The sequence below is a fragment of the Hermetia illucens genome, chromosome 1, assembly GCF_905115235.1.
Source record: "Hermetia illucens chromosome 1, iHerIll2.2.curated.20191125, whole genome shotgun sequence".
NCBI lineage: Eukaryota > Metazoa > Arthropoda > Insecta > Diptera > Stratiomyidae > Hermetia > Hermetia illucens.
In genome coordinates, this window is record NC_051849.1 from 186,798,189 (window position 1) to 186,920,754 (window position 122,566).

A 122,566-nucleotide genomic window follows, 5' to 3' on the forward strand; every position below is an offset into this window, starting at 1 on the left:
GAGGAGCGAAGAATAAAGCCTGACAATTTTGCAGCTCGATTGATGACATCGCGGCAATGGGTGTCAAACCGGAGCTTATTGTCGAAAGTGACTCCGAGGTCTTCAATGAAATTTAAGCAGGATACGGAATGTCCGTTAAGTGAGTAGGAGAAAGAAGTGGGTGAGGATTTTAGGGAGTAGCACATAGAGTGACACTTTCTGACGTTTAGCGCTAAACCATTAGTCGAGCACCAACGAACCAGAGTGTCCAGGTTAGACTGAAGGGAAACACATAGAGTGTAGAAAAGTAACGACAAAATAAATCACAAGATAGTTGGGGGGAGTTAGCTGAGAAGCTAGAGAATTTAAGGGACGGGGGGGATAACTGGGCAGGGCAGCGGGAGATGCGAATGTGGGACCAGAAAGGTTTCAGGTTTCCGCGCCTTAGTGAGTCTTCCACGCTGGACAAATAATCGTTTCGAGACTAACGGATTTGACCGAGGAACGAAGGGATTTGAAAAAAGCTAAGTCAGCAGCGTTTCTAGAAGACAGGAAATTCTTTCTCGCAGTCTATTTTTGACGTAGTTTTTTGTGAATTTCAGTGGGGAACCAGACGGGGTACAAGTAACAAGGAAGAAGATCAGATAAAATGGTATAGAAAGTGTTGAGTGCTTGATCACACGTAAATGGAGAGAGGAGGGGGACCCAGTTGATTGACGTCAGGGCTGAGTTCAGACCTTCGAGGTTCGCCTTACGAAAGTTGAACTTGGTAGGCTCGCGAGCGACAGGAGAGTGGAATCGGGATATCTGAACATCGAGTGAGTCGAGTTATTAGGGAGGGAGGGAAGGCCAGGAGGAATGGGCTAGGAGAGCATAGGAAGATTAAAATCACCACAGAGGATGAAAGGAAGTGAGAGAAACAAAACAATTAGGACCTCTGATAATCTGTCGAAGAAATCCTCGTACAGAGAACACACGATATAATAAGGCGACATACGTGTGGCGGAAGAACACGTATGGTAACAAAATCGTAGGAGGAGGAGGAAAAGATGATTTTGGTACGGAGAGGGGACTTAACAGCTATTAAGGCACCTCCGCCAGTTGTCTTGCCAAGCGCAACGCAGTCTCTGTCACAACGAAAGACAGAGTAACCTTCGAGGAGCTCAGAATCTAAAATCCTGTCATCCAGCCAGGTTTCAGAAGTGCAGATGACAAGATGTTGAAATGTTAAGGCAGACAGTTTGAAATTCAACAGCTTGGTCCTTAGACCCCTTATATATTGATAAAATAGCGTATAGTTATTGGAATCATTCAGGTTCGCGAGAATTTCGTCGGGCATAGTGGAGTACGCTAGCCTTGACACAAACAGCTGTTTCGGTGGCGAGGCGACGTTCAATTGGAGGCCGCACGGACGACATGAGGTCGGAAGGGCCTGCGGTTCAGCGGTGGCGGGCGTCGATGATACACAGGAGGAAGCGTGTGGTGGTGCTAATGCAGCGACTGTAGGATAAACGCCAGAACTTCGTAGCGCATCCGATGTTGCGTAGGAAACTTGTCCCTCGGATGGAGGATTTTTCATTTGGCTAGCGGACGTCATCGGGTTGATACCATCTTTTATGGACACACTGAAATAGTGCGTGGCAGATAGAGGCAGAGAATTAGAGAGAATGAGTCCCTCGGAATATAACTATTATGATGTCCAAAATGGATGGAATTTCAATTAATTTTTGGAAAAACAGGCAAAAAAGGAAATGTATTTTCTTAGCATCAAACTTAATTCAGTAAAAGGTTTTAGATTCCCATAAACCAATTCGAAATCCCAGTTGCTTGCCAAAATAATTAAAGTTTATTCCCTGGAATTAAAGATATTATAATCCTTTGGCCCTAAGTTAGGTGATAACTTTTAAGAATATGGACAAAAGCTATTAAAAATGTTTGGAATATAGAATCCTCTTAAAAGTTAAAGAAAAGATAAGTTAGATATCGTTTTGAAAATCTAAAATTGGTCTGCATATATAGAGTGAGAAAATGGCAGGATTTGTCAATCGTACAAACATCCTGAACATGAGATAGTCTATAATCCGAACACACACGTTTTAAGAACTACCTTATTGCTGCCTGGGTTAACTCATACAAATACGATTTCCTTTTCAACTGCTAAATTCGGTGCCGCTTATTGTTTATAAAAACATTGTTGTATTTAAAATCTGGTGCCAGGATGAATCAACTTAGCCAATCCAGTTTCGACCTTGTTCTCCGTGTTCGTGGTAAGGAAATTCCAGTGCACAAGTTGAAGTTGGTCGGTGCCAGCAAATACTTCGAAGGTCTTTTCAGTGGTAAGTAACCAAAACTCCTTACTTTCATATGACTTCGCTTGGGCAGTGGCATAACCACTATTTGTTTCTCTTTAGGTTATTTCGCAGATTCTGGGAACAATGTCATAAATCTGGATCAGTTTGAAACGGCAGCGGTGGAAATGGTTGTGGAATTCATTTACACTGGACAGATGGAGTTGTCTGTCGACAGCGTAGCTGATATCTTCGAAGTAGCTGACTTTTTACAAGTGGAGGAGCTATTGGAGCTTTGCGAGCGCTTCTTCATTAAATCCCGAATTCGATCAATTGCATCGGCTTCTGGAAATTTGGAGGTAAGCTAAGTTTTCATAAAACACATACGGTAGAGTCCAACGCTGAAATCATCCCCATATGTGTGCCTATATTAAATATGATAACAATGTATCTTTATTTTATTTTCAGATTTCTGCGGTCAGGCCTCGTTACAAACCCGTCTACAAACATAAATCTGGAAATCTTTCGAGGATGTGATGAAGACAACCGATTTCCTGGAGCTGGAATTTGAAGATAACGCCTCCTGGATGTTCACATTTTGGTTAATTTGTATAATCTAATAATATAAGCATAATTAATTATTTTGGAAATCAATTTTTAATTGCAATTATATATACCAAAAGATTTAAATATAAATATGCTGGTTTCAGTCCTCCTTTTTGCGATTGGGTTCTTATCCCCCAATTCCCGTCCATTCCTGGGACGCTCGCCTTAACCGTTCCCACAACCGTTTCTCTTCATTTTTTAATGTCATAGCTATGAATCCGATTCCACAGGAGGGTTCTGTTCCGTGTAAAAACGCCCCTGTTTCCTTTTTAGCTAGTTTGTCCGCTGCCTCATCGCCTTCCAATCCAATACGGCCTGGAATCCAGAGCATTCAGACCCAGCCGAGCGTATTCGGCCTCCCGTAGGCAATCTCGCCCTGTGGACATCCTTGAGCATTGTTCATGAAAATAGAATTTGTACTTGTTAGTACATCTATCTGCCTGGTATCTAGTTTTTTTCCCATCCAGAAAACCAGTGTGTTTCCTACTCCCTTGTGGCTCAGGGCATCACCAAATGGGGAGCAACTTACTCCCTCTTTTTGGTCCGGTCTTCTCTCTACTCTTTTGCTAGTTTCCAGTTCTCGTTTCTTCCCATTTTATTCATTGTTGGGGTGTCAGGCAGAATGTTATAGCCTGCGGCGTGGGATAAGACCCCGTTCTTCAGAAGCCTCATCTGACACCGTCCAATTCCTGTCCATCCCGTTCATTAGAGTATTCCCTAAACTTACGTCTAGTACCTCCTGTCTAGTGCTGGCCACACATGTTGGTGTGTTCCCTAAGTTATATATTTCTAACTTATTGCTCAGAATAAATTCAAGAAGGTACTCACCTCTTCGATTGGTGTCGCTGCTTCCCCAGACTTCGTGATGGGCGTTGGCATTGCAGCCGAGGAGAAGTGGTAACGCCCACTTTTCCGGTGGAGCCCGAATTTCGTCCACGACTGTCTCTCGAGTTCTCCTCCCGGGTTCCAATGAGGGTTGGATAGCCACAAGGTCCCCGGTCAGGAACTCTGAAAGACATATATATTTCGAATTACGTTTAAGAATAATGCAGGTTTTTGGTTTTTCACAAGAGCAGTCCCAAATTACCTGCATGCTTTCTCCTTCTCCGCGAATCTGCCCCCAGTACACCCAGAGCTCCTGAGCCAGCACGATTCCCATGTTCTCCTTGGAACCTACCCTTGCAATTACCGCAGATGCAGTCCTTCTCCGCGAATCTGCCCCCAGTACACCCAGAGCTCCTGAGCCAGCACGATTCCCATATTCTCCTTGGAACCTACCCTTGCAATTACCGCAGATGCAGTTTTCGCATGGTGGAGGTTTATCTGAGCTAGCTTAGGGCTGGTCATTGGCTCCGTTATTGTGTGTAGGTCTTCTCTACTGTTGAAGTATCGCCATCCTCCTCCGACATGGTGCTTTCTTGCGCGTTGCTATCCACCCTGAGCCCCAGAAGTCCTTGGCTTAGGTAGTCTAGCTTCTACTCTTCACTGGGCAACAGGTCAACTTCTTTGGTTGATCCAGTCCTTTCCACCTCTATGGCTTTTGAGACTTCTTCGGAGACCTCGGTATGCTTTTCACCCGGTATCTCTTCTGAGGTCTTTCCTCTGCTTTTCCCTGTACACACGCACGGGTATGTTGATAATGCACCCTTGCCCTCCATCTTGTTTCTGAAGACTTTCCATAATCGCGTATCGCGAGATACGCTCCATGTGACCTTCCGTCTCGATTGTTGCGGCATTTGGAAAAAAACTGTCATCATTTGTGCTCCTGGTATATCGCCCCCAGTGCATGTTCGAAAATGTATCCCGGTGAACACCAGTTTTGCCATCCATCAATTGCACATCTGCCTTACGACAAGGTCTTCGATAGTTTCCTGCTCCTCACGAGTGAGTATTTGCTTGGGTAACAGTGATTAAGAGTGTATTACGTAGATTGAAATGAAGTATTTAATTTCGAAACTCATCTTTAATTAACTTTATGTATCTCTGGGCGAGCTGAAATGGAAAAAACTTACGATATTGCGACAAATTCGCATTTCCACATAGTATGAGGTGGTCAGCCAGAATAAAGAGGTTCGCCCGTAATTGTACTCAATTTTTTTATGCCTCCTTGAAAAAGTCTCGCCATCTCCTTTACCCACTTTTCCATTTCCCCTTTACTTCTCCATTTGCTGGAAACATTTTTTCCAGAGTGGCTCGAAACGTCCCATCCAAACGAGTCCGGAAGGTGCTTCGTGGCTTCGGCGGTGTGCAGCAGACAGACTCTCTTTGTCAGGGTGTCCCTCCTTATATTTGGAACCGCCCTTTTAAATATGTGCAGGGTCTCACAGTTCCTTACCACGTTAATAATCTCCCCCTGAGCCAACTATGTGAAAGATCAAAATTAAGCCTTTATTGTGTCCAAATACGGATTTCGGACAGTAGTGGCACTACAAATTGCTGAGCCTGTTTTTTTTGTCCAAGGCTTAACCTCATTGCAAATCTCAACTGGGACCCCTCCCTTTACAACGAGCGAAATTCGCACTTGGCGGGAGATCAGATAAACAATTTTCGCAAAAGGTGATCGGGGGTCAGGAGTTTTCAAAATATAAACCTCGAATTGATCTTATTTTGAAGAGAAGGACTTAGGCTACACCCTTTGGTCATGAGGGCCTCTGTGCATTTACTTTCTGGACGTGCTTCGTGTCATCAATCTTCTTTTTCTTCAGCCTTTGTCCCGTTCACAAGCGGGGTGGGCTCGTCATGATCGGCTTCGCTTGATCTGGGTGCAATCTCGAGGCTTTCAAATCCCCATCTAGAGTATCAAGCCACCGTTGTTTCGGCCGGCCTTTTGGTTGTTTGCCATCGACTTCGGTGTTCAAACCAATCTTGGCAAGTGAATTCTCGTTTGCACGAATTGCGTGACCATACCATCGAAAACGCCTGTCTCGCAACTTTTCCACGATCGGTGCAACCCCATAACAATCGAGGATATCCTCATTTCGGATGTGATCAAAACGTGTCACGCCACTAGTCCAACGCAACATCTTCTCTCTTCGCAAGACGCCGTTCATTGTCTTTTATAGTCGGATAACACTCAAAACCATAGAGAACGACTGGACGGACGACAGTGCGGTAAATTTTAGATATGAGGCATTCGTTGATACGTCGATCACAAGGAACACCAGCTGTGGAACGTCACTTCATCCAGGCTGTGTTAATGCGTTGAATGAAGAGGAGTGATGAGAGGACGTTTCCTTGATGAATACCAACAGAGACACGAAACGGTTTTGATATACCCGCGACACTTCGAACTTTACTTTTCGGATCGTGGTGGAGCGATTCAACCCAGCGTACGAGTTCTTCTGGCACCAAGTTTTACCTTAAAGTATTCCAGATGAGTTCGTGTGGCGCACGGTCAAACGCTTTCTCCAGATCCAGAAATGCAATGTATAGAGGGCGGTGCTTCTCACAGTGTTCCTCCATGAGTAACCGCGCAGCGTGTATTGCGTCAGGCTTGGTTCATGGTTATTTCCACAATTTCGCGAATACGATTGTCAAGAATAGGTTCAAAAATCTTCATAATATGAGAGAGTAACCGGACCAGACGGTAATTTGAACATTCTGTTGGACTACTTTCCTTTTTCCATATTGAAACTGTGGTACTTTCCTTACAGTCAGATGGTGTTCTACATTTGTGAATAACCCCACTAAATAATTCACTGAACCACAGTGTTGGTTCCCAGCTCTTCGCTTTCCAGAGTTGAGATGCGATGTCGTCAGGTCCTGTTGCTTTACCCGATTTAATTCGTATTATTTCTTCCTCGACTTCAGTTACGCTGATAGTGACGTCTCTGCGCTTTACGTGGGGGGACGTCTGGGAGACTTAATCCTACGGTCTTCCTAAGCCACGGATTGATTTTGCGACCACAATCAGAGCCCCGCTGCAGCAAGCTACAACGGTACCAGTCTATACCGAGTGCATGGCATGGCATGGCAGTGCATTCATACTGGTGAATGCAAGACCAACCTAAATCTCTACCAAGCTAAGGAGTACGGCACCCGTGTTTGAAACGCAATCCTACGGTCTTCTTAAGACACGGATTGATTTTGGGACCACAATCAGAGCCCCGCTGTGACAAGCAACAACGGTACCAGTTCATGCAAGTACATGGCTTAACATTCATACTGGTGTATGCAAAACCTACCTAAATCTCTACCGAACTAAGAAGTACGGCACCCGCGTTGAAACGCAACACCACGCCGAGGCCCGAAGATCTCTTCTCGCTTGAGCATCACCAACAGCCCCCATGAAGATCTCACTAGGGGGCCAACCGCAAACAACCGAGCTGTACTCATATACGACAGGAATTCTCCCGAAGTATATGAGTCCAGGGGCTACCCCCGTTCCCATTGTACCAGTATACCCCTGGTAAGGTTTTGTGGTCGAAGCCACTTCAGATGAGTCCCCGTGCAGACTCGGGTCTGATCGCCCTTATTAAGCTTTGCAGCTTTCGCCCACTGCATCAGGGCCGGCAAGCCAATGCGATACAGTGTTTCCCGGTGCCACCACGTGGAGGTTCTCCTCGGCCACTTGGTTTTGGTTCAGCCGATAGGGTTGCCGCACCATCTTCCTCGCCTCCACCTCTGAGCACCCCCATTGCGGTGACAAGTGGAATTGCTCCAAATGTCGGCAAAGATTGTGGAAGTGAAAGATGAGCAAATTCTTCAGTTGAAATCTGCTCGAAGTATTCTCGCCATTTATCCGTTGCGGCTCGACGGTTGGTAAGCAAAGTACCGTTCTCGTCATTAACCCAAGAGCAGAAAAGTTTCATATCCTATGTGCGTTCTTTTCGGCTTTTGGCAAGTCGATACAGATCTCTCTCGCCATCCCGAGTGTCCAGTTTATCGTAAAAATGTTAATAATGGTCCGCTCGAGTAACAGTAAGGAATATGCATGCGAGCGGGGAGATTACAACAACGAGACAAGTACAAAGGAAAAGGAAATTTAGAGGCTAGTGCAACCCACTCAAACATCGTGCTGCTGACTCCTTATGTGCCAACCGTAGGTTGCAGATGAAATAAAGCAAAATACTTAAATATCTAGGATTTATTTTTGATCAGTCATTAACATATTACTCAAACTCTGAATAGGATGAAAAATCTAATTAAAGTTTTATGGTTTTTAATAAACCAAGGTTCCAAACTAAGCAAAAAAAAATAAAATTTTGAAACGATTTTACAGCCTATAATGTATCATATATACGCTTGAGGCAGAGGTTCAAATATCACTGGTGACAATGGAATTTGTATCATGATTTGACGTCGGATACCAGCTGTGAATGAGTATCTGAGTCAAATCAGGGGAATAACCTCGGGCGAGCATAATGCTGACCACATTGCCTCCTACGGTTTTACTGTAGTGTAGTATGGATTGTACTGTAATCCTGTAGTGTATCGTTACGGCCTTAAATAAAATGCTCTAACACACTACAAAGTCCCGATCCAAAATGGATTTTTGCGCCAAAGATTATTATTATTTCCGAGCTATCACAATCTCGGCAGATGCCGGATTTAACCTAATACTAGCACTAAGTGCCAAGCATTTAGTTTCGGACGATCCTATTTATTTAAAAACTAAAGGGGTGGCGGCCGGTGGTAGGTTAATGGGAGAATCCGTCGAGAACTCCCCGCAACATCGAGCACGTATGCAGAATGGTGTACTTCTGCAGGGTTTGAACCAGACTGTGTGAAAGTCCCAAGACATCAAGGGAAACCGTGAGGGATTTAGGTACAATACCTGTAGCTGACAATACTATGGGAACTACAACCACCCGCTTCAGACGCCAAATTTCTTTGATTTCCCGAACCAGTGGCCCATATTTCACCTTCTTCTCCACGTATTTCCGTTCGATGTTGATGTTATGAGGGATAGCAACATCAATAATATACGCGGAGCGACCCGTCTTTCAATTAACCGTTCATCAGGCTTGTTATGTAGAGTATGGCGATTAGTCACAACTTGCCGGTCCCAATACATGCTGCAAGCAAAACTATCAGGTACTGCTTGCGTCTCATATCGGTAAACAGGACATGTTCCCGTGATCACCCCATGCTTGTATGCAAGGTTTTGATGGATAACCTTACATACAGCATTATGCCTGGTGATGTATTGCACCGGTGTCATAACAGTACTGTCAGAAATGGGATGGTCCAACGTCTCTAACGCCGGACCACACATTCTACACTGGTCATTCTCCACTCGTTCTTTAATGATGAGTTTTTTATAAGCTTGGGTGGCGACCACCCCGTTCTGAACGGCGCACATGAATCCCTCCGTCTCAGCAAGGAGCTCCCCAGCCATCTGTTCGACAAATGCAAATCCACAAATGGCTGCCAAAGACAATTCACGTGTTTACCGAGAATTCCCTTCGACTTCCATTCATCGATCCGCTCTTGGTCCGACTTCACCCCTCTCAGAGGATTGAAAGGTCGATCCTTCAAGTTAAGTGGAATCAGCTCATAGTCTGCCTTACAGACAGCCGCATGCAAGGGACTCCCCTGCTCTTTGCTGTAAAATTAAGCGCACAGCGAGTCGACTTGGCGATGATGTTGTGCCGCCACGAAAACCACGCCCCTACCTCTGATGTCACGAGGCAGTTGTCCGTATTCGCCGCTGGACGTTTTCCAGATCGATCTTCGTCCACGGCAGTATTCCGAATGCATAAGTTAGTGAAGGGATAACGAATACATTCAACGTACTTATTTTATTCTTCCCCGAGAGATGCGGTTTCAGTACCAGCTTTATATGTCGCAGGAATTCGGACAGCAGAGCATCTTTCAAATCACCAACTCGAGCATGGGTTCCTTGCAGAATTCTTAGGTACTTGTAGAAGTATGTTTCACTCATAGCTTCCATGTGGAAGTCACGAATGCTACGTCCAGCATGCGGCTCGTGATGACCTTTGTGGATGGCTTGAATTCGACACTTGTCTTATCCAAACTCCATCCGAATATCACGGCTGAACATTTCTACTATTCGCAACAGACTTTTAAGATGGTTGTCGGTACCAGCATACAGCTTGATATCATCTAAGTACATCAAGTGTGTCAGTTCGCACTTAGCACGTAGGCCATACTTTATTGCAAAGCCATGCCCTCTAGCATCATTCAGTAGACATAAAAGAAGGTTCAGTGCCGTCCAAAACCAAAGGGGACTCAACGAGTTCCCCTGGAAGATGCCCCCTGGAAGATGTATACGGATGGGCTTTGAGGTATTGATAAGGTGGTATGCCACCCTTCCATGACTGTCGTCAAAAACTATTAGTTTCGGATCAATGCGCCTTGGCATAATTGATATAGCAAGTAAAGAGGTTTCTTTGGCCTCTAGTTGCTTGTCCTACAACTACCGAGTCGATAATGAGTTGCTCTTTGCAACCCCTTGACTCAGCTCGGCAGCCCTTCTGCTCCTCGGGCAGAATGTTGTTGAACTCGAAGTGCGCATTGACCCTTTCACTAATAATGGACGTTATGAATTTGTAGAATGTTGGTAGGCAAGTAATCAGTCTTGTGACTGCGAGTCCCTACACCGTGTCCTTCTTAGGAATAAGGTAGGTAATCCACGCAGTGGTGGAAATTCCTACGGCCGACTTATGACCTGATTTATACTGTGTGCCAACGGACTATGTACGCTGGTAAATTTCTTATACCACTTCTTCGAACTGTTTATGGCTCGTCCAATTTCCTCTTTTGTAACATGCACAAAATTCGTGCCAGGCATATTGGCATGGCGGGTGTCTTCGGCGGTGATCCACTCAACATGCTCAGCATGCTGGGCGGGTAACCCCCAAAGTCCACTCCAATACTCTTTCGCTTCCGTCGCCGAAACTGTATTGTCTGGATGCTCTGTTGGGATTCGTTGAGAGATCTGAAAAAGCTCCGCAGGTTCCTCGTGTAGGTTGCATTCTGAACACGTCTGGAATGACTTTCGCCATACCTTCGTAGCCGACTGCATATGACTGCTTTAGTGTGGCTAGAATTTCAACTGCGGGTGTCTCACCAGGGATGGCATAGTTTTTGTAAACTCTCTGCACTTTATTTCTCACCCGTCTGCTGGCGTTGCTAGTGCTGATTTAAATCAGTCTAGCAATGTCCTGATTTAGTGAGTCCCGCCGACGTTCCAGACGAATTTTCCATGGTGGATCTCTTTGGTTACACAAACTAATAACGCGAAAGCGAATCTTCTGAACGTGCAATCTGATAGCCGTAACTATACCAGAATACACAAGTGATTGCAGTTGCGGCAGTGACATATCAGCACACCGCCGAGGGATCTATTTCCGATAATTCTATACACGCTCTTTGGAACTCGTCTCGAACCTCAGCGGAAACCTCAGCTGGAGGGTGGAGAAGAGTGCTTCGGCGAGTAATGAAACTGTTGCCTGCAGTGCGGCGTGGGGTTGTTGAAGCCGCCGCCTATGCCCCCGTCGACCCCCGGTCACCAGTTTTCGCCATGACCTCAAGTCGAACACGCTCCCTGATGATGACCGTCTCTGCGAGTTATAAAGCGGTACTGGTTTGCGACTCGCTGCACACGGAAAACGCTCGGCAAATATCTGGTACAACAACTGGCGGTAAGATATTGTACCTGCCCGCCGTTATTTCGTAGTAGGAGCGGATGATGAAGAGATTCATTTCTTCAGTCCATTTCATCCGCTGCCTACCTGAACCTGCTGAAGTGGTCGCCACAGATTGTGGCGAAACTACTGCAGCAGGCGGAGCACTGCTCCTGGTCGTCGTGGCGCCTAGACGTCGAACCGCCCCACGACTAGCGGTTTCGATGCCGTGCTGTCCATTACGGGAACCCGACCCAGTCACCAAGTCAGACGACTCCCGCCGGTGGTGGTGAATTTTATTCCTAGCTGCCAGGTGTGGGGTTAGCTTCCTCAGTGAGTAATTTGCAAGACTGCAAAGTTCCTGCACTTTCCTTACCTACTCGCTGAGACACTGCGGTGGCGTGCAGCCATTCAGACTGAAACTATCCGTTCCTCCTCCTTTCAAAACCGGACTTGGGATCGGCTACGGCGGAGTTTGAATATTGTAAATATTATCCTAAATTTTACACTGATTAGTTTTCATTATAACAATCATTAAAATTTTGCTACTTTTTGTTGTCATATCGTTTCCATCCCCCCCAATGTAGGGCATAGTACATCCACCACGTCACCACACCCCAATTAGCTTGGCTGAACTCCCATTAACATCTATTTACACTTGCAATGCACGTTTTACAAGATACAAGTACTGTGTAAATGCGTGGTTCTGATCGATTGCTTCGTTTTTTAATCATTCAAAATGCCTTCTAATCCATATTAATATAACTGTGTCATGTCCCCGGTTGATGGGAGGAGTATGTATACTCAATTCCACTACATTTCATGTTATTCCATTTTATGCTGCAAGTTAAAAGCATCTTGGGAATAATCTAAAATTTCGCGCTATTAGACACATTTTCACACTAAGCCAAAGGATTGATATAACTACGTGTGAACATGCATGAAATTCAGAAGTAAAATATTATAAACGTAGGTCGGTTCTAGGTAATATTTCTACAATTGTGCTGGATAGTAGGCCGTTAATTGAAATTAAATGTGTAATTCCTTGAAATTTCTTCGCTCATTTAGGTAATCTTCTTAAAAGGAATAAAATTAGCACTAAATAAAGTATCCAAATGATGAATAACACCTACATATTGTACGCACATGTATATATATCCGCAAATCCGCAGGCCGAACATACTCCTACACATGAAATAAAAGTAGGAGTAAAATTGCGGGTAGTGTAATTAATTAACGACCTAAATGCTAATTCTAGTATTTATGTAGGTCACGTTAAAGGGAATTTGTGGGTGAAATGTTTTTTTATAATCCATGAGATGATAATTACCACTGCTATGCCTTACTTACACGTATAATACACATGCCCATACATATTTTATTTAGGCCCATTTATTGGGTGTGCTTTATAAATAAATGGTCCTCTAGAGCTATTGGCTTTTGTGTTCTTTGACTATATGGGAAACGATGAATTGAAATAAAATGACTAATTTTCTTTAAAATTTACGAAATTGTTCTAATTTTGATAACGAAATATAATATTAAATTTAACAAAGAATATGCATGTTTTGTGATCGGTGTATGTATCCTGGTGGAATTTTTCTTCCACCACTCAATTAACCAAAACCCAATTTAGCACCAGAAAAGGGACAACTCATTTTGACTTTGATTTCGAAGTGATCTGGGCCTGTGATGACTATGTTTGTAAGCATCATTTTATTATTAGCATTTTTGTAAAGTGGTTTTGTTGATTCATTCCTGTATATATATATCTTCTATACAAGAATCTCCTACATATTTTTAAGGCTTTGTTAAAAATAAAACCTTATTAGAATTGGTTTACTCTCTCTCTATCTGCCTGTCTGTCACACCCATTTCCTCAGAACCAGTTACTCCTATTGTTAAAAAAATTTGGTGGAAAAGTGATTAAAATCGTTCTACTTTGAGTTAAAGGGGAGGGGGCACATACATGCAAAAGGAGGACGTGAATTTTTTCCTCGAATATGGGTATCAGATGAAAGGTCTCGATCAATGCTTTTCAAAGCATATGTTAGTTTCAACATTGGTTACAAAGGCAGAGAGTGCAGGGCTCGAAAGTGCCAATTACTCGAAGGAAGCATCATTAGAAACAAAATCGTGGTGGTCCGTGGTATCTAGCCCTCAAAATATTTCCCGATACGATATGCGCTTAAATAAGGTTAATAATAGTATATTATTATATTTCGAAAATTTGCTGCGAACTCCCATTACGGTGATCCTAGATCTGCAGTGAGCTAGACTTTAATAGGAAGCCTCATACTGGAAAGTGTGGTGGAAATCCTACTATTATTAACAAAAATTTAGTACATCAAAGTTGTCCCTTTCGCTCCAAATTACTATTCACCATGCAATAAACTGTCAGTACCACATCGAATTGAATACCGTAACTACCGTGTAGCCAAATTTTTTTACATAAAAAATCAATAAAATCTTTTATATCTGAAGCGTCCAGCTTCCGGTTTCCTAACTTGTTTCAAGATTATTCACATTTAATTTTACTTTTGTATTACCTTTCTATTTATATGCAATGCATGGTGCGGCAGCATAACTTCCTTTTTTCAAAACTCAATAAAAACTATTGTATGCATCGGAAAATATTTATTTATTTTTTATAATGTAGGTACATGTCTAAAGTTTTTATTTACATTGTTTTGAAGATCAAATCTGTTAGGTCACGTCCCCCATTCTCCATACATTGCGTAAACCGATTTCTGGCGTTTGTCATGACGCTTGTTAGCATAGCAGGTGTTATGTTGGCAATTTCTTCTTGGATGTTGGTCTTCAAATCTTGTAGGCTTCTCGGGCGGTTCACATAAACACGGGATTTCAAAAAACCCCATAGAAAAAAATCACAAGGGGACAGATCGGGAGAGCGTGCCGGCCATTCCAAATCGCCTCTAATTGAGATAAGGCGCTCTGGAAAGTGTTCCCTCAAAACAGCCATCGATGCTCTTGAAGTGTGTGCTGTTGCACCGTCTTGTTGGAACCAAGTGTCTCCCAAATCCAAATTTTGTAGCCGTGGGAAAAAAATTCTGTAGCATGTTTACATACCGGTCCGAATTCACTGTCACTGTAACCTCATTTTCCTCAAAAAACCAGGGACCGATAATTCCAGCTGAGGAAATTGCACACCACACTGTGACTTTGGGTGAATGCAAAGGCTTTTGATGCAATTATCGAGGGTTGGTGTCAGCACAGTAGCGCATGTTTTGTTTGTTAACCGATCCACACAAATGAAAATGGGCTTCATCGCTAAAAAAAACAATAGCATCCTCGGGAACGACATGAAGAAGAAGCTCACAGGCGTTCATCCGAGAATTGAAGTCACGTTCTGAAAGTTCCTGCACTATTGCCATCTTATAGGGATGAAAATGAAGATCACCACGAAGAATTCTTCTCACAGAACGATCGGATAGTTCAAGGGCAGATGCATGTTTGCGCGCAGAACGCCGTGGCGATCGCAACATTGACGCTCTCACTGATTCAATGTTCTCAGGTGATCTAACGGGCCGAGGGACTCCAGTTCTTCCTTTTGTCGCACTTGCAGTTTGTCTGAATGTAGTGACCCATGTAACAATTGATTTGCGGTCTGGGACGGGAGCCAACGGGGCTAAATTAAAGCGATTCCGCACGCTGTGTTGCAATAACCGAACATCCGCTTGAAAAGTAAACCTCAACGGCAAAGGCACGCTCCTCACTATTCCAACGCATGATGGCGACTGAACCGTGTCGGGACAAAACTTTACAGTATCCCCTCTTGAACGAGACCACTAGCGCTCCGCTATGACATCAACTAACTGAGTGGCGCGCATTTTAAAAAAGGAAGTTATGCTGCCGCACCCTGTACTTATTCTCCTCATCATTTTCATTTGTAATCCAAATTTGGGTTTTAAAAAATCTAGATTTAAATTTAATGTACAAGAGCTTTTCACATCGAAAAACTTAGCCAAGAACTCAATCTAATAGTTCCAAATATACCTTATTTTCTACAATCATCATCATCACGATGAAGGGATTAATAGGAAGTGTAATGAGCATAGATGTTGTAGTGATCAAAATGACTATCGAGTTGCTGAGGGAGTTATCCCAAAAACAGAAAACGTAGCGGAAGTTAATCATGAGGCCTTCAATAAAGGTGCACCTAGGGCCAGTCCCTAAGTGCAGTTTGAATTTTTCCGGAAATTCATGATGAAACTATAAGACAGGACGGGAAGTTATATTGGAAACAAAAATAAGGGCTCCAGTGTGGAGCCGAAAATCCCATGACGGATTGTATCTTCATTCAATACTTCTCTTCCCTTCTCTTAAATATCGCTGATCGTGGCTTATAGTGTTTGCCCCCTACCCCGGTATCTCCTGCCCATATATTCTGGAGACTACAAGGGCTTCATACTTACGAGGATTGGGAAGTAAGGGTTAATTAACCAACTTTGCTAGATAATAAAAAGGAAAAATTAGAAAATCTAAAAAGAGAGAGAATAATATATTCATGTATTTGGCTTTGACGGTTTCAATCACAGGGCAGAGGCGATCTCATCAGACGCTGCCTCAGTGCCTCTACCCTGCAGGGCAGCGTGACCAAAAGCGACAACAGGTGGCATTTAGCTCTTTTTTTATTAAATTCAAAACCCGGCAAGGGTCGATCGAAATCGTCTGGTTTGAAGCTAGATTGGTTTCAGCTGCTGAAATAAAAAATCGAAATCGTCAAAGCCAAATATATAATTTTTGAAAGTATTGGGCGCACGTCCAAGAAAAGTCGGAAACTCGGTAGTACAGATATGAAAGGTTTTGTTAATTTGAAGACCTCGACACTACATCCAGATCAGGCGTTCGATATAATAAAATGGCGACAAGCCGATCTTATTTGTGAACGAGACAAAGGTCAAAGAGTAGAAGGTCGTTCTATTAATAGATGAGGCAGTGAAATTTTATCTCTGGGGGAGTTGCAATTTGACGCAAAAACGGCAAGTTTGACCTACTATAACGTTGTTAATAATGATGGGATTTCCACCAAACTTTCCAATATTCTTCCAAAGATGTACCAAAATTGTAGCGACAAGTCCCTTGTCCTACCTTACAATTTTTTTGTGCTCGCTATGATCGAACAAATAGAAGGATGCTGTAGCACCTGCAATCTTAATTAATTAATATTGATATTGAAGTTGTAGTGTCCGCAGTTTTGCGACATGAGCGACATTTTCCCGTACCCGCACCCTCCATTCCATCTGCGAGCCGCTTCGGTCACGCTGCTTCCAGGGCAGAAGTGAGGCAGCGTCTGATGAGTTTCTGTCCTGGTACGAAACCGTAGCCCCTCTTTTGATTTTTTCTATCTTCGCTGCTTCTATAGAACAGGGCGACCGATGGGCACCGAGTTTTTTGGAAACCCGTTTATACCCGATGCCTAATGGCTCCTTTTTTACGTCGTTGATTTGCTCCTGTCCGCAGCGCGCGTTCTGCCTGTTGTTTTTCTGGCGGAGTTTCTTTTTCCCACTCTTATACTCTGCGCTTCTAAGCGTCACCTCGTCTTAGCTTGTAGTGGACTGAGCAATCCGCCGATATCCAAAGCAATTTCTTCATAGGCTTGCAATTTCAGCTGTCTACCAGTACACGGGTAATTTCCCGGGACCCAGTTTCCTTTTGGGAAACTTTTTCTGTTTTTCTGTAACTCTTCCTTGAAGACTTCGAAACTTCCAGAACCGAGAACATGAGCCACATCTTCTTTTTACAGACCGCGGTCCTTGCTTAGGACGCAGTACTTTGCAGAATACAAGTCTTCGCTGGGATTTCTTTTTTTTATTTTGGGGTACGATAGGTGAATGTATTTACGCACGCAGTGTTGGACTCCCGATTCGGTGCGTCATCGGACTACCGACTAAACACCTCCCCATCGTCAGAGAGCTAGCCTGGAACCGTTTTTCACATTACTTCGGGCTAGTCCCCGAACTCTCCCGCCTTGCGGAGCCTTCAAATCAGGGAATTCCTTTCACCAACGGGAGGGGAGAGGAGGAAGGGAACTGTCAGTTCAAGAAACCTCATGCCATCCGACTCCTCCACCGGTCGAGTTCTATCTTCTTAGCGACGAGAAGGGCCCGAACGTAATGGGCAACACGGTTCCACCTGTCAGCAGTCCTCAGCATCTCTTCGACAATGTTATCTGGAGAGAGATCCCCTGTGTTTAAATAGAGCTGCTGACGAACCCCATCCCACCTTCCACAAGAAAAGAAAGTGTGGTGGTCCACAACTCCATTGAAAAACACACAATCCAGAGAACGCGCCTTTCCAATTTTGTGCAGGTAAGACTGAAAACTTCCATGCCCACTTAAAAAAATCGGTAAGGAAATAGTCAGTCTCACCATGCTTCCGATTCAGCCACGCACCTAAGTTGCTGATGAGCCGCGCAGTCCCTAGTTTCATTTTGCCACGAGAGCTGCCACTCGTCTAGAGTGCGTTGCCGTTCTTCACGACAACCACCTCCCTTGGCTCATCTCCCTTGCGCTTGTATATGGCCTGACGCTCCTTAGCGCTGGGATTATAGTAGCAATATTAATGACAAGGTAAATTATAACCTGACCAAAGTAGAGATATCTATGGGCACTATCTCCATGTTCTGGAACAGCATCCTAAACTGTGCAAAGTAGGTTACGGCCTCTGCCTGAATATTTAATACCCGATGCGAGGCTAAAACCCCGAGCAGGAAACATCATGAAATGCCTGTGGGTTATAACTTGATGGAGGTACTATAGTTGATCGGCATACAAATACCATTAAAAATGCACAATAGCTCTTTTAGGAAACTCTGCAAAGGGTGTTCATGAATATGGCTCTTGCAAGGGTGATGTCGAACGTAACAGAGGAGCACGGTATACGTGCAGTAGCTTATATCCGGGATAGTGAGTTCCAACTTGTTGTATAAAGTCCCAGTCTGGGGAACATTGATGTATGTTTTATGTAAACCAATCTGATTTTTAATATTATGGATCAATGAAGGAATATAAGAAATTGGAATTGGGTTTATGGAAGGAATCATATCATATCACTTTTTGAAAAAGGTGATACTAAAAAGTAATACATATCACAAACGTCACCATGTTATATCATCAATATCAAATATGAACCTTGGGCAGCCGAGGTACCACATATTACTTATTACTAAAATACTTTTCCTTGCATTTATTACAATCATAACGTAGAATAGACGACAGCGCCAAATAATTATCAACGAAGAATGAATCAAACTTTCATGCAAAAGAAGAGAAAAACAAAAGATCCCTTAACAGTATAAGGTAATAAATAAATAGTATCAACTACTTAAGGCCAAGAATTCCCCATATTCACAATCGCCTGGAATCATTTTCTAGCCCAAAGCCAGCCTGAAATCAACCCAAAAGCCAGCCCGAACTCAACCCAAACGTAGTGCAAAGTCAGCCTTAAAGTATCCTAAAGCAAATCCAAAACCAGTCTAAAGTAGGCCCAACGCTAACTCGGCGTCGACAGCTATCGCCTGACTTGTACTACGAAGGGTGGTATTGCTAGGTGATGTTATATTAAATCATCAGTTTTGTAATGCGGTTTCGTAGTGATGCTTGATAGTGCGGTGATGCGGAAATGTTAGGTAATGTCGTAATGTAATGTTTGGTGATGCTGTAATGTTTGCATCGCGCTGGGTAATGGTACTATGATATAACAATTTAAGGTGGCATCATTTTTGTTCGTTACATTATATACATGACCTACCCATGTCTACTGTGTAGTAGCAAAAGGAAAAGCTGCAATCGATTAAATAAATTTCTCCACCAGTTCGTATAAAGCAACACAGAAGTGAAGATGATCGTGAGACTAGCGGACGCTACACACGGACATTCTAGAATACCATTTTGAGTCGAAAGATTCAATAGTTAGGTTCGAATTACGAAAAAGCAGATTATATTCTATGTTTGAAAAAAAGTTTCCTCACCTTAGTAAAAGGAGGGAAACACTGCAAGAATGAGTCTTTTACGATTATCCTAAAAAATGTCCACCATTAAAGATATCCAGGCCATATTGTTGTCAGGAAAATGAATTCGAAACACCGAAACGAACTGCGTATATTTCTAGGGCACTGCTTTCAAAAGGGAATTTAAGGATCTGTTGCGAGGTGGAATCCAATTGCATTCACTGCAACGGAAAGATGAGTATCACCAAATCCTATCTCGGAATATTCGTCTCCTTAGGAGTTTGATGTGTTCCCTTCTGAAAATTATCATTTAATATAAAATTTGTTTGAATGTGGCTATGTATCTATAATGTGGTACATTCGTATCTAAGAATGCTTTTGCATCTAAAAGTGCATATGGACACATTAAGGGATTGCAGTTCGAGCATGCAATTTACGTTCGGTAGAGTAGAATAATGTGAAAAATTTAACTCTACTTCGTAGCAGTATTTACCCCTAGAAAGACCAATTTTGAAAGTGCTCTGCGAACAGTAACACTCTAGTAACGCGCTTTAGCAAGGTATCTACATGGACATGTAGGTGTAGATTTTATATTGTATATTTTTTCGCATCGGCAAATAAGTCGAATGGGCGTCAGGATGGTGAAAGCAGATTGTAATTACGTTGAAACTCCAATTAAAATACCTTCCTAAAACCACAAGAGAGTTGAAACAAATACATGTAGATCATATTTTGTTTTTTAAAGCGGTGGAAATGTACGTTTTCACGCATAGGCGTACCTCTCCCAGAACAAATTTCGCACTTCACGACATTGTGAATTCACACTTGGCGAAATATTGCAATTACGGAGATATTTGAATGGGGGTGTTTCGCCCGTCCTTGTTGGTAGTGGATGGTAACATAAATCTGCGCCTGGTTTAACATTTTTCTACGCAAAATTGTTAAACAAAAGAGATATCGAGTAAGTGAGAAGACAGGATATTTCCCATCTTCACACTCTTCCATACCGTCCGATGTTTTTGAAATTTTTATTGAAAAGCCGAGGCTTTGCCACTCGAAGTGGCGAAGGTAAGCCGATTTCAGCCAACAAGTACCTACACTTCAAAGTGTTTCATCAATATTCCTTTTATTGAATAATTTGGTAAATTTGATGATATCATCACTAAGAGGATGGGCTCGTCCTAGAGATATCAAATGTTTCAGCAGTTCCTCCACAAATAAGGCAATCACCTGTGGCATAAAATAATATGTGAAATACGCCTATGTACAGATATTGACTAGAACTTTTGCCCCACGCACCTTTTCCACATATTTGCCTTTTGATAAATTGTAAAGCGTAACGTGTGCTACCACTTGAGTACATTAAGCAACGCTACATTGCATGAGTGCCTTTACTCTTGTGTATACATAAATATATCATGGCAGTTGTACTTTCGGACAAATATTTCAAGAGGGGAATATAATCTAATTAGTGATTAGTGAAGATATTCATTAAGGCTAGGAGTAGCGTTCGGCTCGTCGATACATGTGTTAATGATCCCTAAACTTGTCCTCATATGTTAACACCCACAATGTGACAACAATGTGACCATATGCTTATTTACTAGGCCTTCATTCGGCAAGATTTTCTGTCAATTGATTTTTGATAGTGAGGAGTATCATAGGGGTAAGGGAAGGCAGTATGGTTTTTTCAATGGATACAGTAAACGTAACCTATTTTATTTTGCACTTCCAAATTTGGAACACCCGATCAGATAGCATAGGTGCCAAGAGACAAAGTTTTCACAGCAACCTGTATAATTTTCTATCACTTTTATCTGCCTAACAACAGTAATATCTTCTGATAGGTCAATTCTCCGCTTGGATAGCGTTCACTAATGGATACTTCCGTCAAAACGGCTCGTTCCAAATTAACATGTAAATATTATTCACCCTTATCGCAAAAGGTAGTAATGAGATTGATAGAATTCAACTGTGAAACATAAATCCTCTTTCATGATTTTGCCACGTTAAATTGTGTTAGAGATTGATCAAAGGTTCTAAACACTATAGATATTTGAAAAAGAATGAGCAATGTCACGTGGCAACTGTTTCTGTAGCATAGTATGGAGATACATAAATATTTAGATATATTCCATCATTCGAATATGAAGTTGTAACGACCTTCTAATATGACATGTGTAAAGGTTCCTTCGGCTCCATAAAACAGTAATACTGAAGTATTCTTTGTAACGTAGACATATTCCCATACAGCAACGTTATCCTCATTGGGTATCTGAAGTCACGTTTCCGCTCTTTTATTCTCTTACACATTTCCTAGCTGCTTACGGAATTGTGTCAAGTATTTGGAATTAGGGTAAAGGGAACATAAAGGATAAACAATTGCATGGTACATTTCTTACTTTTAAATGAAAAGTACTATACGATTTATTTCCATAGTATCTTAACCATTTTCCTTTTCGTAATCATGTATGTTAAGAATCCGTTTAGTTAGTTTAGTTGCAGTAAATTTACACGATAAAGCCGGCTTTGACCTACTGTAACTTTGTTAGTAATAGTATGATTTTGATCAAACTTGGGGGTAACCTACTTCATATTATATTCTATTCTACTACAAACTTTCATGACTCTGGGATAAACTTAAGGGGGGTTTCCCCAAAAATATGGTAATATTCTATTATTGACTTAATTTGAGCAGAGAGATATCATACGGAGAGTATTTTGAGGCCAGGACACCATATAGAGGCTGATTTTTTTTCAGATTTTTCGGTTGGTTAGATTCTGAGAAGGGGTCCATTAAAGAAATCATCACTTTCCACCCCTCCCACTCCCCGGTTTCTAACAAATCTCAAAACTAAGACCAGCTTCGAAACGTACTAATCGAGACCTTTGATTTGATACAACATGACTATATTCGGTGAAAAAAATTTTTACACCCCCTTTTTTCATCTATGGTCACAGACAAACAGACAGAATCTCGTCAAACTTATTATTATAGCTGCCCACTTTTCAGCTCTCGCCCGAGACGTGTACCATGCATGATTTCAAAAATGATGTCCTGGTGGTCGCTATGTGTGTATTCTTCACTGACATACCACTGCAGAACCTTAGCTAAAATATCGCTAACAAAAGTAACATCTATCACGGACCCCATTTCTCTCTTCCGGAAAGTGTTTACGCATCCAGTGTTAGCAACTACAGGCTTCAGACTAGAAAGAGCTTCGAGTTACATGAAGAATACAAAAACGCTTGGAAGAAATTACATGTTGCCATAATAAAAAGTAAAAGCGAACACTTTAAGCGACTGTGTATGGAAGCTGACACGAACCCCTGAGGTGGCGCCTGTAAAACAATAATATCGTAAGTCAAAGGCAAAGGCAAACGCTCTCCATTTCTTGTCCTACTCTGCTTAATGAAATAGTAACGCATCTTTTCCCACAGAATGTGAATACCGCTAACATTCCCACTGGCGAGATAGACACCGCTGAAGTTCCCATGGTAAGTGAAAAGGAGGTCCTCGAAGCAGATTGCAGGAAATAAAGCACTTCCAATTACCAAAAAGGATAGCAGTCTCTCCGAAAATCTGTTCGGTTTTCGAAAGGGGAGGTCCACAACGGATGCAGTTGTCCTAATAGCTAACACAGCTAAAACCGCACTTGACGAAGGCAAATGTGCAGTAATTACACTTGATGAGAAGAACGCCTTCAATTCCCCTAGATGGAGCAAGATACTTGAGTCCCTAATCAACTTAGGCGTTGCGAAGTACTTGGTTCGTATTGTTGCCGACTTCCTAATCGATAGGATTCTGTGCTGCGAATCGAAGGACTGAAATGATACCAAACGACATGCGGAATTCCACAAGGATCTGTCCTAGGGCCACTCTTGTGGATTATTATGTATAACGGAGTACTGACGCTAGACCTTCCTACTTGTGAGGCCTCCATTGGTTTCACGGATGATATTGGTGTGACGGTTGTTGCGCGCCTTCTCGAACAAGTCGAGCTTTATGCAAATAAAGCAGTCTATGAGATTAAATCCTCGTTAGAGAATGCTGCTCTTCAGGTCGCAGAGCATAAGACGGAAGTCGTACTTATTACCAAGCGGAGAAAGTCCACTTCCATGAAGATCAAAGTTGGAACACAAACAATTCATTTCAAGCCTGCACTTAAGTACTTAGGCGTAATGATTGGCCAGAGGTTAAACTTTAGATTGCATGTTGAGGGTGCAGCAACCAAGGCATATAACATCGGAGCGCTGGTTGCGAGAATTCTACGAAGTACAGGTGGCCCAAGGCAGCCCCCGTATGGGCAGATGCACTGAAAAATATAGCAAATAAGAGAAAGATTGGAGCTGCGTATCGCATAAGTGTACTCCGAACATTTTGCGCTTACAGAACAACATCCAATGAAGCAGTTTGCGTGATAGCAGGAATGGTCCCGATTGAGGTTCTGGCGAAAGAAATATAACGACTTTACGATCGAACGTATCTCACCGGAGAATCTCCTACCCATCAGCGACAGTTCGCACGAACTGAAACTGTCGCGCAATGGCAAGAGAAGTGGGACGAGTCAGAAAAAGGTCGCTGGACTCACAAAGTCATATGGGATATCCGAAAATGGATCAAGCGCCCCCACAGCAAAGTAGGTTTCGACCCAACTCAATTTTTGAGCGGACACAGAGGCTATCTGCATCGATATGGACGTGATCATTCGCCATATTGCCCAAAGTGCCCAAATATTGCAGAGGACGCAGAACACGTCTTTTTTCATTGCCCCAGATTCGAAGCCCAAAAGGCTACATTAGAAGCTACAACCGGGGAGCACTTTACATCCGAAAATATAATGGAACTTATGGTGAAAGCAAAGCGGATATGGACCGAAGCCGAAAATGTGATTGCAGCCGTCGAAAATAAACTTAGGCAGGAAGAAGTCATCCGAAAGAATGAACGCGAGAGAAACACAAATATTAACATGAGTGCAGAGTAAATATTGATCCATTCCCGCGACGTAATACCAAATGGGAATCTTACGGGGAGAGGGGAAGGAGACGGAGGCGGTTTTCTTGGGTAAGTGTCCCATATAACCGTGTAGCAGAACCCTGCGGTGGCTTTTGAAGCTGTCCACCTTCCATCGGCAAAAAAAGGCAGACAGACAGGCATTGAACTGATTTTAATAAGGTTTTGTTTTGCAAACAAAACCTTAAAAATTAACTCCAATAATGGGAAGACGAGTTCTTCTTCTTTTATTTTTGACGACCCGGTTATACTCTCCCTTCGATTAGTACCCAAGTGGAGGTTGAATCTGAAAGCACGGGATATGAGAAAGCTCTGTGGAAGCAGATATTTACTGAAATTTCTTTTCGACTAAGCTATCTGAATTTCGCAATCCTGAAAAGATTCGTGCGAGATAAAGATGCAAACCACTTCAATTGCCAACCTAGATTAATCGAATGCTGCTTAGTTAAAAGTGGGAGTGATATCAAAAAGGTATGTAATCACTGATGTTGTACGAATGTCAACCATGCACCTGTGAAAGGAGACTTCCGCGCCGAATGACAAGGGTTCTGATAGTGGTCTCGTTTTTCTATTTTTTTTTTTGGAACATGGTTTTCAGTCCTCAAAAATCCCTTTTCCTGTTCAAAGGTGACGGGTAATAGCACTCTCCCCGTTTGCAATAATGGATAGAGCATCGAAATCGTCAAGTCAAAGCGTGGTTTCTACCGACGGTGGCACCGAACGCATGACCAGGGCTAGATCCGCTTTCGCTGCCCTGTCCAAAATCTAGCAACGCAGTTATCTCAAGAACAAAATTAAATTGAGATTGTTCTGTGCTATTGTTCTTTCCGTGTTGCTATATGGAAGTAGCACATGGAAAGTGATTATTAATTAATAATTAATAATTTCATTTTTATTTGCCAAAACCTACCATTTGTTAGCTTTCCCTAAAAATTCTAAAACTCATTTACATTTCAACAATTTGTCAGTTTGTACGTAATAACAATGCTCGAATATTGCCTAACCGGTCAAAAGGGAACGTTGATCTTGTACTTAAACTTGCTCAAGTCACATTTTGTGGAATGCAGCCCTAACGTCTTGTTTCTGGTTGAAGCGATTGAAAATGTATTTTCGCATTGACGATTAGCGGAACCGAGACCGGCTGATCGATAGACAGCAGAACAGCTAGAACGGGGAGTTCGTATTTGGCTGTAGCAGAGTAAAGACGAAGGTAGATTTTGAGAAAGTTCGTTTGATAACTGAAAAAGAGGAATTTATTGTTGGTTGTTGCAGGGTGTAATTTTATAGAGATTGACTTGAAAAAACCGCGAAATCGGGATGTCCGTTGCAGTCTTGGGTATTTCCGAACTATGAACCAATGGAACGTTCGTTTCAAATGACCGTTTTCAAAGCCAGCAAAATCAGTGATTCGACGATTTAGGCCGAAAGGAGAAATTAAAGACAAAGTTAAGGCGAGACATTTTTTCATCAAGCTGTCGTCCCTGGTTTTCTGATAATCCTAATTATATGAAGGTATCAATCGAAGTATGTCAAAACATTGTTGTTCGCGAGAACATTCCATGCGACTTGAATTTTTCATGACTGACTATAGCCAAAACGAATAATATTCCGTTGCTCTAGGTTTATAAATTCGAAGGAATTACCTATTTTCAATTTTAAACCAATTGGTTTGAACCAGATTGTGCGAGAGTCTCCGGACATCAATGGAAGCCGTGAGGGATTTAGGTGCAATACCTGTAGCTGACAATATTATGGGAACTACAACCACCCGCTCGAGACGCCAAATTTCTTTTAATTCCCGAGCCAGTGGCTCATAGTTTATAGTATATCAATGTCAATAATATACGCGGAGCGACCCGTCTTCTGATTGTGTGATGGATCACCTTACATATAGCATTATGCCTGGTGATGTATTGCACCGGTGCCATAACAGTGCAGTTAGAAATGAGATGGTATAACGTCTCTTACGCCGAACCGCACATTCTGCACTGGTCGTTCTCTACTCGTTCTTTCATGATGAGCGTTTATAAGTTCGAGTGCCGACCACGCCGCCCTGAATGGCACACGCGAATCCCTCCGTCTCAGCAAAGAGTTCCCCAACACACAGCTATCTGTTCGACAAATGCAAATCGAGAAATTTCACGTGTTTACCGTGCATTGCCTTCGACATCCACCCATGGATCCGCTCTTGGCCCGACTTCACCCTTCTCAGAGCATTGAAAGATTGATCCTTCAAGTTAAATGGAGTCAGTCCACAATCTGCCCTACAGACAGCCGCATGCAAGGGACTCGCCTGCTCTTTTCTGTAAAAATAAGCGCGCGGCGAATCGCCTTGGTGATGATGTTATACCACCACGTCAACCACGGCTCTACCTCCGATGTCACAGGGCAGGTTCATCCGCTCCACGGCAGAGTTTGGATGATGCATTTTCAATTTGGCCGCTGGACGTTTTCAAGATCGGTGTTCGTCCACGGCAATATTCCGAATGCATAAGTCAATGAAAGGATAGTGAATGTATATTCAATGCATTTATCTTATTTTTCCCCGAGAGATGCGATTTCAACACCAGCTTCACACGTCGCAGAAATTCGGACAGCATAGCGTTATTCAGAACACCAACTCGAGCATGGGTTCCTTGCAGAATTCCTAGGAACTTGTAGAAGTCTGTCGCAGTTATAGCTTCAATGTGGAAGTCACCAAGCGGCTCGTGGTGACCTTTGCGAATGGCTTGGATTCGACACTTGTCTAATCCAAACTCCATCCCAATATCACGGCTGAACATTTCCTTTTCGCAACAGACTTCTAAAATGGTCGTCAATACCAGCATACAACTTGATGTCATCTAAGCACATCAAGTGTGTCAGTTTGCACTTAGCACGTACATCACACTTTATTGCCAAACCATGCCCTCTAGAATCATTCAGTAGCCATGAAAGGCGGTTCAGTGCCATGCAAAACCAAAGGGGACTCAACGAATCCGCCTGGAAGATGCTTCTCCAAATATGGATGGGCTCTGAGGTATTAGCACTCTTAGATGTACGCACTGATTAGGTGGTATGCTACCCTTCCATGACTGCCACCAAAAACTTTATTAGTTTCAGATCAATGCGATACAGATGTGGGATATCGATTAGTCAGGTGGGCTCAGGTTTCTTTGGCCTCTAGTTGCTTATCCTACAACTACCGGTTGGTCTTTGCAGTGTTTCTGCTCCTCGGACAGGATGTTGTTGGTCTCGAGGTGCGCATTGACTCTTCCACTAACAATGGACGTTATGAATTTGTAGAGGTTTGGTAAGCAAGTAATCAGTCTTGTGTCTGCGATTTCCTGCACAGTGTCCTTCTTAGTGATAAGGTAGGTAAACCCCGTAGTGATGAATGGTGGGAATTCCTCCGGCCAACTCATGACCTGATTTATACTGTGTGCGAACCGACTGTGTACGCTGGTAAATTTCCTATACCAGAAATTCTGCACCCGATCCAGACCAGGGCCCCTCCAGTTCATCGAGCTGTTTATGGCTCGTTGAACTTTCTCTTTAGTAACATCCACAAAATTCATGCCAGCCGTATTGGCATGACGGGTGCCTTCGGCGGTGACCCACTCAGCATGTTCAGCATGCTGGGCGGGTAACCCCTAATACTCTTTCGCTTCCGTCACCGAAACTGTACTGTCTGGACGCTCTGTTGGAATTCGTTGAGAGATCTGAAAAAGCTCCGCTGGTTCCTCGCGTATGTTGCATTCTGGACATGTCTGGAGCGACTTTCGCCATACCGTCGTAACCGACTGCATATCATAGAAAGTTTCTGCTTTATTGTGTCCAGAATTTCAACTACGGGTGTCTCACTGGGGATGGCATTGTTTATGTAAACCCTCTACACTTTATTTCGCACCCGTCTTCTGGCATTGCCAGTGCTGATTTGAATCAATCTAACAATGTCTTGTCTTAGTGAGTCCCGCCGACGTTCCAGACAAATTTCAAACTAATAACACGAAAGCGAATCTTCTGACCGTGCAATCTAAGAGCCGTAACTGCACCACAATATACAAGTGATTTTAGTTCCGGCAGCGACATATCAGCACACAATCGAGATGCAATCACATCATTGATTTGAGATAGAATTCCCGGAGTTGCTGGAAACCCATATACCCGGGGAATAGGTGCGCGAATTGTGGGAAACGCTCGACGAATCTCTGGTGCAACAATTTATTATGCAGGTTAAATATCCGCTTGGGTCGCCAAGGGAGATATCCCATTTACAGTTAATTCCCAAACATTGTAAACATTATTGAGTGCACCTGCATAACGGATGCACAAACTAATAGAATCATAAACATTATTAAGTGCACCTGCATAACGGATGCACAAACTAATAGAATCATAAACATTATTAAGTGCACCTGCATAACGGATGCACAAACCAATAGAATCATAAACATTATTAAGTGCACCTGCATAACGGATGCACAAACGAGCGAGCATCATAGGTATTTAAGGTAGCACTAAGGATTAGAAAAGGGGAGTCGAGTTGCAACTGTGGAAGGATGAAGATCAATAAAATATATTAAATAAATAACTACGAGTCTAGTTGGAACTGTACGAGGGGGAGTCTAGTTGAATCTGTACGATGATTAAGATCAATAAAATATATTAAATTAATAACCATCAAGTGTTATTAATTTTAGTGGCGCAGTCGGTAGGATCCATGCATCGAGCAGGATCCAGTGATACGCGAAGTTACGTGTTTTAAATTCGTTCAAGAACCGGCGCAATTTTTTAGAAACAAAGTTGTTTTAACTAAAAAAATCAAGTGTCGCGATTCGTTTAATAATATAAAAAAAAAAAAATATATTAACTAAAATAAATACAAAGCTAGGAGGCGGAGTAACAAGCATAAATCCGTCTTAAAACACATTCTGAGGCTGGTTTGGAATCCTAGCAATAAAAAAAAAAAAAAAAATCTAATATAAAAGTGCAGTGAAACAGACTCACCTCAAGACTCAACGTAGAGACAGACTAGCTATTTACCATCGACGCATCCTTCAAGCCGAAATGGATAACGTATTAGCGCAACGATTGGTAGCAGCTTTGGAGAATTTAGCTAATTTGCAACGGCCAAATCGAGCAGAAACAATAATAAAACAAATTGCCTACATAAAAGAGTTTTCGGGAGACAGGAAGCAGCTAACGCAGTTTCTAACAACCGTTGGTGGTCATCTTAGTGCTATTGATGAGGAATCACGGGAAGAAGCCTGGCAGGTAATTTATAACATAAAAATTACAGGAGCGGCAAAGGAACTTTTGTTAAATAATCGTCCGGAAAACTGGGAGTCGGCTAGAAATTTACTCAAACAATATTTTCGACCATCTACGAACTACAAGGACCTTTCGAGAAGAATAACGCAACTCAAAGTATGTTCTATCTCCGATCTTAACTCTAAAATTGAATATATTATAGAAGAAATCAATACATTCGCCACTTATGAATCGAATACAGCGGAAACTCGCCAAACTTTCTACGCGTTATTAGTGAATAGAATTAAGCAAATAGTTAGTGGTAATTTGTCACGTGATATAAGAAATTTGTTTGATTTACATGAAGTAAAAGAAATTTTATACTCGTACGTGGGATACGATCAAGATAATTTAGACCGAGAAACACTATATCAGGAAAGAAAGAATTATAACAGTCAGGACTATAGAAAACACCATAACAAACAGGACAATAGACAGAAACAATCCGGTAATCATGGACAATACAATTCAAATTTTGGTAGACCAAATAGGGTAGAATCAAATCAATACAGACGTAGCTCGGGACATTTTTGGCAAGATCGACAAAATTCTCGACTAAATAACTTCCGAGATTCTGGGTTTAGAAGTAATAATAATCCTACTCAACATAGACAACATTCCTGGAATCGTTCTGACCAGGTTAGGCGATCACCACCTAAACCTATGGAGATAGGTACCGTGACCCATAGAAGATCAAACCAAAATAGAAATGACCCATCACCCGGGTCTAATTCAGTAAACGAGGAGGTTCATAATATTGAACCAGAGTTTTTTTATGAATTAGGCCTCGGAAACAAAATCTTTGCTAATCTTACCATTGATAATAAACTGTACAAGTGCTTGATAGATACAGGTTCAACAATGAGCATTGTGAACTCTGCTAGAGTAGATTGTAGCAAGTTTAAAATCTTCGATAAGACTAACATCCGTTTGCAGACTATAAACCATACAACCACGGAAAGCGTTGAACGAGTAATTACAAATATTCCAACAGAATTTAACTTTGATCCAAAAGGTGGAATCAAATGGTATAAGAGGGATTTATTAGGGAAGTCGTATGACTTTTTAATCGGAATGGACATATTATCCAAAATTGTGAAAATCTTCAATTTTGAGAATAAATGTCTCATCCTAAATAATGGTAGTAAAATATCTTTGGATTCTTCAGAAAATGAAGAAAATCTCAAGTGCTTTGAACTTAATGCCGAACAAGGGAAAGTTGACTTAAGTCATTTAAATAAAGAAGAAAAAAGTGAAATGGAAAAATTATTGAAAGAATTTAGTCAACGGTGGGTACTGAAACTACAAGAGTATCAGTTTGATATAGAGTATATCAAAGGTAAGGAAAACAAGGTTGCAGACTTCTTGAGTCGCATTCCAGAAGCCACTAATCAAAAAGAAAATTCCACTGATAACCAATCGATCAATGATTTGTCAGATAACGCTACAGTTCATTCACAAGATGAACAACCGTTGAATCACATTCCTATTAAAGAGACCATAGTAAATAAATATAAAACGCAGTTAATACTAGCATATGACGTAGATCAGGAAATAGAAATATTGCATAACCGTAGAATAATATATATGGATATGACTAGGGATAGGGACCATTGGGTTGACCTTTTAAGAAGGTATATTCGACCAGGTATAACAGGAATCTACACCGAACTTTCATACCATCAGTTTAATAAAATTCAGCAAGTATTAATTGAACTATTTGGAGACGATAGGAACATAAAGTTTATCAAAGCTACAATGAGGGCTAGAGAAATAAAAACAGCAGAGGAAATCCATAGACAGATATCCTTATATCACACAGTTGAGAGTATGCACAGTGGGATTATAGAAACCTTTAATAGTCTAAAAAATAAATTGTATTACCCGAAGTTAGTCGAGGAGATAACCAAAGTTATTAATAATTGTAAAACGTGTTTGGAAACCAAATACGAACGTAAGCCTTTCAGAGTTAAATACAAAATTAGTGAAACTCCCACTAGTATAAACGAAATTTTGCATATGGATATATACTATTTCATGAAGCAGGCATTTCTAACGCTAATTGATAAGCTGACGAAAAAAGCTTATATTTATCATTTGCAAAATAGAAATTGGAATAGGAAGATCGAAGTGTTGGAAGAACACTTCTCTAAATTTGGTAAACCGCAGAAGATTATTACCGATAATGAGTTCGCCAGTATTAATATCAAGGACTTCTTTAGAACGCAAGGTATAGCATTACATTTCACGAAACCTAATACCCATACAGGGAATAGTGATATCGAAAGGTTTCACTCAACATTACAGGAAAAACTAGTATCTATGAGGAAATTAGATCTAACTTTATTACAGAAAATACATAGGGCAGTAAGTAATTATAACGATAGATATCACTCTTCTATCAAAATGACTCCGAATCAAGCAGTACGGGCTGATCCTGCAATGCTTGAAAAGACTTTGAAGGACTACAAGAATAAATATATAAATAAGCTTAATAAGAAAAGAGAAGATTATAGGGAGACTAGGAGAATTATTCCAGTTAAGAACTATAAACGTAATTACTATAAGAACGAACCGAGATATAGGATTAAAGAATTAGGTAGAGAACATCCCATTAATATAAAACGTCCTCGTAAATTTGCAGGTGATGACCTCAGTTTGGGTAGTTGCACTGCAACTTCTACTATTAGCAACACCACAGATAGACAGGAAATAGTAGAACATATCCAACTAATAGAAGAGAATTGTGAAAATGCAGTTCAAAACCTTAATAAATAAATTGAACTCAATTCTCATTTTAATAACTCGATTAAATACCTTAAAAATCTGATAGAGTCAGACCGAAACGCAATTAGTAAAACCTTTCAACAACTCACAGAAAACGAAAAATTATTAGTAAAAAAAAAAAACAACTGAAAACAGACCAAATTTTAAAATTCCGAATTTTGGAAGAGAAGTTAAATCAGATTATTGACAACATAGTAATGATGAAACATGGATTGATTCACTCTAGTATGCTAACAGCAACCGAAATTTTGACGACTAAATTGGACTTTTATAAACTCAAAAACGTACGAACCGGACTACTGAAGTATAAGGAAAACACAATAATTTTGGCCCTTAAAATTCCAAATTCTTACAAAATTGAAGAGTACAAATTAATTACATCGTTACCCACTACGAATAATTTACAAGCAATGTTAGAAGATCAGTATTTTATAGAAATAAATGGAACAAAATATGTTTATGATGAAAAATTGAATTATGAAAGGGAGTTGAAACCCTTGAGTAAGAGTATTACAAGAAATAATTGCGTACTTGTAGAAAATAATGGAATAGAAATTGTGAAGGTTGATGATAACACTATAATCTGTAAGAATCTTAAACAAACTAATATTGTTAATTATTGTGACGACAGAAACATACACCTAAATGGTAACTATTTAATCAACATCAATAACTGTACAATCCAGATACTAAATCAAACCTTTGGTAAAACAAATGTAAAATTTATTGACAGGTTCTTTTATAATGAAAATACGGATTATAATTTCACCAAAAACATTGATTTCAAAGAGATAGTTTTAGAAAATAAGAGAAACTTGGAACACATCAATATTTTAAAATTTCATAAAAATATAAATTACCTATCTGGTTCAATTGTAAGCGCATTTCTGTTAATACTATTTATCATAATACTTACCCTATATCATGGACACAAAAAAATTGAAAATTGTTGTGAAAAGCTCGCAATCCAGTAAAATTACGGAGAATTTCAAGTTAAATAGGGGAGAGGTTAAATATCCGCTTGGGTCGCCAAGGGAGATATCCCATTTACAGTTAATTCCCAAACATTGTAAACATTATTGAGTGCACCTGCATAACGGATGCACAAACTAATAGAATCATAAACATTATTAAGTGCACCTGCATAACGGATGCACAAACTAATAGAATCATAAACATTATTAAGTGCACCTGCATAACGGATGCACAAACCAATAGAATCATAAACATTATTAAGTGCACCTGCATAACGGATGCACAAACGAGCGAGCATCATAGGTATTTAAGGTAGCACTAAGGATTAGAAAAGGGGAGTCGAGTTGCAACTGTGGAAGGATGAAGATCAATAAAATATATTAAATAAATAACTACGAGTCTAGTTGGAACTGTACGAGGGGGAGTCTAGTTGAATCTGTACGATGATTAAGATCAATAAAATATATTAAATTAATAACCATCAAGTGTTATTAATTTTAGTTGCATATGATTTTATTTTTTTACTTTATTATTCTTTTAAGTGGATGGAATGAATTGCATGAAATTATAGTATAATGCATTATCGTGAATTCTAGCTAAAACTTCTTAATTTGACGACTTCCTTTTCCTTAATCCTCCTCGGCAAACCCGCAAAATTCTCGATAGTAGGGCATCCTCCAATATAACGGAATGAAGATGTCAATGCAATAAAGGAACCTCGAAGGCCGCGCCGAGGATGTGACCCCTCGCGAATCCTCCTTTCGATTGCGACTCTTGGTTTTCAGGTTTAGTTCGCGTACCGGTTATTCGATAGGCTCGCGCGAATCCCCTTTCTGTTTATTTTTCAGGATCCGGTACGGACCCACGCATTAGAAAGGACACGTGATTTTTTGTATGATGAGGGAGCGAAGTGTTCAAAGCCCCCTCCCCCCACATTCCTCAGGCTGGCAAGCACAGAGGCGTGCACGTGACGATAGAACACTTCGGTGGAGCTTCAATATTTGTGAGTAGACCTTCACGGTCAATTTCGCCATCTTTTTAGGTATTTAGAATAGCCCTCCCCTCTCCGGCCACGTGGGATGGTCGTTTGATCATCGCCAATCGCATTTGGGCATTAAAAGTTTTTTTCCCTTTGAGAAACCCTCAGGGGTTGACAGCGACCTTTAACGGGTCGCTTACGATTCGGGGTGTGACGTCCCCGAGGTGCCCGAGTAAGTAGTGCTAACCCCCTAGCTGGCAGTATACTCACGTCCTAGGTAGTAGCCTTGAGAAAGCCTCTCCGTGAAGAGCGCACCGCGGACACACTGGAAGTCCCTGGAGCCGTTGACAGCTCTCTGTCAACGCCGATGGGTTGATGTGAGCTCAGCTCTGCCAAGGTGATAGTTGTGTATCAGGAGCCAGCCCCTTCGGAATCCTGGGCGGTTCAGGTGTTAGTACACCGCGTTGCCCCGAGCGAGCGCTGATTCGTCCGGCTTCAGGGAATTGGGGTAGGGGCTGCGTCTCCGAAAGGACTTCCGTTCCTGGCTATTGCAACCCGCACACGATGCGCTGATGAATTTTCCATGGAGAATAGACGTTAGCCAACAAAAAAATCGAAGAAATAACAGGGAAGGAAGAAGAGCTGAGTGCGTTTGGACGCAGCACAAAAATGCGTCGTTCACCGCAGCGATCAGCAAAAAAGGAAGCGGGGGCTGACATACCAGATGTGACACTGGAACGCCCAAATAATGAGGAAGCTTTACCAAGTGGCCCGACTTTCGGCACGGGGACGGCAACTCCAATACTCTTTAGTCTCCCTGTTCCGAAAAAAGCCCAGCCAGAATCGCTAGTCCTAAGCAGATGGATTCGGACACAAACCGAGTGCAAGTGTAGTCGACCGTCCTAGCTAGAGCCGAAAAGTAAAGGCTCATCAGGAAATGCGCAGCAGTGGTGAAGCGTATGCGGTTGGCAACGTCCGTCCAAGCGAACGTCAGCAAAGGCGTCAAAAATAGGCTAATGGAACTGGAGGAACGCATCCCATTCTATAGGCGAACGTGGAGAACTGTGGAAGATAATTGAAAAGCAAAATCACCACTGCAAAGCAAACTGGGGAAAAGCTCAAAGAGGATGGTGTGCCAGAAGGGGATTTTATCAAAGTAGTTTCCAAGGAACCAAAAAAAGAAGGGGAAGAAAGAAAAAAGAAACAATTGACGACGCCGCTACAGACCCATGTGTTCAAAGACAAGCCAGCTGCAAATCGAAAGCCAGGAAGAGAAAAGACGAGGAGGCTCTGCTCATTAAGGCGACGGGACGCAAGATATTTGCGGAAGTCCTCGGTGAACTCTGCCGGCTAGGGCACGAATAGCATGATCCGCACGCAATCGCTCACTAGTTGCTAGCACAGTTCATTGCGGACGTAAATGCAGATCTAGTGCTAATCAGCGAGCAATACCGAAACAATGATCTTCGTGTTCTTGCCCAAGCCCGAGGGAATGAGTTTGTCTGAATTCGGTGTTTAGGGATAACGTTTTTTAAGGGTTACCTGACTTGACCTGACTTTCGGCGCCAGTTTGATGCTCTGGAGGACGCCGTTTCGAGCACAGAGGGATGAATCCTGGTAGGCGGTGATTTTAATGCTAGGGCATTTGAATGGCGCCTGCCCTTAGCCAAACTCCAGAGGGAAATGCATTCCGAAAATGGTGGCCTGTGAAGGAAGCATTCCTGTCATCACTTTTGCGTCGAAATCTCTGGAATCATGATGACTGCTCACGGTTTCAGCCTTGCGCTGGAAAAAACCGAAGTAGTCATCTTGACCAGAAGGAGAATCCCGTCCCTGCGTCTCATATCGATCGGCCAGTTGACTATAGAGTCAAAACCAGTGGTTAAATAGCTGGGTTTAATGCTCGACTCGAAGATGAACTTCTTCGAGCAAATCAAAGGAGTAGCGGACAGGGCTGCAGCTGGAGTCTCGGCCTTGAGTCGGCTAATGGCCAATGTTGTGAGGAGGAAACGTCTCCTTATGAGAGCAACGCAGTCGGTTCTGCTCTATGTCGCGGAGGTATGGGCTGATGCTTTTGAAAATGAGGTGCATCGTAAGCGCCTTGCTCAAGTGCAGAGACGGGGAACTTTGCGAGTGACGTCTGCTTATCGCACTGTATCCGAAGCGCCCGTGATGGTGATCGCGGGAGTGATTCCCGTTGCCCTCCTTGTGAAGGAGCGTAAAGCTATCTACCGCCGTTAGGACGAAAACTTTTGAGAACTGGTTTCCCGTGAAGAACGTCAACGCACCCTTACAGAGTCGCAACTCTCTTGGCAAAATGAACCAAGGGGCAGATGGACTACGCGGCTCATCGACAATTTAGATCCGTGGCTGAACTGAACCCACGGTGCGAATGATTATTTCCTTACCCAACTTCTAAGCAGGCGTGGAGGTTTTCAGTCTTACCTGCACAGAATTTCTCTTGCGGAAGGTGGGACGGCTTTCGTCAGCAGCTTTATGCAGACATAGGGGAGCTCTCTCTACACAATATTGCCAGAGAGGTGCTAAAGAGCGTTGGCAGCTGGAGTCGTGTTGCGCATTATGTTCGGACTGTTCTTATGGCGAAGAAGATTGAACTCGACCGGCGGAGGGACCGGATGGCAAGGGGTTGCCTGAACAAACAACTCCCTTTCTCCCCTACCCTCCCGTTGGTGAAAGGGATTCCCTGACTTGAAAGCTCCGAAAGCCGGAAGGATTAGCCCGAAGTAATGTGTCAAACGGTTCCAGGCTAGTTCTCTGGTGACAGGGAGGTGTTTAGTTGGTAGTCCGAAAGCGTACTGTTGCAGGAGTCCAATACTCTGTGCGTAAACGCATTCACCTACCCAACTCCAAAAAAAACCTCTGTAATATTTTGATACTCATATGTAGTTTCGAATAACTATTTTCACGACAATATTCAATGTACATTGCTGCAATCACCATCCGTTACCCGAAATTAACAATGATCGAATTAAGATTTCTGATTCAGCATCTATAATGATTTAATAATATAATAGTTCAGTATCTGAGTAAAACTTTTCCCATTCCAGAAACATAATATGTGACTCATTGGAGTAATATCTGATCTGTGCGAATAAGTTTTACAAACAATATTCTTAAAATCCTTGGACATAAGGTACATAACATGATTGTCTACACGCCAACATTGGGACAATTACAGGAACTGTTCTTACTCCACCCTAAGCTAAAAAACCAAGGACCCATTTTATTCATTAGACAAAAATATAACAAAGGAGATTTTCTAAAAATATAACATTTGATACGAAATATGATTCCCTTATCAACAGGAAACAATAATAAGATTTTCATATGATATCAACACTTGTTGCAATTATTCCATCAAGCACCCACAGCTTTTACTTTCTTTCCATGTTTTCCATCCAAAAATTTCCCTCTTGCTGACACATTCGTCTCTTCCCTAGATTTTATCTATTATTTCCATTAAAACCATCGGCAACATGCAAAATTTCCATGGGGAGCTTTCTTCGCCGGTACATGCACAACAAGGAAATTTCACTCTTTCGCCATGCAAGCTTCACATATATGTAGCGTCTCATCAACCACCACCCCCATGTTAACTACGTTAAATTGCTCTACATACTGTTATTACTGTGGACTTGCTGACTTACGGATTGTGGGGTGGACAGGCGAATGCAGTTAGTTGATGCCCTTGCCCTCGCCCAAATGCTAACATACTCAACTAACTGGTGAGCGAAATGTTGTAGGGGTGGGAGGAGGGATGGCAGACAGAATTCTCTGCCACCCTAACTTAGACTGGAGGGCACGTAGTAATTGCGGGAACAACGATCGTCACTTTCAGCATAGGTCCATTGAACAATGTGTCCTCATAGCAATTTCAAAAGCGTTTCGCCAGCCAGGCTGCAAGGACGTGTGAATTCCCTTCGAACGGTTCGTTAGTCGTCAGTCGAATTTCGACACTTGGAAGCAACATACGGAAGTGGATATGTATTCAATAGATAAACTGAAGCACTGAGCCAATCTCGGAGCGAAGATGAGTAATTAGTGAGAATTGATAGTTTTGATATTGGTTCAAAGTGCATGGACTTTGTCCGTTTTTGTGCGATAAGACGAATTTCATGTGTTTGTGATAGACGGAAATAATCAGTGAAACGTAATTTTGTCATATACTCCCTTTTCACTCAAACGAATCATGTGTCATTCTTTGTGAAATGTAATACTTAAAAAAAAATTAAAAATTAAAAGTCGAATTCGAGAAATTGCACGGATTATCTAAAAAATTCCACCCTAACAATGAAGCGCCACCGTCGGTCACACGACACCACCCTCACTATTATTGTTCCGGCCACATGCCATGGATTATGCCTTTTAATTATACTATCGGTCATCATCACCTGCACAGGTAAGAATAAGGAGTAGGGTACCAGAGAGAGAATGTTCACGTGTAAATTGCAGTCACTGTCCTGTTACAGAAAAGGACATTCCACCTTTGTTATTGTTATCCTGTTCAAATTTACTGTCACGAGCGACCATGACTCGTGTGGTTGTTTTGATGATCCCTAAAAAATTTGATAAATTAAGGCGTGTATAAGATTTAATCCAAGTTAAGGAATAAATGAGTGTGGTTAAATGTGGTGCAATAGAGGGTTTCCTTCGTGAATATTGTGAGGGTTACCTTTTCAAAATCATAAGGGGGGATTTAGTGGTGGAAACTATGATGCAGGAACGTTCAAATATTTCCTATTTTGAGTTCGAAAATACTTAATTGGAGAGTTTTTTTCTGTGAAACAAATCTTGCTAAAATTGGTTTATTCTCTGTACGAAATGTTCTTCCATTCATATTTTTTTATTTTATTCAAAAATCGAATCGGATTAGTTTCCAAAAGTAAAAAAACATACTCTCGCTCTCGTTTTAAATTTAAATGAAAATTCAATTATAGTATTTTTGGACCCAGTACTCTACTTTTTAAAGACTATCTTTTTATTTCCTTCCAGAATTCAAGCAGTATTTAAGAACACTTAGTCAACCTATACAACTAGTTGCGAAATGTAAAATAATTTGTAAGAAAAATTAAAGAATGATTAAGATGAATTGTTAGTGATAAAAATTTTACATAGACACTCTTCTTATGCTGAGCTCTGAAAAAAAGTGAATTAAATCAAATATTTTCAAACTTTTTTCTGGCTTTGGAGTAAAATTCAACGCCGACTAAAAACAATTGAGGAAATCGTAAGAAAATGGAAAAGTGCAACATTTTCAAATAAATTTCCATAAATTCCACGAATTACCATCACATTTTGTTTGAATCCCGTCGGGAAACCGGAAGCTTGATGATTCAGGTATAAAAGGTTTTGTGTTTCCCTATGTGAGGTGCATAACGTAGTTCTCCATTGGCCCGAGATATTTAAATCGCTCAGTTCTAGGAACTCAGCGATATCTCGAGTCAACGCTATCAGCCAATGAAGAACTGCGTAATGAAATGGCATTCCACAACTGGTGTTCTGTGTGACCGACGTATCAGCGCACGTCCGAAATCTAAAATTTACTGCAATGTCGTCCGTCTGCCGCTCTGTATAGTTCTGAGTGTTAGCCGACTATAACAGACAATGAACGACGTCTTGCTGTAATGGGGACGAAAATGTTGCATTGCACTGGTGGCGTAACACGTTTTGATCACGTCTGAAATGAGAATATCCGCGATCAATATGGGTTTGCACTGATGGTGTGGTCACGTGATTCACGCTAACGAGAATTCACTCACCAATATTGTCTGAACATCGAAGTCAATGGTAAGCAACCAAAAAGCCGGCCGAAACAACGGTGGCTTGATACGCTGGATGGGGATTTCAAGGCCTCGCGATTACATCCTGATCAGGCATTTGACAGAATAAAATGACGAAACCGATCACGACGAGCCGACCCCGCTTGTGAACGGGAGAAAGGCTGAAGAAAAAGAAAAAAATGTGAGGAGTGACGAGTGCACGACAGCTCCGGGTCACATAGCTAAAAATTCCATGTCCTCTATATTTTAGAAAGCGATTTAAATAAACCATTTGCTGGAAACCCCTGTATTAATAATAGTCAACCTCATACGCTTCACACTCTGAGTTTAATATTATTAGCAAATTCGAAAAACTTAACCTACATCAGATATAAAAAGGGCTAGAGAAAACTAGATTCTTCATCAATGGAATTTTAATATTTCACTCGAATGTCAATTATGCTCGTTAATTATGACATCGGAATCTTTTTTGTATGGCTAAGGATGCGGTCCATTCGCACGAAATTGATAAGTTTGAACTGCGATAATTTTCCCACTAATAGTTGGATTTTCATGAAACTTGGCATGTGTATGCACGAGGCTGTCCTCCATCCTCTCTCTAAATTAGTACACCTAGGATGGAGGAGTTTTTTAGTCAATTTATAAAAGTTGATAAGTAGATCCTTCATAAATGCGACTTTAATATTTCACCCTAATGTGAATTATTCTCGTTAATTATGATGTCAGCATCTTATTTGCGTGGTTGGGTAGCAGTTAATTCACGGGAAATTGCTAAGTTTGAACTGCTATAAATTTAGCGTTAATGGCCAGATTTTCCTCTATGCTGGTACAAAATTCGGAAGTCCTAGGATAAATTTAAGGGGGGTTTTCAGTAAATTTATAAAAGTTAGTAATATACTATTAGTAAGTTTATTTGAGCAGCTATCGGAATGGGACATATTTTGAGGCCTAGATTTCATCTAGGCACATCACCCTGATTTTTTTTTGGATTTTTAGTTTGGGTAGTTTCCGGAAATGAGTGCTATCTCACTCCTTACTCACGCCCTTTACAATTCACGCCAAAACTAATGTCAGTAGAAATCGAGACCTTTCATTTGATACCCTACACGACTATATCCGCTGAAAAAAATTTTTTAATCCCCCCTTTTGCATGTATGGGGAGCCCCCTTTAAACTTCACCTAAATTTATGCCACTCTGCCATCTGTCCACCAAATTTCGTTCGTATCGGTTTAGCCGTTTTGTAGAAAACTGCGTGTGGCAGACAGTCAGACAGATAGACATTGAATAGATTTTAAAAAGGTTTTGTTTTACACAAAACCTTAAAAAGTTTAGATTGTGGAGTGAAATTTGACGTATACCAAGCACGCTTCATCATTATTATCATCAGTTGAGTCAGTGAAGTCCCATTCGGCTACGACCTACAGTGGCTCCCAGCGTATTTGATCACTGTAATATCGAAACTAGGAGATTTATAGATAAATTTTAAATACTGTTGTGTAGGAGCATATGCAATAAACGAGTTTCGAATAAGGGCAATGCCGAAAAGTGTTGGTTATGGCATACGAGACCGATGTTCTAGGTAGAGTGCTGAGATTTCAGCTCACAGCTTATTTGATACAGTCTCCTTCAGTGTCAAAAAACTTTCGTTTGTCGGGCACTTTTGGTTTTACGAGTTTTTTGTCCCGTTTGGGTATTATAACATCAAACTTTTTAAGCATATTGGGACCCTAAGTACAACTATTGTTAAGTTTTTTCTAAAATGGATCATCGTAGTACAACAATGGAGCAACGTGAACTGGTAATTCACCGCTTTAAAAAACGACAGAGTGTGGGCCAAATTGCTGAAATTGTTAATTTAAATGCCTCTACAGTCCAGTACATAGTTGAGCGTTTTCTACAGAAAAAAATATTGGAAAATAAGGCAGAAAATTGCCAAATTAATTTTTTATCAAGCCAGACGAGCGTCGCATTGTTAGAAAAATCAAAGTAAACCCCAAGCTGTCTGTTCCGAAGTTGTGCAGTTATGAAACAGTCCGGCCTGTATTGCGCGGCTATATTTTGAACAACTCAGTAGCTCGAAAGGAGTCGTGTGTTTCAACAATACTGATTCTACCTCTACCAAGCTGAACAACCTCAAAAAAACTGTGAAGCATGGTTTTAGCCTGAATGTCCGCAGCCTAGTTATTATTGGGGGAACAATGAAATTACTACAAAGTGCCGATAAACTGGACGTACAGGAAAATTTTCGCTTCTACCAAGGGAATGATTCAAAACATAAGTCTTGAAATATTCAAACTTGGCTGATTTGAAACACGTAATATCACCACCGGCGCAGTATCCCAATATGAACGTCATCGAGAATTTGGGGGAAATTTTGGACAACAACATAAGGGAATATAAGATTTTGAGGAAGGAAGACCTCAAGAACGCCTTGCTGGCAGAATGGGAAAAAATTACCCCTGATTTTATACGAAAGCTGGCTAACTCCCCCTACGTGCCACGTTTTCTAGGTATTACACAGTTCTGTTTTGAAAAATAAACATTTCCTAATTAACCAACAACCTCCCTTCTTTAAAATTGGATTAAAACTTTTTGAAATTGTAAATAGTTTTTGAACTATTGCAACAGCAATTTTTCAAAAAGATGTATCAAATCAGCTGGGAGCTACCGTCTGTCAAACAATTCTCCCCATCTCTTGGTTTTCCATCTTAAACGTACCTTTTAAGAAGGTTTTTTTCTGAGCCACTGGAACTGTCAACACCAATGATCAGAAACCCCACATCTAGCTTCAAAGATATTCGTATGTTTAATGCACTGTAGCTCCTTGGTAGTAAAAAAGTAATTTGTACTCTAAATTACTTTTGAAATTCGAGATGTTACTTGCTGATAACTAGTGTTTCTGGTGGATTTCTGACAAGGCCATTATTTGTTTCATGGCCTATATGGAATATTTTTGATGGTTCAACAACGTACTACTAACTATAATCCTGTATCTGACATTAAAAATTACACTAAGGCATTCCCTAGTGTAATTTTTATTATAATATTCACACCACAGATCATGCGTTTTATGTTGCATTTATACACAGATAGAAATATTTTTCAACGGCACAATAATTCTCATTGTATGATGACACAAATGACAAAAAAATACATAGTTGAAGGGTTTGGAGAGGATAATATCAATTCGAAATATGAGCTTAGTTTCTCTTTGGCAGCAGAACCTACCCAATATATTTCCCAAATAGGTCTCAATTCTCGCAACTTTCTTCTAGAGTACTGAATTCGAAATAACCGACCTCCTCCATTATCATATGCCCCTTCGATAAATAATAACGACCCGTATAATAAGAATTAATTTTTTTGTTTACTTCTCTTTTTTCGTAAGTTCTCTTTTCGGTTGCGGTTTCGCCATTTTATTTTATCAAAGGTCTGACCTGAATGTAGTCGTGATCCTTTCAAATCACCATCTAACGTATCAAGCCACCGTTGTCTCTTACCATTGACTTCGATCGGTACAGCTCCATATCGAATGCGGATATCATTATTTCGGATGTGATTAAGGCCTGTTACGCTACTAGTCCAACGCAATATCTTCGTCTCCATTACCGCGAGACGCTATTTATTGTCTTTTATAGTCGACGAAAACTCAGAACCATAGAGGGCGATAGGGACGACGACATTGCAATAAATTTTAGATATGAGACATTCATTGATTCAAAAGCCAAACATTTCTAAGAGGTTCACCTCATGATCAAGGCATCAAGTATCACCATTGACAAGTACATAGTAAGTGGTTGAAATTTTTACATGATAATGTTTAACAGAATTCTTTTTTGGAAATTTTAAAAAAGCAGGATAATACTCTTATATTAAAGCTTACCTTCAAAATAAACTTATCAATATGTTGGTTTAACTAAAATTGAATATTGTACTTTCACATTTCGGAAATTTTCTGGCAAATGGGCTTAGATATATTCTAACAACACAGAAATATCGGAAAGTATGATGATCCTCGAAAGTTTTATGCAATCCGTACTGTTATTAACAAAGTTATAGTTGAATCAAAGTTGCGTTTTCTGTATGATTTCACTGCACCCTTAATCATTATATATAGAATGACAAGAGTCTTTAAAACAGAATTCAATACGCCAAAGGAGGATCCATTTACTCTCAAAAGAGTGCAGTCTTGAGAATAAAATTTTACGCTGAAATCACTTGACAATCACTATCGCAGTCCAAGAATGATTGTTTACAATAGCTGAAGTGAAAGTTGACCGGACTGTTACAGAAAACACTAACCATTATACCCTTGCACCCTTGCTGCGATATAAACGAATATCTCTCTACTGTGCCCCTTTTACTGGTTATAGTGTACGTATTAATCATAGTATCTCAAGCAAGCCTATAACCGTCAGGAACTTTAGTATGTTCCCTACTTCCTCGACCTACTTTGCACAAGTGCCGGACACTGTCCCAGGAGGTGTATTCCAGTCTTTGTTAGCACGTCCAGGAGTCCGTCCTACCTCCACATAAGCGGCGATAGTACCCCGCCATGTGGAAAACCTTGAGTAGTGTTCATGACAATAGAATTTGTACCTGTCGGTACTTCTAATTGCCTGATTTTTAGCATTTTGCCCATTTAGAATTCCAGGGTGCTTCCCACTCCCTTGCGACTCAGGGCATCTTGTATCTCTGTGTGCGATGTGTTGTCGAATGCTTCTTCGATATCCAGAACAGAATGCTATTTCTGTTGTTTCTATGGCATCCCGTAATACATTTGTCAGCTGATACAGAGCAGTTTCAGTTGACCGCCCTGCTCGGTAAGCGTGTTGACGGTGATGTACGGGATTGCGCTTGAGAACGTTTATATAATAATAATAATCTATTATAATATAGTTGCCTATAATCTTCTTCACTGTTTTGAGTATGAACGATGTTAGGCAAATTGATCTGAAAGATTTAGGGTGAAAATAATCCCTTTTACCCGCTTTCGGAATAAAGACCGTCTCCATGCCCTTGGTATGTATCCCAGTGCTATGCTCCCCTTTACGACCCTCAGACGAGACTCTAAGATGATTCCTAGGCCTCTCTGGATTAGTGCTGGGAAAATGCCGTCTATTCCGGGTGATTTCAGTGGTTTAAAAGTTCCCACTGCCACCCTTAGCCTCGTTTCTGAGCATACCTCTTTTGCTAGTTCCCAGTTATCCTTTCTTCTCCTTTTATTCGTTGTTGAGGTGCCAGGCAGGATGTTGTCGCCATATTACACACATGAGTACAATTAAATTGTTTGTTCTCAACAAAAATTTTCACGACAACTCTGGCACTAAATGAACTGTTAACCACTAATAGAGGGTTGGGAATTCATTTCCAGGGAAAGCAAATGCGCGACTTTTTGACTATCCCAAAAACGTCGGGGTAAAACAGCAAAAAAAATAAGCAGTGCCAATCGCAATTGGGAGGGTGGTAAAAGGCACTGCGTTCTTTTTGTAAACAAAGATATTTACCGTGCCATCAAAATGGTTAGGGGGATGAAAATAGTTTTTCACGCTACATTGGTGATAGCAATAACTTGTTTTGTGTTATTAATTGTACTGTTTTTCTGCTCGTTGGTTAGTATCAGCAATCATCATCATCATCTAAATATTCAATTCCATTGGCTTATATAATTTTCAAAAGTAATTTTTCACATTTGCTCTACGCTAGAGTCAGTTATGCTAACTCATTTTAAAATACGAGAAACTTCCATTTAATAAGTACGAGGAGTATCTCCTATGACTAAAAGGAATAATATTTATCGAAATAACAATTCCATTTCTGCATTTGAATGGCTATGAATCGAGAGATAATGTTCTTTGATTTAATATAAGAAAATCAGTGAGACGAAAAGAAAATAGATGAAATATTGATTTTGAAAGAAATCGTGGGAAACTTTGTAGTGGATCCACATGATAACGAACGAATGAAAGAAATACTTGACTAAGCTTATAAGTTAACTGCGGGCCACATTACTTCACTTGAACTCCAACCAGATACTCGCGAAACCAGAAGTTTTCAAAATACCTTGTTCTGGAGGTGGTGAAATAGCGTTAAATATTAGATTCCTTTAAACAGCATAGAGTGAGCACGGGCACATCTACTTCACTGGAACAGTGAGTAACAGAGTAGAAAAAGATAATTTGGTTTCCTCGAGAAACATCCCCCAATAGAAACTGATCATCATTTTCTCTATCTTATCTTTATTAATCATGGTTTAATCAGTAACTTCAATCTCATTTAGTGTTAAAATAGATGACAAATAATTTTTTTCTTCAAATTTGCAAATATTTGTATGCAATTAAGTGCGAGTACTTTGCCATGATGGCCGCGTTGATTGAGTATCAGCCTCCCGATCTCATTACCCCGAGTTCGAATCTCTGCTGTTCGTCAAGCTTATCACTTGCACAGCTGTGTTCGTTGCAGAATTTAAGGGTATATCTAGGTTACCCTGACTGTAAATGACACAATATGCAACGTTGGTATGACAACTCATCATCATGAACGGTCGTGGTATCGTTCATAGATAGGCTGGATCACCATCATCCATACGGATTAAGTGACCCGCTCATCGTAACGTATTGAGCCGGATTTTATCCACAATCTGACGGTCATGGTATCGCTCATAGATTTCGTCGTTCTGTAGGCTACGGAATCGTCCTTCCTCATGTAGAGGGCCAAAAATTCTTCAGAGGATTCTTCTCTCAAACGCGGCCAAGAATTCGCAATTTTTCTTGTTAAGAACCCAATTCTCCGAAGAATACATAAGGACTGGCAAGATCATAGTCTTGTACAGTAAGAGCTTTAACCCTGTGGTGAGACGTTTCGAGCGAAACAATTTTTGTAAGCTAAAATAGGCTCTCTTGGCTGCCGACAACCGTGCGCGGATTTCATTGTCATAGCTGTTATCGGTTGTGATTTTCGACCCTAGATAGGAGAAATTTTCAACGGTCTCAAAGTTGTATTCTCTTATCTTTATTGTGATTCGATGTTGTTCATTCATTCGGTTTTGGTTTTGGCGCTGACGTTGCCACCATGTACTTCGTCTGGGCTTCATTAATCTGCAGCTCAAGATCTCGTGCCACCTACTCAGTCTGGATGAAGACAGGTTGTACGTCTCGGGTCGTTCTTTCCATGATGTCAATATCGTCAGCGTAGGCTAGAAGTTGGGTGGAGTTGAAGAGGATGGTGCCTCTCGCATTTACATCGGCATCGCGAATCGTTTTCTCCAGGGCCAGGTTAAAGAGGACGCATGATAGGGCATCCCCTTGTCTTAGACCGTTGTTTTATATTGAATGATCTTGAGATTGATAATGCTGCTTTTATCTGGCCTCGCACATTGGTCAAGGTCAGCCTAGTCAGTCTTATCAATTTCGTTGGGTTATCGAATTCTCTCATGGCCGTGTACAATTTTACGCTGGCTTTGCTATCATAGGTGGCTTTAAAGTCGATGAAAAAATGGTGCAACTGATGTCCACATTCCAAAAGTTTTTCCATCGCTTGTCGCAGAAAGAAAATCTGATCTGTTACTGATTTGCCAGGAGTGAAGCCTCTTTGGTATAGGCTAAGGATGTTGTGGGCATATGGGGCTATCCGGCCTAGCAAAATAGCGGAGAATATCTTATAGATGGTACTCAGCAAGGTGATACCTTTATAATTGCTGAACTGTGTGATATCTCCCTTTTCATGTATGAGACAGATAATGCCTCTTTGTCCCATACCTTGAGCACAAGTCGATGAGTCTCTTGGTGTAACTGGTCCCCTCCATATTTAATTAATTCGGCTGTAATTCCATCGGCTCCTGGCGACTTATGATTTTTAAGTCAATGGATTGGACGGACTGTTTCTTCTATACTTGATGGTGGCAGTATCTATCCGTCGTCTTCAGTTAGCGGGACCTCCAACTCGCCGCTATTCGGGTTGTTCAGTAGTTCATCAAAGTACTCAACCCATCACTGCAATATGCCCATTCAATCGGAAATTAGATGTCCCTCTTTGTCTTGGCAGGATGAACATCGAGGTGTATAAGGCTTCATCCTGCTAATTTGTTGGTAAAACTTCCGCACCTGGTGCGGTTGCTCCCTGTACTTTTCTAGTTCACACACTTGTTGGTTCTCCCAGGCCTCCTTTTTCTGATAAGTCTCCGCGCGTGCCCGCATTCTTTGAGAATGCAATATTACTCTGTATGCGGCATTCTTCCGTTCCGTTGCTAGCTTGCATTCATCATCAAACTGGACGTTCCGACTTTTCTTGCGGCTGAGGTCAAGAATGTTTGTGGCCGTTGTGGTTGTAAATATCATTTGTGTATGTTTCATCTCCAGGATCTCTGTTGACTGCGGTTATTGCGGCATCCATTTCCTTCCTATATGTGTTGCGGAGGGCTGTGTTGTGAATGGCTTCAGCATTCACTCTCATCTGATTATCAGAAGAGATTGTAGGTGGTGTCGTAATTCGAACTCGGAGCCCTATGCCAACGAAATAGTGGTCTGAGTCTATATTGGCCCCCCCTATATGTTTTGACATTCATCAAGGCTGAGAGGTGGCGGCATTCTATCAGCACGTGGTCGATTTGGTCTGGAAACTGCCACGTATGTTTGTGGAACGCTTTTCGCCCAAAACAGGTACTGCTAATACTGCTAACTGCAGTCCATTACTGGTATGACTATGTAAGCAATGGGAGCCAACGTATCGCCTGAATACGGACTCCGTCCCTACTTGACTTTTGAAATCTCAAAGTGTGACTTTGATAGCCTCATATAAGGTATCCTTCTCCGACTATGCAGTCTCCTCTGTAGGGGCGTCAACGTTTATGATGCTTATATTTCTAAACTTGCCTCGTAAATGCAGAGTGCATAGCCTTGCGCTTATATTTTCAAAGCCGATAAAAGCAGGTTTCATTTTTTGGCTGACTAAGAAACCTATCGGCTAGCTGCTCAACAGCATTTGGTCTGTTGGGAGCGCACGTTCTATGAGAAAATGCGCAAATCGTTATTCCGTTTTCGTTGCCGGGTTCGTCGTTAAAACATCCACCCATTCCGAGGGTCCTTCCGTGGCTTCATAACAAGTTTGCTTGCCATGTAGGGTTGTCCGCCCTACCCAACCCCCAACTTGGAGGACCAGATGGTACGATTTATCCCGTTTGTAGACACGGAAAACTCGCCTTCATCCTTCTCCGTCTGCAGCTTTTCGTTAAAAAAGAGCTCCCAGCGGTCACCACTTGTTTCCCAGGTTTTATGTTCCATCGTGGGTACCAATCCACGTTTAGTCCTAGGGTCTATACTACCCTTTGACCACCGAAACATACTCTCACATTATACTGCAGGAGTACAACTGTAAACAATGGATCTTATATATAAAAGCAAAAATTGCTACCCTAACAACCTACATCATGTCAGCGAAAGAGGAAAGCACTTTGGAAACCAAAATCCAGCTTCTCAGAGCATAAAAAAAAAGTGAAGAAAGAAACCGCATCAAGAAGGGAGGAAGTAGAGTGCAACCTAAAGCGAGAGGCGAACACACTCACTAATAGGTTTAAAGAGGAAATTGACAGCTTTAATAATCAACAACGCCGGTTCAAAAAGACGCATGTCAACGGTACATAGATCGAATGGTCTGTAATTCTACTGAGAAGACAAGGCTGAAGCTTTCCAAGACTCACTTCAATTTTACTTTACAAAAATCCCCGTCTCAGATGAAGAAAGAGTCAAAAGAGAATAAAATCAATATCATTCGACCTGAATTGAAGATTAGCTGCTGCAACCACCAGGATATCCAACATATCATCTAAGGATTAAATAAAAGAAAATCACTAGGTTGAGACATGTTTACAAAGGAATCCCTAAAAGCGCAACAAACAACTTCAGGGATCAGTCACCAATCTCACTTTAAGAAGTCGATTATTATATTGCTACAAAAACTTGGCAAAAACCTAACATTACCGCAAAACTGGAGGCCTGCCACCTACTATTGCCAAAATTACAGAAGAAAATATCTACTCGTGAATCTACCAAATATTTAATGCACTGAACATTACCTCAAAAGGACAATATGGGTTCCAACCGGAACAATCATTCAAGCTTCAACTGTCCAGAGTAGTTCAACATATATTGCGGACTAAATCAATGGGGCTCATAATCCAATGTGCCTTCGACAAGGTCGGGCCCTCCAGTCTCATCGAAACTCCACAAAGTTAACATACCTTATCCACTAATTCAATTAATTGAATTATGATATTTCTGACAAATGGAAGTTCCCGAGTGAAGATTTTTGCCGTTTTGTTTTACACAAAACCTTAAAAAAGGTTAAATACGCATGGAACTCCCGAAAATCACTGTCATTCACGTTACGCTTCTATGACTTAGTTAATTTCCGAAGATTTCTTCAGATTCGTTATCAGCACAGTTAATACCGTCTAAATGTAAGCTGACAGTAGCGGAACGGTGCAAAGACGAACACATACATTGATGACCAATCAAAATTCAAAACAGGGGCAGCAAAATCAACAGCCTGCCGTTTCATAACTAGACCATTAGACCGTCAGTTGCCTTTCGAGAAGACTATGGAACAATTGAGCAGATTCACTGAGATAAGGAGTACATTAGACACTGGAAAATATTACTCAGCTATCTTTTTAAAAGTAGCATAAGCCGCTTACAAGATATGTTTTGGTATGAAAATCTGTTCTCTGAAATAAGAAAACTGCCTGCAGTAAAAACAATCGATATTCTGGAATCAATTCTTTTGGAGCGCAAATTCAACATGAAACATAAAAACTTTACCTCATGTATCTATGCCATTCAAGCAATTGCTCCTTAATGTAAACGAAAGCATCCCACTTTCACTTTACAACCACAAAACTACGTTAAGGTCTCAATAAATGGAAGATTCACAACTCAAGAGAATGAGATGAACTACTCGTAATTTGGTATGCATTTGGACAGACGATTCATTTGATAGGAGCAAAAGGAAATGCCAAGTTTCTTTCTAAAGACGCTCTCGATGATCTAAGAAAATATACTAGCAGCTAAGGAGTTCAAATTCATTTTTTAGAATTGATTAGGTCCTACTCAACATTATATGTTACATTAAACATGTCCCTCCTCTGCCTTTATTCATCTTCTTAGAAACCTCTCCAAGCAGTTGAAACAGTTACGCCGATTTTTATCAAAAACATATATATACGTAAGTCCAACTAAAAGGTATATATTTTCTTATTTACTATCTAACCTATGAATACGTAAACTAGATGAAAGATTGCCACCTAATTCAAATCACGTAAAGTAATTTTTCCATAGAAAAAAAAAATCTTGAAATATTACTCATTTGCTATCTTCCTTTTCAAACAGATTGACATCCCTAATTAATATTTCTGGGTGTCTAGACAATGCTCAAATAGTGTTGAGAAGAAGCTGACAGCATCCGAAAAACTTTTGACTCATCTTTTCTCCTATTGTGAAGGGTACAAGGAAGAAAAATATCTTTATGACGCTACCGGAAAATACCCTTTAATTTGAAATGGCAATATTAGTAAGTTCAAGATGATTCATAACGCTGACCATATATGAGTGTCAGCCTCCTTTCGCCTGAAAGATAAATTCTAAGGGAAAACGTAAATAGAGTGGTGAAGATTGAAATTTTACTTGGTGTTCAATAGTTTGCATCTGATAAACATAACTCAAGGTTAGAGAAAGTTGCTATTGTGTTCATGTGAATTTGAACCAATATCCAAGTTTTCCCTATGTGTAGTTCAAGTTTACGATGCAATCAGTCTTTCGTGGAAATATACATATAACGGACATAGTGCTATTATAGATACTGGTGTTTCCAAGTCAATGTTATCACCTAGACATTACACAGAAAGTTTCCATAAACATTTCTAAATATAGTTCACTGTGATGCGCTAATCTCTTTTGATTCGATAAAAATTAATTTAGAGAATATTGTCTGCATGTCTGTCGTTAAATTTAATGTAAACATCTTAAAGGCACAATTAATCCGGTTACTAATCCTATCCCATGTGTTTTGCCCCATACTATGACTTGAGGAAGGTGTGCTGGAGAGCAGATTTTTCATTAGAATTGATTGCATACGTTAAATCTAAGGATTTAAAGAGTTTGGAGTGTGCCAGTGTTTATATTGCAGACCACGAGGTCGCGGTTACTTTTTTGTTATCGTATATACATATATATGTATGTATGAAAGTGTACTAGGATTTAAAAATACGTATCGCTACACTGTGACTAGGAAATAGCATTGATGTTACCCTTTCGAGAAAAAAGTGATTTGAAAGTTGATGACCAAAATAAACTTTCGACATTAATATGCCTTGGAGAGTATCTTTCTGGAAATTAAAAATTGTTCCTCTAAAGGACACTTCAATCTCTCAATTGTTATTATCAAAATTTTCACGTGTCATTTAACCGAAACCGGAACCGAACGGAACCATTCAACCGAACACCGGAACCTGAAATACTAGAAAGGGGAATATCGCGGGAACCCAGGGGAAGACACACGCGAGTTGTTTAACTCAAAACCCGAAAGCCGAAATCAAGAAGAAAGGTCTATAACGAATCACAACCTCGAACGACGTTTTCTTGGCCTCAGATCCTTAGGAGGCGCGATCTTTTGGGTTCCCAACCTGCCTTGGTATCTGCAGGTCATAACTATGGGAAAAATAGAAATGAGAATTTGCTAACACATTGGCGTAAAATAAAATCACTCCATAATTATGGGAAGAGAAATACTACACGGAGAGTATGGATTACGTAGGTGGATCAAATATAACCAGAATTTATTTTTTATTTTCAAATTATCCTTTAAAATAACACAATATTGTGATTTACTTTTCCATGTAATTTCCTACTATACTCATTTTTCCCAGCGATTATGTTTGAATCGTTGCCCTATCCTGTAGCTCTTTAGCCCTTCCAAGTAAATTAAATAACAGAACCGCAAATTTTTCCGCGGTTTTTCATCATCATCAACCCCGCAACAACCTTAATAAAGAACTACAGATATCCCGGTTTTGCGCCGAGGTCCACCAATTCGATATCTCTAAAAGCTGTCTGGCGTCCTGAACTACACCATCGCTCCATCTCTGGCAGGGTCTGCCTCGTCTTCTTATAAACTTTCCGGGTTGGATCGTCCTCATCCATACGGATTTAGTGACCCGCCCACCGTAACCTATTGAGCCGGATTTTATCTACAACCGGACGGTCATGGTATCGATCATAGATTTCGTTATTATTTAGGCTACGGAATCCTCCATCCTCATGTAGGGAGTCGAAAATTCTTCGGAGGATTCTGCTCGGGACTATAATGATGGGCTCAAGTTTCGTCGCAGGTAGTGGTTGGACTCAAAAACATAATACATCCTTCGGCGAAATTGGTTGCCCAGGGTTTTCCACTCCCAATGACACCACCCAATATGGCTAGTCGCCCGTGCTCTGTGCTGACATTTTTAGTTGCACGAGAATAAATTTGATTCACGGATTAACTTTCTGTCAACACTTTTATGAATAGTGAACGTGAAATTTTACCCTTCAAATTCGCCTGTACTTAAGTCAAGTTCCAACGAAGCACCCAATAACTTACTAGAAACAAACGAGTCGGGAAACCGGAAGCTGAACACTTTAGATGTGAAAGGTTTTGTGTATTGCTTATATAAGCCTATTTAAGTAGCATTTGTCCTATTTGTATCTCGTATCGTAATGTTTAGGCATTCACAGGTCTCACCTTCCTATCAAATTTTATATCAATAGGGGTAACCGTTTCTGAGATATAAGGTATCACAGACAGAGAGACGGACAGACAGACAGTAAACCGATTTGAATAAGATTTCATTATTAAAAAACCTTAAAACGGCTCAACCGCGCGCTTGGGGTCGAGTTATTTGATGCCGCGATCGAGGGAGTAATCCACCGTGGATTGCATTCCTCATCTGACCCAACCTATGAGGTTTTCACCACCTTTTTCACCTCTCGACCTACTTAAATATAAATATTATGGTGCAAAAGTATATAAAGAATCTCTCACTATAAGGTATGTGTTGAAATCAGCAGAAAAATGTGTTTATTATTATCATATTCAATAATGTAGGCTTGATAGAGCCAAATGGCGAAACCGATCACGACAAGCCGACCCCGTTTGTCAACGGGACAAAGGCTGAAGAAAAAGACAGAAATATTCAATAATTTAAGATTAACCCGTTTCGTTTGAAATTATTTCTCTTCATCCTTCTCTCCACCTTTCTCTAAAAAACACTTATATCACTTATTCTCTCAAAAGAAACCAATTATATCGCACTGAATCAATTTTGCATCAAGTCGAAAACTGTTCTTATAACATTATTTTTTCTCGCTATTAGCCCTAAATGTTCTGCCTAAATTTTTTTGCAAAAACTGCGGATATTCTTCGTGTACTGGAAAAAGTAAACAAATCAGATGATACATTTGCCCTTGTACTTGGTGCTCAGAGATGGCGGTGAGGAAGACGGGGCGGCAACCCGGTCGGCTGAAACAAAACCAAGTGGCCGAGGAGAACCTCCATAGTGGTGGCACCGGGAGACGCTGTACTCACTTTGGCTTGCCGGCAGTGATGCAGTAGGCGAATGCTCCAAAGGCCTAATCAAGGCGATCAGACCCGAGCCTGCACGGGGACTCATCTGAAGTGGCAATTTGGTCACGAAACCTCACCAGGAGTATACTGGTACCATGTTAACCGGGATAGTCCCTGGACTCTCATACTTCGGGTGAACTCCCGTTGTATGTGAGTACAACTTGGTTGTTTGCGGTTGGCCCCCTAGTGGGAGTTTCATGGGGGTTGTGGTTGTGCTCAAGCGAGAAGAGACCTTTGGGCCTGGGCGTGGTGTTGCGTTTCAACACGGGTGCCGTACTCCTTAGTTCAGTAGAGATTTAGGTAATTCTTGCATCCAGCAGTATGAATGCTAAGCCATGCACTTGGTATAGACTGGTACCGTTGTTGTTTGATTATGGTCACAAAATCAATCTGTGTCCTAAAAGACCGTGGGATTAAGTCTTCCAGACAGGTTCTCACGTAAAACCCCCAAGGACTTAACTGCCCTTGCACTTCGTCCCTACGTAGTCGAAGAGGGTGATCAGATCGAAGTCTGGAATGGGCTCATCTAAAGTGGCTCTTACAACAGAACTTACCGGAGGTTATCTGATATCATCAGAACTGGGATATGCTCCAGAAGAATTCTTGGCGGATATGCTCCCGGCCCGATTATTTGCGTTTCAAGGTGGTTATGGTTGTGCCCATATCGCAAGCAGGGCTCCGTGTAGGCCCTAGTGTGGAGTTACGTTGTGCAACTCGGGCCCCGCTCCCCTTAATTGCGACAGAGGTATGCGATAGGTTTCTCATGCACTCAGTATTAACCTTGGCTATGTCAATCTTGGCGGGACTCTGATTGCAGGCTCCAATCATGAAAAGGGCCGTGGAATTATGTCTACACGATAGAAATTTACGTTAAACTCCATAGACCTTCATATTCTTGCAACTCAAATGCCCCTTTGTCACTGGGTTTGTTCCTCCCCCCTCCTATTAAAAAAGTTATACAAATAGCATTACCTCAATTCATGGAGTGAACATATTGGCCAACAGCGATCACAGCGCCAAATGGACAGTTACCAGTTAATAAAGCGGCTGCCAGTTGTACTATAAATGATTCATATTTGCGTCAAACTTGTTTCCATGTTCACTCCTTGTCTCAATTATTCAGTGACTTGCATGCACCAAAAAAAACAACAACGCTATACGTTTGTGTCCAAGCAAAAAACCGGCAAAAAAAAATAATTAGTTGATGATATGTGTGTGAGGTCAAAGTTTAAAAAAAAATTACCGGACACGGCAAATGTCTTTCTGATCAATAAAGAACAAAAAAAGAATCAAATGCGTGTCTTACCGATTAAGTCCGTTCACAATCCGAGTTCGATGAAAAAGAACTTTAATATGATCAATCACAGCTGTGAAGTTATAAATAATTTGAATCCGACTGAATTGTCCCAAATTTCCACGCCAAAAAGGCGAACTCACAAAAGATTACGCCAGCTGACGCGTAAAATCTGGGAGACTATTCGCTTCTGGGATGCTAATAAAACTAAAGTAGCTACTGCTCTTCTAGACAACCCCATTATAAGACGGTTCAAAGGGAATTGAAAGGTTTTGTATATTTTCTATGTAAGAATATTTCAGTGGATGGGTCCCATTTTTACGTAGCTACTTTAGTGTGATATTGACATTCAAAGTCGTAGATTGCGGCAAATTTGCACAGAACCAAAAAGTTTGACTGATTATAATATAACTTAGTGGTAACAGGGCGATTTCCACCAAACTTTGAAGTACCGTGTTCAATATAATAACCTATATTACTGCAAATCTTCTAGGATAAACATAAGGGGGATTTCCAGCTAATTTCTGCAAAATATTGTAATATGCTATTATTAACTTTGAGTAGATATCATAACATAGGGTATTTTAAGAATTAGATGCAATGTGCCTGGACCAGCATAATTTTTTCAGACTTTTCGATTTAGTAGTTTCTGAGAACAAGTCCTTGGAGCAATTGACCCTAAAGTTTTGAATGGAAATTAATAATTAATATTATTAATTAATATTAATTAGGACTGTCATTCGATACCCCACATGGGCACGTCAGGTGAAAAACAGGTGTTACTACATCTTCCATTTACATGGTTTTCATAATTTTCGAATTTCCTCTGAATCTGTGCAGCTGTTTTAGAGAAAAGTCAATGTGATAGACAGACAGTTGCCGATTTTAATAGGTATTTTACACGAGACTTTAAAACAAGACTGCACACGGCCTATTACATTTTACACTGGTCTTTGAAGTAACCGTAAATCCATTAGCACATGATGCAGTTAATTGCGAAATGGCCTAAAAATGTGCTCTTCAATTTCTTTTAATTATTTGAACCTGATACAGTACTTTGTACACTGTTACACGCTGACGCAAACATCCACAGAATATAAATACCGTGAAGGGACCTTTTTGCATCGCCCATGTCAGACATCGACAAAATAATACTCGCTGTATAATAAGACATTTAATCGTAGTTGCAAGTATCTTCTCTAGCTGCTTCGAAAAGATTATCAAGGCAGTTGACAGGAATAAGGTATCCGCACATAGGGCACCAAAAATGAACATGACACTCCTGGCTAACCAGAACCGACTTTTTGTTTGGCTCGTGATATTGGATTAGGCTTGCATCCATCACCTTTATCTAGAGGCGAAGCAGTAGTCCATGGTTTAGCACCGATCATCGACATTTCATAATTGATTACTTGTATAGAAAATTTGCCTGCTATAGTTGCCGAGCAATTATGAAGGTTGGATGAAAAAAGAGAAATCGAGGTAAACTACCAGCTGAAGTTTATTTTCACCAGGGTAACGCACCTGCTCGCAAAGCCGAAGTTGTAATTCATTGCATCGACCTTCTTCTCTAGATCTAGCCTCCAGACTTCTGCCTATTTCTTCCTCTCAGGGAGTTGCTTTTAGGATAGAAAGTGTTATTTTCTGCATCTGTGTTCATCGATTTTTTGGGGGTATATCTGGAAATAAAAATATCATACCAATTACCATTAATATTCGATTACCCCTCATATAATCATATCTCCACAGACACCTTCTTGTCAACTTTTCAAGACAAGTATTTTGAAATCACAGTGTATGCTCGAATATCAACTTTGGGTATTTTACATTTTGTATCTCGTGAGCCTCCTCTGCATATTGCAAAGTAATTAACACCCGCCAAAGTCCACCATCTTCCTCATACATAGCAGATGCGTGTGCCAGGAGAAAACGCTCTATATTCTTCTGTTTAAATAATGAATTTAGTAAGAAGATTATGGTTTTTGCAAGTTTACTATTTGAATTTCTGCCAACTCATTAAATTTTAATTAACCATGTGATTTAATCTCATGCATTGTCTAACCGAAAACAGACATTATCTTTTCCTTATTCCTATCTACCAAGGATTTGTAAGTAGTGCCTTGCATATGAGGACGAGTATAATAAATGAATAACGGATACTTGAATATCAGTCGAATAAATAGAACAGACGGGGCTGTAAAAAGTAAGTATATGTAGGATCTACCAACCAACGCTACATTTTTTAATAGGATTGAATTCTATTATGAAAGATTAGCCATTCAGTTTTTCTACACATGTACAGAACGTTAACCATTTTTTATTCAATTTAAAATATGTAATAACAAAATAGAAGTCTGTTGAAACTATATAATCCAGATGGTTTAATAGTTACAGCACTAAGCTGTGGCAACGAAAAGTCATTAGTGTCAGAGGGACTTCCGATGTCAGTTGACTGAACTATGAATGAGCACCTTAATAATATTGTCAAGAGAAGTCGCACTGCATCCTAAAAGAACTACTGTCCCTTTTCACTGGTTATGTATAATATACTTATAAACTATAGTATATCATTTAAACTTAACATATAACCTACTTTAAAGTCTTCCAACCTGGAATTACGTATTTTGCAAGCTGCCTGAACTGTAGATATCCCTAATTTCCCGAACTGATAGTTTAGCCTGCAGTGACTAGTGAGTATTCCCACTATGAACTGGAGGCTCCTCTTGGTGAGTATTAAACAATGTTTCGGTGGGAAGCATGACTAAAGTTCTGTTGAACCGATCGGGCTGAAATTTTTACACACTATTCTACTATTCTACGACTGAACCACGATTAAGTATTTCCGTCAATAATTTCTTATTTTTATTCTGGAGTTTTAATTAAAAATAGATCCAATTTTTGAAGATTTCGCTGTACAACTCCGCTTTATTAAAATCTGCGGCTTATGTCAGAGACAGATCTTAACGTGCTTTTCATTAAACAAGTCGGGAAAGCGGAAGCTAGACTTTTATAAAGAGATTTGAGTGTGCATTTGTCCCATTAGCATGCAGCACGTAAAATATGCATATATTATGTGAAAATATCCACTTTCAAGTGATATCGCACTTTGCAGAGGAGCGACAGTTTTGACCTAGTATAACTTTGTTAGTAATAGTGCGATTTTCACCAAATTTGGCACGACCATGCTCTATGCTGTAGGCTACATTGCTGCTGTGATTCTAGAGTGAACTTAAGGGATTTTTCGGTTGGGTAGTTTCTGAGAATGGGTTCGTTAAAAAAATGATTACTTTCAACCCCCCACATTCCACACCTTTCCAACAAATCTCAAAACTAAGACCGGCTTCAAAAGTACTAACCGAGACCTTTAATTTGATACCCCACATGACTATATTTTATGAAAAAAAAATTTACGCCTCCCTTTTGCATGTATGGGGACCCCCCTTAAATTCGACGTAAAAGGATGTAACTCACTGTATACGTGAGCATTCACAGTGTCCACCTTTCTACCAAATTTGGTGCCAATCGCTACAATCGTCTCCAAGAAAAATGCGTAGGAGGGACAGACAGACGGACGGACAGACAGACAGACAGTAAACTGATTTTAATAAGGTTTTGTGTTTACACAAAACCTTACAGTACAGTACTTAAGTATCTTTTGAAGCCTCTACTTTAGTTCGATTACTACTCACTTTGGGAATAACTGTTATCTAGACGGAATTTCATTAAATATGTGCCATATCGCTACTTCTACCAGAAAGAGTCAGTTCTTTTATCAGGTTACCTACCATATCATCCTGTCATAACCAGAAGTTTAATTTCTATTAATTTTTTTTTTAAATTTTTTGCTATTGCTGAAAAGATCAATCCCCCTAGGAACCTGATGCCCTCTTCATAGGCGTTTTTATAAGGATCGATAAAAACCCAATCGGTTGCAGGATTGTTTAATATTCACCAGGAAGAGCCTAAGGAAGTAGGAACACTCACTATTCATTGGAGACTAAATTATCACCCAAAGAAGCAAGGGATGCAGAGACTATCTGCAGTTTCTTTAAGGAGGGTGATAAAACAAAACTAGGATAGTGACCGCCAGTACCTAGAGAGTATTTAAACTAGATGTCAGGCTGAAACACCGGGAATTAGGAAATATATTCAAATTCATGTCCTGCCTTCTAGGATGCGGTGAAACCTCGGCTGACACTATTATCACTATACAATTTGGGTGTCCTCGCTAAATGTGGTTTTTCGATCATCTTATGTAAATGCGGATGAGTTTCTAGAAAATTGGCGCAGTATTATTCATTAGGATGAAATGTATTTGGAAGCCTTGGTTTCAAATAGAGGCGTCATCCTCTGATACACCGGAGGCACCAAATTCTACAACCCCTGTTCGCTTATTTGAGGATTCCTCTTAACCTAAAAAAATATTTTCACTATAGACGTGAAATTTCACAGTTTGCATATATACGTTAAATTCCATCATATATATATTCATTTCATGGGACAGACGAACAGTATTTTAGCAAAGTATCCTCTCTATGCTATTCGATTCACAATATGCATCATATTTCAATAACCCAAACGATAGTTTGGTAGCTGCAACTTTGCTACCGGAATCTACCCTCGTTGTCTCTCCTCCATAACAACACAAAGGAAAACCAATAATTAAAATATGTAGTAAAATCAAAATAAAATCAACTCATCAGACCCTGCCTCACCTCTGCCCTGGGAGCAGCGTGACCGAAAGTAACGACAGATGGTAATCGCTCCACTCAAATATAATCGCAAATGTATGGGTATGAATTATATTCAAGTGAAATCCGTCATGAGTCCAGACCTAAACCAGGCCGCAGTAAATGTTTTGTTGAGGATGCTGGGAGTCCTGAGTCCGCACCCACTTGATGATGGACAGCACCCCTTGGGAAGCAACTTACTTCCGCTGTTGTAATCCATGGACTCCTCTTTTTTGGGTTAAACACCCATGTTTTCAAAAAAAAAAACGAAAAAGTTGACTGACGGTTTCGTCCAGGGCAGGAGCAACCAAGTGGGTGTGAACTCAGGACTCCCAGCATCCTCAACAAAAAATTCTCATTATTTTTGTCTAATCAGTAACATTAGTTCCACTTTACAGTTTCAATTTTAGTGGAAAATGTTCACGGAGTAATAACGCGGAGTTTTGGATTTTCACGCAATCTCGTAATATTCACCATCGGTCCATCACTTATTCGCCGAATATTGTAACATGTGTGGGCACTAACTATTGGCAATATTTCCGCTGACAACACCTCACTTCTGATGATTCAAACAGTCCACTTCAGTACTCTGCAGCCACCCCTTTATGTAAATGATTGTTCCGAATGAATATAAATTAACGTTTGTGAAATGTTTTGCAACCACAATTACTGCTGTTTCGTCAATGACAGCTACTAATATATCCTCCTCAGCAACCTGAACATTAAAAATATCATTATAGATAATCTTCCACAAAAGTGGGCCCAGGATAGAACCCTGTCATACACTTGCGGGGACAATGTTCCCATGAGCCAATCGTTTATGTAGTATTAGAATATTTTTTCTCAAATAATCGTGGATAAGTCCAGCCAGTTAGCTGGGCAAGCCAATCGACTTTACCAACTTCTTTATTCGGTTCCACTATGATCCTACTTTTTCCGTGTAAGTGAAGCGATCGCTCCCATGAGCACCAGCATTTTTCAACAACAAGAAAAGAGATAAATAAAGTGTAGTTGGAGTTACCTCGCTATGTTAAATTCTACCTCATCTCTCTATTTCTCTCCCATGCACTTGATACGGTGTCGAGAGATTTGATGATCGGCAAAAGATCGCTATTATATAAGTTGATTCACGATTCATTTCTACACTGCATAAGCACCGTAGAGAGGTCGAACCGATGCCAAGAAAGATGCTTTGTGAAGGTCCATGAGAAGAAACTCTCCTCCCAGAAGTTCCTTATCGATAAAACAATGGCCGATTTTAAATTTACAAATCTTGGGGACGCAAAAAAAGCCATCGCTTTTACTCGAGCGGTCCGTTGCAAAGATCTTTACGATAAACTGAGCACTCGAGACGGCAAGGGAGATCTATATTGATACCAAAAACACACAGCACAACGTTGATGACAAGAAGGGTATTTTCCTTACCTAAAGACGAACGATCAGATTTTCTCTCTGCGGCAGGCGATGGAAAAACTGTTGGAATATGGACAACAGTTGCACCATCTGTTCATCGACTTTAAAGCCGCCTATGATAGCATAGCCAGGGTAAAACTGTACACGGCCATGAGAGAATTCGGCATCCCGACGAAATTAATAAGACTGACTAGGCTGACCCTGACCAATGTGCGAGGCCAGATAAAAGCAGCAGGATCACTCTCAAGACCATTCGACATCAACAACGGTCTACGACAAGGGGATGCGCTATCATGCGTCCTCTTTAACCTGGCCCTCGAGAAAGTGATCCGTGATGCTGAGGTGAATGCAAGAGGTACGATCCTCTTCAAATCCACACAACTACTGGCCTATGCTGACGATATCGACATTATGGGAAGAACCACCCGAGACGTACAAACTGCCTTCATCCAGATCGAGCAGGCGCTGATTGGCGCGAGATCTTGGGCTGCACATCAATGAAAGCAAGACAAAATATATGGTGGCAACGTCAGCACCGAAGACGAATCAACCAACAACATCAAACCGCACTGGTCAAACACAAACACGAAGAAGAATAAGGATAGGAGAATACAACTTTGAGACCGTTGACAATTTCTCCTATCTAGGGTCGAAAATCACAACCGATAACAACTACGATGATGAAATCCGCGCACGGTTGTTGTCAGCCAACAGAGCCTATTTCAGCTTACAAAGACTGTTCCGCTCGAAACGTCTCACCATAGGGTCAAAGCTCTTACTGTACAAGACTATGATCTTGCCAGTCCTCATGTATTCCTCGGAAACTTGGGTTCTTAGCAAGAAAAATTGCGAACTCTTGGCCGCGTTCGAGAGAAGAATCCTCCGAAGAATTTTTGGCCCCCTGCATGAGGATGGACGATTCCGTAGCCTACACAATGACGAAATCTATGAGCGATACCATGACCGTCCGGTTGTGGATAAAATCCGGCTCAATAGGTTACGGTGGGCGGGTCACTTAATCCGTATGGATGAAGATGATCCCACCCGGAAAGTCTATAAGGGCAATATCTATGGTAGGAAAAGAAGACGAGGCAGACCCTGCCTAAGATGGAACGATGGCGTGGGCCAGGACGCCAGACAGCTTTTAGGGATATCGAATTGGTGGACCTCGGCGCAAAACCGGGATGTCTGGAGTTCCTTATTAAGGCAGGCCTAGACCGGATACCGGTTGCTGCGCCGTTGATGATGATAATGAAAGACGAACCACGACTCACAGATAGCGTCCGAGCAGACTGCAATGGAAAAATTCGCTCATCCTCAACATTGAAACGAATGAAACCGGGGAAAACAACAAGATTTGACGACATCGCATCTGAGTTTTAGGACGCAAAGAGCCGAGACCTAATACTATGGCTAAATGAATTCTTCGATCGTTCTATTGAGGAGGGTAGAACACCATCGGACTGACAAGAAAGCACCGTCACTCCAGTGTGGATTGGTCTCCCTCGCCATGAAAATTTTCAAAAGCATTGCCGGTAACCATATTGGAGACATTATTCAAATAACCGTGAATCAAGCCGCATTTGTTAAAAACTGTGGAATTACTGAGTACACACTGTGCAATTACTGGTGGAGAAACATAGTGGGAAGCATTGCCTTCTTTACATAGCATTCCTGAATTTAGAGAAAACGTTTGACCATGTTCCATACAAATATATCTGGTATGCCAAAGGAATTCATGCACTACGTTATATTTTTGCGAACCGAACCGTATATGAAAACCGCATAATGTCTATGTGCCGCCACTTCTCTTTGTTCTAGTTATGGACCCTGTCACACGGGACATCCAACGTCCAGTGCCATTCACCGTGGTCTGTGCGGATTATCTTTTCCTAGCGTGTAATTATGAAACTGATCTTGAGCAACTTGTCCAAAACTGAAAGACTCACCTCATGTGACATGTTCTGAGATTGATTCTAAATAAACAGAATTTTTGACATCTGACCTCAATGAAACAGGCACTGACACTGTCAGTGAAACCCCAGATCTGAGACATTTAAATATATCGGATCAATGCTATTAGTCAATGGTGAACTGCTTTATGAAATTGCTTCACGCATCAATGCAACTTGGATGAAGTGGCGTTTTACAACTGACTTTAATTATTGCCGGTGCACCAATGACATTGAAATTCAAAATTTACCGCAGGGCCCTTTGTCCTGTGGTCCTTTATGGTGCTGATTGCTAGTCAACTATAAAAGACAATAAACGGCGCCTTGCGTTTAACCAGTGGCGTAATACACCATGCTCACATCCGAAATGAAGACATTCACAATTGATAAAGAGTTGCACCGATCATGGAAAAATTACGAGAAAATCGTCATGGATGACAGAGACTTGTAACTCAATGTCAATGGGTCAATGGGAATCGATCCAAAGGCTGTACGAAACGAACGGTGACTTGACATGCTGGACTGAAGCCAAATCAGACATATATAGAGCCGAGCAAAGAGGCACAACAATCAAGACAAGCTGACCCCGCATCTCAATGGGATAAAAGTGAAGTAGAAGAAAAAGAAGGACAGGTCTCTCTTCAAAATGACGTACGGAAAATGATTCACTAGGAAATTTCGACTTCTTCGTCCATCACCACCTCTACGTCTATGCAAATAATTATATTTTAGTTATTTATCCAAAGCGATAATATAAGACAAGATACTGGACGAAGCTCATAGGTGTTCTTTCGCATCAATCTACTGCATCACAATATGTCAGTATCCATTTTAATTACTCAGCCATGCAAGATGCGTAGTATACGCTACGCAAAAATGGAACTGCCTTGTTCACGAACATTCTAACATAGGAAACCTGAAATACCTGAAGCAACGAATTTCCTAGTTGCGAATTCTTCATTCATAATCACAATAAAATATATTTTGTCTGGTATCACATTGCGGGAGCGTCCTCCTCGAATTGGGTTTCATGAAAAACTGCTACTGGCTTGTTCTATATTCTTTTTCATTATGAAGAGTTTTAAGGACTAGCCGTTTTATCTTCGTCACATGGCATAACGCATCAGTAAATCCCAATTTTTGTGAGCTGTTTGGAATGAATGGCTGAGGTGGATGAATAATGGTGGAGGTAATTCGTTGTGTTGAAGATGGCATAAGTTGCAAGTGCGAAGAAAGGCTGGGATGCCAGGGCAGGTAACGTATGAGTAATAGCAAGACCGAAGTAGAACATTGAAAAATCCAGGGTCCGGATAATTAAAATTTTATGATTGAAAGTCGTCACAAAAGTATAAGAAAAGTGTTGGTGTTCATCAAAACAATAGAACTTGGAAGTTGGAATAAGGGCATCAGAGCACTAAATCATCTTCGCCCATAAAATATATAAATCAATCAAGATTGTGACTATGAATCACGGAAAGATTTGTAGGTGTAAATTATTCAACGGATTCTCGGCAAATGTTCGAGGCATTCACCTCAGAAGCACTTTAATTAAGTACCTGTTTTGAAAGTCTGCTATTGGAAATTGAATTTGAATTTTTCCGCAATTTTTCCAAACAATCGTCAAAATCACAGACGTTGAAAATATTTAAAACATGTCCGTCTTAATAAAAGCACCAAGTCTGTATCCGTATTCCGCCTTTCCTCCGGTCAATCCTCGTATGCATGTAAATTTGATAAAAAAGAAACTTTCTCGACATGAGGATTTGAATCAGCTTTCAACCCCTACACCAGCAGATGAGCCTGGTCGACGACATTGGGATTTCTAGTATGACACATTTGCTAATGGTAAATGTACATATATACTTTGTATAGGTATACGCCAATATACATACACAAAAGAAAACGTATCGAGTTTTCAAAACATTCAGGCAACAGGAGTAAAAACAGAACTACTAAGATGGGATGAAGTGGTGAGTCATGATGCTATGTAGTAAGGACAACTCATCCTAGTTTCCCTTGTTCAGCAAGAAAGCAGATTTTAATAAATACGTACTATGAAAGCTATGATAATATGTATGATATGAAGTTAAATTAAATTATAGATGGCTATCACTAAATAATGGAAGGTAAATTGAATGAGATTTCGGGGATTTCAAAGCATCTTTGCTTTAAGTAGAGTCACATTTTCCTATATTTGAAAAGAAAGTTTTGGCTAAGCCCGGGAAGTAGGTATCAGAGGAAAGCAATTCTGAATCATAAACAACACTAACCAACAAATATTTGGGATCCCAAGTGTGCTTTGTTATGTTTCCACCTACTGAATTAAAAATCCACCACAACGTACCAATAAATAAATACTGATAGTGTTTATTTATGTGGGGTGGAATGGAAATTCATCTGTTCAAACTGTACTCTGGTGAGAGAAATGCCGTTGCTGGACCTATCGTAAACCTGAAAGATATTCTTTTTCTATCTCCTATGTACGGGTAAATAAAATTTATATATATATATATATATGGTTACCATTCACCCCTTAGTGGGTTAGCACGTCAACACACCTGTGTGCCATTGTTCGTGATTACCTGAAATGCCATTCAGCACCCTCACATTCCTGCTCTACTGTTCTGCGCCACTTGCTCTTGGGATGACCCACTCGTCGGCCATCTTGGGAGAGTGGATTCTCCTGCATGGCGCAAACCGCAATGCAATTGCCGCACCTCCTTAAAGTGTGACCTATGCACTGCCACTTCCGTCTTCCGATCACAATGCATACGAGTGCCAGACCTGTGCGCTGACCTAGTTCCTCGTTTTAGATAGCGTCAGTGCAGCGCACTCTTGAGAACCTTGGTTTTGTCGATGTTTATCTTCAGTGCAACTCTACTTGCCGCTGTTTACAACTGCAGAGCCAGTTGGCCAAGCTCCATGACCCGGTGAAATGGTAAGAGAGCAAACAGATGTCATCAGTGTAGCCGATGTGTTCGAGGAAAGATGTCCTCTTCCATTGAATTTCTCCATGTCCTATGGACAAGGCAGCGTGTAGAACGTCACTAATAACAAAAAGAAATACTATCGATGACAGGATGCAACCCTGGCGGGCTCCGCTTTTGACCTCAAAATTCTCCGAGATTTTACCTCCGTTCAGTACGTGACATTTAGCGCCATCATATGTCTCTCTGATAATAGCTATTATTTGGTCTAGAATGCCCATCCTGTGTAGAACGCCCAGATGCACTCCCTGTTCACATTATGAAAAGCTTTCTCGAAATCGATAAAGGGCAGGTGCAGCGAAGATCTAAACTCCGCGTACTGTTCCAAAATGATGAATGTTGATGTGGTCAATGCAGGAGCATCCGGAACGGAAATTAGCCTGCTCTCTGTCCATCAAGCTTTCAAGATGTTCTTCGATGCGTTCCATGATTAATTTAGCCATTGCCTTTGCCACTCCAATTGCCACACTCAAAAGAAGACCTCCTACTTTGGGATATTGACGATCATACTCTTCTTCCACTCTTCGGGAAAGGTCTGGGATTTCCAAGATTTCTTTGCGATTGGAAGCAGCAGATCTGCAGTAACTGCAGGTACAGCGATAAATAACCTTGCGGGGAGATCGCCATGTCCAGCGGCTTTACTCCGTTTGAGTGCATTAATGGCCGACATGATTTATCTTCTGCTTGGAAGAGTAGGCCGTAACTGCAAGTTACAGTGACTAGCTATTTCATCCACAAGATGACAAACTTCATCGGATGTTATACGGTTAAGAACCATGATAAAGTATTCATTCTACCTCTTCAGTTCATCATCGTGGTGAGAAGTCGACCGTTGATGTACTTCACAAGACCATCGAAAGATGTTTGATCATATGCAAGTTCTTCCTCGATACGGTATACATTTCTGAAATCATTGCCATCTGCTGTATCTTCCGCTCCCCTGGCCAGTGCAATAGCAAATTCCCTCTTGTCACGCCGTACACTATGCTGAACTTCTCGGGATATCGCTCGGTATTGGCGTTCGAGCACGTCATCCCCGCCATCACGCAGCCTTTAACCAATTTAGTTCATCGATCGGCTTCTACGATTCCGCAGTCAGCCAGATCTTATGACGACGACCTGTGTACCCCCGAGAAAAGAGCATTTTTAATGGCAGCCCAGTGCTCTCGATAATCTCAGGCGGATTGCTCAATATATCCGCCGCTCGATTAGCAAGATAGATCTCCCACTGATGAGCGATTGCTGGATCATACAAGCGGCCGATTTTGAACTTAGGGGTCTCTAACTTCCTAACCCTGTGAGAAGACGCGGCCGCAATATGCAAGCGATCGTAAGCGACCATCAGATGGGGATCCCTTTCGAGGCCGACGTCACCACCTCTCTTGTTGAGGCAGTGGCAGTTGTAGAAATCCACAAACATCCCACCATTATCGTTGTGGTCGCCAAGACCGTGTTTCCCCATCACATGTTTGAGCCAGGTGTTATGAAATCAAGTCTTGGCATTCAAATGACCCATCACGATCACAATGTCACCTCCAGAAAGCGTCCCTTGAACTGCGTTTAATTGCCCGTAGAAAGCATCCTTCTCCACTATATCGGAAGTCTCAGTTGGTGCTTAGAATTGTATAATTGTGATGCTCCTCAACCTGGGCAGGAATCTTGCAGTTAGAAATCTATCAGAAACCGGCCCCCAGGTCAAGAGAGCACGCCTTGCGGTAGAAGTCAGAAGCAACCGGACATCGGATTCGCATAGGCAGAGAGTGCAAAAGCACATTGCCGCAAGAAGGAGATGAGTACTCTCCAGAGTCCTAACATCTTACTTCGCTTAGGCCCAGAAGACTTTGTTAATTTTGTCTGTAAGAATATTTGGTTCCACGATGGTTCTACTAATATATTGCGCGTTTTGTATATACTTTGAATACACCTGTTATCCAATTCGATGTGGTTCTGACATTTGGTCTCGTGGGGAGTGGTACTTTGAGGGGAAAGGGACAACTTTGACCTATTATAACTTTGTTAATAATAGTCGAATTTCGATTTTCTAGCATTATATTTCCTATTAGAGTTTATGTCACTGCAAAATTCCACGAAAATCGGATGAACATAATGAGGTTCGCGGCAAATTTCCGAAATATAATAAAATACTGTTCCTAACTTTATTGAACATATATTGTAATAAGGAGTATTTTGAGGCCTAGATACTACGTGCATAGATCCCCCAGATTTTTTTCAGGTTTTTCGGGTGTGTAGTTTCTCAGAACGGGTCCTTGAAATGATCCCTTTCGGAACCCTGCACTCCTCTCCTTTGCAACCAATGTCACAACTGCTTCGAAAAACCTAATCGAGGCCTTTCATTTGATGTCCCACAAGGCCATATTCAGTGGGAAAAAATGCGAAAAAGTTAAAGATCTTCAAACAAAATATTAACTAAGTCATTTTTGAGTTTTCAATGTCATTATTATGATTTTTAAGTTTTTTTTATCCTTTTATCCTTTTCTTTAATTTTCTTCGCATTGTATCCAACAGGCTGTACGCTACGTCCTTGAAAAAAAAAACAAAATGCATAGAATATCAAAAAATGTTAACAAGTTATCATCATCGCGAATGAGATGATCATATCATCGGAGGTGTCTCTCTCGTAAATTCTCCACGATAGATGCAACGCCTTATCGATACTGGATATCCTCTTGTGAACATGATCATAGCGGGTTATGCTAATCCCAATATCCTAGCCCCTATAACTGAGAAGCGGCGTTGATGGTCTTTGGTAATGTTCCAGCATTCGGAACCATAAACGGCGGTAACGTGAACGATGTCATAAATTTTCGGTTTGACGTTCGTTGAAAAGTAAAAGTAAGGATACCAGTTGTAAAGCACGTATTCATTCAGGCCGCACTAATAGCTACTTCACCTACTCAACTACACTGTAATGCGCCAATAACTGTATTTTTGTGTGTGGTTCTGGGTGAAGCCAGAGGACCAAGGTGAAAACGGTTATAATCACGTAACATTTTGAACAACGGGGAGTTGAACTAGCACAAGAGCTCCACGAATGGAACCTCAAAAAGATTAAGGTTACGAATATTGTGTGATGTGTTACGGTATTGAATTTCGGAGGCAGGACAGTTGTCCATTAAGCGGTTACAAAGTTTGAAGAGGTCACATGCATCAGTCAAGGATCTTCAGGATTATAGAGATGTCAGGTTAAGGGATTTCAGACGATCAGAATATGTCAAATGGCCTTTCATTTGAAACGCCAAACGGCTATATATATTTGGAGAATAAATTTGTTTTAGTATCTTTGGAAGTAGCTAACAAGATCGTAGCAAAGCTTTTAATAATGGCAATTATCATGGCAGCTGTCAAATATGTATGTATAATAAAATTAAATTTTAAGCCCCAAGCAGAGCAGAATCCGTGGACGTTTAAACTTTTTTGAGACTAAAAACAGAAATTGAAATATTGTACTATCTCGAAAACTTTAGAGTGTAACAAAGACATTGCAATACATATTTATTTTTATTAATTGCGACCTATGTTATCAGCCCCCAAAAAAGAATTACAAATTACTAGAAACCCTTCATAAATAACGTTTACAAAGAGAATTAAGGAGGTGTCGAATAACTATTGGTTTTCCATTGAAATAAAATCAGAAAACGCATGTAATAGGTTATTGATGGTACCCTCATTGTTTATCCGGACCATATGCTCTCGCCTAAATAAATATGTAAATAGTTCATTTAGCGAAATCAACTGATTCTTTACGCTATCACTTTGTTAGGCATTGAACCCAAAAGCAAAATAAGCAAATACCCCTACGGATCCTCTATACCCAAAAAAGTGTTACGTCATTACTACCTATAAACAATATGATATGATACAATAAAGATAAGATAGACATATGCTAATCCCGATAAAGATATGCACTGCTGCATTGAGGAGTCGTAGATCTCAGCACACCTTTCACATCGCGATTCCTATAAGTTAGACAGAAATGAAAAATGTACGTACTTATGTTCCTTGCATATTTTATTGATTGCATCTAATCACAATAATCGCGATGATAAGGTGATAAGACAGGTGGGAAGGAAAAACCATCCAAATAGTCGCCATCTGCCTCAGTAAATCGGATAGTTTTGTGTCTGTTTCTCTATTCAATGTAAGCATACATGAGGACACACACAATATGGCTTGATTTAGTAAGAAAAATTCTTGGAAAATTGTAATGGATAGTGCGGATACAACTGATAAGAGATAATTTCATTATATCTAAAAGATTTTCATAGAAGCATATATTTTCGAACAGGTGGCTCGCACACGTATGCCTGTATTAATAATGGACGTAGCAGATCGTTTGTGTAACAGAAATTGAGTAATTTAGAAAGTAGGACGAGAATGCGCGGGTAAATGGATGGAAAATTCCACAGTTTCAACAGGTTGTATTGATGATGAAGAGAGCTTTGTGCGTCAAGGACGAATATTGATTTATAAGTAGGATCTAAATTAGTTGCAAATACTAATTGAACGGAATGATCATCAAAATATATACGGCCAACCAAAATGTACAAGGTTGAAACAGAACTTTTCCGGGCTCTTAGAGCCACAGTCCGAGAAGTTTTCGTTTGAAACAACTATTTTAGAACGGTTCTCGATATTTCTGAGAAGAACGTAAGAAAGTTGGTAGAGGTTGAATTTTCATACCCGGAGGCGGTGGAAATTTTATGGAGCGGGAAAGCGGAAGTACCCCCTCTCCAATATATACATACATATTTATATGGTTGTCATTAACCCTTTAGTAGGGTATAGTGCGTCAATCACACCTACGCGCCATCGTCCACAGTTACCTGATATGCCCTTCAGCTCCCCCACGGTTTCCCGACACGCTCTTACTCCTCCTCTACTGTTCTGCGCCAAGTGCTCTTGGGGCGAACCACTCGCCGGCCATCTTGGGAGAGTGGCTTCCACTGCGTAGCGTAGCCTACAATGCAATTGTCGCCCCTCCTTAATGTGTGACCTATCCACTGACACTTCGGTCTTCCGATAACAGTGCATACGAGTGCAAGGCCTGACCAAGTTCTTCGTTTGAGATAGTGTCAGGCTAGCGTGCCGATACGATGCAGACAGGTGTTGACGAAAGCTTGGAGCTTTTGAATAAGAGTGGATTACACTTTCCATATGCTACTCCCATATAGCAACACAGAAAAAACACAGAATAGTCATAACTGCATTTCCAGATTTTGGACAGGGCAACGAAAGCGGATCTAGCGCTGTTAATGCGTCGGGCAACTTCCAGTTCGGTGCAATCGTCGGCAGAAACCATGTTTCCTATTTATGGAAATTATCGACTCCTTGGATGCTCCGCTGATTAATGCAGATAGGGAGTGCGCGATTACCCGTCAAATTGAGAACCTTCGTTTTGATGGTGATTATCTTCAGTACAATTCTACTTCCCGCTCTTTCTAAATTCATAGCCAGTTGGCCAAGGTCCATGACTCGGTGAGAGAACAAGCTAATGTCATCAGCGTACTCGAAGTGTTTGAGGAAAAATATCATTGTTAATTGAACTTCTCTCTATCCTGCGGACTAGGCAACATGAAGAACATCACCGATAGCAAGAAGAAATACTATTGGTGACAGGATGCAACTTTGACGGACTCCTCTTTGGACCTCAACCCTCTGAGATTTTACCTCGGTGCAGCGCGTGACATTTTTGTCGCTCTGATAATAGCAATGTATTTCTCCGAAATGCCCATCTTGGATAGAACACTCCAGATACACTCCCTCTTCACGCTATCGAAAGCTTTCTCGAAATCTATGAAGAGCAAGTGCAGCGAATATCTAAACTCAGCACTCTGTTCCCCTGTTGAGGTGATCAATGCAGGAGGATAGGGGACGGAAAGCAGTCTGTTTTCTGTCGATCAAATTTTCGAGATGTTTTTTGATGCGTTTTAAGATTATTTTAGTTATTATCTTTGCCAAGGCAGGGAGCACGCAGATACCACCCCAATTGTCACACTCAAAACGGGCCCCTTCTTTGGTATCGTGATGATCATCCAATCTCTGGGAAACGTTTTAAATTTCCAAGATTTCCGTACGAATGGAAGTAGCAGATTTGCAGTAATAGTAGTAGATAATTTCGTTGGAGGGCCGTCCCGCCCAACGTCCTTACTCCGTTTGAATGCATTGATGGCCGAAATGATATCTCTTCTGCTTGGAGGAACAGTCCGTATCTGCATGTTACGGTGACTATGAGAAGTCGATCGTTGACAATCTTCACAGGAAGATCGAAAGCTTTCTTTCATGATGCGATATATATCTCTGAAGTCGCTTCCGCTTCCCGTACACTAAACTGAACTTCTCGGGATTTCTTTCGGTATCTGTTCATCGTTCTGCTTCCACGATTCCGCAGTCAATCAGATCTTATGCGCCCTTCGGGACAAGGCCGAGCATTTTTAATGGCAGTCCAAGGATATTCTTAGGTAGATTACTTAGTATATGTGCCGTCCGATCAGCAAGAGCGTCAGCTGCATCATACAAGCGAACGATGTTAAACTAAGGGGTTCGTAGGTCCCAAGTGAGAAGTGGCGAGCGCAATACGGAAGCGAACATAAGCGATCATCAGATGGTGACTTTTGTTACACACATCAAGGAGACAACTCCTAAATCTGCTGCTGATTGTGAAGTGGTCGATCTGATTGCTCGTACCGCGTCGGTCAGTTGAAACCCAACTGATCTTATGGCAGACTCTGTGCTCGAAGAATGTGCCACCAATGACGAAGCTATGGAAGCTGTAGGAATCCACGAACCTCCCACAATTATCGTTACGGTCGCCATGACCATACTACTATATGTCCGAGAAAGGTAAGCCCACTTTAAAATTTAGATCACCCATCACGATCACAAGTCATCTTTAGGAAGCTTCCCCTGATCTGTGTCTAATTGCTGGTAGAAAGCTTCCTTCTCCACTATATTAGAAGACTCCGTTGGTGCATAACATTGCTCCTCAACCTGAACCGGAATCTTGTAGTTAGAAGTCTATCAGAAATCGGCTTCCAGGTCTAGAAAGTGCGCCTTGCGGTAAAAGTCAGAAGCAACTCGACAACGGATTCGCGTATGCTAACACTTGGTTTTCTAGGGTGTAAAAGAACATTGCCGCAAAAGGGAAAGGAGTACTCCCCAAAGTCCCACCATCTTACTTCACTGAGGCGCCCCCGCGCGTGCTCATATTCCAGGGACCAATCATATTCTGTTTTCGATAGCCAAAGGTCGTTGTCGTGAGGTCAGCCCTTATCCGAGGCATTGTTGACACTTCGGTGGCAATAGAGTTTCAAAATTTGCAGGTTGCCAGCCCACAAGCTTCTATCCCTCTTAGTGACCTCCTATGACAAGCAGGGAAGACTTTGAACATATTATTAGGCCCCAGCTAATAGGGCCTTCTCCAAATCCTATGAAAACTTGTGGTGGTCACCCGTTATCAAAAAGTTGAGGCGCGTCAAAGTGAGACTTTTCAATATCATCATGGTAAAGTTTGAATGTTTGACTCTACCCGTGAGGGGAGAACATGTAGAAGAATGAAGAAACTTCCCCTTTTTCTAATCCCATTAAACAATTGCGGCCGCCACTCCTATTCAAAAACTATTTCGCCTCCAAGTGGGGGTTTTTCATGTCAGAACTGTAAGGATTAATTATGAAGTGGAGAAATAAAAGGGTATGAAAGGAGAAGGGAGAGGTCGTTTCTCTTTCAGCTCGTTGGAAAATCGGGGCGCTCACCCCGTTCAAAAGTTATGGCGCCATAAATACGGAGCATACTAATATTATCATAGTAAGGTTGGATTTGTCACTCCTGGAGGGGGAGTTCTGGCGTTCCTGTTGCCGTTAAAATCCCTAGCGCTCACCACTCCTTAAAAAGTTACAGAGCCACGAAAAGGGGCTATTTCAATATCATTAATAAGCTTATTGGTAGGGCAATTATCGTCGCGATGTGCAAGGGGGTTTACAGACATGGGCCTTCCACTCCCTCCCGCACCGGCGCGACCCTTGCGCATCGCAATTGTGGCGACTTCCCTATCAATTATAGTATCAGTGATATGAAAATAGCCTCTTTTCGGTGTTTATTTATTGCAAAGCCTTATTAATGTGATAATACAAAGCATCGTCTTTGAAACTTCTTGATCGATTGCAAATCGTTGCAAAGAGCCAAAATACAAATTTATTCCTTTCGTGGTTGCAACTAGAGAACCCCATGAAGGATTAAGATCACTTATACATATATATACATAGATCAGTGTAATGATCATGTTTCTGTTACCTTATTTTATTGCCTTACAACTACCGAAAAAAAATTTCCAAACCAACCTCTTTCCTAACGTTTTAGATTTTGCTTTGAAGACCTCCAAAGTTTGACATCACTCTTCCTAATAAACACCTAACTACCCATTAAACCCTGTTAATACATAAATGATAGAAATCAGATAATGAATCGTAGAATTGCCAATCAATGGGGATGATATCCTTAAATTTCATCTGCATTAAATAGTGTTCTTTATTTCCTCACGTACGTGCACAAATATATATATGTATGTAATATATAATATGTGCACCATGTTGACCTATCAACTGTCTCACCGGGAATTGATGACCGTATCACGTGAGTACCTACATAGGATTCGAAACTGGAGTGAGTAATGTAAAGAATTTTTCAATGAAATGATAATGCCACTACATATTACCGGCTTTATGACGCTAAATGCATATGTTGACACAGTAATTTATACATTAATTACATGTCCCTATCACGTTACATTGAATCTTAGTGTTTTGCACTTTGATTATCGGTTATTGTGATCCCTTTCGAATTTATTGAAAGAGGTGAGAATAAACCATATTTGGTTAGAATATTTTATATATATATATTTTCGCGCTTCAGACTAGGAAAAACCGTCTGTCTTGACATCCGGTTTAAATATAATCCCAGCATTGTATTCCTAACTAACTGCTATTTTTGATCAGCTTCGTGTTTCCAAATTTGCATTAGCATTTACCATTCCTTCGCGGTATATATGTAATTGTTTAAAAGCAAACATCAATGTATAATCTCATACCACCCACCACTTCTTTTGCTTGCAAGTCTGGGCTACGTACCTTCCTCCATTCGGTTGATAACACTTGCCTTCGAAAATACACACAAGCACAATTTAGGGAACCATCTATATTATGTGATTATGCGCTTTTTCTCCGTTTCTAATTTGCCTGTCTTCCAACATATGACTATTTTGCAAGGAACTACTTATCAATTATTCCCGCTTTCCTTTGTCACTTTGCATTTAGCTAATGTTCTCTGGAGCCTTCCTCAGTGATAATTTTCAACTGCCCGTGTTTTCCTCCTACCGGTTTACCTCTTTCGAATAGTTGCTTATTGTAGTTTCTTATTGTCCTGGCTGGCATCTTAAATTTTCAGTTAGTATCCTACAACAAGTCATAAAGCGGAAACTCAGGGCTTCAGATTGTGTATGTGTAACTAGTTGGTGATATTGTATATGCATTTAATATGTCAGAATGCTCAATTTATTGTAATGCTGAAAATGATGCCTTAAGGTACTTTGAATTCACACGAAAAAGAAGTGATGATGTGGCCACCAACACGAATACTATCGTATTCCCTTCGTAATCAAGAGCGCCTCCAAATAGCACCCCTATGAATGCATCCCCTTTAAACTTTTTCACGGACCAGCCCTGGTTTCCAGATCCGCGGCCCCAGCCCATTTTCCTCACTAATTTGGTGCTCATATACATATGTCAAATCAACTATTGAGCTCGACCCTGTAGACACATTTTCCGTACTTGTAAGCACTAAATCTAGGCGCGAGAGCCTCGAGCAGGATACGGCTCCTAGTACTCCTACTTCCACAGCCCGCACGTCGAAATCACTCGCTATGAGCTTGGGATTTCGAATTCTTGCATCCAAGACCAGCATACGTAGCATCCGAAATCTGCTATCGTCATGCTTGGGAGAGCATAGCAACTACATTTAGATGCCACCTATTTCTGCCCTGACGAATCCAACTACTGGAAAATTGGCTTTATTTTCACACGCCAATAATGCTGCCTTGCTAGTTACATCTGTAACCACTTGGTGGTTGCGATGAGGCTCGCTGATTATGTAGCTTCGATTCTCTTCTCATAGATGGTTTGCGAGAGTAGATCTTGCGCTGCCTTGCAGTGGTTGAGGGTGATTTGTATCAACCTCATTTCTTTACTCCATCCAAGGCTCTCCTAAAAACTGGGCATCTGCGGCTATTTGCAAGGTACCGACAGTCGCCTTTTGCCTTTTGAAACATACATTTAAGCTCGGCACTCCCTGAACATATGACCTTCTCCCCACATCTTCTGCATCTTTTTGGCCCCTCAGAGTGACCGGTGCATTTCGCCGCTAGGTGGCCAAATTCAAAGCATCTAAGGCAGCGCCTGAGGGACACCTGCTCTCTGAGTCAGCAAAACGTATCTTTACTTTACCAGCCGCCAGCCATTTAAACGTTGCTTCACCTGGTAAGCTCACAGTTGCAGTTTTAGTGCCTCCGTACATCTTCCTCAGACTTCTGATTGCGGAATCTTGCAAACCGAGTGATCCAAATTGCTTTTCCAAGGCCTCACGAATAATCTCCTTCTTCGTGATTCCATCAATGTCTTTATATTGTATCACAATCTCCTGCTTTCTAGCAAATACTTGTGCCTCTACCCCTTCTTCACATTACCGAGAAAATTTCCAACGTTTTGCCTGGAGACTCCTTCAGCTCAACATCAAATCTCCTTTTTGATAGCGTCTGATTCGGCTGACGCTTTCTCCAGGGTCCATCAGCTCCGGATCGGATTTGGCCTTTCACCTTTTTTGAAACGATGATCACTTCGGGCCTTTTTCTTCTTCGTGTCGCAGTTTTCTTTCCGCCAATCTTGGTCCATGCTTCCTTGATTCCTTTTTGGGGCTTTACCTCCCTTGGGTTGATTCGAACCGGCGCCGTTGTTTCCATGATTTTCATTACTTTGTTTGCCATCCCCTTTGCCGATGAGAGGCCTTTTTGTCTTTTCCCATCCTTCGAAGATTCGAAAGAGTCGGTGCGAACTCTACTCCTCTTTTCAAGCTTACCGCCCCTTGGAATTTGGGGAGGTGTTGCTTGTCTTGCCTGAGTGATACTTGCTTTCTTCTACGCAGTTTTTGGTCTTTTTTGGCACTATTGTATAGTACACGAATGGCTCGGACCATGTTTTTGATGGCCTGATGCACATTGTGTTTGTTCTTTATAAATTCGGACAACTCTATAATTTTTCCTCTGTTCCTCTGCTTGATTTTCCCACTAGGCACTTCCTTATTTATTAGTTTTCCGCAAGTTTTCCTGATTTCTTTCTCTCACCAACGGTGACTTCAGGGGATATCGAAGGATCGTTGAGTTTCTCCTAAATAGTCCTAGGTCCTAAGACATCTCCTGACCAAGTTTAGCCACTCCACTTTAGTCACTTTCCGTGTTGGATACCTCACCTGATTGTCTAAACTGTAATGAAATCTAGGATGTCTTGGGTCATGTATTCTTCAACCAGCCCAAAGAGGAAACTTTGGATGAAATGGTATTACCAGGAAATCTGCTGCGGAGAATGTTATCATGCAGGGAGGATTGACGCGCGATAAATTTCATGGCCAGATTTGTCTAACGTTAATTGAGAGCGAAGGGTCCATGTCCTTCCACAATCTGCTTATTTTCATATAATGATTATAAATAACAACTAAGTTTCCTTTTCATACCGTAAATTTTGTAGCTACAGTCATCACTATCAGTAGCAAAGGATAGCAATAATAAATCCATAAAATAGCATTTCTTCATCATCAGACGGTATACAATATAAAATCAGTACGGATACGATTTAACCCATTGTAGTATCTTTACGAATATCTTCCTTGAAACACCTGCTGCAAAGAGGTATTGAATTTCCCATATACGACGTCAAAAAATAATATACGTATGTATGTATGTAGTTTAAACGTGCATGAGGCGTTAAAAAACCCCTTTCTCTCTCTCTCTTGAAGTCTGATTGTTGATTACAATTTAACTATAAAATTCTATTACCATTTGCAAGGATACTCGGCAACATCCCATGAGCATTTAAAATGAGATATACCTGAATTAACGGCTCACTCTTGGGTGTTTACTTTTGTTTGGATCCGTTTCCACTCTCATCACGTGTAGGCTATTTCTGGCCGAAAATCACACTACACACAAGTCTAAAACGTTATTAGCACTACCTTTGATACTGAAGTTTAAGGGTGTCTCCTGCAACTTAATGATTGGACATGTGGAAAGGCGAGGGTTAGGTCAGCTCCGAGTTTATTGAGAACTCACACAACTCTGTATGTCAAACAGCAAATTAATGAATCCCAAACGCTACACGGTGATATATTCGTATATTCAGACTATCCCCGAACATGTATCTCCCAAATTAGCTTTTCTGCACGCTAACGGCCTAATGAGGTTTGAATAAGTCATCAACTTGCGGTTCAAAGATGATATCACATCAGGGGTGATCCGCCAGATGAATTCATCAAACACGTGCTCATTGATTCTTTGGACGAAGGATTACTTGATAGGATATTCATGCAGGCCAGGCCGTGGATCATTAAAAATTATCCCCTTTCAAAGAACTCCCGACTAACCAACTGCAAACGTGTTTACTGCACCAAATTACAAAATTGGATTGGGGATTAATCAATTACTTTCTTTTACAGGATTCGAGATATATTTTCCTGTGTCCACAATCAAATTGGCGGTTCCTACATCACAAAAACTACTTTCGAATCTGGACAAGCATCCCATTGCACATTTTCAAATAGAATCCATTAATAGAAGCTTAGACACATCACATTTTGTATATGAACTCGACAATCCAGAAGACTACCTGGAGATAAATAGTCACAGTGGTGATATATCTATTGGAAAAAACTTTTATAGATTAGGTAAGCTCTATTCAGAATGGATCTACAACATGACATTTTCCGGTACTTCATTTTGGAAACATGATTTTTGTTTCCTTTTTCCTCAGAAAATGATTGCAATTTAGCTTTTCTATAAATCCGCTTTTCATCTCCTAGACAAACCGACAACATTTATAGTCACAGCTCGGAATCCATATAAGCCAAATCTGACAACGACCACCGCCCGCACATCATTGGAAATTGAACCAATTTCCGAGACGAGTCAAGAGAAATTTTGTTCACAATTGGGACGAATCTGCTTTTGGAACTCAGCATCATACAGTATCCCCGAGGATAAAAAAGAACTTCACTTTCAACCAAAGAAAATTGGAGAGTTGGGTCCTTACGGATTCAAGTATCTTTGTCCTCAGTACAATGTTTCGTACCAGTTAAAAAATAATTCAGCATACATGACTGTTAAAAAGGATATTTTGTACACAAATGAGCATTTCGATCACGACTCTTCTCAACCTGGTCCGTCGTTGGATGTGAATGTTGTGTGTTTGGTGCGAAAAGGTCCTAATGGCGTGCCCACTGAATTGGAGAGAACAATTAAAGTAAATGTTTTGGATCGAAATGACAATGGACCAACCTTACAGGAAAATGAGGGTGAGGAGATCAAATTTTGGCTGGATGACCCACATTTTACAAAGGTAAGAATACACATTTGTAGATTATAGTTTTTGTCAATATGCCTACGCAAATTATTAGAGTACTATTGCCATTGTAAGAAAAATATACCCTGAAATACTAAGAACACGTTTCATGGTCCTTCCATACTATAGGAGATAATTTTGTAATATCTCAGTGATTTGGAAATGTATAAAACAAACATCCAACCCTAGGTAGAGCTATCTATCAACACGTTAAAGTGCCGATCAGTTTCGCCAGCAGCAAAAAGGAGCTCTACCAAAGTACCCCACTTTCCTCTTCGACAATCTGTTCGGGAAGATGGGTCGGGTCTTTTGGTACTAAAGCTCGCAAATTACGTTTGTTAAATCCGATGCATCTAAACTTGGACCGGAATAAATTTTCCAACGAAGAACGGAACCGGAACCGATATGAAACGTTAACTACACATCTAAAAAATTAAAACAATAGAAAACAGAATTAAATAGTTCGACAATACCTGTGGGGTGGGAGGAAAATCCTCGTTGGATTACATCCTCACTTGATACTTCTTCTGCCGCTGCTCTTATGCATTATGGCGTGATTAATACTTTGCCTTGGCATCTGCTGATCTAGATTTCTGGGTATGCTCCTTTCGGTAGTTAAGAAAACAAAGAGGGAATGACTTCCAAGGGTAGCTAGGGTCTGGCTAGCCAAGCGGTGGCCTGGAGGATAGGCTGCTACGGAATTCAGCTTTGTGGGCGCCAATCTCTCTCTCTCTCTCTCTCTTTAGAAATGATATGTCGCTCCTCAGGAACCAAGCCTCTTATCTACCAAGATAGTTACTGCGTAGTGAGAACAACACCCTGTACGAGGTGACCCTACTATTAACAATGCTACGGATCTAGGCCGAGAAGTCGAAAACACCTCCCCAATCTAGGGTGTCAGGCGAATCGTGCCCATTTGTTGATTTGCAGTCGGGGGTGACTGACTGTATTCGAACGAGGCCTCACTGATATCTGGTCGTCTCAGTGTCTATGTTTGACCTTTCATGCTAGGGGGGTTATGGAATGGCAGACCTCGTAGCCTCCACGGGATGAGTACAGACAATGAAGACACAAAAAGACATACAATAAGTCAGCGGGACCCCGTACAGCACACAAACATTGAGAGCCAAGTACCTAAACCCAAGAAGGAAGAAGTTGAGAGGTCAAGCAATGGAGCCAAGGTCACCATTGATCTACTGCAAAGACCGCAACCAACAAAGGTATCCATTCAAAAGGCAGGGCCGAGCAAGGAGATAATTTAGGATTCCTCTTGGGAAAAACCAAGAGCTTGCATCATTCTCAAATGATACTATATGTATATACGCATAGAGCCTAGCCAGAATGAGAAAGGAAGTGCGAAAATTCTTCAACTGGGCGGAATAAACCGGGGAAAGGCAGAGGTACAAAGGCCACTGACGATGTATACTAATGCGTTCAGGGAAGCAAAACGAAGCAGCTTCAGGAAATTCTATGAAGGGATAGAACAAACCACAAACGGATGCAGACTAGTAGCGTGGCGTGAGTTGAGAATGAAGGAAAGCAATGGTTCTATAATTCCTAGAGTTGAGCTTTTAAAATCATTTTAAGTTGTAAGAACCTCTCTCGTTAGTTGCTTTGTACACCCAGGTTCCACGAACGAGGGCGTGCAGCGGTTTGGCCTCTTATGTTACAATACCAAAATTATTTAATCCTAATCCGCAAGGGAGCGGGAAACGCCCTGGCCTTCTGGATGGGCAGAATGTTAGAGAGTAAGCAAACAGAAGTACTAACAGGTATAAACTTTTCTGTCATGAATACTACAAGGATGACATTCATGGTGATAATAACCCACGGTATTATTGGCGGATTTACGCTCAATATAATTCGTGGCCATGTTGTGTTCTGCGAATTATATAAAGGAGCAATTAACATCTGCCGCTTCGGTCATGCTGCTCCCAGGGCAGAGGTGAGGCAGCGTCTGACAATTTGTCTGCCTGGTAAGAAACCGTAAAGCCGTCATCGCCTAACATACTGGAATACAGCTCCAGGGGTACGCTAACTAGTAACTGGCGCAGGAAAGCGGAGTTGCGCACCAATCCATCCAAGGCTAATGGCCCTCATTACATAGCATGGAGATGATCACGCTAGACCAAAAACTACTCTGGAAGACATATATTGAAAACATATGTCGGAAAGCCAAAATGGCTCTGATGACTTGCAGGTCCCTAGCAGGGAAAAACTTTGAATGCACCCCGAAAATGCTGCACTGGATATACACTGCAATAGTAAGTTCAATGATTACCTATGGAGCACAACAGCCAGGCGGCGCACAAACTTTAAAGACAGGCTTGCGTGTATATCAGTGGGGCAATGAGAAGGTGCCCAATGACATCCCCCCGGAAGCGGCGGAATCAACAACTCAACGCTGCTTTACGGGTAAGAGGTCCAGTACTCCCCGAAGTTCAAGTGTTTATTTTCAGCATGAATTCCAAAAAGCTATATCAAATTTTCGTGGTTGGATCCTTAATGTAGGCTAAATATTCCCAATCCCTATACATATTTAGTAACTTCCAGAGTTTTATTTCAAATTGATAATGAAATAGCTTCCCGCCTGTATACCGATATGGCGTTACTGCAATTGCAGTTACTTATATATCTGATGCAATGACAGCCGTCACGCTACACGGAAAGGAGATGCGTTTTTTTCTGTCCTATGTATGGATGTACACTGCAATACTACAGTCAATGATTACCAATGAATGGCAATGTGCGCAGATGAAATCAAACTAGGCATAACAGTCAAGGACTTACAGAAACTTCAGAAAGTGGGTAGTGTCTCCATCACTTGAGGGAAGAAGGCATAAGAGCATGTTCAACAGCATCCCTGGAGGCCTCCCTGAAATTGACTCCACCTATCTTCAAATCGAGATGTACACGAAGACTATAATCTTCAGAATATCAGGCGGTTTCAGCGAAGTGGAGAGCTGCTTAAAGCAAAGGAAGATGCATTTTTTCTAAGGGATATCCCGAATTACTGATACTCAGTGATAACAGGATAACAAAGTTTGAAATTTTAAAATTTCAAAGATGATTCAGTAACACTTCTTAACCAACTGATAATATACGGATAGACCCTCCACAGCAGAAGCAGCGGGTGCAAGGGTCATTCCGCCATCAAGCGCACCGGAAACAACGTCACACATACCATATCTTCATCTTCAGCAGGAAAAGTCCCGACCGTGAACACAATTCAAGTCCACGACCTGGTGGTCGTTGGTGGTGGATGTTGGTAACATTGGAGCTTCAATTCCAAAGCTATCCAAGGCACAAGATCGCGTGACTGGAATTTCGAAAACGACTCCCTTACATCCTCTTCATACGAACTTGGCACGGGAAATGAGTTTTCTAATGTGCCTAGCATATCTGTCGATCTTACGGAAATTGAAGGCATTTCTGACATCAGGCGTTATGAGGAGTATTATCCGTCGAGATCGGCGGCTGTGTGCCTCGGCTCAATGAACGGCATCCACGACTTCCATGACAGCATCAACTGTGGATCTCCTTGCTCTATACCCGAACTGCCTTGGGGATAAGTCCCCGGCAGCACGGATCACTTCAGGGAGTCTACTACTGATAAGTTTTTCGAGCATTTTCGCGACCGTTTCAAGCATATACACTGCGTTCGGCATGCAGACGGTAGCTCAGGGTCTTCTTTTCCTTTGCTGATTATTGCGAGTCTCGCCTCCTTCCAGCGACAAGTAAAAATTCCCTTCCTCAAGTAAGCGTTGAACACCTCGAGCAGCAAGGCTGGTCGATGGCGGAAAACCAGTTTGTAAATTTTGACCGGGACACCATCAGGATCTGGCGACTTCTTGTTTTTCATAATAAGAACTGTTTTTTGAGCTCTCTTATTGTGAAAAGAGAACAATCCTCGACACTTTTCGCGCGGTTGACATCAACCCGTATGGGATGTCTGGGGAGTAATGCCCATACAATGCGGTCCATCTGGTCAGGACTTTCACAGAGCCCGATTTTCCAGGTAACAAGTCCACGGAACCACATTTAAATTGTTGAATAAGTTCCGGCAGTCACGAATTTGCTTTTATTTGTCAAACTGCGGAGTTCCCTTTTCGCTGATCTATACTGTACCTTTATGGGGCATGCTTCCTCGCGGGCATGTAAAAGTTATGCCAATCGGCGGAGCTTGTGACACTCCTTCCTAGAAGGTTTGTCGACGCTGGCCCCTCCACGGCATGGAAGCTCCATACGCTGTCGTTATCAGGTTCATCATTGACTTTAGGACAGTGCCAGCTACAACGCTACCACCTCCCGAAGCGCCCTCCAGCGCGTCTCTGCCTGCTCCAAGAGCTTCGACGAATTTCCTGATGCTCACCCTCGCGACGTTCCACACGCAGGAAGAGCGCCGAGTTGGTGCACGCCGGCTGTACTGGTGATCACTTGCCGAGAAGTCTTCTAGGAGTCCGCACTCGTCCCGTGACAGTGCCAGAGATTCCGACGCGAAAGTTATGTCTCAAGGATTCTTCCGTCGCAACCTGGGCGCCGGAACGTTGGCGTAGATACGGTGGTTCCCGCTGCCATTTCCAGGATCTGTTTCCCTCTTGAGTCAGGTTAAGGCATGTCCCATTCAAGCACCCTAGCATTAAAGTTACCGCCTACCTGGATTCGCCTCGCCGTGCCCGAAATGGCATCCTTCATCAAGCCAACATCAAGCCCACTCCGAAAGTCCGGCAAAGAAAACGTCCCTTGGGATTGGACAAGAACACGAAGTCAAATGCTGTCCGGAATTCAGATGGTAGCGGTACCCGATAAGTCGAGATGCCATGAAGCCGGGTCCCTGTTCCAGTATTTCTCGCTGATTAGCAATAGATCAATTGTTTTTCCCTAGCGAACTGCGCCAGCAACTGGTGAGCGGTTACATTCCAGTGTATATTACTTTGTAGTATACGTATCATGCTAGTCGCGTCCTAGCCCTTTCTAGCTTCGTCCTAAAATTTAGACACCACCCTGAACCCTCAGTGTGTGCAACGCTTCCACCAGGCACGCCACGATCTTTGCAAAGAACGCAATTTTCGCTTTACAGGTCTGCTTGGTGACTTACCTGACCGCATCTGCGGCATGCTGTCCTCCTGTTGGGTCCCTTGAAAGTTGCTGACTTGTGTCCTTAGTCTAGTCACCTGTAGCACTTGGTAGAAATTATTCGCATTGGCATTTTGATTTTCCCGCTATAAAGGGGAATTCCACCACAGTGAATTTTTAGCCTTGAGCATTCGCAAAAGTGAGGGGCTGGCTTTTGTTTTGTAGCATCCTTGATTTTTTGTTTTATTATTTATTATGATATACGTTACAATTACTACCTTGGCAGAGTCAGGCTTACATCACCCATCGACGTCGGCAGAGAGTTGTCGACGGCTCCTAGACTCCCAGCGTTTCCCGACATGTCCCGGTCAATCGCGGTTCGCTCTTCGCCGAGAGGCTTTCTCAAGGCTTACTACCTAGGACGCAGGTATACTGCTAGCTAGGGGGTCAGAACTACTTACTCAGGTACCTCGAGGACGTCACTCCCCGTTAAAATTCGCTGACAATCCCTAAGGGATTGGAACCCTTAGCCTGAGAATCAAGATACTTACGCTCAAAGCTTAAAAGGTAGTAAGTAATAAGTAATTTATTCAACTGAATTACGATAGAGTCACAGCTTTCATAATAACAAATTCCATTCAGTGCAATGAATATAGATATTCAACGGCAAATCCATCTAAGCCCCATAGTCCCGACGTTGGATCAATAGAAATGCTACAGCTGAGAGCATCTATTAAATCTTTCTACATTCATTCATTCATTATTACGACCACCGTAAACTTGACGACAATAACAATGACGATGACGACAGTGTCCTTGTACCGCCACCAACACAGAGCATAATAAAATAATCCTGCAACAATACGAAGATCATAACAACTAGAAGGGTGTTAGCCAGTGCCATCCTTTTTCCAGAAAAAGCCGTATTATTCTCCCACTCTGAAGGGTTCCAGGAAAATGTGAGACAATTTCAGGGCTAAACAATAAAAGAAATTCATAACGAAATGATGAAATAATTGCGCCAACCGGACTGAGCGGAGTGTTCGGTGTTTGTTAGAAACGGTCGTAGCACAACCTGGAACGACGTCTAGCCTTGGCTAGGACATGGTATAGGAAACGCCACAGAACGTAGGCTGACCGGATAAATAATAGCATGAACAAAGCTAGAATTAATTACAGGCAGAAAGCGTGGTTTTATAATCGGAAACTTTCATACCACCGTCTGCTCCCTGGGGATGAGTAATGTAATTATTTCTCATCGTAGAAGGTCGAATGGCGAACATCCTTTTCACTTCTACGCGTTGTTACGCTTCTCCGCTCTGCATTGTGCCTGTAATTAATCATCGCAATATTTAGCATGTGCCTTGGAGATAAATAGATAATACCAAAGTTCAGTGTTCAGAGTAGCCTAAGGCTTATGGAAATTTATATGCAGAAATCGCATTGTGCGAAACGTTCCATTGAGGAAGAACTGTCTGTGTTTGCAAAAGGAAGAAGTCCATAGTAAGCAATCATTCCGGAAGAAAATCAAATACCGAGGAATGTAACAATGCGCTGATAATATAAACGCAATATTCCAATTCCCTTTTGCATATTACGTGGATTACACCATACAGTAGTGCCTTGCATGGCAGCATACAAGACTAGGATCAGCGGCGAAATCAGACACAGAGTGCTGTCCTGGTTGAATGGGAGTTTCGTTTGCCTTCCTGACCGTAAAAACAAGCACCGGTAGGTGAATGAAACGGAGGCGTCTCGTGCGTGTCTATCGACAGTTAATTTGTTACGTTTATTTAGAGGGATGTAACAGAAGCCTATCAGACAAGATATCTATCAAGAGAAGGCAGAAAACTTAATAAATTATTTACCAGAGTTTACGCTAACTGAAAATTATATTTTGTGTACTCCATTATGAGGATTGTACATAGATAGATGCATTTTAACATTATATCAAATCAAATTGAATTACATAATTTGTCGCATGTCCACCTGAGTGGTCTTTACATTTCCAAAAATGACAGAACCTGAGATAGCACTGAAGCCCCGAGAAATTATCGACTTGGCTTTAATCCTTGGCAAAGAAAGTTCTTTTAGGTGGAAAGATTGAATGTATGTCCACTGTATGTCCACCAAACCTTTAATGGATTAATTGTCATATTTAGTCGTCCGCTTTCTTCCACAACTAGGTTTCATGAGTATCTCTCTGTTATTGGCGATTTGCTGGGATACTATTGTGGCATAGAGGATTGAGGTGTGAAAATGGATAAATTGTGAAAACAATAGTAATACCACTACAGTACTACAGTACATAGCCTTTTATGGCATCTTGTAAATCCACAAAGAAGCGCCCTGTAAGTTCATTGTAGGATCATTAAACAGAGAGAAAAATGATACAGGCCGAGGCTTAAGTGTTCCTATTGGACAGTTTGTACCTAATTGATGTAATTGGTGTTTAAGACTGAGATGATTCTCCATCCTGATAAAGATTCGTTGACTTAAATGGAGAAAGTGTTCTCCGAGATGACAGATTGACGTTCGTCTTCAGGTCTTGTGTTGTGCCCCTGTTATTGTTTGATTAGGGACTTATGAATAGAAGATTTATTCTGGTGGAAGTTCTGTTTGTCTTGCCCAGTATCAAAAGAATTAGTTTTAATATTTTCGATACGATCCATTTAAATTTTAGGGTTACTTATACCAGCCCTGCTGGAAGCCCACAAGAATCCGTCCTATGCGTAACCGTCTTCCCACACCTTACAGCGGTCTTCCCTAAACCACAATATCATCAAATTCCCAAAATATGCAGATGACCCCATGGTTTCTACACTCCCCCCCCCCCCCCACTCCCAACTCGTCTAAATTCATATTTGGATGAGAAAGTGGAAACGGGAATAGAATGAGGATAACTCCGAAAATGTCTTTTGATGCCAAAAGCCTGCCTGTGAACATCAATTCGATTCCCATTCCTAATGTACAGGGTGCGGCAGCATAACTTCCTTTTTTAAAATGCGCGCCACTCAGTTAGTTGATGTCATAGCGGAGCGCTAGTGGTCTCGTTCAAGAGGGGATGCTGTAAAGTTTTGTCCCGACATGGTTCAGTCGGCATCATGCGTTGGAATAGTGAGGAACGTACCTTTGCCGTTGAGGTTTACTTTTCAAGCGGATGTTCGGTTATTGCAACACAGCGTGCATTTCGGAATCGCTTTAATTTAGCCCCGTTGGCTCCCGTCCCAGACCGCAAATCAATTGTTACACTACACTACATTCAGACAAACTGCAAGTGCGACAAAAGGAAGAACTGGAGTCCCTCGGCCCGTTAGATCACCTGAGAACATTGAAGCAGTGAGAGCGTCAATGTTGCGATCGCCAAGGCGTTCTGCGCGCAAACACGCATCTGCCCTTGGACTATCCGATCGTTCTGTGAGAAGAATTCTTCGTGATGATCTTCATTTTCATCCCTATAAGATGGCGATAGTGCAGGAACTTTCAGAACGTGGCTTCAATTCTTGGATGAACGCGTGTGAGCTTCTTCTTGATGTCGTTCCCGAGGGTGCTATTGCTTTTTTAGCGATGAAGCCCATTTTCATTTGTGTGGGTCGGTTAACAAGGTTGAAGACCAACATCCAAGAAGAAATTGCCAACATAACACCTGCTATGCCAACAAGAGTCATGACAACCGCCAGAAATCGGTTTACGCAATGTATGGAGAATGGGGGACGTCACCTAACAGATTTGATCTTCAAAACAATGTAAATAAAAACTTTAGACATGTACCTACATTATAAAAAATAAATAAATATTTTCCGATGCATACAATAGTTTTTATTGAGTTTTGAAAAAAGGAAGTTAGTTTGATCACTTTTGGATTCATCTTTTGCGCGGATGTCTCCCATGGACATATGTAAAGCTACGGCTCAAGGAAAGACAAATTCTCCGCCACTTTACCGTCATATTAAAAAACGACAGTGGTACGAACTACATAGCCAACTAGATGATCAACCATTCTCCCAAATGCTACTCCTCGATACTGTCATGGCCAATCACAGGCTAGAATTCCTAGGAAGGTGTCAATCACACGCCCACCTTCTAGTTGCTTAGTATCTGCGGATTGAAATCGGCGAAGAAACTTTCCTCCATAAGACTCGAATCCCGGAAGTATTTATTCCCTATATGTTGTTTGAGTTAAGAGTCAGAGTTCAGGTCTTGTTGGAATTTCATTTCAAGGTGTTTACGACAGTTAGGTAGGATCTCCAACTTTGATTCTTTTCATCCTTTACGGCCTGATGTAATTCCAAAACAATTACGCTATAGCTCATTGGGCTTGAAAGCTTCAAGCATGTGTTTATTTTTGTGCCTCTGTATTGAATGTGGAATCTTCGAAAGACATTAGTGGGAACCACTGACGAGCACCATGGGCGGACTGAAGATCCCTGGCTACGTATTAAGCCACACCTATGTACCACTTCTATCGGTCACCCCGCAAAAGTGTCATTAGATATTACTTCGCGAGACCAGTTAGCAATTATGCTGCTGCCCTTGTGTAGCATTCGCTTGACTTACCCCTCCAAGATACGGAACTCTTTTTGGAAACCTATTGCAAATACCGTTACACCCAGCCATCCGTCCTCCGACTGTAGCACGTGATTCTCCAGAAAACGCACGCTCGGAATGTTGGTCCCCCACATCGCGAAGCGTCTGCAAAAGAGTATTGCATACTCTGTTCTTCTTCTTGCGAGCAAGTTGGAGATCAGGGTGAAATTATGCGGTGTTTCCAACGATTAATTAATTGAAGTAATAAAAACTTGTTGTTTCTTTTTCGTTGGTGTGGGTATTTATTCTTGCAAACACCGATATTTCGGGAACCACTTGTTCCCTTCATCAGTGCTAACAAGTTCCGAAATATCGGTATTTGCAAGAATAAATACCCACACCAACGAAAAAGAAACAACAAGTTTTTATTACTTCAATTAAGTTGGACATGCTTTTCGTCGATTCATCGTGGCCATACCTGCACAGGTACTTACGGTAGAAATTGTGGCTAGTTAGTAACTGCATTCATTGATAAGTGCAGTCTTCTTGGCGATGATTAGTCCACCTATCGATAATTGGACTTAGCTTATATATCCATTAACCTGTTGTCGAACTTTTAAATCGGCTTTCCCATCTGACCTCTCACTTTCCTCGGTTTTGATAATTTTTATGTCGTCTTCGGATACCGTTCTCCTAACGCAGATTCGTGATATCTCTTCAGTGAATATGTCTACCGGCAACGAACCGACTGTATCTAACGTCGTCAGAAACTGTTCGAAAGCCACTAATCACCTTCAGCGCACATATTCTGTATGATCGCGACATTTGGCAGCATTCGCGGCTGTAACTGTGGTACCTTTTTCTCTTCATATTCCAGATGCACCTTAAACCCTAGTCAATTATCGAACATTACTCTAAGGTATGTGATTTTTTGAATTTGCGATATATCCCAGACAGTACAGAGTGGACCAAACACCGATCCGCGAGGGACGCCTGCTGAAACACAATATTTTAGTTTCTACTTACGAAGTAGCTATGTTTCGCAGGTAGCGCGGATTATTCATCATGATCAATGACCTTTTGATAGAGAACCAGTTTTCAGATTGAAGATATTCTTCACATCCAACATGACTACTGCAGAGTACTCTTTTGATCCCCAGTGCCAGCTCTCGCCGTCTATGACACCAACCACGATGGTGAAACTGCTTTCCTCAAACCACATTGCATCTCAAACAGAGTTTTTTCAGCTACCTCCAGCAGCAATTTGTTGGAATTATTTCCTACAGAATTTTTCCCATTGCAGAAGTTATATTGGACAATATGGGTAAGGAACGCCAGGTCATTTGTAACAAAACCAAACTCCGCTATTTCATTTTCAAGATAGTAAGGCCTCGTATGGACGGTAGGTTTCATTGCTTTGTGCGGAATGCAATTGGATCCCGGCGCTTTCTTGTCGGTTATTTAAGCAATTTATATTCAGTAGAAAAATGATTTCTGAATTTACACCGATTACTTCAATCACGGTCTTCCATCTTTGTGGGAACAGTATCTCCACTATTGACTCCAATATTATTGGACTGGTTAATTATGGTGTCTTCTTCACGTTTCTTTGGGCCATCGTCACTTCATGCAGAGGTTTTTAAAGCTTCTGCTGTTACTTTCTTTGATGTGCTTCTGCTGGTTGTGCCTTAATTATATATCTAAACGTAGAGAGCTGTTCTTGCAAGGTCAGTCTTCCACTCAATTGTTGAACGGTTCTTCGGGCATGCAGGCATATTACCTTGAGCTCCACCAGTATGAGCCTCTTCTACTGAGTTGAAAGCGTGTGTGTGTATGACGCTCTCACCTAATGGAACATGCCAGATTATACAATATATCACAATATTTCCGTTAGTGGATGTGATGCTACCTGCTGCAGTTGCAGTACATCAGCATAAAAAATCTGATATTTGATGCGAACATAGGCGCAAAATTCACTTTGAAAATGTTCCGTGAACTCCGTTTTCTCATTACAAGACAGACACGTATCATCCTTTAATACCCCTATTGTAAACATATTACATACATATGTTCAGCTAGTGAATCATGGCCAGCCAAAATGCCCATAATACTTCTGATAGTCTGCTTTATAGCAGGATAAACTTTGCAGTACGTTTGTTTAGTTCTAATAGGAAAAACTTCATATCTAGCATCATCTAAGCTCTACCACTGGTCCTTTTGAGAAGCCAGTTCCCAGTTTTTGACGGCAGCATTAGGCAATGTTGTTAATGAGACTCCAATGGCTGTCTCCGGTCCCGGATTAGCTGAAATTGCTAAGCAACTCTTATGTTAAGGTTTCTGAAATTTAATTTCTCACTACGTCATCATTTATGCCTACCCAGAGGATCGTTATCGCTAGGAATTGTATCATCCAGGTTGTCGCTTTTAGGATCGCCAGTTGTATTTTGCCTCCAGGACCCTGTTCTATTTTTGAGCCATCAGTATAGGATTCCCCATTTTATCCACCCATGCATTCCTCTGGTTCGCCTCAGTTTTCTCTACTTTTGAGATTAACTTCTACCGAACAGATGTATGGGGATCCGGAGTTCAGAAGGCATTACAAGAACTGGATGCAGTTCACCCAACAGCTTTCCAATGCTCTGTGCTTCTCACGCCCGTTGTTACCCCATAGATCTAAACGAATTAGTCTATGAGCTGCTCTCATTGCAGAACTTTAAATATATCTATATGTTCAAGGGCTGCAAATTAAGAAATATATGTAGAGCTGCATCAAATATCTTACTTATGGTACCAGTGAAACTTTGACAAACATTTCTATGTAGAGAGGTTAGCTTACAGTGAAAGCACTTCAACCCACCAGTTCAGATTCATAAGCAAACATGGGTTTAATGATAGCACATTATCATATGTCTCAAATAACTCCCAGATATTTTACTTCTTCGAAGAGTTGAAGGGTTGTACCGTTCATCTCTGGAAGGCCACGGTCACTTTTTTCCTTCATTATTGTCAAGAATACCATCGTAGTTTTATTTGGATTTACTGGATGTTCGTGCTTGATGCACCAACTGTTCGGAGGTCTCCACCAGAAACTAGTTAAAGCATGGACATAAACTTTTATGTGTATGGGCAGATTTGGTAGTTGACATAGTAGCCAATCGATCAGCATACTTTCCTCAAGTGGTGGTACACACTTCGTTGGGAGCAGCCTTTCGTTTCTTCTGTTGTCAGGTAATGTTCAACACCTACTTTAGCACACAGCAATATCTGCTTTAGCATAGCATAGTTCCACTCAGACTCACAGGACTTCCCACGCTGGTTTTCTTGTAGCGGATACAACCTTAGCACCTTCCCGATAATGTCACGCTTAACCAGACCCTGCAGACATTTGTGCGAGAATGGTGTTAAGCTGATTTGGCTGAAGTTTTTTGGATTTAAATAGTAACCTTTGCCAGACTTCCGAATGCAGACTAGCTTACCCTTTTGCCAACAGGTGGGCAGGCAGCCCAGAGCAAAACATCCTACAGGTTGCTCTATACCCTCCTTTAACATCGCTGAATAGTTGCCATCCATGTCAGGTGCTTTGAAATACTTAAAAGATTTTGCTTTTTCACTGGTAGTTATCGGTCTCGCAATATTCCAGTTTCGTTCTGCACTGTACCCTCACTCTAAATTTTCTCAAACGACTTCTCCGAGTTAGATGGAAGCGAAATTGACAGTTTATTGTATTTACCTTTCTGCAGATTTTTCACTACTAAATTATCTCATTTGAGTCTATAGATTCTTTGCATAAGGTCCATATAGCAACCAACTATTGACTGACTACACAGTCGAGAGAACACTTCGGGTAGTAATACCTCAAGGTTAGATGGTGAACAAACATTATGTAGCCAATTATTTCCAGGAGATGTAAGTACTTTGAATTGAAGTCCCCACCAAAGATTAGGTAGTCAGTTACTATGTTAATTCTGACCAGTCGTTTTGGGGTTCGTATTTCATGTAGGGTTTTACGAATATAGTTTTTTCTGGATTTTAGTTTTACGAGCGAGGCCTTCAGCCCTCTTTCGTTAGGAGCCTTGCAAAAGCTTTTATCTTTAATCTTTATCTGCATTTTTAGGTGCATGAAAGTAACTAAGTCACTATCTTCGTTAACACCAGCCGAAATTGCTACTTTAAGATTTACATGCATTTTTTGCTTTTTTTCGAGATAAATTCGTCTCCATCCTCCGTGTTGTTGCCACCATGATTTCAATTTTCAACACAGCCTTAGCCAGCGTTTTCACTGGTATAGTTATTGTTGGTGCGTTCAATCTATAATCGTCGCATAAGCTGATTTTAGGATCTCATTTGCTTCACACCCCCCTTTCAGTTAGCAGCAGTCAAGAAGTGCGAGCAGTCTCCGCCCTTCACAATCACAGCGAAACGTAATGTAAGTCCTCCAGGAGACTTTCAAGCGTGGAGCCCTGCCTAGCCACTACGTCGGCCTGCTCATTCTTTTCTATGCTCCCGTGATCGGGAACCCAAACGAGGGAGACTTTGCAGTGCAGGGCAGCTCAGACTGTTCCACTACCTTAAAGGATGTCATCACTGAGTACAAAGCCTTCATGGTCGCTTCGGATTAGGTGCCAACCATTGCAAAGCCTTCAGTATCGTCAGCGCCTCCGCTTGAAATATGACACGGTTAAACTGTGCATATCAAAGATACACCCCACCGACTTTGTTGACTACATCCCCAATCTCCTAATATAATTCTAAATCCAGCCATCCATTTTTCGAGCTATGCTTGAATTATAAATCCCATATCTGAACAATACCACACCTGTTCCTTGATAATTGTGAAGAAAGGAACCTCCGAATGTTGCACAAAGCCTCAAATCAATAATTATAGCGGAATAACGAAAATTTATCTCTTAGTAATAAATTTTCGCTCATGCCCTTAAGTGAGCATAATGAAGCTATATCATGGACATACATATGAGTACATATTAAGGGAAAGTTATCCCTTAGAACATGAAGCCTAGCTCCTAGCATATCTCAAACTAAAAGCACATTTCGTATTTTCGTCGGCATGTCATTATTACAGGGAAATACAATATAACAATCCACATATTCTGTAAGTCCTGACTGCGGGAGCCGCAGGTCATAGAACCTGCAGGAAAGTAAAATGTAAATGTCTGTGCACGGTGTAAATTAAGGCTTGGCCTCACTGTTGACGACCAGGACGACGACTTACACTAAATTAAGTGATCCGAAATCATTCGGTGATTGTCGACTGCTTAATGGTTTTGTAGGACGTTGCGTTCCTTAAAGTGAGTCCTTTCTATGGGAGTGGCATAGTTAATGCTTATACGGAATGTTTCTAATTTTAGTTTTTTTTCCTAGGGAGTCTATTTTTGTAAATATAATGTAATGTCGACTGTTCTTTTACGGAGTATTCGGTATGTTTTATAGCACTTGCCAAATTGAGCAAGAATATCATTCGTTTTGGGTTTTTTGGAGAGCCTAAATTATTTTGTTGACGTTGGAGGTCAGTTGATATTCGTCACTATGAAAAAATGAATCGATTAATGATTTTTCGAAATAAAATAAATGAGAAGAATGTAGAAGATGTATAGATTGAAATTAAAAAACCATATATTCGAAAAGTAAAAGAGGGACGAAGACGGCTGCGGTTTCGCACCAGGGCAGAGGCAACTCATCAGACGCTGCCTCACCTCTGTCCGGGAGTAGCGTGACCGAAGCGGCTCGCCGATGTTATACGCTCCCTTTCATAATTCGCAGGACTAACCAATTCCTAGAAAAAGCGCTTATATTCGAGCTAAACTACACGACATGTGAGTTATAAGGATTATCTTAGAGATGAGAGACTTGAATACAGATTTATCTGCTTCCAGCATAAAAGCTACTACTTTCGATTATGTCCCCTTGCCTTCAAACCAGGAAAATCAACCGTTGGGAAGTGGTTTGTAAGTTTGAACGAGACGAAATGAGCACCGAGGACGATGGACGCAGTGAACGCCTGTTAGTGACGAAAATATCAAGTCCACAAAATAATTTGGATGACGGCAAAGTGAAGTTAATCGAGATACCTGAGACTCTAAAGTTATCAAAAGAACGTGGTGGACATATTGCTTCTGAATCTCTGGGTATGCGAAAGCTCCGTTCAAAGTGGGTGTTGCGCGAATTCACATTCAACCAAAAACAACAAGTTGACGATTCTAAGCAGTGTTTGAAGCTCTTCCTCCATAAAAACCCGAATTTATGCGTCGACATGTGACAATGGACCAAACATGGTTCTATTATTTCACATCAGAATCAAAACGATGGCCATCTGAGTGTACTGCACAGGGTAAACCGACTCCAAAGCATGTAAAGACGCAGCTGTCGGCTGGCAAGGCGATGGCATCAGTATTTTAGGATGCACATGGTATAATATTCATCGACCATCTTGAGAAGGGAAAAACCATCAACAACGACTATTACATAGCGCTATTGGAAAAACGGAAAAAGTGCTGTTTTATCAAGACAGTGCACCGTGTCACAAATCAATGTATGAATTGTATGAATTGGGCTTCAAATTGCTTTTTCATCCACCGTATTCTCCAGATCCTGCCCTTAGCAACTTTCTCCTCTTATCAGACCTCAGGAGAATGGTCGCTGGAAAGAAATTTAGCGACGATGAAGAGGTAACCGCCGAAACTGAGGCATGTTTTGGGGCTAAAGACAATTCTTGCTATAAAAATGGTATCGAAAAATTGTATGACCACTATAGTCGTTATATCGCCCTCGAAGACAACTGAATAATAAAATCAAATTTTACTAAACAAAATTTGTCCTATGTTAACCTACGAACTTTTTAGCCCACCTGGTATGTATGTACATATATATTAAATCTAACAACAGGTTTAGGGCAGGCCGTAGGTATCTGGCCAATGGGGTTATTTTAGGGTATGTCTAAGGTGGAGTCTTCTAATATTAAGATTTGGATGGTTTTCCGGTCTCTCGAAAAGAATCGATTCTGACCGGCTAGCTGTGGTATTACCGACTTTGAGCTTTAATCGCCAAACTTTCTTGTGAATGGATCTAAGGCCAGAGTATCTATTTTTTCCATGAAAGATGCAGACTTGCGTCTTTGCCGCGCTTATTTTTGGTCCCCATTTCTGGTAGTATTTGCAGAAAAGTGCGAGGTACTTCTCTATCGCTTTAATTGCCTTGTTGGGCCGAAAGTCTGAAGAATAGACTAACGTGTCATTGGCAAATTGCTGATATCTGCTAATTTTCGGGTGTTTGTTACGGAAATTCACCATTATTTCCTCGATTAACGTACTGAGTTGATCTGAGAGAGCAATGTTTTATATTCAGCATTAACGCAATTTCCATGCTTATAGAACATTCGCATGAGATTTCTGAGTTAAATCTGTCTGACTTTCAGGTGTAGCATAATGTCGTGAGGAGGTAAGTTATACTGGAACTCATCGGCTTCAATAAGCTTTGCGTTTATGCGCATAATCGTATTAATGGCGTCTGTCACCAAAATGATTGCTTCGTCAATTTCCTTGTCCGACAAGTTACGGGTGGTTGCAAGTTTCTTCAAGTTCAGCCTTGGTATTTAATCTGACTTGAATTTTTCCTAGTTCGTCTCAGCGAAAGTTGTGACAGTTGTCATTACTCGTTTTTACAGTTCAGAGGCCGAGGACGGTTTCAATTCCGCTGCATAGGGGTCGGACATGCCTGGCAGGATTTTACGGGGGCCACCTGAAAACTTTGGCTTGTTTCCTCAGCAGGAAGTAGTCAAGGAAGGATTGGCTGGATTTTTTTATGAATTCGGTAAGATCATCTCACGATCGGATGTTGTAAGGGTCGTAGATCCATTTCAGTAGAGTTTCCCCATTTCTATTGACTGCCTTATCGCCCCAGAAGGTGTGCCTCGAGTTGAAGTCGCCAGCGAAAATAAGGTATTTAGACTTCACCTTGAGATTGCTCAAGAATTTCAGGTCTTGTCCCAGTTGCTCAGTGTAGGAGTTTCATCCAGTATCGACGGAGACGACAAAAAATCTGCCTATTATCTGCCGTTTCACTATTGCCGCAGCAACGGAAGAGACGAGCAGGTTCTCGCAAGCACTTCAACCAATTCACGGAAAGCTTTAGTGGGTAGACTGGAAACGGATTGAACAGCGGCTTTTGGAAGAGCCTTACGGGCGGCTTGAGCGTAAGAGGCTCCGGGGAGACTCCTTGTCGAGCTTTGTGACAGATGTGCCACCATCTTCTTGACACAAGATAATTCGGTTGTTCTTTTTTTCTTTGCAGGCACCCGTAATAGCTCACAGAGTGGCCAGCTTAGCCGCAGTTGCAACAATTCGACATTTCCCTCACGAGTCTCATGCATTCCCCGCGTGGATGATTTTTTGGTGGACTTCACGCAATTGTGTACCATCGTACCGTTTAGGCCGATGTGCCCGAAGTTCTAGCAGTTAAAGCACTGCACTAGTTCCTCCTTCGACAACTTTCGAAAGGCTTCATCTTTTGTCTCATCAAATATAGTCATGAGGGATATCAAATGAAAGGTCTCGATTAGTACTTTTCGAAGCTGGTCTTAGTTTTATCATTTGTTGGAACGGTAGGGGATGCGGGGGGTTGAAAGTGAACACTTCTTTAACGAATCCATTCTCTTAAACTACTCAACCGAAACATCTGAAAAAATCAAGAGGCTGCCACTATGTGGTGCCTAGCTTCGAAAATACCCTACATACCTATATCTCTTCAAATAAAGTTAATATTAATATGTGTGTCCGGATAGCTAAGTGGTTAGAGCACAAGGCTGTCGTACGAAAGGTCGCGATTCAAATCTCACTGGTGGCAGTGGGATTTGTATCGTCATTTGACGGCGGATACCAGTCGACTCAGCTGTTAATGAGTACCTGAGTCAAATCAGGGTAATAATCTCGGACGGTCTACAGTGTACTATAGTGTACCGTTACGGTCTTGAGTGAAGTGCTCCTGTGCTGCAGCCCTTCGGTGGGTACAGTCCGTGTCTCTCTTGGCTCGCTTATATAAAAAAAACAATACAAAATTACGGCAGCCTAAGTGGACATACCCTACAATTCGCATTGCTGAAGCTGTGGAGAAGACAGAGAAACCCTCAGGCACTTCCTTTGCGACTGTTCAGCTGCCGCTACATTCAAGCCACGGACACTAGATAAACCATTCTTTGAGGACCTCAGAAAGATACCTGGCTGGCTCTGAAGATCTGTAACAGCAGTCATGGTCTTAGGAGTCATCAAAACGGCGTACAACAACTCTAATTGGACTTCTCGAAGCGGCCACCGACACCTACCTACCTACCTCTCTCGTATAATCCACCATTCATGAATGCACCAATTCCAATAGTAAAATCCCGTGATTCACCATTACTACACAGAAATAGACGATCCACATGTTGTTGCGTTGAAAAACTACTTAGAAAAAGTCCTGACCTAATCATCTAATCATCCTCTTCAACCAAAGGACGAGACGACTTCACCTTTCTAGATTGAATACAGAATTATATTAAAAAATCATGATAATGTACGAAAGTTGCAACCAAGCTCAACGAAAACATTTGTATGCTTCATGGGTCATCCATCTTATCAATATAATGAAGAAGAGTTTAAGTTACATTTATTTTGCAATCAAAATTTTTGGACCATTTATAATTACAGGGCGAATACGTTGGCAGCAAAATAATTTTTTTGGATCAAGATTCCCTGCCTGTAAATAGTCGTATTATCTACGAAATTCACAACGACTCACTTGAAGTTTTTAAGCCAGACTGCAATGCTTACGTAGCAGACCATAGAGGGTTGAATTCTTCGGTTATCAGTTGCCGTGAGTATGCCTTCTAAACGGTCTAAACGTTCAAAAATAAAATTTCGTCAAACTTTCACCGAATAATTTTTGTAATTTTTTCTTTCAGAGATGGTTTTCGCACGTGACGGTATTCTTCGGCTGAGTCCATACTGCGTAACCTTAGAAGCGCATGATCAGACAGTAGATTCAAACGATCGGAAATCAGCTCATGTGGAAATATGTTTTGAAACAAATTTGAATTTAATTCATGAATCTGACCGTCCTACTGCTCTAGCTCTTCATTCAGGGCCTCCAGTTGCTGAGAGTCGTCGTGGCCGGAAGAAATCCAGGAAGCTTGTTCTAAGCTCAGAAGAAACATTATCTTCGAGTGAATCAAATCAACGAGCTCAAAAGCCAATTCCAATCAATTATCCTCGCGATGTTTATGTGTTCAGAACAGCTTTGAACCTGTCACGCGTTACTCAACCGTCACGAATGATTGACCTTGTAAATAGGACATTAGTTAAATTTGAAATTACGGAGGATCCAACGCATATTTTCAACATTACATCAAGATCAGGAATTATCTATGTGAGCAATGTAACTGCGCTAAGGACAGCGCCAGAAACAATTTATTAGTGAGTATCTGAAACTTATTATGGGTGTGTACACTTCTTCTATGGTATTTAATATTTGGGTACCCATGGTTCGTAGGGTATGTATAATACTTTGAATATACCCGATATTCAATTCGATGGGGTGCTGACATTTTATCACTTGAAAAAGCAGCTTTGTCCTACAATAACTTTGTTAATAATAGCAGGATTTCCATCAAACTTTTCATTTTGATGCTCCCTACGAAAATCTATCTTACTGCAAAATTCTGGATTGGATCTAGGGTGAAATTAAGGGGTGTTGGTAGTAAGTAGATACGTTGTATGGGGACTCTCGTTAAAATTCAACGTTCAGCAATATAATTCACTATATATGTGGGGGTTCACAGTTTCCACCTTCTCATCAAATTGCGTGTGAATCGATAATATAAACACAAGACCTTGAAAAGGTATGTATCTCGTTTCTGAAACCTTGGAAATCGTCTGTAAATTTGACATTGACATTAGGAAGAAAATTGTTCCCTTTCCGAAAAGCTAACTGTTTGATAAATAATTATTATCTACCATACAATAAACTGTAAACTTTGTATTTAAATACAATACCAGTTCCTCGATTCTAATGAACTCCTGCGCCTCGAGTTTCTACTCTAGCTTGGTGCTTATAAAATATTACTGGGATAATCCTATCTCCAGCAACACCATATCAAGGCAGTTGGATTGAAGCGTCACCAGTTTCTGGTTAAATTCAGATGATTTGCCAAAACCAGGAGTCTGACTGCACAATGATGTGACCAGAGCCGACTTATGAGGTTTGGCCATTCATTTTTAAGGTTTTGTGTAAACACAAAACCTTATTAAAATCGGTTTACTGTCTGTCTGTCTGTCTGTCTGTCTGTCTGTCTGTCTGTCTGTCTGTCTGTCTGTCCGTCACACGCATTTTTCTCGGAGACGGTTGTAGCGATTGGCACCAAATTTGGTAGAAAGGTGGAAACTGTGAACGCTTACGCATACAGTGAGTTACATCTTTTTACGTTGAATTTAAGGGGGGGTCCCCATACATGCAAAAGGGGGGTGTAAATTTTTTTTTCATCAAATATAGTCATGTGGGGTATCAAATGAAAGGTCTCGATTAGTACTTTTCGAAGCCGATCTTAGTTTTGACATTTGTTGGAAAGGTGGGGAGTGCGGGGGGTTGAAAGTGCTCATTCCTTTAAGGGGGCCATTCTCAGAAACCACCCAACCGAAAAATCTGAAAAAAATCAGGGGGCTGCCACTATATGGTGCCTGGGCTCCGAAATACCTTCCATAGTGATATCTGTACAAATAAAGTTAATAATAGTATATTACCATAATTTTTAATAATTGACTGCAAAACCCCCCTTAAGTTCATGATAGCACGACGAAATCTCACAACAATATAGAGTATAACATGGAGCATGATCTTACCAAGTTTGGTGGAAATCGCACTATTACTAACAAAGTTATAATACGTCAAAGTTCTGGCTTCTTCGCAAATTCAAGACTATGAATGTCAATATCATACGAAAGTGGATATTCTCACATAATATATAGATATATTACGTGCTACGTACTAAGAAATACACAAAACCTTTCGTACCTGAAGCGTCCAGCTTCCGGTTTCCCGACTTGTTAAGTCTGCCCTGAGGGCTGCAATTGCAAAAGTTGACGTGGACCAATAGAGAAACTTGAACTCATTCCGGTAAGAGAAAACTTTGACCGGAAGCAGCTGATGGGGGTGGTGTGTTTCGGAAAAGTTTTCTTCAATGAAGAATTTGAATACTCTGCATTTAGTAAACGTCATCAGATTCACAAAACGGGGCGAGCGTTGCAACCAGGAAACAATCTGAACAAACGTTTTAGAGGATAGTACAATAGGCTTAATATTATATATTGATACGTAATACTCGCGGAGGAGGTAGGAGAGGGGGGGGGAGGGGGGGGGGGGGGACAAGGATATAGCGTATCCTCTATAAAAAAAATCAATTGAAAACGACATTCTCCTTCAAATATTTGGAGGTCGTAAGCCTTCATAAAAAATAATTTAAGGCTAGTTATTCGCTATCTTGTCAATCTAGTACATTTACTCTGATGAAACGAAGTAAGAAAAAAAACAACCTTCTTATTTTTCTTTAGCCTTTGTCCCGTTCACAAGCGGGTTCTGCTCGTCGTGATTGGGTGCGCCATTTTGTTTTATCAAAGGCCTAATCCGGATGCAGTCGTAAGGCTTTCAAATCACCATCCGACGAATCAAACCATTGTTGTTTCGGCCGGCCTTTTGGTCGCTTATCATCGACTTCGATGTGCAGACCATACTATTCCAACGCAATATCTTCGTCTCCATTACCGCAAAATGCCGTTCATTGTCTTTTATTTCTAGAGGTCGATATAGTGGACGATATTCCGGTAAATTTTGGGCTTGAGACGTTCGTTGATACGTCGATCACAAAGGATATCAATTGCGGAACGCCAGTTCATCCAGGTTGGAGAAACGTGGAGAAATTTGACAACGTAGTTCTCCATTCAATCGCTCAGTTCTGGGGCGTTCACTGCCACTGGCAGTGATAGTACCTGTTTCATGAGGATTTTGGTGGTCAAAAATTAAGTTTTATTTAGATTCAATCTGAAATCATTCCATTCCATTTTTGGACAAGTTGTTCGAAATCATTTTTACCATTAAACGCTAGGAAGACATCATCTGCATAATGCACCTTATGGGGCCCTGGACTTTAGAAGTCGCGTGTGATAGTATCCATAACAAGAACAAAGATGAGTGGTGAGAGGTTGCTTCTTTGATGAACGTCGGGAGAGATACGAAGCGGTTTTGATACACCCGCTACACTTCGATTTTTACTTTTCAGATCATGGTAGACAAATGGAACCCAGCGCATGAGTTCTTCTGACACTAGGTGTTGTTGTAGAGCATACCAGATTAGTTATGTGGCACACGGTCAAATGCTTTCTCCAGAACCAAAAATGCAATGTAAAGAGAGTCACGCTTCTCACGGTATTTCTCCATGAGTAATTGCGCAGCATATATTGCATCATTAGCTCCACAGTTCTTAAAAAACCCGGCTTGATTCATGGTAATTTCAACGATTTCGTGAATACAGTTGTCAAGAATGCGTTCAAAGATCTGTTGGACTACCTTTCTTTTTCCATATTGGAACTGTGGTACTCTCTTACCAGTTAGATGTTGTTCTATCTTCCTAAATAACCCGATTGAAGAATTCACTGAGCACAGTGTTGGATCCCAGCTCTTCGCTTTCCAAAGCTCAAATGATTTTCCCGATTTCGTTCCTGTTATTGCTTCCTCGATTTCAGTAGCGCTAACAAATGGAATTACCACTAATGCCGGCAATGTTCGTGGAACTGGAGACTGAACAAATTCTTCCATTGAAATCTGCTCGAAATCTTCTTGCCATTTATCCATCGCGCCTCGTTTTTCGTTCGTTCTGACTCAATCACCCTGTTTTAGTTCTGACTGAATTTGCTCAGTTTGGATACATACCTAACAATCTGTACCCTCCATCGTAGATTTTAATAGTCGGATCAGTTTCAGAGGAACTATTGGCACAATATTTTACACGATTAATGCTATCGCAAATTTGATAGAAGTGTGAGAATAGGCATACGTCGTTTTTTCCAACACTTATTTGACCATGTCGGTGGTGGATTATTCATTTCTATTTGTTTAATAAATCCAGCCTCGCCCTTTTCTAAAAGCTCTGCGAGAACCTCGTCGATTCCAGATGTTTGGTCAACTTGAGTTTATTCACATTTTGCTATCTCTACTTCACCAAAAGTTAGCGCTCTCATAACTCTTATCAAATGGCTACCTCTCAGATTAGATAAGATTATCCTGGTTCTTAGCATGGATACTACCAATGGGTAAGACACCCCTTGAACCCAATTCTAGTTAGACCTTACTTGATGGCTTTGGTACTAACGCTGTTGAATGCCCCCTCCATATCCAGGAAGGCTGCTAGCGTATATTGTTTTCTGTGTAGCGATGGCCCAACCGTGCTAATTACGTGATAAAGACCGAATTCCCTTTGAAGTAGGCATGCTGAGATCACCCTTGAATGGAAGTCTCTAGGCTGTTCAATATGAAAGAGGTGAGGATGATTATCATTCGCCGACTCAATGCCCACGTGCGTCCGCTTTCAAATTGGAAACCACGTATGCGTTTCCAAGATTGCCTTTTCCGCAACATGACAATCATTGCGCTGTCTGGACCCGGAGAAGCTGTTTATAACCCAGCTGATGTTATCCTCGGTAATCACCGATTCGATAATCTCACACGGCTGAAGCTGCATACCGTCCAAGCAAGGTTCTGACTCACAGCTCTCCTTCCGACTTCGTCCGACTTTTTAATAGAGGATGGGCTGTTATGTTCTTTGGTAAAAATCATAATGAGATTCGTTACTTCCAATGTTCTGACATTAGTTCAGCTAAGACCACTTGCCGATAGTCTTGATAGTCGAATTGTATCTTCTCAGGCAATCTTTGTATGGCTACCAAAATTTTTGCCTGTAGCAGATGTCACAGATCTTTTTGGTCAGCTTCACCACGGTGCAAATGTGTTTTTGCTGTATTTTGTAGGGCACGAGACTTTAAAGGTGGTTTCGAAAACTTTTCCCAGAGCCGCGGCCTTTGACTAGGTCGTCTATCGTGACAATATTACCATTGCGAGCACAGGAGAGTTTGTTCGTGATAACTTCCCCACACTTCCTCCACTCGTTTGTTGCTAGGGCCTTCGGAAGACCTTTAGAAGGAGATTTTGACTGAAAGCTATTCAACTGTGATCTGGGAAGGATAACTGATCAGACACTCTTCAGCTCTCCTTCCTGAAAGTCCCATTGTTGGTTAGTAGGGTGATATCAAGGATCTCCTCCCAGCCGTCACAGTTCACCGACCTGGAGAAAGTGAAGGTCAGTGTACTGCCCTCGTTACATACCAATAAGTTTGGGTTAGTAATAAAGTCAAGGAAAGATTCACTTTTTTCGTTGATTTCCGGGCTCCAAAGCATGTGCCAGGTTTCTCACCGCTATCAAGGATGTCAGATGTTGAAATTCTGCTGGTGGAGCTGAACGACCATAATCCATATAAACAGAGAAGACATATACGTACCTCGCCCGTCTGTCCCAAGTTAGATCGCTAGAACTCAGGTCCGGAAACAGTCCGGATAGCTGAGTGGTTAGAGCACAAGGCTGTCGTACGGAAGGTCGCGATTCAAATCTCGCTGGCGACAGTGGGATTTGTAACGTGATTTGACGTCGGATACCAGTCGACTCAGCTGTGAATGAGTACCTGAGTCAAATCAGGGTAATAATCTCGGGCGAGCGTAATGCTGACCACATTGCCTCCTACAGTGTTCTGTAGTGTACCGTTACGGTCTTGAATGAAGTGCTCTAACACACTTCAAGGCCCTGATCCAATATGGATTGTTGTGCCAACGATTATTATTATTATTATTATAAAAGCTCTTTCTGGCGAGGATCTCGGGCTGTACACTGCTGAAGGCAAGACGAAGTACGTGGTGGCAACGTCAGCGCCAATGAACAAAGAACCAACAACATCGAATCGCACTGGTTAAACGAATACAATAAAGATCTTGGGCTGCACATCAGTGGAGGCACGACAAAATATATGGTGGCAATGTCAGCCCCGATCAGTGTCTCTTGTGCTGTGGAATAAATTATAACCTTTTGATATTTCGGTCTCATCTAATAACCTTGTAGGAATCAAAGCAACGGATACATCCTCCCAGAAGATGCTCAGTGACCATTTCCATGGCATGGCCTCGACACTGGTCCACAACTCCGGCGCTAGTTCACTATTAGCGAGTTTATGACGTCGGAACTTAGCGTCGGAGTTGTTGCACACTCCGCTCCTCTTGTTTTCCTGTTCGACCTCATTCTGAGATCGATTTGCGGTTGAAGGCGAAAGTTTCCTCCTTTTGCAGGTTGTTCAGACAATTCCCTAATATTTAGCGTGGAATTTTTCATTCAACAATTCCAAGATCTGTATTTTTCGCAGAGGGCAGATAGCCCCATTGGCCCGTTCCAAAGAGGCTTTATTCCAGGCAAATTATCAACAGGTCAGATTTTCTCTTTGCCGCAAGCGATGGAATACTGCTAGAATATGGTCAACAGTTGCATTTGCATCGCCTTTAAAGTCACCAATGATAGCACAGCCTCGGTAAAACTATACACGGCCATGAGAGAATTCGGCATCCCGACGAAATTGATAAAACTGACTAAGCTGACCCTGACCAATGTGCGAGGTCAGATAAAAGCAGTAGGATCACTCTCTAGACCATTCAACATCAACAACGGTCTAATACAAGGGGATGCCCTATCATGCTTCCTCTGTAACCTGGCCCTGGAGAAAGTGATTCGCGATGCAGATATGAATACGAGAGGCACCATCCTCTTCAAGCCCACTGGCCTAAGTTGACGATATTGACTCTATGGGAAGAACAACCCAAAATGTACAGTCTACTTTCATCCAGATCGAGCAGGCGGCGCGAGATCTCCGGCTGCACACTAATGAAGGCAAGACGAAGTACATGGTGGCAACGTCAGCGCCAAAGAACTAAGAACCAACAACATCGAATCGCACTGGTTAAACGAAAACAATGAAGATAAGAAACTAGAACTTTAAGACTGTTGTCCTATCTAGGATCGAACATCACAACCGATAACAGCTATGACGATTGGTTGTTGGCAGGAAACAGAGCCTATTTCAGCTTACAAAAACTGTTTCGCTCGAAACGTTTCACCATAGGGTCAAAGCTCTTACCGTACAAAATACAAGGTCTCGCCAATCCTTATGTATTCCTCGGAGACTTGGGTTCTTAGCAGGAAAAATTGCGAACCCTTGGCCATGTTCGAGAGGAGAATCCTCCCCCTAAATGAGGATGGACGATTCTGTAGCCTACATAACGACGAAATCTATGAGCAATACCACAACCGTCTGGTTGTGGATAAAATCTGGCTGAATAATCCTTTATCCCTTAATCCGTATGGATCAAGCTGGGGCGATGTCTATGGTCCCACCCGGAAAGTCTATAAGGGCAATATCTATGGTAGGAAAAGAAGACGAGGCAGACCCTGCCTAAGATGGAGCGATGGCGTGGGCCAGGACGCCAGACAGCTTTTAGGGATATCGAATTGGTGGACCTCGGCGCAAAACCGGGATGTCTGGAGTTCCTTATTAAGGCAGGCCTAGACCGGATACCGGTTGTTGCGCCGTTGATGATGATGATGATGTCTATGGTAGAAAAAGAAGACGAGGCAGACGCTGCTTGAGATAGAGTGATGGCGTAGGTCAGGACACCAGACGGCCTTTAGGGTTATCGAATTGATGGACCTCGGCGCAAAACCCGGATGTCTGGAGTTCCTTACTAAGGCAGGCCTAGAGCGGATACCGGTTGTTGCGCCGTTGATGATGAATGTTGCTCAGAATATGGATGACCCTCTCGTACTGGCTCTTGAGAAAGACTCTAGCAGATTTCTGCTTCTTCGCTGGGTTCTGACATTTCACCATTCTTGTCGGTCCTTGTTTCTTGGGGTTCCTCGATGTCAACGGTTTCGGAGTAGGAATACCGTCGCTCTAATGTGATAAAACTATAGAACATTTAAATAGATTTTTTCCTTTTACGTTTTTTTTGGAAAAAAAAGGTTACTGTCTTGGTTGGAACAACAAATGCTTGCTTGATTCACTAACTGATACCAATATGCAACTTAAATATTTAAAATATCGGAACTTTGTCAGTTTGAATACAATGTAGATTTCCTTGTAGTCTATCTGTCTCATGGAACATCGCCTCAGCAAATATAATCATTCACCTAGAGGATAATCGACCAGCAAATGCAACTTGTGAAGAATTACCCAAAAATCGACTTACACCCTCCTGTTCTGAAGTCGGACTGAAAAAAGATTGTACACATTTATGCGGACTAGGTACTGGCGGAGGTACTTGCCAATGGCGAAGCAATAATGTGTCCAGGTCCACAATTTACTACGCAACATGTTCACCAGACATAAGCTATTGTCCTGATAATGTTTGCGATCCACTTGAAGAACTAGGACAGAAGAACGACATCTTTTTATGCCCACAAGACTGCACCCCCTCTCAGGAGATATTTGGAATACACACTACAAACAGCGTGAATCGAGGTATATACTCTGCGGTTGGAATCTGTACTTGTGATGATTTTGGAAAGTGCACCTGTGCTGAGCACAATACTTTCACGTCGATTTTTAAGAAATCAAATAAAAATAAGAAATTGGATGCAGATAAGTCTGCGAATAAAACTCAGTTGGGGAATTTAGTGACATTCACGACCACCAGTAAGTATGATAGGTTTATGGAGGCTAAAGATGAATTAAATGTGTCCTTTGTATATTTGCAGACAATACTACAACATTTGAGTGCGGACCATCCTGCTTAATGCTCCTTATTGGATGCCCCATGATACTGATAATACTCATCATTGGGCTCTACCTATCCAGACGCAAATACATGAGACGAGCGAAGCGGAAAACAATTACTGACAGGATCACAGGGAATGGAATGGACGAAGCGAGGAATGATATGCCACTGGTTTTAATGGACGGTGAATTCAAACTAGAAAGCACTGTAAGTTATTAATAGATACTCAGCTTTGTAGCTACAATAAAAAGATATTTTGGAATATGTTTTTTCTAGGCCAACTCCAAGTGGGAATTCGCTCGGGACCAACTACTGCTGGATATCACTCTGGGCGAAGGTGAATTTGGAAAAGTCCTCAAAGCGTTTGCCACCAACATAGCTGGCAGACCAGGAATTACCACAGTAGCTGTGAAGATGCTGAAACCAGGAGCGAATTCAGTAGAACATTTGGCATTACTTTCGGAATTCCAGTTGTTACAAGAGGTCTCGCACCCAAATGTAATCAAATTATTAGGTGCCTGCACAAAAGGTGATACCCCGTTGTTGATCATCGAATATGCTATGTATGGATCACTTCGGAACTATTTACGCCTGAGTCGGAAAATTGAATGTTCTGGTTTTGAATTTACCAATGGTGTTGAGCCAGTAACAGTTAAGGATATCTTGTCATTTGCTTGGCAAATTTGTAAAGGAATGGCTTATCTAACTGAAATTAAGGTATGACAATGTAATTATTAATATATAAATATGCACTCTTAAACGCTTACTATTCATGCAGCTTGTTCACAGGGACCTAGCGGCGAGGAATGTGCTGCTCGCTGAGGGAAAAATCTGTAAAATATCAGATTTCGGGTTAACAAGAGATGTATATGAAGATGACGCTTATCTAAAACGAAGTAAAGATCGAGTGCCAGTTAAGGTATTTACATGTTCCTTTTCTTTATTCATAGTTCTCTTGAAGTCCTTACTCCTTTTTATATGTACTGACCAATTTTTTTTTATAACTTTACAGTGGATGGCGCCAGAATCTCTAGCAGATCATGTATACACAACGAAGTCAGATGTCTGGGCATTTGGAGTCTTAGCTTGGGAGCTAATAACGCTAGGCGCATCTCCTTACCCAGGTGTTCCTCCACAAAACTTATACCATCTACTCAAAACTGGCTACCGAATGGAACGGCCTGAAAACTGTTCCGAAGAAATGTAATTTATTATTTAAAATGGAGAAATTTTCAATAATCACAACAAGATCTCATTTTTAGATATTCTATAATCCGTACATGTTGGACTGATGATCCTGCGTCACGTCCGTCTTTCAAATATCTAGCATCTCAGTGGGAGAAACTACTGGGTAATAACGCCAGATATTTAGAGCTTGAAGCAAACGCGATCTCAAATCCCCTTTATTGTCAAGAAGATTCAAATGAAACAGAATCACAGATAGACGACCTTGGCGAACCAGAAGCGTTAGATCATCTTTGGCGGTCACCGCAACCCAATGACATTATCGAACATTCCACCAGCATGGATCAGTGCTCGCAGAATACTGGTACGACGAGTCGAGAAGAGTCTCAAGTTCCACCTGGCTACGACATGCCACGTCCTTTGATTGAAACTAAAAACGTTGAACAAAATCTGCGATATCAAAATGACCTTCGATTTCCACTGAACATTCGAGAGTCACGCACAAGTCAAACGCTCGATCCTAATCACTATTCCGTCCCTAAAAAGGGAATTTCCTATGTTGACATGACAAACACAAAGAACCTCATAATTGATAACCTCGATAATGAGGATATTGAGAAGAAACTTTCCAAAGATATCTCATTCCGATTTTCAAGTTTACTAAACCTAAACGATCAGCAAACCACCGTAGTGTAAGGATATTTGTTGAAATCCTATGAAGGGTATATTCACTGCGTCAAATGGAATGAATTTGAGAACAGGACTAAGCTGCTAACGAAAGTCTCGAAACTTGAAATGATTGTGTACCATAAGGAACGAATCGCCTTCAGCCTTTTTTGCATTCATCCCCCAATCCTGCATTCGTGAATATCCAACCTCATAGCGCCTGCAATCTATCGTCAGCTTAAAGAGAAATGTATTTAGGTCCATACTTTCCACATTGCACTATCCTAAATATTAGCGTGATTGAGAGGGATAAGAATAAAGGAAAGGAAAAATTGAGCAAAAGACCAAGGCAAATAGACCAAAGTAACAGACAATGTAAGAAATTTATATGTGATTCTAATTAAGTACTGTAAATTAATTCTTTTTTACTCAAAATATTCTATATATATGTATGTATTATAATAAACCTACAAAGGAGTTTGTAAGCAGTTATTTTTCCGATAAGACAAATTTTATACAATTTGGTTGTTTTTATTTAAATAAGTATTTAGCAGAACGAGGAGTAATCCATGTTTAGACTTTTTGAATACCTCTTTAAGGTTACATTTAGGGAAGGATGAAATGTGGTGAATGAAAATATAAATATATCTATATACACATTACAATTTGTTTTAACTGACTTTTCACCCCATTTTAGATCGTTTCAAATATTGTACCCTTGTTGGACAGTTTTATATGTTACCTTTATTATATTTTACGGGGAGCAAGCCGTAAGCCAATTCTCCTTCGACCTCAGCATCTCCGCAACTAAGTTCTCCAGGTTCACACTCCTACCCAACGCTTGGTTTAGATTCCTCCTCTCCATTGCGAACCTTGCGCAGTGAAACAACACATGCTCTGAATGCAGGGTATGCCACCGTATCTAGGACAATTCGGAGAATCATCCAACCAAAACGGTGCCGATACTGCCTGTTGCAACCACCGTCTCCCATGAGGAACTAGGTTATGTGGTAGTTGGTCTCCCCATGTTTCCGCTCAAGCCACACCCTAATGTTGAGAATAAGCCTGTGCGTCGACCGACCCTTGCCAGAGATCATGTGACTCTGACTTTGCTGCGATCCCACGTTCCGTGCGCCCCTCCATACGTCTGCATCAAAGCTCTCATCTCCTTTGCCAGAATGTCGACGGAGATCATGCCTGCCACCACCGAAACTGCCTCATCTGATGTGGTTCTTAAATTACTGCAAATCCTCAGAGCCATCAGCCGGTAAATCGTGTTCACCTGCTTCCGTCTCTTAGAGTTTGTAAGCGGCTTCACTCCGGCTAGAAGCAATCTCCGACAGTGTTTCGGACCAATATTCGGCAACGTTTTTACAAGTACCGCTTTGGTACTGGCTGCCTTTTGGCATGCATATTCCAGGTGTTCCTTAAAGCTCAATTTGGTGTCAATTATCACACCCAGGTATTTGATAGCCGGCTTTGATACCACCGTATATTCACCGACTTTCACTTTCAGTGTACTTTTTCCTGCGGTTCATTAGTAGGGCCGCTTCCGTTTTCGCATCAGCCAAGGTCAGCCCAGCTGTTCTGAGTGTTTTACTGTACATACATAGGTTATCTGCAAAGCCAATAATCGTAGTCCCCTCTGAGACGGGAAGAGCAAGCTCCCCATTATACATGATATCCCACAAGAGGGGACCGAGTACCGATGCCTGTGGTACCCCGGCTGTAACAATGTACTTTTGGGCCTCTCATCCGTCCGTACTGTAATTTTCCACCAAATTCGCTAAATATTCGCGGACACATATGTCAGCTAACGCCCCTTTAATTCCGTTCCAGCTGGCCGAGTTGAATGTATTTTTGACATCCAGCACCAGCACGGCACAGCAGTTGTCAGAAATCATATTGCATCCATCGTAGAGTAAGGATGATGCTCTATCTCCAGGTGGCTTGTCAGGCTTGAAAGGCAACACCAACTTTTGCTTTTTCCATTGGATAGGGAATATTCCTTTTTTTAGACACGCCTCTAAGGTGTTTGCAAAAAAATCGGGCCTAGTCTTTATTGCCAGTTTCAAATCTCGGTTGGGGATGGCATCCAAACCCGAGGCCTTATTGTCACTGATCCTACCACATACTTCCCGCAACTCCTCCACAGTTACTGGAGGTATTACGTCCTCATTCAGCTGGACAACCATTTGCCTTCCCCTACTTCCGTGGTGAGGAAACAGAGAGGTAACAATCTGTTTTAGGAGGCACGGTACCTTGGAGGATCTCCATAGCCGTTTCATTAACACCTTGCACGTCTCGCCCCAAGAGTTTATATCGGCATGGTCACACATTTCAACGTAGTAATTTTAGGTGAAGTATTCCGAGTCCCTGGCTTCATCGGATTGAAATTTCTTGCGTTTTCGACGAACTGCGCCCATAGTGCTGTTAGTTTCAGCTTCCTTTGTTAAAGTTCCTAATCAGCTTCTCAACCTTCTTCCCAATAGTTTGTTGTCCCTGGTACGTAGTCTCCATCTCCTTAAGTCCTGTCACGGTCGCCAATGTTTATAACGTTGTAATTAAACTAATTTTGGCGGTGCAATGAATAATATCCATCCGGATAGCTGGGTGGTTAGAGCACAAGGCTGTCGTACGGAGGGTCCCGGTTCAAATCTCACTGGTGGCAGTGGGATTTGTATCGTGATTTGCCGTCGGATACCAGTCGACTCAGCTGTGAATGAGTACCTGAGTCAAATCAGTGTAATAATCTCGGGCGAGCGCAATGCTGACCACATTGCCTCCTAGTGTACCGTTACGGTCTTGAATGAAGTGCTCTAACACACTCCAAGGCCCTGATCCAACATGGATTGATGCGCCAACGATTATTATTATATAATGAATAATATATTTCATGCAGTTCAATTTATATCATACAATTGCTGATCAAATGTCAAAATAGAATTTCCATACCATATCGTGAAAACGTTTGCAAGAATGTGTGGTTCCAAAACGAAGTTTCTAGATTCAGAAAACAACTGCACCAAAGTTGTCTAGACATGGTATAGGATTACATGCAAACTTGTGTGAATAGCACATGTGTTACATATTCTACATAGTTATGCATTCTTATTATCATCATCAACGGCGCAACACCCGGTATCCGGTCTAGGCCTGCCTTAATAAGGAACTCCAGACATCCCGGTTTTGCGCCGAGGTCCACCAATTCGATATCCCTAAAAGCTGTTTGGCGTCCTGACCTACGCCATCGCTCCATCTCAGGCAGGGTTTTCCTCGTCTTCTTATTCTACCATAGATATTACCCTTACAGACTTTCCGGGCTGGATTATCCTCATCCATAAGGGTTAAGTGACCCGCCCACCGTAACCTATTGAGCCGGATTTTATTCACAACCTGACGATCATGGTATCGCTCATAGATTTCGTCGTTATGTAGGCTATAGAATCGTCCATCCTCATGTAAGGGGCCAAAAATTCTTCGGAGGATTCTTCACTCGAACGCGGCCAAGAGTTCGCAATTTTTCTTGCGAAGAACCCAAGTCTCCGAGGAATACATGAAGACTGGCAAGATCATTGTCTTGTACAGTAAAAGCTTTGACCCTATGGTGAGACGTTTCGAGCGGAACAGTTTTTGTAAGCTGAAATAGGCTCTGTTGGCTGCCAACAACCGTGCACGGATTTCATCGTCGTATTTTCGACCTTAGATAGGAGAAATTATCAACGGTTCCAAAGTTGTAATCCCAGATTACGCGCCGCCTGCTCGATCTGGATGAAGGCAGTTTGTACGTCTCGGGTCGTTAATCCCATAAGTCGATATCGTCAGCATAGGCGGATGGACATTAAGAGAATCGTACCGCTTGCATTTACCTCAGCATCACAAATCACTTTTTCCAGGGCCAGGTTAAAGAGGACGCATGATAGCGCATCCCCTTGTCGTAGACCGTTGTTGATGTCGAATGGTCTTGAGAGTGATCCTGCTGCTTTTATCTGGCCTCGCACATTGGTCAGGGTCAGCCTAGTCAGTCTTATTAATTTCGTCGGGATGCCGAATTCTCTCATGGCCGTGTACAGTTTTACCCTGGCTATGCTATCATAGGCGGCTTTAAAGTCGATGAAACTGATGTCCATATTCCAGCAGTTTTTCCATCGCTTGCCGCAGAGAGAAAATCTGATCTAATGCTGATTTGCCTGGAGTGAAGCCTCTTTGGTATAGGCAAATGATGTCCTGGGCGTATGGAGCTAGCAAAATAGCCGAGAATATGTTATAGATGGTACTCAGCAACGTGATACCTCTATAATTGCTGCACTGTGTGATATCTCCCTTTTTATGTATGAGAAAATAATGCCTCTTTGCCAGTCGTCAGGCATTGATTCGTATTCCCACCCTTTGAGCACAAGTCTATGAACCACTTGGTGTAATTGGTCGCCTCCATATTTAACCCATTCGGATGGCGCCTTATGATTTTTAGGCCGATGAATTGCACGGATTTCTTCTTCTACACTTAGTAGTGGCAGTATTTGTCCGTCGTCTTCAGTTGGCGGGACCTCCAACTCCCCGATGTTCTGGTTGTTTAGTAGTTCATCAAAGTACTGAACCCATCGCTCCAATATGCCCATTCTGTCGAAAATCAGATTTCCCTCTTTGTCTCGGCAGGATGAGCAACGAGGTGTGTAAGGCTTCACCCTGCTGACTTGTTGGTGAAACTTGCGCGCCTGGTGCGGTTGCTCCTTGTACTTTTCGAGTTCACAAACCCGTTGGTTCTCCCAGACTTCCTTTTTCTGTCTGTGAAGTCGTTTCTCCGCTCCCCGGAATTCGTGATAAGTCTATGTGCCTGCCCGCGTCCTTTGAGAATGCAACATTACCCCGTATGCAGCATTCTTCCATTCCGTAGCTAGCTTACATTCATCGTCAAACCAACCGTTCCGACTCTTTTTGCGGCTAGGGCCATGTATGTTTGTGGCCGTATTTATGATAACGTTCTTCAGGTGATTGTGAAGATCATCTGTTGATGCTTCAGTTCCAGGATCTCTGTTGACTGCGGTTATTACGGCATCCATTTCGCCCTTATAGGTGCTGCGGATGGCTTCAGTGTTAACTCTCACCTGATTGTCAGAGGAGATTTTGGGTGGTGTTGTTATTCGAGCTCGGAGCACCAGGCCAATGAGATAGTGATCCGAGTCTATATTGGCCCCCCTATATGTTCTGACATTCATCAAGGCTGTGAGGTGGCGGCTATCGATCAACACGTGGTCAATTTGGTTGAAACTGGTTCCGTCTGGAGGGGCCACGTATGTTTGTGGACCGCTCCATTAAACCAGTCCTTGTCCAACGCAACTCCTTCAACGCTGTTTCATCAACCCTATATTGGGACAGGATATCGGCTAGCTGCTTGGCAGGGAGCGCACGTTCCATGAAAAATGCGCAAATCATTATTCCATTGTCGTTGCTGGGTTTGTCGTTGTAAAATCCATCCAGTCCGAAGCTCCTGTTGTGGCTTCGTAACAAGTTGTTTTCCGTGTAGAGTTGTCAGCCCTACCCAACCTCCAACCTGGAGGACCAGTTGGTACAATTTGTCCGATTTTTAGGCGCAGAAGACTCGCCTTCATCGTTCTCCGCCTGCAACTTTTCGTTAAGAAAGAGCTCTCAGCTGTCACCACGTAGAGGTGGAGATAGGGTTTGATAGTAAAGCTGTTGGTATTGGTTCAGCAAGCGTTTTCTAGGTTTTATGGTCCATTGTGGGTACCAATCCACGTTTCGCCTGAGACCCTTTGACCACCTATACATTCTTAACAGAGGTAAAATATAAGCTGCGGTGCAACACTTATTAGGTTTTCCAGAACAACCTTAATATTTCATTCATACTGATTAGAAATCTTACTGAATTTATCGTACCATCACATCAAGTTAAACCACAAAGAAACCACTCCCCCAAAAGTGTTTCATCATAACTCAAAGAATTTAAGCCTTTATTTTTCTAGCCATTGGATGCCTGATTTGGTGTTTCATCGAATGAAGCCATATTAAAAACAACAACAACGAGATAATTTTTGGTTTTTCAAGTTATTTTAGTTTTAACTAGGCTTGCTAATTCTTTACAAATAATTTGTAATGTTTGGTACGACGTTGTAGATGATAATACTCTCTGGCGTCCATTTATTTGACTATCTACACACGGAAAGTTTGGTGAGCCTACTCTCAGTTCCTCGCTTCCCAAGATAGAAGATACAACTCTGAAAAGCAATTGCGCCATGGGGGTGTTCCTTGAGATATGGTCTACCTTAAGCTAGAATCCTTAAGGATTCATGTCAATTGTTATTTATTTTGAAATTTTAAGATGAACTTTTAAATGTGTCAATGGTTCATAATCCATGATACTTTTACGTCCCTCTTAATTCTATCCCCCACCTTCAATTGGCGCAGAGTCAAAAGTTACAAAATATCCTCTCGCCTCGGTAATTCGGTCTTGAAGTTGCAAAATCAATCTCCACACAAAAACCACCAAGACAGATCAGACAACCGCATGTTCATTTATATTCTACATGTTATGGATAACTGATATTTTGGTGGTAATCGTCGTGGTCGCTATTGTTCCTCTTTTTCAGAGACAGATATTAATTCTCCCCTCCATTTTGGTGATCCAATTAGTATAGATTCTTCAATTCTACCAGAAATTTGTTAGGTATCCAAGTAAAGGGAAATGTATAGACTAAGAATTTTAATTTAATTAATTAACGAACAAATGAGTGAATTTGTAATCTACACACATCAGCACCCCAATACCATCCTAGCGACATCGATAAAAGCAAAGAAAACAAGAACGGAAAAAGTAGCATGGATCAGAGGATCTTTGACGCTATGAATGATCATATCATCATCATCATCATTCATGAGAATAGATAGTGTTCATAGGTGATATTACTGATCTTAAGATACTTGTATGCCGCGAGGATCTCTGACTCATAAGGAGCGCTTGAGCGCGCGAGTGACCCTATGAAATGGATGGCAAGCTATCCAGCACTAAAATCATTTCACGCTAGAAAGATACAAACAGCATCATTCTATCGAGCGGGAAAAAACCTGGTCCCACGAATAGGGTTTGAAATTTAATATGATCGCCAGTGATGAGAGAGGTGTATCTAGTCGCAAGGTACACATATATCTTGGTAATTAAATGCTTCATGAGGCTATGAGTCGAAATAGAATAAATGTCTGGAAAGAAAATGAAGTAGTGCAGGCAAATAGGCCATAAAGCATTGACTTCCATTTAAGGCTTCAGCCGTTGCTTTTTCATCCGGCAGATCAGTAAATTATAATAGCATCAATTTAGTAATTAGTTAGGACTAAAGTAATTAGCACTGTTAGTGACGTACTTCCTTCGTTTTGACAAAATACAGCGCCATCTATTGGCAGGTATTTCTAACAATTTATTAGATCTGCTATCAAGGCTGACCAACTTCATGCCAGTTAAGGTTCTTTCCGGTGAAGTTTTTGACAGAACCACATCAATAAAATGGTACGGGCATAAAATCATTTAAAAATCTCATCATCCTTTTGTATTTTCTCACTAAAACTTGCGTATAATCTAACTGAACAATGTTCTTTGGGATCCAGTTAATGTTATTTGGATAATTTTGTTTGAAAGCCGAGAAAATGCAATTGTTTATATTCTTAACTGTCAAATTCATGTACCAAGTTACACTGGAGTAATGACTGTTTTCTTTTAATTTTAGGCCAAGCGCACCAAGAAGGTTGGAATCGTAGGTAAATATGGTACCCGTTATGGTGCCTCCCTACGTAAGATGGTGAAGAAAATTGAAATCACCCAGCATTCCAAGTACACCTGCACATTCTGCGGCAAGGTAAGCCAAGTGTCAAGTTCGGAGCCCGGTCTCAGTGATTTGGTGTCAGATGTGATTTTAAAGCAATTCGAAAGGAGTATTGAGCCTTCTTGTGAACATTATTACTTTCAATCCGCAAAACTCTCAACATTCGTCGCTTTCATATAGACGCGACCCAATTGGACTCAGCGAGTATAACATTTCTTCCGTCATGGCCGATTCGGACGCGGTGCGCTTAGTGAAAAGGCTGCAATGTGAAAGGATCTTCGTGGATAGAACGTAATAACTATTCAGAGAACAAAGACGAGTTTCGCCCTATCAGTGTCAAGTTGCGGAGCCCATGCTTCCATCAATTTCCTCCCAGAAGACGCCAGCAAACAAGCTAGTGTTAGCGCGATAGGCGGTAAATTCAATATCAATGTCGGTTGGAAATGCAGCATAAGATCTTTTGCATGTAATTGCAGCGTTATTCAATCATCGCTCGCACTTCCGTAGAAAAATATTGGGATGTCATTCCTGAAGTTCCTGGCTAGGCTCTGCTGCTTAAATGAAGAAAGCCGCTCGACTCGTCTTGAATGTACGCGTAGTGAGCTACCACTTCCAACCAATTATTCACAAATTTTGTTATCGCGCAGTTTATGATAGCAGAGTTTCTTATCCCACTTACGTACATTTCTTTACCATTATAATGGAAAGTGTCACCGGTGCTCTATAGCGTCCTCTTTCCAGGCTACTTTTAAGTTTGGCTGCACCGCTGATGTGTAAAATCTTTACTTGCAATTTTTAGTTCATGGGAGTCCCTGGCGGAATCAATAAGCTAAATAGACATCCTTTGGCGCTAAAAATCACTTTGTCCAAATATCAAAATTAGAACATTCAAATACCCAAAAGTAATTATTTTTCTTCTTTTTTTCAGGATGCCATGAAGCGTGCTTGCGTTGGAATTTGGTCATGCAAACGATGCAAGCGTGTCGTTGCCGGTGGCGCTTGGGTTTACTCAACCACAGCAGCTGCCTCTGTCCGATCGGCAGTGCGTCGTCTCCGTGAAACCAAGGAACAATAGACATTTTGGCTAATGTTCGTTAGGTTAATGTTTTTAATAAATTAAAATGGAAACAAACATTCACGTGTTCTCATATATTTTGTGACATAAAGAGCCATTGGGGCTAATTTTTCAGGTTGGTCTAAGTTTGACTCATCGGTCCACTTAGGGATTACAAAGTGATAAACTGGAGGAAGCATGTTCATTCAGACGGATAAACCCCTGGGAATGTGGAAACCTAACATTTTTGCTCATGAAACAGACTAAATTTTATGCAAAACAGGAGCCTCCATGATTGCATTCGATGGTCTATGGACAGACCAACGGCAACGCTTAGCCTAGGGAAGTATCTTGTAGAGTGATGGTGCTACTATCATGCGGTGAAGCCGATTATCAGTTGCTTCACTATAAATATTTGCATTGATTAATACGTTTTACGTGGAGTTGTCCTTAGCAAGCAGTGGCAAATCATATCGCGGAATGTTGACACGACGACTGCGGAGAAGCAAATAGAAAATCTTTGAAAGGTTTCAAGCGAGCGCGACGGCTGCAACTTTGCTCTTATTATATATTACTTCCATTAATCTATGTATAAAAGAATTCTTGAATAAGTCCGAACGACGATATACGGAAAATTTACCACGGTGGTAATGTTGATGTTGATTCATCCATTTAAAGTACGAGCGGGGAATTGTTTTGTCGTGGATTGAAAGGGTTATCGTTTCTAAACGTGAGTGCAATTAAATTTACTGCTAATTTAAAACCAACAAATCTAGCCACTGAGCACCACGAAATACCGCAGATAAGCTTATGTATCTCAGGATTTCTGTTATGGATGGGATACTAACGGTTGTAACCTCATACAAGAACCATGTGATGTTGGTGGGGAAATTAGTGGCTTAAACTTCCGACATGCTAACTTGCTGTATGCCAATGGAAGTGATAGACCGCGCTTCTGCATGGTGGTTTCAAAAGACCTCCAAGTTATCTTGGTTAACGACCTATGTGTTGGCAACACCGCAACGATAAAATTGACCATAAAAAGCCAACAGGGTGATAAGGAGGTGCTTCTTTCCCTTCCCTTATGGCGTAGACGAAGTTCCCAGTGGCATTCATTAGAGCTATCCAATATACCAAAAGTCAAGACACGACAATGATAGCAAGATTTCATGTTAGCGCCCACCATATGTGCTTGGCGGTCAAAAGGTAGTTTTGGTCCCAGGCCTACAAGTGGATTGGCACCCACGATGGAGCATATAACCTGGGAGACGCCTGCTGAACCAACACTAACAGCTCTACCACCAAACCCTATTTCCACCCCCACGTGGTGATCGCTGGGAGCTCTCTTAACGAAAAGCTTCAGACGGAGAAGGATGAAGGCGAGTCTTCCGCGCCTAAAAACGGGACAAATTGTACCAACTGGTAATCCAGGTTGGGGGTTGGGTAGGGCTGACAACCCTACCCGGAAGACCGATGTTACGAAGCCTCGGGCAGGATGAATTTCCAAACAACGAACCCAGCAATGATAACGGATTATCGATTTGCGCATTTTCTCATGGAACGTGCGCTCCCTGTACAGAGATGAAGCTGATGAGCAGTTAGCCAATACTCTGTCTCAATATAGGGCTGATGTAACAGCGTTACAGGAGATGCGTTGAACAGGGGCCGGTTTCCTGAAGAAGAACCACTACACCATATATTACAGTGGCCATCCAGTAAACCATGTGCTCGAAGTAGGTTTCTTAGTCAGCCAAAAAATGAAACCTGCTGTTATCGCCTTTGAAAACATAAGCGAACGGCTGTGCACTCTGCGCTTGCGAGGCAAGTTTAGAAATATAAGCCTCATTAACGTTCACGCCCCTACAGAGGAGACTGCAGAGTCGGAGAAGGATTCCTTCTACGAGGCAGTAGAACGAACCCTCGAAGCCTGTCCCAGATATGATATCAAAATCATACTTGGGGATTTTAACATCCAAGTAGGGAAGGAGCCCGTATTCAGGCGATACGTTGGCTCCCATAGTTTATATCAAAATACAAATGATAACGGACTGCGGACTATTCAATTAGCAGGGTCACACGAAATGGTTGTTGGAAGTACCTGGTTTGCGCGGAAAGCGGTCCACAAACATACGTGGGCCTCTCCAGACGGGATCACTTTCAATGAAATTGACCACGTGTTGATTGAACGCCGCCACCTCTTAGCCTTGATGAATGTCAGAACATATAGGGGGGCTAATATAGACTCGGATCACTATCTCGTTGGCATGGTGCTTCGAGCTCCACCACCCAGAATCCCCTCCGACAATCAGGTGAGAGTTAACACTGAGGCCATCCACAACACAGCCCTC

The 122,566-nt window shown here is 41.5% G+C and overlaps 3 protein-coding genes across 3 annotated transcripts; all 3 read left to right on the forward strand.

The window, feature by feature from the left end:
* Positions 1–2,020: 2,020 nt before the first annotated feature.
* On the forward strand, positions 2,021–2,976 carry LOC119646310 (kelch repeat and BTB domain-containing protein 2-like). The gene is made up of 3 exons (XM_038046727.1): positions 2,021–2,315; positions 2,391–2,626; positions 2,736–2,976. Exons 1-3 carry the CDS (start codon positions 2,198–2,200, stop codon positions 2,802–2,804), a joined length of 423 nt encoding a protein of 140 aa, XP_037902655.1. The 5' UTR covers positions 2,021–2,197; the 3' UTR covers positions 2,805–2,976.
* A 35,429-nt stretch (positions 2,977–38,405) lies between these two features.
* On the forward strand, positions 38,406–111,939 carry LOC119647257. The gene is made up of 11 exons (XM_038048138.1): positions 38,406–38,903; positions 80,083–80,310; positions 80,446–80,981; positions 100,283–100,448; positions 100,537–101,047; positions 108,852–109,402; positions 109,465–109,691; positions 109,761–110,201; positions 110,263–110,403; positions 110,497–110,687; positions 110,747–111,939. The coding sequence occupies exons 1-11, from the start codon at positions 38,795–38,797 to the stop codon at positions 111,363–111,365; spliced, it is 3,720 nt and encodes a 1,239-aa protein (XP_037904066.1). The 5' UTR covers positions 38,406–38,794; the 3' UTR covers positions 111,366–111,939.
* Positions 111,940–118,736: 6,797 nt separating this feature from the next.
* Positions 118,737–120,298, forward strand: LOC119659031 (60S ribosomal protein L37a). The gene is made up of 3 exons (XM_038066929.1): positions 118,737–118,851; positions 119,069–119,197; positions 120,093–120,298. The coding sequence occupies exons 1-3, from the start codon at positions 118,849–118,851 to the stop codon at positions 120,237–120,239; spliced, it is 279 nt and encodes a 92-aa protein (XP_037922857.1). The 5' UTR covers positions 118,737–118,848; the 3' UTR covers positions 120,240–120,298.
* Positions 120,299–122,566: the final 2,268 nt, after the last annotated feature.

What these genes read in the sequence shown, in the direction of transcription:
- LOC119646310 (XM_038046727.1), top strand. Translation starts at nt 2,198, where the DNA reads ATGAATCAACTTAGCCAATCCAGTTTCGACCTTGTTCTCCGTGTTCGT. An exon ending in CTTCGAAGGTCTTTTCAGTG is followed by an intron (nt 2,316 to 2,390) that starts GTAAGTAACCAA and finishes GTTTCTCTTTAG; the next exon opens with GTTATTTCGCAGATTCTGGG. An exon ending in CGGCTTCTGGAAATTTGGAG is followed by an intron (nt 2,627 to 2,735) that starts GTAAGCTAAGTT and finishes TTTTATTTTCAG; the next exon opens with ATTTCTGCGGTCAGGCCTCG.
- LOC119647257 (XM_038048138.1), top strand. Translation starts at nt 38,795, where the DNA reads ATGAAGCGCCACCGTCGGTCACACGACACCACCCTCACTATTATTGTT. An exon ending in GCGCCAGAAACAATTTATTA is followed by an intron (nt 101,048 to 108,851) that starts GTGAGTATCTGA and finishes ATTTCCTTGTAG; the next exon opens with TCTATCTGTCTCATGGAACA. An exon ending in GAAAACTGTTCCGAAGAAAT is followed by an intron (nt 110,688 to 110,746) that starts GTAATTTATTAT and finishes TCTCATTTTTAG; the next exon opens with ATATTCTATAATCCGTACAT.
- LOC119659031 (XM_038066929.1), top strand. An exon ending in CCTGCACATTCTGCGGCAAG is followed by an intron (nt 119,198 to 120,092) that starts GTAAGCCAAGTG and finishes TCTTTTTTTCAG; the next exon opens with GATGCCATGAAGCGTGCTTG.